Consider the following 119,703-nt stretch of genomic DNA (forward strand, 5'->3'; position numbering starts at 1 on the left):
CCCCTTGGAGATCCTGTCTTGCTGCAACTGTCACCATGGCTAGAAAAGATTCTTTGAGTTTTCCTGCTTCTTACAGATCCCTCTTCAAAGTCCCTGGAGGGTGCATCTGACTATCAAAGTGTAGACCATGGCCATTGTCTTAACCACAAAGGATTTTGGGAAAGCAAACCACTGGCATTTCCAGATTCTGTTGCTGATGGTCAATTCTACCTCCCACCAGTTACTCATAATGTAAGGAATTCTCCAACTATATAAAAGAGTTTCAGAAGCTAGAGGGGGAAGTTGAGGGAAAAAACTCTTATTACCTCTTCCTTGCAACAAAGAGTTTATCACTAATTTGATGTGCTCTGCTGAGGAAGAAGTTTGTAGAACTCTTTTGCATGTTTCAATTAAAGCTTAAAAAAAAATAAAAAAACAAACCTTTTGCTATAACAATGTCCAGGTCTTTCTGGGAGAATTATCAATGTGGATGCTAGTAAAATAGTCTGAGTACATCCAACATTCCTGATACCTAATGGTTTTCAAACACATTTTTAATGATCTGTGCAGAATGATGTCAGGAAATGGAACTAAATAGCAAAATAACTGGAGAGTAATACAGAAGTGACATTAAGAGATAGTTGTCTTTTGTATCCTATGAACTGTAGCCTGCCAGGCTCCCCTGTCCATGGGATTGCCTAGGCAAGAATACCGGAGTGGGTTGTCATTTCCTTCTCTAGGGTATCTTTCCCACCCAGGAATCAAAACTGCATCCCCTGCATTGGTAGGCATATTCTTTACCACTGAGCCACTAAGGAAGCCCTTCTAGTAGAGAATATGGTCCTCAAAGCACATAATTAATTATGATGAAACTAAAGTTACAAACTTTGTCCAGTATAACTGAATATGACATAAAAGAGAAGTCCATCAAAGACTAAATATTTTGAAATTCTGAGTCTTTTTTGTTTGTTTGTTTGACTATATCACAGAACTTTTCAGTACTTTACTCCAACATAAGGAACTAGAAAACTAATTTATAAAATTGTTTCTATAGTAACAATGAAAATTCGGTGATTATAAAGATTTTAGCAAATACATAATCTGACGTCTGAACTCTGAATATTAGGGACATAAATATGTCAGAAGAAAGACTTGATGTACAATGAATTTTTGTATTTGAAAACACAAAACCTGCTATTCTTACTAGTTTTTTATTTTCTCTGAACTTAACCAAGAATTATTTTCTCTTATCTCAGCTTCTTGGATTAGCCTCTTCAAAGAAAACGCAATGCTTGTGACCTGTAGAGATTTAGAAAAGGTATCCCCGACTAAAACGAGTGCCTCAATAAAAGGAAAAATTCTGTACAGATCTCTTCCATTTGACGCTGCTAAACTTAAGTACAATAATGTCACATGTACTTATACAGTAATTGTGGGCACGCCTAAGTCCCTCCCTCTTTCCTAAACCAAATTCCCCAGATCCTAGAAATCCAGCCCTTCTGCCCTCCGGAGGCGCCTTTCTCAACGTAAAGTACAATTTAAAATTTAAACTCCTGACTAAATAATGATTCCGTAGTCAACTGCTCGGGGATCTGGGCACCCCAGTGCCTCTGGAGCGTGCAGCGGGGTGTAGGGAAGGGCAGGGGGAGTGGGCGAAGCTGCTGGTTGGTGCCTGAAATCTGTGCGTTGCCCCTTTAATTGTGTCCCCAGCCCTCGGGCGTTTCTGTCCAACGCCCACGTCAGCAAATACCTTTTGTTTCTCTCACGTTGGGGCTACTTGTTTTAGGGCGCAAAGGAACGGCTTCAAAAGGGGGAATTTCCCCCGCCGAGAACCGGGAATCTTCCCCCAGCCCGCGCGCGCGACCCGCCGTTGCGCCGCGGCCCGCGGTAAGTGGCTGCGCGCCGCGCGGGCGGAGGGCGGGCGGGGCGTCGGGGCAGCCTCGCACGGGCCCGCAAGCCTCGCTGCGGGCGGAGGCGCCGCGGGCTTTGCCCCCCGGGCGGCGGCGGCGGCGGGATATGGCCCGGGCGCTGCGCCCCCAGACGTCCCCGGGCTGGGAGAGCAGCGGGAGGCGCAGAGGCAAGCGGGCGCCATTTGCAGCCCCGGGCACAGCGGCGGTGGCGCGCCGGCTCTGAGGGGCTGGAGACGGTCACAAAGGAGGCGCGGCCGGGCGGCCGGCGCCGAGGACCTGGCCTCGCGGCGATGGCCGGCGAGGAGAGGCGGGCGGCGGCGGCGGCGGCCGGGCGCACCGGTTCCCGGACTGCGCGGCCGCCGCGCCCGCCCTGCCGCCCGGCCCTGTCCGCCTGCGCGCCCGGGAGGGGCTGCGGGACAATGGCCGCGCCGTCGCCGCCCGCGCCCACGCCCGCCCGACCGCCCCCGCCGCGCGCCTCGCCCGCCTGGCCGCCCGGCCCGGCCCGGCCGTGGCGCGGGGAAAGGCGGGAAGGCGCGCGGAGCCTCCTGGCTGCGGTGGCGGGAAGGCGGCGCGGGGCCGGTGCCGGGCGTGTCTGGAGCCGTCGGGCGCCGCGGACTCCCGGAGGGTCGGCGGCCGGCGGGGCTCGGGCTGCGCGGCCAGTGATGGGTGGCCCGCCGGATGGGGCGGCCGAGGTCTGGGGCTTGTCACTTGCGGCCAGGAGTCCGAGTTTCTCCGTACATCTTCCATCCTTTGGTTTTATATCGTGACGCGACAGATCCGGGCTTAGAACCCAAGCAGACTTACTATACCTAACTAATATCATGCTGTAATTACTGTTTTATGACGGACTCACACGTACGCACCTTCTGCCTATGTAGACGGCATCTTTTGTAAGTTAATAGCGGTTTGGCACCTTCGCCTTCAAATGCGCTTATTTATTATTGATTGTGCCAGTGGCCAGATTCTGTATCTTTCAAAGGCGGTCCCCCCCCCCCCGCTTTCGTTTTTCTTTTTAAATTGAAATATAGTAGACATATAACCTTACGTTGGCTTAGTACAAAACGCGTTTGCAAGCGGTACAGTCTCACCTATTGGGCTTTTAAACGACACACATCAGTATTACTTCTGTTCTTACTGAACATTTATATTTGCAGAACTTTAGTAAATGGAGTGCTTTCGCCTATATGAATTATTTCAGTTATTTTCACATAAAACAACCATCCAGTCAGGCCGGTGGTTTTTCCACTTTCTAGGTGAGGAAACGCATTAAGCATTTAAACGTTAAGCCAAGAGGTGAACAGTGGCAGGCTTCTAGCGCCCTTGCCTCCTGTTTTTGCTCTTCATTTCCTCCTAAAGTCACCTCCAGAGTCTTTAAGTAAGCGAGTCATATCGTTCCCATGCTCTGAAAACCTTAACCGATCTTATCAGAAACAAGTCCTAAAATCCTCAGCAGAATAAACCTCAGGCTCAAAACTCTCTAATCTTCCCTGAGCCTCAGATAAGGTTGAGTTTGTGGGACCCCTGGAGCAAGAGCCCTTCCCTGAAGGGCTGTCAGACAGACTATAACCAGGAATCAGATACCTTTATTCCCGGGAGTATCCCTTGCCACACAAATGGTAAATGGGAAGTGAGAATCTAACCTGCCACCCTCGGCCAAATGGGCATGTTTGGGTTAGGCTGTGAAATATTAGACCGAGGTATCGTGAGTACCTTGACTTCTTTCCAGTCGTAAATTTCTGACCCCGTGAAAGAGAGCACTCTGCCAGAACTTATTTTGTAGCCTTGAAATCACCAGCTCTGCTGTTGATAATGATTTGAGCCCCCAAACTTTGTAGGATAGGGTAATACTTGATTCATCCTGTATCATTTAAATCTTATTTTCTAGATAAAATGGAGTTTATGTCTAAAAGGCTCAACCTTTTCAGTGACCTAACTATCTGTTTATAATAATTAAAGGATTTGGTGCTAGTTTTTTTGATCCCCTTGAGGAAAGTTCTTGTCACTTTTTTGCTTGGAATTGGTCAGTGGCTCCTCATCTTCAGTGGCTCCCCGTCTTACTCAGACCAAAAGCCCAAGCTTTTGGTAAACTAAAGAGTCTACCAAGTCCTACAGGAACTGTCCCATGATGTCCTGTGAAAGTTGCTCAGTCATGTCCAACTCGTTGCGACCCCGTGGACTCTACTGTCCTTGGAATTTTCCAGGCCAGCATACTGGAGTGGGTAGCCTTTCCCTTCTCCAGGGGATCTTCCCAACCCAGGGACTGAACCCAGGTCTCCCGCACTGCAGGCAGATTCTTTACCCGCTGAGCCACAAGGGGAGCCCCATGATGTCCTACTGCCCCACAATCTGTTGTTCCTCTCTGACTCCATCTTTCATTACTCTCCCCAGCCCTCCATTTTCTAAATTTCTTTTAGTTCCCCGACTCGGGATCCAACCCATGCCCCCTACATTGGGAGCACTGAGGCTTAACCACAGGACTGCCAGGGAAGTCCTCCCCAGCTCTTGATGTTTCTCCAGCTTCCCTGCCTGCTTCTCTCAGAGCCTTTGCATTTGCTGTTCCATCTGCCTGGTACACCCTTCCTCCAGATACCTGAATAACTCTCTCACCATCTTTGGACTTTGCTTTAAATGCCATCTTCTCATTGAGACTTTCCTCAAATATGATTTTTATTTTCATAACATTTTTATATTTAATTCTGACTCCAATTTCTTAATTCTAATTTACAGGGTTAAAAGATATGTATCCATACAATTACCACGCCAGTTTGCTGAAGTTTCTCATGGCCCAGGGATTTATCTCAAGGAGATTGAACTTTGTGTTTGTGACCTTTGTATTGGTGATACATTAAATTCTTAATAGCTACGTACCTTTAAAAGGGGGCTTCCCTGGTGTTTCAGTAGTAAAGAACACACTTGCCAATGCCCGGGACACAGGAGATGCAGGTTCGATCCCTGGAGGAGGAAATGGCATCTCACTCCAGTATTCTTACCAATGTTCCATGAACAGAGGAGCCTGGCAGCCATAGTCCGTGGGGTCACAAAGAGTCAGACATGACTGAGCACACATGCACCTTTAAAAAGGTGCCCACAACCCAGGTCTAGCCCACAACCGTAATAAGAGTTATATTTGTTACCTAAATCTTTCCTTTACTTGTGGAAATGCTATGTCTTTTCCTTCTATTCCAAAGACTTTTTAACTTAATGATTCCTAAAATATGTATATTGTCTTTTTCATCCACCTTTAAAGATCTTGAACTTGGTGGGAATCATTAATTCTTTAATATTCTTAGGACTATTATAGATTAAACTCTTACAGATATTTAAAATGTTTCAAATTTAACTTTTATGTATTTATTTTTGGCTGTGCTGGGTCTTTGTTGCTGTGTGCGAGTTTTCTGTAATTGTGGCAAGTGAGGGCTACTCTCTAGTTGTATGGGAAATCTCTCTGGGCCAGAGACTGAACCCATGTCCCCTGCGTTGGCAGGCAGATTCCCAACCACTGGACCACCATGGAAGTCCTCAATTGAATTTTGACTGTCTGCATGAACTAGTATAACTAGCTGTTTCAACTTATAAGGTCAATCTACTGAAAAGAAAATTTGAAACATATTACCCATTTCCATGACTTAATCACATACTTTGAGAATAGCCTAAACCTTTCCTGATGACTCAAGAATACAATTATGGCTCTTTCCCTCCGAGAAGGCGTCAGAGGCAGACTATGCCATGGCCAAGATAAAGGCTCAAGACCTTCATGGCAAGAAGAATGAGGAGCTGCTGAAAAAGTTGGAAGACCTGAAGGTGGAGCTATCCCAGCTGCGGGTGGCTAAAGTGACAGGCGGTGAGGCTTCCAAACTCTCCAAGATTCTCGTTTGCAAATCCATCGCCAGTGTACTCACCGTCATTAACCAGACTCAGAAAGAGAACCTCAGGAAATCTGTAAGGGCAAGAAGCCTCTGATGTGCGACCCGAGAAAACACGAGCCATGCACCAAGCTTGAACAGAACCTGAAGACCAAGAAGCAGCTATGGAAAGAGTGGCTGTTCCCACTCCGGGAACATGTGGTCAAGGCCTGAGCATCCAGGCATCAATAAAACAAGCAAACTGGCAAAAAAAAAGAAAAAGTGCAATTACGAGTGCAAGTTACGTTAATGCTTTGTAGGTGTAAATATTAGTATATCGAGTTGTAACTACCCCAATTTATAGGACAGTTCCTATTTTCTTGGAAAAATTCCTGATATCACTTCTGTTTTTCGGTCTGTATGCCTTAATTTAGTTCCTCACCATTTCTTACTTTGACAACTGCATTAAGCCTTTAAATTAATCTCCCTGGCCCTGCCTCTCCCACTATTTCTCCATGCTGTTTTGGGTTTTTTTTCAGAGTATACAAACTGGCTCATCATAACAATAATACCTAATAATTATTGAGCCCTAACTGCATGCTGAGCCACTAGGATATTAAAAAGCAAAGATATCACTTTGCTGACAAAGGTCTGTCTAGTCAAAGCTATGGTTCTTCCAGTAGTCATGTATGGATGTGAGAGCTGGACTGTAAAGAAGACAGAGCGCCAAAGAATTGATGCTTTCGAACTGTCATGCTGAGGAAGACTCTTGAGAGTCCCCTGGACAGCAAGGAGAATAAACTAGTCAATCTTAAAGGAAATCAACCCTGAATATAATATACATTTTAAGGACTGATGCTGAAGCTGAAGTTCCAATACTTTGACCACCTGATGTGAAAAGCCGACTCATTGGAAAAGACCTTGATGCTGGGAAAGGTTGAAGGCAGAGGGAGAAGAGGGTGACAGAGGATGGGATGGTTGGATGGCATCATTGATTCAATTGTCATGAACTTGGGCAAACTCCGGGAGGTGGCGAGGGACAGGGAAGCCTGTCGCCCTGCAGTCCATGGGGTCACGAAGAGTCAGACACGACTTGGCGACTGAACAACAAATGGCATGCTAGGCTTCCCAGGTGGCGCTAATGGTAACGAAATAATGCCTCTCTTGCCGGTTCAGGAGAGGCAAGAGACACTGGTTCCATCCCTGGGTTGGAAAGATCACCTGGAGAAGGAAATAGCAACCCACTCCAGTATTCTTGCCTGGGAAATCCCATGGACAGAGTAACTTAATCCATGGCATTTCAAAGAGTTGGACATAAATGAGCACACACATGCCCACCTGCTTGCTAGGCATTTTGCATACATTATGGTCAGAAAAAAAGTGCAGGACTTAAAAGAGTGCTGGTTTGGGGTCAGTCAGCCTGAATTCCAATCTCTGTTCACTTGCTTCATGTGCAGTCTTGGAGATTTTCATTTTATTCCTCTGTGCCTCTGTTTCTTGATCTATATCATGTGAAACACAGTAGCACTTATTTCATGAAGCTGTTGTGAGGACTGAAATAAGATAATGGGGGTAAAATGGTTACTACTGTGCTTAGTAAACCTTCAAATATTAGCTCTTTACTTTTATGAAGATATAACTCAGATACCATAAAATTCACCTTTTAAAGTGTACAATTCAGTGTTTTTTAGTGTATTCACAGTTATGCAGCCATCACTACCCTCTAATTATAGAACACTTTTACTACTACATAAAGAAACCCCACATCCATTAATAGCCCCTGACAACACTAACCTACTCTCTCTCACCTGCCCATGCTGGATATTTCATATAAATGAAATCATAAAATATATGGTGTCCTGTGACTGGCTTCTTTCACTTAGCTTGAGGTTTTTAAGTTTCATCCATGTGGTAGCAAATGGGAAATCAGTTTTTCATTCCTTTTTAATGGCTGAATAACTTTCCATTGTATGGATCTACCACATTTTGTTTGTCCATTTTCCCAAATGTTGATGGACATTTCACTGTTACAAATAATGCTGCTATAAACATTTGTATACGAATTTCTATGGGCATATATAGTTTCATTTCTCTTAAACATAAACCTAGGAGTGGAATTGCAGAGTCTTGTGGTAACTCTATGTTTAATCATTTAGGAACTACCAGCCTGTTTTCCAAAATGGGAGTACCATTTTACATTCCAACCAGCGATACGTGAAGGTTCTGATTTCTACGCATCCTGGCCAACACTTTTTATTTTCGTGTGTGTGTGTGTGTGTGTGTGTGTGTGTGTGTGTTTGTAGTAGTCAGCCTAATGGATGTGAAGTCATATCTCACTATGACTTTTACTTGCATTTCCTTAATGACTCCTGATGCTAAACATATCTTCGTGCTCATTGTTGTTTGACTTTATTTCTTATTGCTGTTAATCTTATTTATCTTAGGTATTATCTTACTTAATCCTCTCAGCAGACTTCCTTAGAGCCTCTTTAACAGTCAATATCTCCATTTTACAAAAAGGAAACTGGTGCTTAGGGTTAAGTAACTTGACTAAGTCACATAGCTAGTCATTGGTAGACCTATAACCATGTCAGTCTTCTTAAAATCCTTCAAAAGTGTCCAGACCTACAGCAGTGGAGGGGTTTCAGGGTCTGGCACCTACACACTGTTCTCTGTTCATCTTCCACTGTCCCTTCACGGACTCTGAGTCTGTAGCCATAGCCAACTTTTTCGAAGAGGTCATGCTTTTTAATACTTGCCTTTGCCCTTGGGGATTCTGTCTAGAATGCCCTTTGTCCTCTTCTCCATTATGAACTTTTATTCATCCTTCAAGACTCGACTGTTACTACCTTTTGGAAGCTTTTATGGACTTGCTTCTCAGGTGGCACTAGTGATAAAGAACCCTCCTGCCAATGTAGGAGACTTAAGAGACATGGGTTCAATCCCTGGGTCAGGAAGATCTTCTGGAGAAGGGCATCACAACCCACTCCAGTATTCTTGCCTGGAGAATCCCGTGGATAGAGGAGCCTGACAGGCTACAGTCCATACGATTGCAAAGAGTTGGACATGACTGAGGTGGCTTGGCACGCATGCATGTGGATACTGCCAAGCTAAGTCATTTGCTTCCTTGGTTTTATAGTTTCCTTCTCCTAGGAGTACTTTCTTTCTCTTTCTTCCTCTCGCTCTCTGCTGATAGACATTGAGGTGTTCTAGAGCACTGATCTTTGATATGGCAGCAGGTTTTGTATTCCCAGGGCCAGGGCTCGCCTGGCATTGAGCAGGTGCTCAATAAATAGATAGTGAATGAATACGTTTTACATTTCAGAATATCTGTTCTCATGAAAATAAAATAAAAGATTTTTTTCTTTTAAAAAAGGGAAAGAGAGACTTGCCTGGTGGTCCAGTGGCTAAGACTCCACACACTCAATGCAGGGGACCCAAGTTCCATCCCTGCCCAGGGCACTAGATCCCACATGCCACAGCTAAGAGTTTTCATGCCAAAACTAAAGATCCCAAGTGTTGCAGCTAAGACCTGACACAGCCAAAAAAATAAAAATAGTTTTTTTAAAAAAAGAACAAAATATATATGACAGTGAAAGTCGCTCAGTCATGTCCAACTCTTTGCGGGCCCCATGGACTATACAGTCCATGGAATTCTCCAGAATACTGGAGTGGGTAGCCGTTTCCTTCTCCAGGGGATCTTCCCAACCCAAGGATCAAACTGGGGTCTCCTGCATTGCAGGTGGGTTCTTTACCAACCAAACTATCAGGGAAGCCCGAAAATATATATAGCTGTATGATTTTCAGAACAGCGTGTAAAAGTAGCTATTGAATCAAAGCATGAAGTTTCTTTCTTTCCATAGTTTTTCTAACCCTTCAGTAAATCTCCATTGCTCTGAGTCCTGGACTTTCTGCAGCATCTGAACTGTCGAGGGTACAGCAAACACCTTTGTATTGGCTTCAGAGCCCTCTGTCTCACTGGTGTTGTTGGATAAGGTGAAACACAAGGTTCTTATAATTTCAGCATATTGTGGGGGGAGCTTTATTCCAAAATCTGCAATGTATTTTTTTTATCATCAGAATACACTTTTTTTTTTTACACAGAATACACTTTTGCACACCAAACCAGGGCATAATTTTATCTAAGACCTTCTTAATAAGTACATTAGAATAGCATTCTAAGCCTAAACATTAAAAATTTAAACTTCCAATTTGCAAATCTTACAGAGTGCTAATCTCATTCTCATGAAGTCTCTCTGATAATATTTTAAAAACAATCTAAGTTTAAATAAGTGTGTTAAGTGTCTGTTAGTGGACGACTGGATAAATAAAATGTGGTTTATATATAATGGGATAATATTCAGTCATGACAAAAAAGAAATCCTGTCATGTGTGACAACATGGATGGACCTAAAAGATAATATGCTAAGTGAATTAAGTCTGGTGGAGAAAGACAAATGCTGCCTGTTATCACTCATATGTGAAATCTGAAAAAAAAAAAAAAAAAAAAGTCCAACTCATAGAAATTGAGTAGAAAAGTAGTCATGGACTGGAGGATGGGGAAAATAGGGTGAGGTTGCTAAAAAGGCACAAAATTTTCAGCTGTAAGGTGAATAAATTCTGAAGATCTAATGTGTAACATAGAGACTATAGTTGATAACACTGTATTGTATAATTGAAATTTGCTAAGGGAGCAAAACTTAAATGTTCTCACCAAAAGAAAAAAAAGGTAAAGATGGCACAGTGGTCAAGAATCTGCCTGTCAGTGCAGGAGATGCAAGACCTACAGGTTCTATCCCTGGGTCGGGAAGATCCCCTGAAGGAGAAAATGGGAATCCACTCCAATATTCTTGCCTGGAAAATCCCATGAACAGAGGAGCCAGGTGGGCTGCAGTTCATGGGATCACAAAGAGTCAGACACAACTCAGCAAATCAGCACGTATTAACTAACTAGATAGGAGGAATCCTTTCACAATGTATATGTATGTCAGATACCATAATGTACACTTTAATATCTTATAGTTTTATTTGTCAGTTCTATCTTAATGAAGCTGAAAAAAAATCTGAATAACACACACCCTGGTTTATCAGTTCAGTTCAGTAGCTCAGTTGTGTCTGACTCTTTGTGACCCCATGGACCGCAGCACGCCAGGCTTCCCTGTCCATCACCAACTCCTAGAGCTTACCCAAACTCATGTCCATTGAGTCGGTGATGCCATCCAACCATCTCATGCTCTGTCGTCCCCTTCTCTTCCCTCCTTCAATCTTTCCCAGCATCAGGGTCTTTTCAAATGAGTCATCTCTTCGCATCAGGTGGTCAAAGTATTGGAGTTTCAGCTTCAACATCAGTCCTCCCAATGAACACTCAGGACTGATCTCCTAATTTAGGATGGACTGGTTGGATCTCCTTGAAGTCCAAGGGACTCTCAAGAGTCTTCTCCAGCACCACAGTTCAAAAGCATCAATTCTTTGGCTTTCTTTATAGTCCAGCTCTCACATCCATACATGACTACTATAAAAACCACAGCTTTGACTAAATGGACCTTTGTTGGCAAAATATCTGCTTTTTAATATGCTGTCTAGGTTGGTCATAACTTTCCTTCCAAGGAGTAAGCGTCTTAATTTCATTGCTGCAGTCACCATCTGCAGTGATTTTGGAGCCCCCCCAAAAAAAGTCAGAGCATAATTAATGAGGTAGTATTTGTAATGGGAAAATGGCAAAAATTGTTTCTAGAAAATAACTCTTCCTTAGGGTGAGACCCACAATAACTAGTTAGAGTAACTAATTAGTTGGCTAGTTTGCTATCCTCAGGTACACTGTGGTTCTGAAATGGTCACTCTCTCTGGGTATACATATATGATGAAACCAGTCAAATTTTTTTGTGACCATTTGTATGTAACTTAAAATTCTTGGTCACAATAAAATGTGTGGTAATAAAATTCTAAAATGTTTACATTTTCTACTCAATTAAAGCAGTGTTTTAAAGTGGTCTGCATAACTAGTAATATTATTACTGTGGTAATATCTAACATCTCTCAGGGGCTTTTTCTAAGACAGTCACTGTTATAAGCACTTTCAGTTCAGTTCAGTTGCTCAGTCGTGTCCGACTCTTTGCGACCCCATGAACTGCAGCATGCCAGGCTTCCCTGTCCTCACCAACTCCCAGAGCTTACTCAAACTCATGTCCATAGAGTTGGCAATGCCATCCAACCATCTCATCCTCTGTCGTCCCCTTCTCCTGCCTTCAGTCTTTCCCAGCATTAGGGTCTTTTCCAGTGAGTCAGTTCTTTGCATCAGATGGTCAAAGTATTGGAGTTTCAGCTTCAGCATCAGTCCTTCCAGTGAATATTCAGGACTGATTTCCTTTAGGCTTGACTGTTTTGATCTCCTTGCAGTCCATGGGACTCTTCAAAAGCATCAATTTTTGGCACTCAGCTTTATAGTCCAACTCTCACATCCATCCATGACTACTGGAAAAACCAGTACTTTACTTGGATTACCTTTTCTTTTACTATGTCCCATAACTCTGGAAGATATTATTGCTAGTCCCATTTTACAGATGAAGAAACTGGGACGTTAACGTCCCAGGAAGGTTAACGTATGGCAGAGCCAGAATTTGCACCGAGGCAGTCTGATTCCAGAGCATGTGTCGTCAAGCACACTGCTCGATACTGCAGCTCACAGACAGACCAGTCACCCTTCTGCTTATATATTGAGGCAGCTGATGTGCTAATATGTCACCTGGGCCCAGTTGCAGGAAAGAGAAACCACTCTAGCATTTTAGTCTGTTTGCAGAGTCAGTGGAAGGGCTGGGAGGCGTGGGCCTTCAGAAATTATCCCCAGCCCCAGACTACCTATCAGGCCCTTCAGGGAAGGGCCACCACAGCCACATCTGAGTTCCAGATGACATTTCTCGCTGCAGTTCAAGGGTCAGGAAATTGCTATTCTGAAACTGCCCCTCAACACGCACCAAACTTGTCTCTTGACAGCTGTGAGGTTTGGGACGCTGAAACACTGCAGAAAAACCCAATGTTTCCATAAATGTGCTTGCCAGCATTAACAGCCAGAAGAGCAGAAAGACGGCTCCCGCCCCATTTCTGCCTTCCAAATCTCACGAAACAGCTGATGGATAGACCCCATTTCATGTGGGGAAACATAACTGTAGAGGAGTCTGGGAAATGGACATTTTAATTTTCCACAAGGAAGTTAGAAAGGATGCTGGGGGGTAATATGCAAATTTACTCAGGTAATTTTCTGCTAGGGTAGAATTTGGTGGTTATCACTAAAGATGACGTTTCATCAGTATATATAAACTTTCTGGTACAGACTATGTTCAAAAATCAGTTCTCTTTTTAAAAAGCCCCAGAATTAACTTTACTTGCCTCTGTACAGACCCAGTATAGTGGACAGTGCTAGTTAGTTTTCTTAAATAACATTGTTTAAATAGCTAAAGCTAAATAGTTATAGCTATCAAAGTGAATACCCTTTACTGAGTGCTCTTCTCACTCACTGGGGCTAGGAGTGGATGAGCTTTAAGGGTTGGGAGGAGTTGTCTTCAAAAGTTATTGGGCTTCCCTGGTGGCTCAGTGGTAAAGAATCCTCCTGCCAATGCAGGAAGCAGAGGTTCGATCCCTGGTCCAGGAAGATCCAACGTGCCACGAAGCAAGTAAGCCTATGCACCACAGCTGTTGAGCCTGTGCTCTAGAACCTGGGAGCCACAACTGCTGAAGCCTGCAGCCTGGAGAGTTCATTCTCCACAGGAGAAGCCACTGCAAGGAGAGTAGCCTCCGCTTGTTGCAACTAGAAGAAAGCCCATGCAGCAACAAGTACTCAGCACAGTCCCCCCAAAATTAAAAAGGTTATTTATTTTGTTCCCCCAACTACAGAGTCCTAGTTTACCTCTAAATTAGACCCTGCTGTTTTAATGATGGGTATTTCTTAAAATCCTTTTCACAGCCAATTCTATTCTTTGCTGTTCTTCAAATGTAAACACATAAAAGGTGTTGATAACCCATCTCCACAGTTTTGCTGCTTCCTGGCTCCCTCACCTTTTGCTCTCAGTTTGTTTTTTGTCCCTTTATGTAAAAAATGTTTTAAAAAGTCTCCCATTCTTCCCAGCTGTAGAGACTGTGGGAATTTTTTTTTTTTTTTTTAATAAACTTTGCCAATCATAAGAGGAAATCACATTGAACTTTATGGAATACTCAGGTCATCTTGGCTCTTTTCTCTTTTGGTTGCTGCTCAAAATTTTTTTGTTGTTGTTAACTTCCAGGTCAGTGTTTTGAACAGCAGTGTTTTTTTTTTTTTTTTTGAACAGCAGTGTTTTGAATGCTTTAATTTGCCAGAATTCAGACCTCCTCATGAGTGGGTAACCGACGTGTTTATTAACTAAAGTATATTTTGAGCAGTTATCTTTTGTCTGGTGGTGTTTTCAGGATGCTTATTTAAAAGTTATTTCATCTCAAAAAAAAAAAAGTTATTTCGTTTCATTTTCTTCTTTATAATTGCTTATATTTTAAAATTTTTTCTAAAAGTATATAATGCTTTTATTTTCTTTTTAAATTTAATTTATTTATTTTTGACTGTGCTGGGTCTTCATTGCTGTGCGGGGGCTAGTCTCATTGCAGTGGCTTCTCTTGTTGAGGAGCACAGGTTCTAGGGAGCGTGGGCTTCAGTAGTTGCAGCACTCAGGCTCCGTAGTGGTGGCATACGGACTTAGTTGCTTTGTGGCACGTGGGATCTTCCTGGATCAGGGATTAAACGTGTGTCCCCTGCATTGACAGATGGATTCTTTACCACTGAGCCACCAAGGAAGCCCTATAATACCTTTTTAAAATCAGAAATAACCTGTATTATTTTAAAAATGATTTCGTTAATTTAGTCAAAATTATTTTGATGGGAATTCTTAGCTTAATTGATTGATTTAAAAAGCATCTAATTCATTTTTCCACTGCCTGTGAACATAAAGCCTTAATAGTCTCCTCATTAACAAAACTTCATCAATGAGCAAAATAGTTGAACGGATTTTTTTTTTTTTGGTAATGACAAAGGTTTGGGTTAGAGTAGAAATGCACGGGCTCAGTTATTTTATGGCATGTAGAGTCTTCCCGTACCAGGGATTGAACAGGTGTCCCATGCGTTGCAAGGTGGACTCTTCACCAGTGGACCATCAGGGAAGCCCAAAACTGAAACATTTTTAATACAAGAATTCTTACAGCTGCTCCTGCAAATTGAGATACACTGGTTCAATCTGGCAAACAAATGAAAGATCTGGGTGACTGTAATGGGACTTTGTGAACATATGTAGTAGAACTTTTTCCTCCACTCTCCTCTTAACCACAGAGTTTTAAAGAAATGTTTAACTTTGTAAGTTGAATCTTTATTCTGTTTGGTTTTCTTGCAAATCATATTGATGTCATTTGTAGGAAAAGGGTAATAGAACATATGTTGGCCTGCCTTTGAACAGCTGTTGTCTTAAAAAGTTTATTTTATTCTTAAAGTTGAAAAGTATGTTTGCTTTCAGTCTGCCATAATATTTTTTAATTTTGGAAATCTTTATTACAGACTTTAATATTAAGAGGTTCAGGATTCCCATTAACTAATATTCTGTGCTAGATGATCTGTTTTTACAGTCTAAAGAAATGATTCTTGATAAATGCTCCTATATAATTTATTTCCATAAATATTTATGTACCTTAGCAGTCGTTTCTGTCTCTTATTACAAATGTTTATTATAAAAGCTCTTTTCTCTCTCTACAGGACAATCCTTCATATACAGACTGCGTCACTTGGACTGTTCCATTTTTATTCTATTCAACCAGCTTAGCAGGGTTTCAAGAACAGTATTTATAAATTTCCAGGTATGAAAAATTTTAATTGTTGATATTATACCTAACTGAAATATATAGATAAAAAGAGTTTTTCAATTATAGATTTTATATATCAGAGTATGGGTTTATTGCTTGAAAATTCACTATGTAAAACATTCAGCATTCTGATCTTGGCCAGGTCTCCCTGCTCACTTATGGCTAAATTTTCAATTCATTGCCCATCTTATGTGTATATATCTCTACCATGCTGCCTTTTTTTAAAAAATTATTTATTTATTTGTCTGTGTTGAGTCTCTAGTTGTGGCCCATGCACTCCAGAGTTCATGGGCTCAGTAGTTGCAGTTCATGTGGGATCTTAGTTCCCCAATCAGGGATCAAATCCAAGTCCCCTGCATTGTAAGGTGGATTCTCAACCGCTGGACTGCCAGGGAAGTTCCTCTTCCACTCGGCTTTAATCAAAGACTCATTACCTAAGAGCTAGAGATTATCTAGACCAATCCCCTCAATTTTCAGAGAAGGAAATGAAACCTAGAAAGGTGAAGTTGCTTGTCCCTGCACATATAGCTAATTTAGTGGCAGAACTCTGATCTCCCAGCTCTCCCAAGACCACCATGAAGGACTATAGCTTACCAGTTACATCTTGCAGCTTTGAAGTCACTTTCTGAATTAATATCGCCCCCACTTTTTTTTTCTCTAGGCTTCACTGCAGCTTATGGGATTTTAGTTCCCTGACCAGGGATTGAACCCCCAGCCCTCAGCAGTGAAAGCTTAGAGTTCTTAACCACTGGACCACCAGGGAATTCCCTGGGTTAATATTCTTTTCTGTAAAATGGAGCTAACAATACTATCTACCTTCAGGTTGTTGTGTGTCAGGATTCATTGCTATTATTATTGCCGTGGCCCTTTCATTTCTCAATGTGTAGACCCCTTCACTGCTTCCTAAAGCTCCTCACCCTCGGTGTACGTGTCACATGCTCTCCTGATTCTTCTTGTATTTCTCTGTCTGTATCTCTGCCTTCTCTTCCCCATTCTGCTCCACAGTCAGGGCGGTCCTCCAGCTTCTCCCCTCTGCCCGAATTTCCTCTGAGCCTCTTCTTCTCTATTTGCAGATCTCTCCCACATCACCACCTTCAAGTCTGATGTCCCCTCTGAACTTCAAACTAGGATTTCCAGTAGCCCTCTGGCCATGGCGACCTGATTTCCCACTCGTATCAGACACCATGTACTTAAAACCTAATTCATTGCTTTTTCCCTAACTTGGCTTTTTTCCTTCTGGCTTTCTAATTTCTGTTAGTGATACTGCTAAGCACAAAATCACTGGGTTCTCTTTCTTTCTTTCTAGACTTCCACAGCCAATTACAAATCATGGTACACTTTGGTACAATTAGGCAAGTCGAATAAGAGTTAGAAGAGCTCTGGAGACTGCAGTGGGGCTCTCTGAACATACACAGTAGAATTTTTCAATCAGCCATCAAGACCCATGGATTTATTTCCCACTGAGGTCATTTGTATCTTTTCCTTCCTTCCCATTCCTGCCATCATCACTGTGTTCAGACCAGTGAGCAGATTGACAGTTGCAATAGTATAGCTGTTTGTTCACCTGACACTCGCTTGGTTTGTTCTCTTTCTCCCAAGAAATATAACCTCTTGACGTTTCATAATGGAATGTGATCTTGTCACTTGTTCACGTGGCACATGAATCTTGACATAGGTAGACACAAAATATCATTACTCTGTGAGCTCCCAAGATATCTTAATCATGAATTACAACCTAGATCTGGACAAATGTGAGACTGATAGTTAATATTTCACCCACTTGCTTGACACACTTAAAAAATTTTTTTAATATATATTCATATGATTGAAAACTCAGAATGTTAAAAAAGTATACCATATAACGTCTCCTCTCCATCTTTGCCTCTGTCTCCCAGATCCCACCTTGCCTCCAGTTAGCAACCTCCGTCCTGGTTTTCCAGAGTTTCCACTTTTTTTCCTTATAATTTGTGTGTGTGTTCCTTGCTTTTTAAAAAGACTTAACTATGTGTATCATGTGTCATGTTTGTATCTTAGCCATCTTCCCATATGACTTTCCTCCCCTACTGATGGACGTTTTTCTGGTCTTTTGCTATTCTAGACGGTGCTGCGGTGAATAACTATGCACACGTGTCACTTTGATCATGTACCAGTATGCTAGAGCTAGTGCTTCGTTGCTGAGTCGTGTCTGACTCTTTGCGACCCCATGGACTATAGCCCGCCAGGCTCCTCTGTCAATGGAATTTCCCAAGCAAGAATACTGGCCTGAGTTGCCATTTTTTCCTCCAGTGAATCTTCCTGACCCAGGGATTAAACCCATATCTCTTGCGTCTCCTGCATTGGCAGGCGAATTCTTTACTACTTTGCCACCTGGGAAGCCCCATGTACTAGTATGCCTGTAGGATAAATTCCCAGGAGTGAAGTTGCTTGGTCAGAGAATATATGCATTCATAATTTTGAAAACTGTTGCCAAATTGCCCTCCATGGAGTGACACCAATTTGTATTCCTCCCAGTCAAGATTGAAAGTGCTTACTTTCCCACAGTCTTATCAATATTATCAAATGTTTGGATTTTGTTGCTCATTTGAGGGAGGAAAAATGAAACATCAATATAGTTTTGATTTGCATTTATATTTTTATGACTGAGGTTGAACATCCCTTCATCTGATATTTGTATTTCTTTTTCTGTGAACTGTCCTTTGTCTTATTTTTTCTTAGGTTATCATTCTTTTCTAGCCAATTTCTTAGAAGCTTAGTGTATATTATGGAGATTGCCATTTCTCTAATAGATGTTTTTGCCATGTTGTCATTTGTCTTTCGCCTTTTTGTAGTATATTTTGTCATACAGAATTTTGTTTTATCTTTATGTCGTCACACGTATCAGTCATTTATGACTTTTGTATTTTGAGTCATGGTTATAAAGGCCTTTCCCAATTTGAGTTTATAAACCTTATATTTTCTTAGCACTTTTATGGACTTATTTTCACATCTAAGTCTTTGATCCATATGGCATTCATCCTGGTGTGAGATGGAGGTGTAAATCCAGCTTATTTTTTTTTCCAGAAGGCTAAAAATTGTCCCAATGTCACTTAGTAAATTGCTCATCTTTTTACCACAGGTTCATCATATATTAAATTCCCACATATATTGGGGTACTTTTCTGGATTTCCTAGTATACTCCACTGGTCTGTCTTTGTCTTTATCATCAGCATCACAGTTTTAATTACTGATGAAGTATATAATATAACTGAATGTTTGTTGGTACTAATTCTCTCTCTTCATTCTTTTTCAAAATTTAACTGGCTGTTGTATATTTATTTTTCCATAAAACTTTAGCATTAACTTGTATTGATCTTAGAATGACCTACTGGTATTTTTATTATGATCATGTTATATTATAAAATGACTTAGGAAGAATCGGCATCGTAATATGTTGAATGTTCCTATTCAAAGAGTTTGATTTTCTGTAGTCTTCTCTTATGTCCTTAGGTTTTTTCATGAGTCTTATGCATTTCTTGTTAAATTTATTCCTCCATATTTTGTATTTTTAATGTTGTTGAAAACCGGAGTCCTTTATTTCATTATATTTCTTACCTGGTATGGTTTTTTTTGCACATATATACATATATATATATAAGTTAATGATAATGATTTCTATTATGAATTTCATAATCTCCTACTCCCTGTTAATACTCTTTTTGTTTGTGGTAATTTTACAGTTGATTCTCTATCATTTTCCAGGTATATAAGCATATCCACAAAGTGATAATTTCACCTCATACTTTCTAGTTCTCCTTTCTCTAGTTTCTTTCTCAAGTCTTATTGCATTGGCTAATGTCTCCAGAATGATGTTAAATAATATGTAGTGGGAATAAATGGCATCCTTGTTCTGTTGCTGACTTTACTGGGTAACTTCTATTAAATGCTAGGTTTGGGGCTATAATAGATATATTTTTATCAGGAACAAACTTTTAATAGATTATAGACCAGACTCTGTGCCATAAAATAGAGATTAAAAAAATAAAATGAATATGACTATCCCTGCCTTCAAAGAGTTTATAGGAAAAGATAGGTACAAAAATTAGTGTGAAAGGTGTCACCTTAAAGTTATGTGTGGTTCACAATGGGGACACACAAAAAAGGTGATAACTAATCAGCTTGAACCCCATGTCAAGAGAAAATTCTAAAGAACAGCGTACTCTTAAAACATATTGGCTTAGTTTGCCTTTGAAATGCTTTCATTGAATTAATTATAGAATGTCCTTGACTTTAAAGTCAGGATATAGGGAAAGTCATGTAAATAACCTTTGTTATTCCTGCCCTGCAAGTAGGTTCATTATTATCATTTTTCTAGATTTATATATATGCATTAATATACAATATTTGTTTTTTTTTACTTCACTCAGTATAACAGGCTCTAGGTTCATCCACCTCACTAGAACTGGCTCAAATTTGTTCCTTTTTATGGCTGAGTAATATTCCATTGTATGTGTGCAGGGCAGTAATAGAGACGTATAGATATGGTAGGGGATGGAAAGGGTGGGACAAATTGAGAGAGTAACATTGAAACATATACATTACCATATGTAAAATAGCAGGAAGTTGCTATATAACACAGGGAGCTCATGACAACCTAGAAGGGTGGAATGAGATGCGGGGTGGAAGGGAGGTTTGAGAGGGAGGGGATATATGTCTACTTACGGCTGATTCACATAGTTGTTACAGCAGAAACCAGCTCAACGTTGTAAAGCAGTTATCTTCCAATTAAAAGCAAATTTAAAAAAAAGAACCTTGTTAGTTCAGTAAGGACATTAGTGAAGATATTTATTGAATGTCTCAAACATTAAATCAAGGCTGGGCTTCCCTGGTGGCTCAGTTGGTAAAGAATCCATCTGCAATGCAGGAGACCCAGGTTCAGTCCTTGGGTGGGGAAGATCCTCTGGAGAAGGAAATGGCTACCCACTCCAGTATTCTTGCCTGGAAAATCCCATGGACAGAGGAGCCTGGCTGGCTACAGTCCATGGGTCGCAAAGAGTCGGACACAACTGAGCAACTAAATCACCACCACCATACACAGAGACATGGTCTCTCCTCATATGATTATTACAGTGTAGAAAGGAAACACATATCCAAGCAGGCAAATAAAATGCATTCCAGCAATTGCCATGGTGTACATGTATACAGTGCAATGGGTCCTGGAAGAAATAGCAATAGCATGAACCCAGGAAAGTCAAGGAAAGCTTCCCAAGCGATGCTGTGTTTGAGCTGACGCTGAAGGAAGAGGAAGAGCTTCTCAGACTGAGAAGGGTGGTTTTATGTGTAGCATAGGAACAATATATAAAAAGCTTGGCAGCGTGAAGGGTATAATGTACCTGGGAATGGCATAGATCTTAAGAGTGGGAGGTAGGTAGCTGGAAGGAGATGAGCATACAGAGACTGGCAGAAGTTGGGTCCCAAGGGGTATTAAATCCATCCGTAGAAATATGGACTCTATCAAGGAGGCAGGAAGGAGCACTAAAGAATTTTAAACAGGAGAATCTGGAAAGATCACATACTTCAGGATGGATTGAAGGGTAAAAGATAAAAGGCAAGGAGACCAGTTAGGAAGTTTATTGTATTGGTCCACATATTCTCTATAATGACATTTAATGCCCTCAGAAGAATTCACATACAGATTCCTCCTAGGAGTTAGCGCCAGGAAAATGCTCATTTCATAGTGGGCAAATGTCGCAAGTATTATATAAATTGTTTGTACTTTTCTGTTTTGTTTTGTTTTTTGCCTTGGATTACAATACAAATGGTGTTCAGTGTAAACCTACAGAAACCATCCCATCTCCATTTTAAATTTCTATTGTAAAGTATGTTTCATATATATGTATTTAAAACTACTTTTAAAAGGATGTATGATGATTTTGGAAAATGTACACAAATGTAATGAAAAAATATAAATTCCTAACATCCTCTAGTGCCACCGCTCCCCAAGTGTTTCCATCCTAAATCAATGACATTCTACCTCCATCTCAACTGCAAATAGAACTCGTTACTTTGCAAGGGGGCAAATTCTGTGTTGAGCAGCTTAACCTGGTATTACTCAAAACAGTTTTCTTTTTTTTTTTCAAAAATAGTAAGAAATACTACATTTTACATCTTGACCACGACTTACCTGGTAACTCAGCTGGTAAAGAATCTGCCTACAATGCAGGAGACCCTGGTTCAATTCTTGTGCCAGGAAGATCCCCTGGAGAAGGGATAGGCTACACACTCCAGTATTCTTGGGCTTCCCTGGTGGCTCAGATGGTAAAGAATTGGCCTGGACACACCTGGGTTTGATCCCTGGGTTGGGAAGACCCCCTGGAGGAGGGCATGACAACTCACTCCAGTGTTTTTGCCTGGAGAATTCCCGTGGACTGAGGAGACCGGCAGGCTACAGTCCATGGGATCCCAAAGAGCTGGACACGACTGAGCGACTAAACACAGCACATCTTGACCTAATACACACCTGGGATTCTGTATATTAATCTATCTCTACCTGAAACAGAAAATTCATGTAAGAATTCTTACTACTTGCAATAAGCTCTAATATTTTAAATTCTATTTTGTGTTCTTTAAAATCCTACTTGTACACAGTAAATTGATTTCACAGCCCACTAGTGGACTGAGATAAGCAGTAAAATAACCACCGACTTAAAACTTTCCAAACCTTAGTTTCAGTTCAGTTCAGTTGCTTAGTCATGTCCAACTCTTTGCAACCCCATGGACTGCAGCGTGCCAGGCCTCCCTGTCCATCACCAACTCCTGGAGTCCACCCAAACCCATGTCCATTGAGTTGGTGGTGCTATCCGACCATCTCATCCTCTGTCGTCCCCTTCTCCTCCTGCCCTTAATCTTTCCCAGCATCAGGGTCTTTTCCAATGAGTCAGCTCTTCGCATCAGGTGGCCAAAGTATTGGAGTTTCAGCTTCAAAATCAGTCCTGCCAATGAACACCCAGGACTGATCTCCTTTAGGATGGACTGGATGGATCTCCTTGCAGTCCAAGGGACTCACAAGAGTCTTCTCCAACACCACAGTTCAAAAGCATCAGTTCTTCAGTGCTCAGCTTTCTTTATGGTCCAACTCTCACATCCATACATCACCACTGGAAAAACCATAGCCTTGACTAGACGGACCTTTGTTGACAAAGTAATGTCTCTGCTTTTTATTATGCTGTGTAGGTTGGTCATAACTTTCCTTCCAAGGAGTCAGCATCTTTTAATTTCATGGCTGCAATCACCATCTGCAGTGATTTTGGAGCCCAGAAAAATAAAGTCAGCCACTGTTTCCACTGTTTCCCCATCTATTTGCCATGAAGTGATGGGACCAGTTGCCATGATCTTAGTTTTCTGAATGTTGAGCTTTAAGCCAACTTTTTCACTCTCCTCTTTCACTTTCATCAAGAGGCTCTTTAGTTCTTCTTCACTTTCTGCCATAAGGGTAGTGTCATCTGCATATCTGAGGTTATTGATATTTCTCCCAGCAATCTTGATTCTAGCTTGTGCTTCCTCCAGCCCAGCGTTTCTCATGATGTACTCTGCATATAAGTTAAATAAGCAGGGTGACAATATACAGCCTTGACGTACTCCTTTTCCTATTTGGAAACAGTCTGTTGTTCCATGTCCAGTTCTAACTGTTGCTTCCTGACCTGCATACAGGTTTCTCAGGAGGCAGGTCAAGTGGTCTGGTATTCCCATCTCCTTCAGAATTTTCCACAGTTTATTGTGATCCACACAGTCAAAGGCTTTGGGATAGTCAATAAAGCGGAAATAGATGGTTTTCTGGAACTCTTTTGTTTGCTTGCGTATAAACATGAAGGCACTAGATCAAGACACCTGAGTTCAAAAAATCCCATCAAGTTCTCATTTTTAAGAAACAGTTCTTCATATTGAGTTAATATCTGCCTCCTTTTAGTCCTATCCATTGGTCCATTTTGCTTTTCAGAACCACATTAAAACATTTATTCAACAAATATGACTGAGCACCAGTGTGCCAGACATGCTCTGTGCTAAGGATGCCAAACAGTCAGGCCTTGTGGAACTTAACGTTCTAGTGATCAGGCCAGAGGACTCACCTACCGGAGCTTCTAGAAGAATAATTCCTCTTCTAGAGGAAGAGCTTCCTCTTCCACGTAGTTCTTCTTCAATATTAGAAGACAACTATCATTTTTCACTTTTGTCTTTTCTCCTGGTTTCTAATGTATGACATAGTTTCTATGACAACAGCTGTTGAGTCATAGTGATCAACTGAAACTTCCCATACTAAAGATGGACTTGCCAAGGTAACCTCTAATAGTGATATTGAAGCAAAGATTTGTTTAAAGTTGGGGAACAAGTTATGTGAAGATCTGGGTGAGGAAGGTTCCTGACACAAGGACTATCAGGAGTGCATTGGCACATTGGGAAACATCAAAACCATTGAGGCTAGAGCTAGGGGCAGGTAGGGGATGGGAGGAAAGATCTTGCAGTCCTTTTAGATGAGGGTCATGATTTTGGAATTCTTTCTGAAAAGAAAACTTCTGGAAGTGTTGAGAAGAGGAATGATACAACATGACTTATATTTTAGCAGATCCCTCTGGTAAAAGCAGAGCCAGAAAGTTAAGGCGTTAGTCTGTTTATTCAAGTGTTCTTTTATGACCCTCCTTATAGAGTTTTATCATATGCTTCTTAAACTTCCTGCATATTTCTTAAGATATTTAATTTAAACAATTTTGCAAGAACCTTCCATTGCATTGGATAGCTAGCTACTCATTTTTGTGTGTTCACTTTGTGTGTTTTATACTGGATATCTTCACATATTCTCTTGTTTCTAGGAGTTGTTTTTTTTTTTTTTACTTTATTAAGGTAAAATTTACATACAGTAAGAGGTACTGTGTTTTGATATGTATTCATGTCACCATTCAGTCACCATAAAGTCTATCACCCAGAACTTCCCTCTTATCTTCCCTGCCCCCCCCCACCCCCACCCAATGCCTTTTATCAGTCTCCTTTCTGTCACTCTACATTAGTCTTGCCTGTTTCTAGAATTTCATATGACTGGAATCACACACTATTGACTCTTTTGTATCTAGCTTTTTTTGTTGAGCTTTTTTGCTTTTGAGATTCATTCATGTAATTTTGTATATCTGAGGTTTATTCTTTTCTGTTGCTCACTGCTGTTCTTTGGTATGGATGTACCACAGTTTATCTATTCACCAGTTGATGGACATTTCTTTCTAGATGAGGATGAATGTGAGTGAAGCTGCTCTAAATTCTTGTACAAACCTCTTTGTGGACATATGTTTTCATTTCTCTAGGACAAATACTTAGGAATGAAATTCTTGGGTCCTGGAGTAGGTTTAACTTTACTGGAACTGCTAAACAGTTTTTCAAAGTAATTGTACCATTTTATATTCCCACCAGCAGTGTATGCGATCCAGTTTCTCCACATCCTTGTCAACACTTGGTACTGTCGGTCTTTTTAGTTTTAGCCATTACAGTGGGTGTGTAATGACATTTCATTGTTCATTGTGTATTTCCCTAATGGTTAATGATATTGAACATTTTTTCATATGCTAATTTGTGTATCTTTTAGTGAAATATCAGTTCAAATCATTTGCCAATGAGTTGTTTGTCCTATGATTGAGTTTTTTGAAGTCTTTATATATTCTAGATACAAGTCTTTAAAAAAAATATATTTATTTATGGCTGTGTTGGGTCTTCGTTTCTGTGTGAGGACTTTAGTTGTGGAGAGTAGGGGCTACTCTCTAGTTGCCGTGCATGAGCTTCTCATTCTGGTGGTTTCTCCTGTAGTGGAGCATGAGCTTTAGGGTGCATGGGCTTCAGTAGCTGCTGCATGTGAGCTCAGTAGTTGCGGCTCGCAGGCTCCAGAGCACAGGCTGATTAGTTGTGGCTCATGGGCTTAGTTGCCCTGAGGCATCTGGGATCTTTCTGGGCCAGAGATCAAACCCACATCTCATGCATTGACAGGCAGATTCTTAACCACTGGACCACCAGGGAAGTCCTGTCTTTCACTTTAGATTGGACTGATCCCAACATGTCCCAGATTATTTGACCTCTGAAAATGTCGATGAGGAGGCAAAACTCTCAGTCTTCATGGTGTTTGTCTCCTACCTTCTAGCACACATTTTTCTTACTAAGGTATCTAAGATACTTGCTACTTTCTTCTCATTATGTCCAATCAGCATTATAATATCGATGTAGTGAACTGTTGTCCCTGACAGGTGAAAACAAACTGCTACTTGTGTTTCTTGCTGATCCATATAGAGACAAAACTCTCTCAAGTCAATGATTATATTCCAAGGGCCTGGTACCATGTTGATTTGCTTCAATAGAAAGATCACATCTGGAACAACAGCTACAATCAGAATTACCCAGTAACTAAGCATACTCATGGAGAAGGAAATGGCAACCCACTCTAGTATTCTTGCCTGGAAAATTCCATGGACAGAGGAGCCTGGTGGGCTACAGTTCATGGAGTCACAAAAAGCTGGACACGACTGAATGATGAACAAGCATACTAAAATCTACAGTCAGTGCCCAAGACCTGTCCACCTTCTGCAGAGGCCAGAGAGGCAGATTAAATGCCGAAGTGATAGGAATCACTACCCTAATATCTTTGAAACCTTTGATGGTGGCACTGATCTCTGTATGTTTCCAACGGATTTAGTGTTGGTTTTGGTTTATGCTGGTAGGAAAGGAAAGTTAAGAATTTCTATTTGTTCCAAAGTCTCTGAGTCGTGTCCCACTCTTTGCAACCCCAGGAACTGTAGCTCCCCAGGCTTCTCTGTCCATGGAATTCTCCAGGCAAAAATACTGGAGTGGGTAGCCATTCCCTTCTCCAGGGGATCTTCCCAACCCTAGGATTGAACCCTGGTCTCCCACATTGCAAGCAGGTTCTTTACCATCTGAGCCACCAGGGAAGCCCAAGAGTACTGGAATGGGTAGGCTATCCCTTCTCCAGTGGATCTTCCCAACCCAGGAGTCAAACTGGGATCTCCTGCATTGCAGGTGGATTCTTTACCAGCTGAGTTACCAGGGAAGCCCCTTATCATAATAGCCCCCATACCATGATCAGGGAGCTACAGTGGGGCTTTTGCCAGTTGCTAAGTAGGGCTTTTGGAAATGTACTTCAGAAATAGGAAAAATGACCATAGGGTGAGATAGACACAGGCCAGAACTCCATTAACACTGCCTCAATAAATGCCTACTTTGATTGGTGGATCACGATGGCATTTTGGATACCCGGGGATTAATGCCCATTCAGAACCAGTATCTCGCAGTCCCTGAAAGATCTAGATAGTTCCTTTCTCCTAGTGTTCAGTCATCCTCGTAAATGGCTTCACTTACATTCATTTAGTAATGCCCTACTAGGACATTATTTCAGGTCCCTTGAGGAAGACTTGGAGGAGATTTTTAATATGTACTTGTGGGAATGTAGTGTCCTTCTTCAATCAAATGTTCTATAAATCCAGTTCTCTAAAGCAGCTTAGGTCTGAGGTATGGATGGCAGGCTATCATACTCCAATATGGCAAACCAAGTCTACTCCTGCTTAGTAGACCTAGAATTTCTGTTTGGTGGTTGGTTGGTTTTTTGTTATATAGACCAAGTTAATACTTTAGTAAGCTGTTTGTTTAGACAGTTCCCAGAGACGACAAGATCAGTTAGCCATCACCAAAGATCCATCCCTGCTGTTGTTGTTTAGTCACTAAGTCATGTCCGACTCTTTGTGACCCCATGGACTGCAGCATGCGAGGCTTCTCTGTCCTCCACTATCTCTCAGAATTTGCTCAGATTTATATCCATTGAGTCAGTGATACTATCTAACCATCTCGTCCTCTGCCAGTCCCTTCTTTTTTTGCCTTCATTCTTTCCCAGCATGAAGGTCTCTTCCAATGAGTCGGCTCTTTGCTTCAGGTGGCCAGGTACTGGAGCTTCAGCTTCAGCATCAGTCCTTCCAGTGAATATTCAGAGTTGATTTTCTTTAGGATTGACTGGTTTGATCTCCTTGCTGTCCAAGGAACTCTCAAGAGTCTTCTCCAGCACCACAGTTGGAAAGCATCATTTCTTCAGTGCTCAGCTTTCTTTATGGTCCAACTCTCACATCCATATATGACCACTGGAAATAGCATGGCTTTGCTTATATGGATCTTTATCAGCAAAGTGATGTCTCTGCTTTTCAATACGCTGTTCTAACTTTTCTTGTCACAGCTTTCCTTCCAAGGAGCAAGCATCTTTTAATTTCATGGCTGCAGTCACCATCCACAGTGGTTTTGGAGCCCAAGAAAATAAAATCTGCTACTATTTCCACTCTTTCCCTTTCTATTTGCCATGAAGTGATGGGACTGGATGCCATGAAGTGATGGGACTGGTTGCCATGATCTTAGTTTTTTTAATCTTGAGTTTCAAGCCACATTTTTTACTGTCGTCTTTCACCCCCATCAAGAGTCTCTTTAGTTTCTCCTCACTTTCTGCCTGGTATTCTTGCCAGGAGAATTCCTTGGACAGAGGAGGCTGGTGGGCCACAGTCCATGGGGTTGCAAAGAGTTGGACATGACCGAGCGACTACACTTTCACTTTTTCACTTTCTGCCATTAGAGTGATATCATCTGCATATCTGAGGTTGTTGATATTTCTCCTGGTGATCTTGACTCCAGCTTGTGATTCATCCAGCCTGGCATTTCACATGATGTACTCTGTATATAAGTTAAATAAGCCAGGTGACAGTATATAGCCTTATGTACTCTTTTCACACACAAAGGCTTTAGTGTAGTAGTGAAGCAAAAGTAGGTGTTTTTCTGGAACTCTTTTGCTTTCTCCATGATTCAATGAATGTTGGCAATTTGATCCCTGCTGTATATTATGGTAATCATATGTACGTCGTTGGCAGCATTTAACCACTGTCACTTGGCCTTTACCACTCTGGGATCTTTTATCATCCCATTTTAGTGAGGACTTTTTCTCCTGTCATCCCCATCCTACAGATGATAACCTCCATATCTAAGTGAAGGAAGTGTCCTCTGGACATTTGGGTTTCTTCCTCTACATTCCAGAATTTTTGGCATCTCAACTTCATTGAATATAGTTCACTCTTGAGTTCAAGTTGTGGTCAGCCAGTGAAACATTTTCAGAGACATTCCTAAGTGCTTTAACTCACTAACAACTCTTCCTGCATGATAATTTTACATTATCCTCCCTGGGAAATACTGGGATCTGACTCTGGCCGTGGTCTGGTGGTAGTGAGAAGTGGGGAGGTGTGTCTGGAGGAAAATTGGTATCTCCTTGCAAGGTAGTTGTCTCAGGTGAGTTTCTACTGTCTTCAAGAAAAGGAAGGCTGGTCTCCTCAGACTAGGAAGGACAGGCAGCTTCCTTGGTGAGGGAGGCTCTTGGGAATTTAAAGGTTCAAGGTTCTCAGATTGCCTGAATCTATTCAGATGTTCCCATTCCAAGCCTTAGGGTCTCTCTCACCATCAGTGCCTGTCGCATCAGAGACTTAGTCAGGATGTTAAAACAACCTGTGTTGTTATTTTGCAGCCCACACATTTGGGGTCTAATATTTAGCTATATGCACCATGTGACTTCACAGAGAGCTTCGTTTAGGGTCATTGTCAAAGTTCTTTGATTCTCTGATGGTGACTTGAGTTTAAAGACTGGAACTTATCGTTTCCTCTCTGTGAGTGCTTCAATACAGTCAGAGCAGATGGCCTCCCAAGTCCTTGTGGTCATCATTACTATCATGATGGTCAAATGCAGCAGCCACTTGGTCTCCCAAAGCATTGCCTTTGATAGGACTTCGTCCTAAGCAAACATGAGTGATGAGGTAGGTAATCATAATGCCACTACATTTCCATTTTCCATCAACAGTAAGCCCATCACTCTGTTCAAGCTCAAATAGTCAGCAAACCAATCCTCAAATCCTATTTCGGAGGGCCTATTTCCTGGGACCTTTTCTGTTGTTAAGATTGTATAGTAAGAGTCCTATCCAGAAAACAGAAGTCATTCCAGATATTCCAAACGGAGATAATATGCTACAGGAAATTGCAAGGGTGTGGGAAGGCCTGGAAGAGCATAAATGAGGATGGAGGCTGGAGGAACAAAAAAGAAGAAGGAAATGATACTCAGAGACCACAAGGGCTTAAGAGTTCACAAGCCCTTAAAGCTGAACCCACAAGCGTGTGCTGCCCTTCTGAAGACACAGTCAGTCTTGGATCTGCTGAAGAATTGCCACCTCAATCAGAACTTGAATCACCAAAAAGATTCTGTATCTGCCTCAGCTGCTGTCCAGAATCATCCCATCCTGCTACTATTATAGCAACTGTGAGAGCTAGAAGCTGGAAATTTCTCTCTTCCTCTGGTCTTCTGTTTCCATCATGACCCATTTAGCATATCTTACAGGAAATTAGCTGATGAAAGATCCTGGGTCATGAGATTTCAGACTCTCAGCCCCAGACTCTACTTATCAGAACATAACGGAATACAAAAGGGCAGTTGTTTGGCTTAAATAGCTATGCAATAGGTAAAAATGGTCAGTACAGAAACCAAAATCTGTTGCCTTAGTTACGAAAACCTGGCAAGAGCAAAGAACAAACTTACTCAACCCTAGATGGGTAGGTTAAGGAAAAACAGCAGTTTCTCCTGCCTGTCAGTTGCTATAGTCTAGCAATGCAACAGTTTCACCAATACAAATCCACTGAATATTTATTATCTACTATGGGTTAAGCTCAGGTTATGTTGTGATACTTTAATCTTATGATTTGAGTGAAAAAGTATAAATCAGAGTAGATTAAAAATCAGATAAACATTTTTATATTTAATGACTGTAATGCTACTGTATTACCCCATCCTCATCATTTTCACAAATAGTGATATTTACTTAGAGACCAAAGGCATCGGTAATGAGCTCCCATACTACTCCCTTCTCAGGTATCTGTACACTTTGTCACTTTCTCTTCCTATTGCAAAGAGGGCATCTACTCCCATCCCTCATTGATCCTTTCTTTTCTTTTGTGTTTTTGTGATCCTTTCTAATAGTAACCATTTTAATGTGTTCTCAATCTCTTTCTGCTTCATCTGGAAGTTTATTTCTTCAGTTATCTTTTTTTTTTTCTTTCCAAAATATTCAAATTCTTCTTCAGCCTTGACCCCACTTTCCCTTACTATCACTTCCTCCCTGATTCTCTTTCCCTTTACAGCAAAACTCTTTGAAAAGAGTTGTGTGTGCTGGTTTCTCTTGTCCCATTCTCCCTTAAACCCACCCTAACACACACATATACACACACTCTCCACTGATAAATCCAGTGGTCAACCCTTAGTCCTCATCTTAACAAAACTAACACAGTTGATCTAGCTTTTCTTCCTTGAAACACTTTCTTCCCCTCCAGGGTATTTCTATCTTTCTGGCTTTCCTCTCAGGTATCTTTGCTTGGTCCTCTTCATCTCTGTATTCTCTAAATGTTAAGAGTGCCAAGGACTTGTATCTGTTCTATGTAGTCTCCTCCTTTGTAATCACATTTAATCTCATGACTAAATGATTGAGTAAATACCATCTATATGCTGATGGTTCCCAATCTTATATCCCCAGCCTGGACCTAAATTCTTAACTCTATTTATGTGCACAGCTGCCCACTCTTCATCTCTTATTAGATGAATAACGGGACACGTTAAACTTAACATGTCCAAAATTGAGCTCCAGGTGCCAGCCCCTACCACCTGTTTCTCACCTTGTCTTTCCCATTTCAACAAATGGCAAGTGCCTTTTGCCAGTACTCAGGCCATAAAACTTGGACTCATCCATGATCGTTCTCTTTCTCTTCCCTGCGGTATGTTTGTTACCTAGTTGTGTGTGTGTGAATTACCTCCTTCCTTTTATCTATTGGATTGTTTTCATTAAGCCCCTGGAACTCAGTCTCCATCCTGTCTTGAAAGTATACTTTTCTTTTCAGGACTGGAGTACATAGCTCTAGGAATTCGTCTGCCAACTTGAGGTGTTTCACTTTAGGGAAGAGTCACGTGACTGCCCTTTGACACAGTCTGTTGCTAAAATCATTCCCGCAGCTCTCAGCCTTTTCAGAGGTCCTCTGTTCTTTCTTCTGCTTTTCAAAACAGTGTTCAAGTCTCTGCAGTCAGGAGAAGATAATTTTCCACTTTACTTTCACTGTTAACATCCTCCCACTCCCCATCAACTCTCAGTGAGGAGCCTGTTTAAATTTGTACACAGTGACTACTGTTTGCAGCTCTTAACAATACTGATGCTCACTTTGAATGTCTACAAATTGCCTGCATAGCAAATTCTTGTTGAAACTTAGACTGAAAAAGAAAATCTGTTTCTCCCCCAAGGAATTAACTTTTATTAAATCTTTTAAGAATAGAATTAGTGTTTATATAAGACATGTCTGAAAAAGAACTGGCAATGACTTGGTCATCAATTTATCTTTCCTCTGTGAAACCAACTTTGATTCCTTTCAGGGTTAAGAATGGATTTTAAAGAATAGTTACACTAATAGTTAGATGAAAGTTAACGAAGAATTCAGAATCTTCAGATATAACATAAGTTGAGATTATTTGGTTACAAGTTAAAAGGAAAACCACCTCTAATTAACTTAAGGAAAAGGACATTTATTGGCTCAAGTAACTTAAAAGTTCAAGGATCCATATAGCTTAAGGTATGACTGAGCCTAGTGCTGGGGTCAACGAAAGGAGCCTGTGTCTGGTTTTGTTTGTTTGATTTTTGGCCACATTGCACAGCATGTTGGATCTTAGTTCCGGACCAGAGGTTGAACCCGAGCCCCCTGTGTTGTAAGTGTGGAGTCTTAAGCACTGGACTGCAAAGGAAGTCCCCTGTCTGTTTCTGTTTTTGTAAATAAAGCTTTATTGGAACACAAACATGCCCATTCCTTCTCATATTGTCTAGATGTTTTTATGCTCTGAATTGAACAACATAGTGGTGAAGCTGAATAGTTGTAAAAGAGGTCTATGACCCACTATGATTTGTGGGGTTTTCCCCCAAACCAAGCAATTTTCCCAACACTAACTCAACTCAATTCTGGCACTATCTACCTGTGGATAGCATCAAATTCCACAGGTTAAGAGCTCAGTCCCACAAGAATGCCCCTATTTCAGATGCTAAGCACAAATCAGATTGTTCGCTATGCTTCTGACCAACTGGCTATAAATCAGAGGTTCCCAGGACCCCCACCTTGATTAACCTGCAAGAGTGGATCACAGAATTCAGAAAACTAGTTAACTTACTGGTTCATTACAAAGGGTATTAAGCGGTCATTAATCAACAACTGGGTGAAGAGAGACATAGGACAAGATGTTGAAACCAGGAACTTCTGTCCTATGGAGTTTGGAACTGGCAAATGGGTGAGTTCTGGCTCACCAGCCTGCAAGTTCAGAACCCTCTCCTTGGTTTTTATGGAGGCTTCATCACCTAGGCGTGATTGATTAAATCATTGGCCGTTGGTGATTGATTCAACCTCCAGTCCCTCTCTCCTCTTCAGAGGTCATGAGGTGGGACTGTTAATCCACTAATTGTTCTCCCTGGCAATCCCCCATTCTTTAGGGGACTTCCAAAATTCACCTTATTGGGACTTCCCTGGTGGTCTGGTGGTTAAGACCCAGCACTCCCAATGCAGGGGGCCTAAGTTCGATCTCTGGTCAGTAAACTTGATCCCGAATGCTACAACTAAGGTTCAGTGCAGCCAAATAAATAGTCAAAAAAATGTCACCTTATTAACATAAACTCAGTTATGGTTGAAAGGGACTTGTTATAAGTAACAAGATGCCCATTTCACCTTCATGGCTCTGATATAATTTTAAATATTATAACACAAGATGTTCCCATTGCTCTCACTGCCTAGAAGATTCCAGGGGTTTGGAGAACTGTGAGCCAGGAACCATGGACAAAGTCCAAAATACATATTTTTTTTTCCAAAATACATATTTATTATAAGTCACATTTTCACACCCACAAACCCTGAAATATTTCCCACCTGGCCCTTCACAGACATGAATGACCAGCCTCTGGTCTAGAGAAAAATGATGTCGATTGGATCTGGTCTTTCTATTTCTCTGCTCTGCTTTCCCCAGTGTTGATCCCTTCTCATGTAGGTTCTCTTATGGTGGCAGAAAATCTGCATAGCTCCAGGCTCACATCCTTATAAGATTGGTCTTCTTTCCTAGTTGCTCCAAGAAAAAATGCTAAGACTTGCTTTGATTGAACCTCCTTTTGTGGCCTTGTTTGCTATGTCCATCCCCAAACCAATAACTGGCCATGGGAATGCAGTACTCTGATTTGCCAGGTCAAGGTCACAAGTTGCCCTCTAGAGTGATGAGTCGAGTGAGTATCTTCCAGACCCATAAGAAATGAAGAAGTGAAAGGTTGATCCTCTGAAGAAAAGTTGAGGAGCTGTTTCCACAAAAAGGTATTGAATGAGTAGGTGGAGTAGTAGGAATAGAATAATGAGTAAACAGAAGGGAAATGATATAACAGGCCGGTAACCAAAAGTGCCCTTTGAAACAGAATAGCAACTTTTAAATAGCTACGGCTTCTTCTGTTAATACGGAAACAAATACTTTCCCTTTTCACCAATTCATTTATTTTTTTAAAAAATATTTATTTATTTATTTATTTATTTATTTGGCTGTGCCGGGTCTTAGCTGTGGCACATGAGATCTTCAATCTCAGTTGCCACATGCAGGATCTTTAGTTGCAGCATGCAAACTCTTAATTGCAACATGTGAGATCTAGTTCCCTGACCAAGGATCGAACTTGGGACCCCTGCACTGGGAGCATAGAGTCAACCACTGGACCACTAGGGAAGTCCCTCACCAATTCATTTTAAATCAAGATTTAGGTCAACTAAGTGAAATTACTGTTTTTATTTATTACAGTTTGATGTTGGCAATTTCGTGCAGTTTATATTAGCTTCCTAGGGTAGGCTACAACAAAGCACCACAAAGTGGGTGGCTTAAAACAACTGAAATTTATTCTCTCAGTCTGGAGATTGGAAGTCAGAAACCAAAGTGTCAGCAGGGCCACACTCCCTCCGAAGGCTCCAGGGAAAATCCTTCCAGCTTCTGGTGGTTGCAGGTATTCCTTGACTTGTAGTTGTGTAACTCCAATCTCTACCTCTTCATGTGGCTTTCTTTCTTGTGTGTATTTATGCATCCTCTCTTCTTGGTGTAAGGACACCAGTCATTGAACTTAGGGCCCACCCTAATCCTGTATGGGCTTCCCAGGTGGTACTAGTGGTAAAGAACCCGCCTGCCAATGCAGGAGACATAAAAGATATGGGTTTGATCCCTGGGTCAGGAAGATCCTCTGGAGGAGGGCATGGCAACCCACTCCGTTATTCTTGCCTGGAGAATCCTGTGGACAGAGGAGCCTGGAGAGCTACAGTCCATGGGGTCACAAAGAGTCGGACATGACTGAAGTGACTTAGAACACACACTCTAATCCAGTATGAGTTCATCCTAATTATATCTGCAGAGACATTCTTTCCAATAAGGTTACATTCTGAGGTTCCAGGTAGACATGAATTTTGAGGGACAGTATTCAACCCACTACTCAGTTTAGCCATATACTATTGGAGAATTGAAAAAGCAGAAGATTTATCTTTTCAGCTTCTAAATAAGTATAAAAATAAAGACTGGGTTAGTGTGTATTCCGGGAATGCAAAGATGATTCAATATCCAAAAAATCCATTAGTGTAATATATCATTTTAATAGATTGTTATGGGTTGAATTGTGTTCCCCCTAAAAAGATATATTGAAGTCCAAACCTACAGTACCTTATTTGAAAACAGGGTTGTTACAGGTGTAATTAATTAAGATGAGGTCACACTGGAGTATGGCACTTTCATTCAAAATGACTAGGGTCCCTATAAGAAGACATTGTGACGATACAGGAGAGATCTTCCTGCGGAGACACAGAGACACACAGGGAGAAGAAAGCCCTGTGAGGATGGAGCAAAGATTGAGGTTCTGCAGCCACAACCTGAGGAACACTTGGGGCCACCAGAAGACAGGGAAAAGCAAAGGATTCCTCTCTTAAAGGTTTCAGAGGGAGCCTGGCCCTGCCGGCTTTGATTTCAGATCTCTAGACTCCAGACAGTGAGACAGTATGTTTCTGTGTTTTAAGTCACCCAGTTGATGGTATTTTGTTGCAGCAGCCCTAGGAATGGCCATGCCCTCCTCCATTGGACTTCCCTGGCGGCTCAAATGGTAAAGCGTCTGCCTATAGTGCGGGAGACCTGAGTTCAATCCCTGGGTTGGGAGGATCTTCTGGAGAAGGAAATGGCAACCCACTCCACTACTCTTGCCTGGAAAACCCCATGGACGGAGGAGCCTGGTAGGCTACAGTCCTTGGGGTCGCAAAGAGTCGGACACGACTGAACAACTTCACACTCAGCCCTGGGAAACCAATAGCCAGATTAAGTGGAAAAAAGCGTATAAATACAGAATAAGCATTTAATACAATTTAGCACTCATTTATGACCCCAATTTTTAATTAATTCATTTGTTTCTTTATTTTTGGCTGTGCTGGGTCTTTGTTGCTGCTCGGGCTTTTCTCTAGTTGTGATGAGCAGGGGCTTCTCTCTACTTGCGGTGCACGGGCTTCTCACTGTGGTGGCTTCCCTTGTTGTGGAACACGGGCTCTAGGACTGATGGGCTTCAGTAGTTGCTGCCCGTGGGCTCAGTAGTTGCAATTCCTTGGCTCCCAAACACAGGCTTAATAGTTGTGCACAGGCTTAGCTGCTCTATGGCACGTGGGATCCTCCTGGACCAAGGATCAAACCCGTCTCCTATATTGGCAGGTGGATTTTTTTTACCACTGAACCACCAGAGAAGCCCCTAAACATCATTCTTAATGGCAAGATTTTAGCAACATTTCCACTCAGCCCATGAAGCCTACTAGCCCATTCACTATAGCAAGAAAACCTATAAGCAACAGAAATAAATCTAACAAAAAACATTCAAGGTCATAAAGAAAATAAGGAAACATTACTGAAGAATGTGAAAGAAGACCTAAATGAATGGTGAATTATACCATATTCATGGATAATAAAACAATATTAGAGGTATTTCCCTGGTGGTCCAGTGATTGACTCCATGCTTCCACTTCAGGGGGCACAGGTTCAATCTCTAGTTGGGGAAGTTCCACATGCTATGAAGTGTGGCCAAGAAAAAAAAAGAAAGAATATTTTTTTAAGAAAAAGACTCAGTATTATAAAGATGTATGGTCTCACATAAATTAATCTCTAAATTCAATTCCAGAAATAATCCCTGTAGGATATTTTAAAAGTGAAATATGATACGCTTATCATAATTTTTATATAGAAGAACAAGAGACAATCATATTTTTTAATGTTATTTGAAGGAGCCTTATGAGGGAGAGTTTTAGTTTTCTAAATTTAGTTTAAATTTAGAGTTTAAATTTAAACTCAATTTAGGGTTTTAGTAATTAAAGCTGTGCAGTATTGGGGGAGAGAAATAGATGAATTGAACCAAAAAGGGAGCTTAGAAATAGACCCATGAATTTATGGAAACTAGATGTATAACAGAAGTAGCATTACAAATTAGCAGGGAAAGGATTTTCTGTTCAATAAATAGTGCCAGAAAGATTGGTATCTTTATGAAAAATATTAGAATACCATATGCAAAATCAACAGTAGGCTAAAACCCTAAAAGTGAGAAACAGAACTTTATTAATAAAAAAAACTCAATGTCCTTGAGATAGGGATTTCCTAAACAAGATAGAGAAAACACATTAACAGACTGATACATTTGACCATATTGACACTAAAAGCTGCTGTTTAATAAAAACTCTACCTTTAAGGAAGTTAAAAAGACAGACCACAGATGGGAGAAGATATCTGCAAGACTTATAACTGATAAAGGATTAGTTTGTTGGATATATAAAGGATACCTATAAATCAATAAGAAAAAGATAACCCAGTTTAAAATATAAGAAAGGATATTGTGTAGACCCCTACCAACATTCATACCCTTTGCTGTATGACTTTGCAGTTCTTCCCACTAACAGACCAGAAGATATTTCTTCTCCTCTGTACTTTTGATTTGGCCATGTGATTTGCTTTAGTCTGTTAGGACGTGGTACATATGATACTGTGGCAGCTAACAGGCCTTAGTCTTAAGAGACCTCATGTAGTTCCACTTGGGTTTATGTCCTTTAGCCATTGTCGTGAGAAGAAATTGTCCAGGCTGGCCTACTAGTCCCAGGAGGAAGATGTAAGACCATGTAGTAACACAGCCACTTCAGACAAGCTGCCCCATCTAACCCACAAGCACTTGAGCTATATAAATACTTAATTATTGTATAACATTGTTTTGGTGGTTAGTTGTTATGCAGAGGTACTTAGCAAATTGTAATGAGCAAGGAAATTCAGTTAATCATGGTCAACAGACATTAAAAGTTGTTCAGTCCATTCAAATAAAAGCAATAGCATACCATTGTATGCTCATAAGATTGGCAGAATTTTAAAAGTCTGATGACATTAAGTGTTGGCAAAAATTGAGAAGTAGAAATTGATATATACTATTAGTGAAAGTGCACACCTAAAGACTAGGTGACGTGATTCAAGCCATTGAGTTGCAAGTTCCCTGAATGTGGCATCTGGAAAAACCTTTTTTTTCCCCCAATAAAAAAAAAGATAAAAATTGCCTGGTAATCGCCTTTTGTCTTTTCATCTTCTTCCTGCCAGGAATATGGATGTGAAGTTGCAAATGGGGCACTCATCTTGCAGCATGAGGTGTTTTAATTTCATTACTTATATTTTTCATATGTTGATTTGATTCCTCTTCAAACCTACCTCTTCTTTTTCTCCCCATTCTTGTGGATAATAATGATAAAGTAAAAGGAGAATAGCTAAAGTAGTACTTCACAAATAACTGCATTTGTGAAGTACTTACTACATACCAAACACTGTTTCAAGTGCTGTAGATATTGGGTTGGCCAAAAAGTTCGTTTGGATTTTTCCAGCCGATGTTACGGAAAAACCTGAAAGAATTTTTGGCCAACCCAGTCCATCAACTCATTCAATCCTCACAGTAATCCTATGAAATAAATGCTATTTCTGCTTCTGTTTTACAGATAAGGAAACAGCGTTACAAAGGTTAAATATTAATACATTGCCCAGGTTCACATAGCTAGAACATAGCTAGAATGAAAGAGCTAGAATTTCAGTCAAGCTACCTGGTTCTAGAGTCTGTGCTCATAACTATATGCTAGTGTACATCACCTTTTATCTTAGATCATTTTAAACACACTTATTTAATAGCCTATTAGATTTTTATTCTGTTTTACTCAATACTTTAAGCAGGGGGTTCTAATTCCCTGCTTGTCATGCCTGCTGGTTCTTCTTTATAACGAACAATTTCCTTATATCTTTTAATATTTTTGACTCTTTCATTCAACAGCATTGATTAAGCATCTGTTGTGTGCTCAAGTGCTGTTCAGGGACCTGGGGATATAAGTAAACAAAACAGGTAAACTCTCTGCTCTTGAGGACCTTAAGTTCTAGAAGGAGGAAACAGAGAGTAATCAAATAATAAGAGGATAAAGAGTAGGGGGAGGTGCATAGAATGATAAAGGAAAGCCTCTCTGATAAGGTGACATTTGAGCAGAGATCAGAAAATGTGAGAATGGGAGCTATGTGTATATCTGGGGGAAGAATTTCCAAGCAGAGCGAATAGTACCACAAGGCTTCGTGGCAGGAACTTGCCTTAAATGTTTGGGAATGAGCTTTGGAGCTGGAATGCTGTGTGTGAGGACTAGAGCAGAGGAGATGCGGGCAGAGGGGTACTCCGAGGGACAGGACGCAGATGGTGTAGGGCCTTGCAGGTCAGGAGAGGCACTTGGGATTGGATGGGGAACTTTGGAGGATTTCGTGCAGAGGAGTGACTTGATTTCACTTACGTTGTGGAAAGGTCGCTCTGACTGCTGTACTCAGATTAGACACTCCACACGTTCATTCCGGGAGAGAAAAGTGTTGTATAAGACATGAAGTGCTATTTAAAAAATTGCATCTTAAATGTAATGGTTATTTTGGTTGGTTTGTTTGTTTGTTTTGAACTTTCTCTTTTCTATCGGGGTATAGTGGATTTACAATGTTGTGATCGTTTTAGGTGAACAGTGAAGGGACTCAGCCATACCTGTATCTGCTCGTGTGCAGACTCAGTCACTCAGCCGTGTCCAGCTCTTTTTGACCTGATGGACTGTAGCTCTCCAGGCTCCATAGAATTTTCCAGGCAAGAATACTGGAGTGGGTTGCCATTTCCTACTCCAGGGGATCTTCCCAACCCAGGGATCGAACCTGCGTCTCTTGTGTCTCCTGCATCGGCAGGCAGATTCTTTGCCTCGTCACAACCTGGGAACCCTCCATGCTATGCCATGCTAAGTAGCTTCAGACTCTGTGTGACCCTATGGACTGTAGCCTGCCAGGCTCCTCTGTCCATGGGATTTGGGATTCTCCAGGCAAGAATACTAGAGTGGTTTTCATGTCCTCCTCCATGGGATCTTCCCAGCCCAGGGATTGAACCTGCATCTCCTAAGTCTCCTGCATTGGCAGGCGGGTTCTTTACCTCCATACGTGTATCCATTCTTCCCAAAATCCCCTCCCATCCAGGATGTCACGTAACATTGAGTAGAGTTCCATGGGCTATACATTATTAGATCCTGTTGGTTATCCATTTTAAATATAGCAGTGTGTACATGTCCTTTCCAAACTCCCTAACTATCCCTCCCCCCCTGCTACTGCTAAGTCACTTCAGTTGTGTCCGACTCTATGCGATCCCATAGATGGCAGCCCACCAGACTCCCCAGTCCCTGGGATTCTCCAGGCAAGAACACTGGAGTGGGTTGCCATTTCCTTCTCCAATGCATGAAAGTGAAAAGTGAAAGTGAAGTTGCTCAGTCATGTTCGACTCTTAGCGACCCCATGGACTGCAGCCCACCAGGCTCCTCCATCCATGAGATTTTCCAGGCAAGAGTACTGGAGTGGGGTCCCATTGCCTTCTCCAAATAGCCCGGTTACTATCATTTAAAGCTTATGAAGGTTGTCAAGGCTTAGATACGGTCAATTACATCCTCCAACCCCATTGAAGGCACACACACACAAGCTGCTAAATGGTCATACCAGTAGAATACAGATCTTTGACCCACTGGGATCATACCAATGGTAGATTGGTTGGGGTTACCTGTAATTTGTTAACATGTATGACCTGAAATTCATGGGAATCCCAGACTGCACCTTCGTATCATTCCTGTAGATGTCAAGGTCATAAATTAGTGCCACAAATCCACTGAGTCCCATACCAATCACTCTCTCTAAGGGTAATAAGAGGCATAGTTTGTAAAGCACCCAGCCTTGTCTCATAATTACCAGGTTGATAATTTTTAGTATGATTTAACCATTCCCAACATAGAGGAGCCTTTAAACTTAAATGACCATAGCCTGGTGTTAACCATGTAGATCTTCCCCATAATTGTAGGAGTTTTCCTTTTAATAGATGAGAAGTTAATTTTTTATTGAGACTTAGCTCATCACTCCGATTGAGTTTAAATGACCCTAAGAGAAAACTTAAATCTATGGCCAGTCTCAGAGCAGATATTTTTAATTGGCCAGGTGAGAGGATCCCATCTAGAATTATTATGAATAGATAGAACATGATAGAACACTCATCTAAAACAAATTTCCTAGGGGGTATCCAATCAGAGCCCTAAAGAACAGAAATCCACCAAGGTAACCCAGAAGTAATAGGCACAGGTAATTGGCCACAACCCAACAATTGGATTGAGTTTTAAACTAGCATAGAATCATGTCCATGATAGAAAACATGTGATTGATAGGCATAGGTCCAAGGAATCAAGAAAACATAAATGATCATAAAAGTCAGATTAGCATCTTGGGCAAACTGTCTACTTATGATGTCATCTTCTTCTCATCCTAGTGTAGTGTAGTTTCCCCTGTTTGAGCATTGTTTTAAGGTGAGTTTGAGGTCAGCAGGCCTCTCTTATGGACCAGTCCAGCTTAGGGGCCTTTGGAAGTGGGATTTAACTGAAGAGTCAATTTCCCTTCAGTTTCACTGGGCATGAGCTAGTTCAGAGTACCTGATAGAAAGGTCCTTCCATCCAGGTTGGAGACAGTTCCTTAAATTATGTCTTCTTCCAGTCTTGATTGAAGGTCATGTGTAAGGCATGTGATCTTCATCCAAAGAAAGATTACTGCAATAAGCTTCAGAAACAACCCTAGAGTGTCCCAAATTTGTCTGTACCCCTCAAGGAGGCGGATGGGTGCACGGGGCCGCTGCTGGTACCAAAGCTCTGGTTCCTCGTGCAGTCCAGTTGAAGGAAGGAAGTCCACTCTGGGTCCCTTCGTGGTCGCCATAAGTGTCAACTAAAAAAAGATGTACAACTTGAGAGTTGTAAGTTAAGTTTTATTTGGGGCAAAATGAGGACTGCAGCCCAGGAGGCAGTATCTCAGATGGCTCTAGCAACCATAAATTCATTCTATAAGTCTGTGCGTCTCTTTCTGTTTTGTAATTAAGTTCATTTGTATCATTTCTTTCTAGATTCCACATATAAGGGATAGCATATGATATTTCTCTTTGTCTGACTGACTTCACTCAGTATGACACTCACTAGGTCCATCTGTGTCGCTGCAAATGGCATTATTTCTTTGTGTTTAATGAAAAGAAGGCTGAGTAATACTCCATTGTATATTTGTACCATATCTTCTTTATCCATTCCTCTGTCCATGGACATTTAATTTGCTTCTATGTCTTGGCTATTATAAACAGTGCTGCAATGAACATAGATGTGTGTGTATCTTTTGGATCATGTTTGTCTGCAGATACATGCCCAGGAGCTGGATTGCAGGGTCATTTGGTAGCTCTACTTTTAGTGTTTTTAGGAAACTTCATGCTGTTCTCCATAGTGGCTGTACCAATTTACATTCCCACCAACAGTGTAGGAGGGTTCCCTTCTCTTCACAACCTCTCCAGCACTTAATATTTGTGAATTTTTTGATGATAGCCATTCTGAGTGGCTTAAAGAGATGTCTTGTAGTTTTGATTTCTATTTCTTTAGTAATTAGTGATGCTGAACATCTTTTCATGTGCCTATTGGCCATCTGTCTGTCTTCTTTAGCTCAGCTAGTAAAGAATTTGCCTTCAATGCAGAAGTCCAGTTCAATTCCTGGGTTGGGAAGATCTGCTGGAGAAGGGATAGGCTACCCACTCCAGTATTCTTGGGCTTTCCTTGTGCTCAGCTGATAAAGAATCCTCCTGCAATGTGGGAGACCTGGGTTCAATCCCTGGGTTGGGAAGATTCCCTGGAGAAGGGAACAGCTACCCATTCCATTATTCTGGCCTGGAGAATTCCATGGACTGGATGTATAGTCCATAGCATCACAAAGAGTTGGACACGACTGAGTGACTTTCACTTTCATGTCTTCTTTGGAGAAGAGATTATACAGGTCTTTTACCCATTTTTTAAGTGGGCTGTTTGTTTTGATGCTGTTAAGTGTCATAAACTGTATGTAAATTTTGGAGACTAATCCTGTATCAGTCACATCATTTGCAAATATTAATATTTTCTCCAAATTTGTATGTTGTCTTTTCATTTTGTTCATTGTTTCCTTTGCTGTGCAAAAGGTTTTGAGTTTAAGTGGGTCCCACTTGTTTATTTTTGTTTTTATTTCCATTATTCTGGAAGATAGATCAAAAAAGATATTCCTGTGATTTATGTCAGAGAGTGTTCTGCCTATGTTTTCCTCTAGAAGTTTTATATTAAAAGTGTCCAGTCTCACATTTAGGTCTTTAATCCATGGTTATTTTTTTAACATGATAACTATGGCATAAGCATAATTTGAGTATTATGCAGCCTGTAGAAAATCTGCACTTTATAAAGGATGATTCCGTGACATCAAGGTTAACTATAAGGAGGACAAGAAGAAAGCAACTTCTTGAAGACAACACTCAACAAGAAAACCTTGAAGAGGCTGGTACCCCAGGTCTTTATAGTGTCCAAATGAAGCTGCGTGGTCAACAAATGCCTAAATTGGTATTTATGGCACCAGAGTTTATCAAGTTTTCCTTACCTAGCTTAGGAAAACTTGTGCAAAGATGTCCCATGGTTTTTTAAGGATATCCTCATTTTTAAGATTTGGGGATTCTTCAAGTCGTTCCTATTACTAACAAATGACCAATATTTGTTAAATGTTTCTTTGTATATACCAAAAAGCATTTAAAATTCTGCCAATTTCACTTCATATCAGTTACTTCTACCTATTACTCAGTCCTAACTTGACTACTTATTTATTCATTATTTCAACCAACACATCTTGACCACCTACCATATGCAGTTTGGAGGCTGTTGATTGTAGGTGACAGACTAAAGCGGTATCTGCAGTAGTGGACAGAAGTGGTAGGATTTTGGATTTATTTTGAAGGTAAAGCTGACAACACAGAATCAAAGATGACTCTTAATGCTTTGGGTCTAAATAAGTGGGATGAAGTTACCGTTTCCTGGGATGGATAAGACTGTAGAAAAGGCAGGTTTAAGATGAGGATGAATGAAGAGTATGGTTTTGGATATGTTGAGCTCAGGATGCCTATTAAATATCTAAGTGGTGACGCACATAAATATATAAGTCTGGGGCTCAGGGAAGAGGTTGGGGCTAGATGTATAAATTTGTGAGTTGTAAGCTCAAAGATGGTATTTAAAACTATGAGCCTGGATGAGATCACGTAGGGAATGATATAAGTAGAGGAAAGGTCTGAGCCTGAGGCCAAGGACATCCCAGCTATAGAGGAGAAAAAATTTTCCTTGACCTTCCTCGCCTGTATCTGAAAATTAAAGTGACAGATTAGCAGGAGAAATGTATACGAATTTACTCAAAGTAAGTTTTACATGACACAGTAGGCTTCATAAGGAAATGAAGACGCAAAGAGACAGATCTGTGTGTTTTTTGCTAGGCTTGATGAAGCGTGGACAGTCATGGGAAAGAATGTGGTAGATAAGGAGTAAGAGGTAAACTCAGTGAACTGGGACACTCAGTATAGCCTGTTTGTTCAGATTCTTCTCAGCATCCCTTCATTTCCTGAGATAAGGAGGCTCCTTTCCTCTGTGTCTAGGGAGGACACCTCTCACCTGGGATTTGTGATCTGATGCAGCAGAGAAGGGAGGGGTGTCAGAGTGACCTTCCGGCTTCTGCCTATTTACTCAGACTCCTTCAGTTCATAACATTCACTGCCAAGGTGCCATATTTGGGGGTAGCATGTCCTGAATCCCATAGCACTTAGAGATTAGACAAGGAAGAACCAGGAGAGAAGACTGAGAAGTGAGCAATAGGAGAAGAACCATGAAGGAGTGGTATCCTGGCAGCCAAGTAAGTGAAACAAGGGTTTCAGGTTGAAAAGAATGATCCACTGTTGTCAGTGAAACAAGGACAAAGAAGTGACCGTTGGATTTGACAACATGCAAGTTACTAATAATGATCTTTCCAAAAAATGGGTTTTGATGGATGGGCATGAAAACCTGATGAGAATAAAAGTGAAGCTAGCAAATGAAAAAAAACCAAGACAAAAACTCTTTCTATGCATTTTGTGTAAGGCAAGCAGAGAAATGGAGTAGCAACCAGAAATAGATGTGAAGTCAGTGAGAGTTTTATTATGTTTTTGTAGTTTTTTATTTGGCTGTACTGGGTCTTCACGGCTTTATGTGAACTTTCTGTAGCAGCGACTAGTGGAGTCTACTTTTGGCCGCTCACGGCTTCTCGATGTGGCGGCTTCTCTTGTTGCGGAGCCCTAGAGCGCAGTGGCTCAGTAGTGATGCACGGGCTCAGTTGCTCCGAGGCATGTGGAATCTTCCTGGACCTGGGATCAAACCTGCATTGGCAGGCGGATTCTTAACCACTGGACCATCAAGGAAGTCCCATCAAGGGGAGTTTTTATGGTAGGAGATATTAGACATCATGGTGGTACAACATTGGAAATGAGCCAACCACTCTGTATAGCGAAGAGAATGGCTTTGAGTTCAGTTTAAGCAGAGCTTATTGTCCACCTGGTTCAGTATCCTTGCCTGGAGAATTCCGTGGACAGAGGAACCTGGCGGGCTACAGTCCATGGGGTCCCAAAGAGTCAGACATGACTGAGTGACTAACACTTTCACTTTTTTCTGGTTCTGAGAGCTTCCCTCCTAAGTAGTTTGGCATTTGCTTCTGCAAGGTGTCCCCACTGACACCACCAGCCCAAGACTCATTCTCATGTTAATTTTTCAGCTTGAGGTTTTCCACACCAAGCAAGCAAAATAAATTTGGACTCCAGAACTTCACAAAGCACAACCTTGGGTTTGATATCTCACCTAGGGACTTTTTTCCCCTCAACCAAGGCCCTACAAAGACAAACTTTCTTTGCCTTTTCTCTGGACTTAGGGGCAAAGTTTACTATTCCATTTTCAATAACCCTTAGAGGGTTCCAATTTCTGTTACTGATAAAAACCAGAGCCCATGTTGCTGCCCCAGCAACTCAGCCATACCTTTAAAGTTTTGACTGAATTTTAGCCAGCATCTCTAGAGATGTGTGACCAGAAGTTTCAGTACTTTCTAGACCACTATTTTGCTATAATCAGAAATCATCTCCCTTCATTCTTCACCTGGCTAATTCCTAATTGCCTTTGAGGTCTCAACTTAAATGTGACTTCTCAGAGAGGTATTCCCTAACACACTCCATCCCAACCTAAACTAGTTTATACTTTTATACCAAGAGCACCCTCCTTCTGTCTTAGCACTTGTCATTTATAACTCCACATGAATATTTGTTTAATGCTGATACTCCCTTTAGGTTAAAAGCTACATAGAGGCAAGAAAGAAGCCTATTTAGTTTACCATATAGCAGAAGGTCTAATTTATAGAAGATGCTCTATCCAGGTTCTGTGACTGAACAAATGATTGTCTAAAAATCAAACAACTAAGAGTAGAATTAACTACCCTTCCCTGGTGGCTCAGCTAGTAAAGAATCTGCCTGCAATGAGGGAGACCTGGGTTCAATCCCTGGATTAGGAACATTCCCCTGGAGAAGAGAACGGCTATCCACTCCAGTATTCTGGCCTGAAGAATTCCATGGACTGTATAGTCAATGGGATCGCAAAGAGTCAAGAGGACTTCCCAGGTGGCTCAGTGGTAAAGAATCTGCCTGCTAATGCAAGAGATGCAGGAGATGCCAGTTCCATCCCTGGGTCAGGAAGATGCCCTGGAGAAGGAAATGGCAACCCACTCCAGTGTTCTTGCCTGGAAAATCCCATGGACACAGGAACCTGGCGGGCTTCAGTCCATGGAGTCTCAAAGAGTCAGACACAATTGAGCACTTACGCACAAGAGTAGAGTAGGGACTTCACTGCCTGTCCAGTGGTTAAGACTCTACATTTCTACTGCCAGGGGCACGGGTTCGATCCCTGGTCAGGGAACTAAGTTTCCACATAAAAAGAGTATTACATGGTATCCTGAAACCTATTATCTTCTGTGTCTTAGAGATGATATTCTCTAAGGAGAAAGTATTTTTAGTGGAAAAAGGACAGCCGTTTCTGTCATTTCACTTGGCTCGTCTTAGAGAAGCCGTGTTACTCCAGTGTTGGTAACCACTGTGTCTTTTCCTCTCTAGAATGGAGATCTCCTCTCATCAGTCTCACCTCCTGCAACAACTGAATGAGCAGCGCAGGCAGGATGTATTTTGTGACTGCAGTATTCTGGTTGAAGGGAAGGTCTTCAAAGCCCATCGAAATGTCTTATTTGCTAGTAGCGGCTACTTTAAAATGCTTCTTTCTCAGAACTCCAAGGAGACAAGTCAGCCAACCACAGCGACATTTCAGGCCTTCTCCCCTGACACTTTTACAGTTATCCTGGACTTTGTCTATTCCGGCAAGCTCTCTCTCACGGGTCAGAATGTCATAGAAGTGATGTCAGCTGCTAGCTTCCTTCAGATGACTGATGTCATCAGTGTATGTAAGACCTTCATTAAATCTTCGTTAGACATTAGTGAGAAAGAAAAGGATCGCTATTTCAGCCTCTCTGATAAAGATGCCAATTCTAATGGTATAGAACGCTCCTCTTTTTATAGCAGTGGATGGCAAGATGAAAGCAGTTCTCCTCGTTCTCACCTAAACCCAGATCAAGGAACAGGTATAATAAGCGGGAAATCTTGGAGTAAGTATAATTACCATCCAGCCTCCCAAAGGAATACTCAACAGCCTCTGGCCAAGCATGAACAAAGGAAAGATTCCATTAAAAAGTCCAAACATTTGAGGTTGTCACAGCCTTCTGAAATGGCTCATTATAAGTCAAGCAAACGAGAAGCACGGACATCTGATTCTTCCAGCCACGTTTCCCAGTCTGAAGAACAGGCACAGATGAATGTGGAAATGGACTCTACTCCTGTTAGCTATCAGTATGGTCAAGGATCTGATGTCACGTCAAGAAGTTTTCCAGGTACCCAAATAGAGAATTAGTCCTCTCAATCAGGTTCCAAGACTCCAGTGTAAATCAATCCTATCTCAACATGCCCTTGCTTTTAAGGCAGTTGAACCAAGTGTGTTTTTTTCCCCCTTTTTAAAAGGTCATACTTCTCTAATGAAATCTATACGTAAAAGGTAAATTTTTAAAATTAAAATATTGGATAAATTTAGTAAGTCAAAACAATAGAGTTCTGAGGGTCAGAAACCCATGATTTTCCAGACCTGCTTTTCTGTAGATGATTAGATTACTGTTAGATGTTTAAAGCTCTTTTGTAAATGGCTCAGTCCTAACATATATTCGGTTTCTTTTTAAAAGTTTTATATTGTAGTACAGCTGATTAACAATATTGTGTTAGTCTCAGATGTACAGCAAAGTGATTCAGTTATACACCACACTTTCACTTTAAATAGTTTATTTTTTTTTCTGAATATTCACTCAGGAGGAGTATTTTTACATAGAAAAATTAAATAGAGCAATCATGCGTATTGGCAAAGGTTCACAGCCCTAATACCTAAAATGAATTAAATCTGATCTTATTAAGATATAAATGCATAATTTTTAAAAACATAACATTGATACTGTAACTCTGTGTGAAACACCATGAGATATCTCATTTCTATGATAGTAAAATGCAGAGAAATTATGTAGGCTGATAGTTTCAAAGTCGAGAACAAGGATTAGAAATGCATATCATCTAATCCTCCCAATTAATCAGTTAGCAGATTTGCTTAGTAGTTTGAAAAGTGAAAGTGAAAGTTGCTCAGTTGTGTCCAAGTCTTTGCGATCCCATAGACTATACAGTCCATGGAATTCTCCAGGCCAGAATATTGGAGTGAGTAGCCTTTCCCTTCTCCAGGGGATCTTCCCAACCCAGGGATCAAACCCAGGTCTCCCGCATTGCAGGCAGATTCTTTACCAGCTGAGCTGTAAGGAAAGCCCAAGCATACTGGAGTGGGTAGCCTACCCCTTCTCCAGCCGATCATCCCAACCTTGGAATTGAACCGGGGTCTCCTGCGTTGCAGGCGGATTCTTTACTAATTGAGCTATCAGGGAAGCCACACTTAATAGTTTACATGTGAATTTAAAGGAAAATTGTGATAAAATTAAACTGCAGAGCATAATATTTAGAAAAAATTCCAAATATATATATATAAGTACAGAGAATAGTATAATTAACCCCATGCACCTATTATTACCCAGTCCCACTCATGACCAGTCTTGTACCTCTGCCCTTGACTCTTCCCCCTTGTTAATAATTTTTATTGTACATAGGATATTCAGATACAAACAATTTTTATGTACATTATTTGAAAACAGCATCCACTGTATCTCTGCTCTGCTCTGTTCAGTCATGTCCAACTCTTTGTGACCCTTTGGTTCCACCAGGCTCCTCTGTCCATGGGATTTTTCAGGTAAGAATACTGGAGTGGCTTACCATTTCCTCCTCCAAATCTTCCCCTAAATCTCAGACATCATATGCCTTCATCTGTAAATATTTCAGAATGTGTCCCTAAAATATAAATTTAAAAAAACTATAATACCATTATTATCATATGTAAATAAAATTAACAAGTCCTTAATATCACTAAAAGCCAGTCAATATTCACATTTCCCTGGTTGTGCTATAAATTTTAGAAAATAATCTTGTTGCAGATAACATATTTAAAAACAATAGCCACCCCAACTGACTTTTACTAATCACATTTTCCTGTAGGATACTCACATGAAAATACTTAAGATTGTATCATATTGCAAAGCTTATTGAAAATCCGGAGGAGCTCTACCACTGACCAAGGCAAACAGAAATAACAGAGTAAATATGGGAAATCTTTGTCTCATTTTATTTTATTTTATTTTATTTATAATTTTATTTATTTATGATTTGGCTGCACTGGGTCTTAGTTGTGGCACATGGGATCTAGTTCCCTGACCAGGGACTGAACCCTGGCCCCCTTCATTGCGAGCTTTGAGTCTTAGCCACTGGACCACCAGGGAAGTCCCCTTTGTCGAATTTTAAAACAGCAAAAAAGTTAGCCTTTCTTGGGCTTTGCACTTTTATAATTCTAAGTTATTTAAATCTAACTTCAATAATGAACAGGTGAGGGACTCCCTTGGTGGTTCAGTTGCTCAGACTCTGCACTTCCAGTGCAAGGAGCATGAGTTCAATCCCTGGTGGTGGAACTAAGATCCCACATGTCATACGGCACAGCCAAAAAATAAAAACAAATAAAATAACAGTAAGAATAATAAAATAATTTAAAAAAAAATAAATGACAGCTGAATTTAACTGTTAAATTGATGATGTTTGCCTCCAACTATAAGTGACATTTTGAATCCATATGAGTTTTAAAACTAAAGGTTAAAATATCCTTGAAACTTTTTCACCTTTGAAAGAAAAGCAGTACAACTGTATGACAAGTAAGAGCAGGGGGGATAAATATGTGTAAATAAAATAAGTTACTTAAAAACATAAACAGTGAACACTTTAACTTTTGGAGTGTGTCTACAGTTTTAAAATTGTAAAGAATCCACCTGCTAATGCAGGAGACACAGGTTCGACTGCTGGGGAGGGAAAAATTCCCTGGAGAAGGAAATGGCAACCCCAAATCCAGTATTCTTGCCTGGAAAATCTTATGAACAGAGAAGCCTGGTGGGCTACAGTCCATGGGGTCGTAAAGAGTCACAATTGAACAATTAAACACGCAGCTACCACTTTACTTTTCAAATCTAGTGACTTAAGACATTAAATAAAAAGATAAGTGGGACAGTGTAAATTACCCAGACTTTGTAAATAAATCAGATCCTGAAGTTATAGTTCTGTACTTAGGATAACATCAACAATCTAGTCTTTGTAAAATGTCTTCCTTCTCCTTTTTGCCTACCCTTGTGAGACTGGACTCGCCAGCCCGTTTTGGATTCTTGACGTTATTAGAATTGTGGTGACGGACTTTCCGGTAATTTGATCAAACTGTCTCTGACAGATGACCTGCCCAGGATGAGGTTCAAGTGTCCATACTGCACACACGTGGTGAAGCGGAAGGCAGACCTCAAGCGCCATCTTCGTTGTCACACTGGAGAAAGACCCTACCCCTGTCAAGCTTGTGGGAAAAGATTTAGCCGGCTCGACCATCTAAGCAGCCATTTTCGAACAGTATGTATATGGTTTTTCATTGTTTCACTTTTAGCAAATAGATGCATTTATCTGCCTTAGGATAATTGAGTTTGCTAGGAAAATCTTTTCATATAACTCTACAATATTTTTTTAAATTTCCAATTTAATGTTTTTACTTTGCACGTAATGCATTATCTTATTTGTTGATTTTATTTCTTGGCTGCTCAGGATCTTTGTTGCTGCGTGAAGGCTTTCGCTAGTTGGGGCAATCAGGGGCTACTCTCTAGTTGTGGCATGCTGGCTTCTCATTGTGGTCACTTCTCTTGTGGAACACGGGCTCTAGAGGACAGGCTTCAGTAGTTGTGGCACACAGGCTTAGTTGCCCCCCAACATGTGGGATCTTCTTGGACCAGGGATTGAACCCCTGTCCCCTTCATTGGCAGGGGTATCCTTAACCACTGGACCACCAGGGAAGTCCCTATATATTTTTAAAAGCAGATTTTTTTTAGTCTCCTTTGAAACCTTGAAGTAAGGGATGTTCTTTTTTTTTAAAGCTCTTATTTATTTTTGGCTGTGCTGAATCTTCGTTGCTGCGAGCAGACTTTGTCTAGTTGTGAGAGGGGGCTACGTTTGTTAGGGTGTGTGGGGCTTTCCTTGCGGTGGCTTCTCTTGTTGTGGAGCAGGGGCTCTAGAGCACAGATTCAGTAGTTGTGCACAGGCCTAGTCACCCCGTGGCATGTGGAATCTTCCTGGACTAGGAACTGAACCTGTGTCCCCTGCATTGGTAGGCAGACTCTGGACATTGGACCACCAGGAAAGTCCAGGCGACATTCTTTTGAATATCCATCTCAATTCACCTAAAATCTAACGTGTTTTTATATGCCAGTCATTTCAGTGCTGAAGATAATGTAAATTATAAAAATGTGTAGGTCAGAATCACTGCTGCAGATACTCAGTGTCCACTAGTGATTCATGAATCCTTGTCTGGTAGGCTGTCAGTCTGGTTTATGCTGTCTGACGTCCACACTACACCCTCTTCGTCACGCCTCTCCAGTTTCTCTGTCTCCTCAAGGAAGGGAATAAGAAGGATTAGAGAGCGACTCTCAATCAGGGAGTGGGCTGTCAACAGTCAGAAAGGTCTCAGGGAATTTTCTGTTCAATGCTCTGGTGGTTTAATAAGGTAGTGACATAGGATTTATTCCGCTGTTCATCTTGCAGCAAGAATTTTTTTCAAAATCTGTGAAGTATTACTCATACTTTTATTCCACTTATACAAACTCCTTTTAATTTTGAAGGGCATTGGGTCAGTTGGTGCATTACTTTATAGTTATTTATTCAACAAATATATACTGAGCATACTGTGGGCCAGACCCTTTTCTACATGCTAGGTATATGGCAGTGAGCAAAACAAACACTGCCTTCCTTAATTTCAGAAGCTAAATTTTTTTAAATTAAAATAACCTTTTATTATTCCAAAAGCAATAAATATGCATTATAAAAAGCAAGAAAATAAATAGAAGTAAGAATAAGAAAATAAAAATATCATATTTACCACCTAGATAGTACCATTCTTAACACTTTATCATGAGGCTTCCCTGGTGGTTCAGTGGTAAAGAATGTGCCTGAGACACGGGTTTGATCCCTGGTCTGGGAATATACTGAGCCAGTTGTTTTACAAAACATCCTACATCTGGGTTTCTCTGCTTGCTTCTACATGGTGTCATTTAGCTTGTCCTTCTATCCCCCCCTGCATTTTCCAAAAACTAGACGTTTAGTCTAAAGGCTTAATGAATTCAAGTTAAATACTTTCATCAAGGAAGAAATTGTGTATTTCTTGTTGTATCACCTTAGGAGGGCTTCCCTAGTAGCTAAGCTGGTAAAGAACCCTCCTGCAATGCAGGAGACTCTGTTTTTGGTCCCTGGGTCGGGAAGATCCCCTGGAGGAAGGCATTGCAACCCACTCCAGTATTCTTGCCTGGAGAAGCCCCATGGACAAGAGAAGCCTGGTGGGCTCCAGTCCGTGGGGTCGCTATGAGTCAGAAATGACTGAGCAGCTAAGCACAGCACAGCACATCAGGAGACACAGAATATCTGGTGGGCCCATCATTCATGTTACAATTGATCTCTGGATTAGGGTGATGATACCATTGCATTATAATTAGAAAAAGAATCTCTGTGGAACTATTTTGGTATTATATGACTATTTCCCCATCAATATTAATTTAATAATATTAATACCAATTGGTAATCTCTGTCCAAATTATTAATTTTACTTGGAGTTGTGAAATGATTTACTGATTTTATCCTTCCTTCTGTTTTACTAGCTGGAATTCTATAAAATAAAGCTTTCCTTCAACACCTGGGGCTATTTGGTTACTTTGAAATAGGGTTCCTACAGGAAAAGCAATATAAATGTTTATTTCCCTTTAATTAGCAATTTTCAGAGTAAGGAGTTGATTTAATAGTAGGCTCAAATGATATATGAGTTTCTTCTGGCTTTATTTTTTTTTAACATACAGTCTCAAGAATTTTCATTGATTTATTGTGTTTGGATCCATAACAGTTATTCTTTTTGATACTCAGATTTTCAAATTTGTGCAGTGGGGACCCTTGAAGCTGGCTTACAACCCATTAAATTTTCAAAGTGTCTTAGTTTTCTGGCTTTAAAAGAGCCCCTAGGCCTGTCTTGTACTTCCCCAGACACAAAACTGGAATCAGCCTTTTCTCAAAGGAGCTATGGTACATTTCAGTGGGGGATGAAATTAGAAACCAACATTTGAACACCCAGGGCACTCACTGTTATTAAGGCATTCTTTTTATATTCTTTCTGAGCTGATGGTGGTTTAGTCGCTAAGTCATGTCCGACTCTTACAACTCCATGAACTGTAGCCCACCAGGCTCCTCTGTCCGTGGGATTCTCTAGGCGAGAATACTAGAGTGGATTGCCATTTCCTTCTCCAGGGGATCTTCCAGACCCAGGAATCGAACCCGGGTCTTCTGCATGGCAGGCAGATTCTATACCGACTGAGCTATGAGTGAAGCCCCTTTCTGAGCTAGAAGATGCATATTTTTAAAGTAATGGGTTCATGATAATATTTTCAATTTTAACATTCCAGTGTTTCACTTAATTTCTTTGTCTTCTTAATTGTGTTGGATTTGAAGGGGGATGAACATGAATCTGTGTCAGAACTTTGTAACAAGAACAATGCCTCATATGATAACCATAATACTGCTACTGTCTCAGGAGAAATAAAGATACACTTAAAATTACGTACTTTCATGGGGAGGGAGGTGGGAGGGGGGTTCAGGATGGGGAACACATGTAAATCCATGGCTGATTGATGTCTATGTATGGCAAAAACCACTATAATATTGTAAAGTAATTAGCCTCCAACTAATAAAACTAATTGGGGAAAAAAAAATTATGTACTTTCAGCATTTACTGAGTAATATGTCAATGGTTAAGCAGAAGATAATAAGTGTATTGAGGGTTAGTCCCATACATATTCTTAGCTATGTTACCAGACTGCATTAGTTTTCTTGGGTTTTTTGATTACTTTGTATTTGGTGGCCTACTTCATAGCATTCCAACTTTATCTGAATGAAGATGCCATAAACATTAATTTAGCTTTATATAGTTAATATTATGTAATAATTTTTAGGTTAGAATCTATAATCTACTGCTCAAAGTTTGCTATCAAACTTGCTAGCAAACAAAGTTATTTATTACTAACTATAATACATAATTATTCATCAATTATAACCTCTTCCCAGAGCATTTCACACATATTAACTCATTTGGTCCACACAACCTGAAGTGCATCCCTGTTGGTAATAAGGGAGCAATTAGGAATGATAATAGACCAATATGTAGCAGAACCACCATCTTGGTTGTTTGTAACTAGTATCCATTCTGGTCATCAGGCTTCTATTCTGTTTGTGTGGTACCCATATCTTACCGGAGAAGGCAATGGCACCCCACTCCAGGACTCTTGCCTGGAAAATCCCATGGACAGAGGAGCCTGGTAGGCTGCAGTCCATGGGGTTACTAAGAGTCAGACACCACTGAGCGACTTCACTTTCACTTTTCACTTTCACACATTGGAGAAGGAAATGGCAGCCCACTCCAGTGTTCTTGCCTTGAGAATCCCAGGGATGGGGGAGCCTGGTGGGTGGCCATCTATGGGGTCGCACAGAGTCGGACACGACTGAAGCAACTTAGCAGCAGCAGCAGCTTACCTTACCAGTTGTTAAATACTTTGACAGTCACCCTGGAGGCAGGTTTCTGTTTTAAATGACTTGCTTCACTATACATGGTTAGTAAATGACAAGATTAGAAAATGACAGAAGCAGAACTAGTACCTAAGCCTTCCAATTCCTTGACTAGTCTTCTTTCTACTACCTCTTTCATTAATAAAAGTGGCAATAATCCTTACATCAAAAAATATTCTTTTATACATTTACATTTGGGTCATTATTTTTTCTTCCTCAAGCAAAATAACAAAATAGTTTTTTCTCCTGAATTAAGATATGTAAAGTCCTTAGAATAGTATATGGCAGATATTAAGTGTTTGCAATTATTATTATTCTAGGAATATGTCCCATGTTACCTCAGATATAAAAATACTATTGGATTAAGGGATATGTGAAATTATTAAGTATGTAATATTAACCATAAAAACATAATAGACATTATTTAGAGAAAGCTAGTGTTTGATATTTCTGTGACATTACTTTATTACCAAAACCTGTGACCTTTTTCTAATAAACTAGATGTTAATTTAATATCATTGCTTGGCTTTGACATGTTTAATTTATGAACTGGTACTTAGAATATCAAACTATTCTGCTTTTGAAAAATCTTTTTTTTTAATCGCTATTTAATTCTCTACACAGATTCACCAGGCATGCAAACTTATCTGCAGAAAATGCAAGCGCCATGTGACTGATCTAACAGGTCAAGTGGTACAGGAAGGAACCAGGCGCTATAGACTCTGCAATGAGTGCCTTGCTGAAGTTGGCATAGACAGCCTCCCCATTGATCTGGAAGCTGAACAGCACCTTATATCCCCATCAGATGGAGATAAGGATTCCAGATGGCACATGGGTGAAGATGAGAACAGATCCTACGTGGAGATAGTCGAGGATGGGTCTGCCGATCTGGTCATACAACAGGTGGATGATAGTGAAGAAGAAGAAGAAAAGGAAATAAAGCCCAACATCAGGTAGCTGGAATGTGAACCAACAGAGCCTACAGCTTACACTGACGTTCTTGTGTCACTCTTTCCACAGTCAGAGTCTAATCAACAAATTATCAGATCAACTTAAAAGTAATGACCCGACACCACTTGCATGCTTTCTGAACAGGCCATTGTATCCATTCTGAACTTTACCGCCCTAAAATCTGTTGCTGCACTAGAAAGAAAGACCTAGCTTGAGTTGACTCGCTGGATGAACAATTAATCCTCTTACTTTTATTGTGTTACAGAAATACCTTTTTTAAAAAAATATTGAAAAATCTACTTAGGGAACTTTTTTCAAAGAAAATATTTTCAATAAATTCACCACAACCAAACTTTATATAAAATAATTTCAAAGTGTTTCAAAAATATGTGAACTACCACTATTGAATTTTCACAGGGAACTAGGTCAGAGCACATTTAAGGGTCTGGAAACCTACCTGACTTAACTAATTAGACTTTCTGTTAACTTCGGATCTAAAACGACCTATCATTATTCCATTATCCTAAGTGTTTTAGGATTATGGCAGAAGGCAAGTCTAAAATGTTTGAAGTCGTTTATATTTGAAATTTTTGTCATTAAATTAGAAGTTACTCTTATGTAGTCAGTATTTTAAAAAAAAAACATGGAAGCTGACCAGAGCTTATATATAGACATCATTTTCTTAAAGCAGGAACCTAATATTGTCAACATAGTTTTTGAAGACTGGTCAATATAGCTATCTTCCTCTCTAAAGAAAAAAAGGAAAATGAAAACTGGAGGTTCTTACCAGTTCTTAAGAGTAATTTCCTACATTTATATACTGCTCTATTATTTATAAAGTGCTCTTTCTTGCATTTCCCCACCTAATCAGCAAGGTAGATAGCACTGTCTCTGATGTACAAATAAGGAAATTAAGGTCAGAAAGTGTAAGTGGTGGGACCAGAGATTGGACAGGTTTTGATTTTAAATAGTCCTCTTTCAACTGTCTCTCCTTGAATCTTCAAACCTCACCAATCTGCAATAATTATAAAAGAAGCCTATGAGAATGAGAACGTATGAAAGAAGAGGAATTTAATCATCTTCGACAACATATAATACCTTGCACTAGAGCTATTCAAGAAGTGTCGAGCAATGTCCCTACAGTCTCTATTGACATGTTTTTATGTTATTTATATGTAAAATTTATATATAAAACTATTTGAACAAGTTATTCTCCTAAGTTCTTTAAGATCTTTGCTTGTTTATGTAATTTTTCAAAACAAACTTTCTGCTAGGATACAAAATGAAGTTTTAACTCCTCCCCTATATGAATTATAAAACATTCCAAAATTACAGTCAAAGTGAAGAAGCATTATTTTAGTTGTAAAGATTAAATACTAGAAGTAAAGAACTCTCCTTCATAAAAGTCTTGGCAAGTTATCCCAATTAAGCTTGTTTTAATTTAATTTTGATAGAGGCTCCATGTATTACTCTGTATTTTTAACTGCCATGACATACCTCAAGATAGTTTTTATGTTATTCTTTTCTCTTATTCTTTAATTAACAATTGTCCTTAATACCAATTTGCGGGCTAAAGTGGTTAATTTCTTTCATTTTTTTTATTAATAGGTGATAACCACTTTGTTTTATGGTACTTAATTCTGATTTTTTTCAAGATTCTCCTGATGGTAAATTTCCAGTTGCTTCAAGACTGGATAGTGTGCATTGCATTTTTTATCTCCCAACATGACCATTCCTGAATCAGGAGTCTTAACAATCAAACTGTTATAAATGAGAGAGGGAACATAAGTATAATACGATTCTGAACCACTGGAGCCAATAAGAAAAAATGACAGATTTGAGCTTTATTTATAGAAATGAAGTCATGCTTGCATGTGTATACTTTAACGCACTTTAGTCTATGACCTAAATGTTCTTTAATGCTACTATCTTCTGCATGCAAACATCAGCATGAATGTCAGCAAGGTCCACTGAACACAGTGCCACCAGCACTTGTAGAGCCTTCTCAGAGATATGCTTTCTCATAATTGTTTATAACAAGCATCGAGCAATCCCCTCAAAACAGCTATCAGATTCACCAGACTAGCACATCTGTTCTGTTATTTTAGGATATAAAAGAACATTTGCGACATGTTTGTAAGTTGTAAATAATAGCTACAGTATCATATCATATTTATCTAAGACTTTAGAGACCAATTCTTTTCTAGAGTGAAACTGTCGATTAATGGTTTCTAAGAAAACTGAATTCTTTGGCTCTTAAATGTGGGAAAATGTTACATAGGGGTATAATCTGTTAATATAAACTTTATTTATGCCAAGATTTTTTTTAACATTAGGAAAATAATGGAAGTTGGTTAGACCAAAGTTTGCTCTTATAAGAATGCTGTTTGTCAGCTTCTGAATACCCTTGTAAGTCTATCTGTGGTCCTCAAGAGTATCTGGTTGATGGAATGAAGTTTTGCAAAAATAAAGCACCACTGCAGTCATGCCTAGTGTCTGGATGAAGCAAAATAGACTAGGTCGGTGGTTTAAAAGGGTTTTTTTTAACTCAAGAAACCCTTTTTTCAAATAAATTTTTTCATAGAGAAGTTCAGCATTTAAAGGAAACTAATAACAGAGCTGCTCTGGTTAAAGCTCCTTGCAAGCCTTTCCCCACACACTTGTGCAGAGCTCAGGAGTCCAACACTGAAAACCTTGGACTGGATCACCTTTTAAATTCCCTTTGAGCATTACAGTCTCACTTTATTACTCCTGCTACTCCTGGCACTTGTAAGCTGGTAACCATAGAATCTCTTAGAGCAGCAAATCACATCTTTACAAGGTTTCTTCTATAGTTATCACATCTTAAGACTTTTCAGAACAAATTTTTCAATATTGTATGTTTGAGTGATGAAATCAAACATGGTTACTGCTTTTATGTGGCCAAGTTACCACTGAATGGATAAAAAGTTTAGTGTTTCAGTTACTTATGAGCTCAGAACTCAATTCATTAAAGTTATTTTGCCAAGTCTTGCTAAGATGTATTGAAATTTCCATGCGTACTAGTTATATGTATTTGGAGTCCTAAACTTGATACTATGGAAAAAAATCACTAAAAACAAATATAGCATAAGATGTGTTTAACTGGGAAGCTTGATATTAGTAGGTACTGGAGGACCAAACTTTATAAATGGAAAGTTGTATGTTATTTTATATTAGAGTGGATCAGTATTACTATTTATCATTTATATAGCATTTTATATTTGCAAAGTATTTAATAATTTTTATGTTATTCTTTAAGTATCTATGAAATAGGATGTTTATCACATGAAAGGTAAAGAAATTAAGGCACAGAACAATAAAGCAACCTACCTAAGACAACCCAGTGAAACAATGCAGAAATTGGAATTAGAATGATCAGATTTTCTGAATCCTAGATTATCAACTTACATCACTGAGGTATGTTGTGTATTACTCTATTTTATAAGATGAGTTTATACAAATAACAATTGTTTTAAAGCTGACGTCATTGTATGTGGATAATAAATCCTATACAGAATAAATATTATGTAAAGGATGTGATTTTGGTTACAAGAGTTTCAATGATAAAGATTCAGATTGTCACACCAGTGGCATTATTTAGCCAGCTGCTTTATATATTGTAAAGTATAATTAATATTTTATTTTGATACAGGAGTTTCTTAACTATTGACGCTAATTGTGCCATGAAGAGACCAGAAAAATGAAATCCTTAGAGAATCTCAAAACTTCATTTTCTAACTTGTCAGCCTTCTACATAAAAAAACAAAAAAATAAAAAAAACATAAAAAACATAAAAAAAACATTAAAAAAAAAGTGAAATATATTAATAAGACAGACAGGAGAAGCCAAAGGACTAACTTTTAAAGGCAAATTTTTAAATTTCTTTTCTTTTTTTTTGCAATGGAAAGTTTATTTTACTATATTTTACTTTATTTTGGCCATACTGACCAGCATGCAGAATCTAAACTCCCCAACCAGGGAATGAACCCGTGCCCCCTGCAGTGGAAGCACTGAGTCCTAACCACTGGACTGCCAAAGTGAAAGGTGAAAGTCGTTCAGTTGTGTCCAACTCTTTGGGACCGCATGGGTACAGTCTATAGAATTCTCCAGGCCAGAATACTAGAGTGGGTAGCCTTTCCCTTCTCCAAGGAATCTTCCCAACCCAGGGATTGAACCCAGGTCTCCTGCATTATGGGCAGATTCTTTACCAGCTGAGCCACAAGGGAAGCCCAAGAAAACTGGAGTGGGTAGCCTATCTCTTCTCCAGTGGATCTTCCTGACCCAGGAATCGAACTGAGGTCTCCTGCATTGCAGGCGGATTCTTTACCAACTGAGCTATCAGGGAAGCCCTGGACTGTCAAGGAATTCCCCAAAGGCAAAACATTTTGAAATGTACTCACTTAAAAGCATGATAAACACTTTTCCTCATCTCTTTTTGTTTTCTTCACACCAGCAAAAACCATTGCATATTTCATCACTTTTAGATAGGAAGCCAGTAACCAGGGTAATGCCAGTCATGTCTTTACCTTTGAGCTTGATTTGATTATTTGCAAACATTACATTAAAGACAGCTTGTCAAGTATGTCTAAGAACTGATTATACTTTACTTCACTCTTTCAGATTTCTAAATTCACAGATCCATTATACAGTTTCTTGATTTGCTCATTGGGAAAATCTTTTTAATTCCTTATTGATATTATTTATAACTGCTTAATTCTTTTATTAACTTATTCAGCCCATAAGGGAAAAAATGGAACATTTTTACCTAGATCAGTAGTTCTCAATCTTGACTGCACTTTAGAATCACTTGTGGAGCTTTTAAAAACACAGATGCCTAATTAAAGCAGAATCTCTGGCAGATGGGGCCTGCGTATAAATTTTTTTTTTAATATTCCTAGTGGTTCTTTTATGTGCAAAATAGGTCCCCTAGTCAAAGTTTCCCTTTGCCCCCCCCCCCAATAGATGCTAATGATGGGCAGTAGAACCATTTCACCTTCCAGTCCACTGGTTTTCAACCCTATAATTAACGGGGGAGAATTTAAATATGGATGCTGAGTTCAAGAAAACATTTTTTGTGAAGTTTCAAGATACTGTGCATGTTCCCTCATCTAAAGTTTTTATTAGGATCAAATAAAATGCACACTAAATTAGTGGGTAATCTTAAAATAACCCATTTTTACTTTGGGATGTATTTGCATTCTTATTTTATTTTCAGTACCTATTGCAGCCTGAGAATTCACACAGTACTTCAGAGTAATAAAAGAACTATATTAGGATTATGTGACTGAAATACTATGTCCTGGAATTTTGCAAGCTTTAATGTTTCTTCACTTTTTATAAAGAAACCAGAATAATCTCCAAGCACTGTGAAACTTAATTGTTACACATTAATATTCCATCAATGAACTGAATTAATCCATTTTTATTCAAGTTAAATGTCATACCAGAGAAATAGATTTGAAAGCAAGATGTCTTATTTTAAAGAAGGCTTCAGATTAATTTGGAAACAAAAATAAATGTCTTTGCTTTATTTACTTCAAGTATTGCCATTAAACTTTTTTTTTTAAATAACTTGAAATGATTTTTACTTGGAGCATCATCCTCATTCTCACAGTTGAGGTTATGTTTGCAATTCAAACATGACGAGTGTATCTGTTCAGTAGTAGTGTGTATTGCAGACGCCACTGCTTAATCCCTTACCAAAAGAAAAAATTAATCCAATAATGAAGTGGCACTTCCTTGCAGAATTCAAAAAGGTTATATGCTGAAATAAAAGAGATAGTGTGCCTTTTTTTGCATATTTGAGTTGATTTAAAACTTTTTTTCCCCTGGGGAAAAATTCGCAAGGAATACAGCATTGGAAAACGGAGCCTATAAGCATTGGTAACAGATACTCCAGTATTTGGGGGCCGTGTTAAAAAAAATGAAAGCCCCATGTTTCTCCCTGACCACCAGCAATACTTCTTCGCGCTCATACGGATGGCCAGGTGGCTTCATACTCTTATTTTCGGGGAAGACTACACCAGTGAGGGATTGAAGAGTAAGAACCTTTCTTTTCCTTTTCAATCCTATTTCCCCTACTGGAAAGCTATCAGAGGGTCTGACAGTGAGACTCCCAAAGAGGGCCCCAACCTACTAGACACACCTAGAGCTAGATTCTGGGGAGCACAATAGTGAATAGAAAATGCTGTGTTGTGCGTAGTGGGCACCTAATAAAGAGTCTCAGTTAGCCGGGCCTTTACTAGATCTAATGCCACTGAGCTAGGCACTTACTGCTCCCAATTTAAAACAGGAGTAAACTGAAGCTTAAGAACTGACCGCAAAGTCGTCACAAGTCTAGCCCGCACAGTGGGTTGCCTCAGTTAAGATCAGTTCAGTCGTTCAGTCGTGTCCGACTCTTTGCGACCCCATGGGCTGCAGCACGCCAGGCCTCCCTGTCCATCACCAGCTCCCGGAGTTTACTCGAACTCATGTCCATAAAGTCAGTGATGCCATCCAACCATCTCATCCTCTGTTGTCCCCTTCTCCTGCCTTCAATCTTTCCCAGCATCAGAATCTCTTCTAGTGAGTCAGTTCTTTGCATCAGGTGACCAAAGTATTGGAGTTTCAGCTTCAGCATCAGCCCTTCCAATGAATATTTAGGACTGATTTCATTTAGGATAGACTGCTTGGGTCTCCTTACAGTCCAAGGGACTCAAGAGTCTTCTCCAGCACCACAGTTCAAAAGCATCAATTCTTTGGCGCTCAGCTTTCTTTATAGTCCAACTCTCACATCCATACATGACTACTGGAAAAACCATAGCTTTGACAAGACAGACCTTTGTTGGCAAAGTAATGTCTCTGCTTTTTAGTTGTGTCTGACTCTTTGAGACCCCATGGACTGTAGCCTACCAGGCTCTTCAGTCCATGGAATTTTTCAGGCAAGAGCACTGGAGTGGATTGCCATTCCCTTCTCCAATGTCTCTGCTTTTTAATATGCTGTCTAGGTTGATCATAGCTTTTCTTCCAAGGAGCAAGTGTCTTTAAATTTCATGGCTGCAGTCATCACATGCAGTGATATTGGAGCCCCAAAAATAAAATCTGTCACTGTTTCCATTGTTTCCCCGTCTATTTGCCACTAAGTGATGGGACCCGATGTCATGATCTTAGTTTTCTGAATGTTGAGTTTTAAGCCAACTTTTTCACTCTCCTGTTTCACTTTCACCAAGAGGCTCTTTAGCTCTTCTTCGCTTTCTGCCATAAGGATGGTGTCATCTGCATATCTGAGGTTATCGATATTTCTCCCGGCAATCTTGATTCCAGCTTATGCTTCATCCAGTCCAGCATTTCTCATGATGTACTCTGCATATAAGTTAAATAAGCAGGGTAACAACATGCAGCCTTGACGTACTGCTTTCCTGATTTGGAACCAGTCTGTTGTTCCACGTCCAGTTCTAATTGTTGCTTCTTGACCTGCATAAAGATCTCTCAGGAGGCAGGTCAGGTGGTCTGGTATCCCCATCTCTTGAAGAATTTTCCACAGTTTGTTGTGACCCACACAGTCAAAGGCTTTGGTGTAGTCAATGAAGCACAAGTAGATGTTTTTCTGGAATATTTTTGCTTTTTCAATAATCCAATGGATGTTGGCAATTTGATCTCTGGTTCCTCTGCCTTTTCTAAATCCAGCTTGAACATCTGGAAGTTCATGGTTCGCATACTGTTGAAGCCTGGCTTGGAGAATTTTGAGCATTACTTTGCTAGCATGTGAGATGAGTGCAGTTGTGCAGTAGTTTGAACATTCTTTGGCATTGCCTTTCTTTGGGATAGGAATGAAAACTGACCTTTTCCACTCCTGTGGCCACTGCTGAGTTTTCCAAACTTGCTGACATACTGAGTGCAGCACTTTCACAGCATCATCTTTTAGGATTTGAAATAGCTCAACTGGAATTCCATCACCTCCACTAGCTTTGCTTGTAGTGATGCTTCTTATGGCCCATTTGACTTCGCATTCCAGGATGTCTGGCTCTCAGTGAGTGATCACACCATCATGGTTATCTGGGTCATGAAGATCTTTTTTGTACAGTTCTATTTATTCTTGCCACCTGTTAATATGTTCTGCTTCTGTTATATCTGTACCATTTTTTTTCCTTTATTGTGCCCGTCTTTGCACAGGCTTCAACATCTACTTGTGCTCATTGACTACACCAAAGCCTTTGACTGGGTGGGTCACAACAAACTGTGGAAAATTCTTCAAGAGATTCCAAATCGGGAAAGCAGTACGTCAAGGCTGCATGTTGTCACCCTGTTTACTTAACTTATATGCAGAGTACATCATGAGAAATGCTGGACTGGATGAAGCACAAGCTGGAATCAAGATTGCCAGGAGAAATATCGATAACCTCAGATATGCAGATGACACCATCCTTATGGCAGAAAGCGAAGAAGAGCTAAAGAGCCTCTTGGTGAAAGTGAAACAGGAGAGTGAAAAAGTTGGCTTAAAACTCAACATTCAGAAAACTAAGATCATGGCATCGGGTCCCATCACTTAGTGGCAAATAGACGGGGAAACAATGGAAACAGTGACAGATTTTATTTTTGGGGCTCCAATATCACTGCATATGATGACTGCAGCCATGAAATTTAAAGACACTTGCTCCTTGGAAGAAAAGCTATGATCAACCTAGACAGCATATTAAAAAGCAGAGACATTGGAGAAGGGAATGGCAATCCACTCCAGTGCTCTTGCCTGAAAAATTCCATGGACTGAAGAGCCTGGTAGGCTACAGTCCATGGGGTCTCAAAGAGTCAGACACAACTAAAAAGCAGAGACATTACTTTGCCAACAAAGGTCTGTCTTGTCAAAGCTATGGTTTTTCCAGTAGTCATGTATGGATGTGAGAGTTGGACTATAAAGAAAGCTGAGCGCCAAAGAATTGATGCTTTTGAACTGTGGTGCTGGAGAAGACTCTTGAGTCCCTTGGACTGTAAGGAGACCCAAGCAGTCTATCCTAAATGAAATCAGTCCTAAATATTCATTGGAAGGGCTGATGCTGAAGCTGAAACTCCAATACTTTGGTCACCTGATGCAAAGAACTGACTCACTAGAAGAGTCTCTGATGCTGGGAAAGATTGAAGGCAGGAGGAGAAGAGGACGACAGAGAATGAGATGTTGGATGGCATCACTGACTTTATGGACATGAGTTCGAGTAAACTCCAGGAGTTGGTGATGGACAGGGAAGCCTGGCGTGCTGCAGCCCATGGGGTCCCAAAGAATCGGACACTACTGAGCAACCGAACTGAACTGAACTTACATGAAATGTTTTCTTGGTATCTCTTATTTTCTGGAAGAGATCTCTAGTCTTTCCCATTCTGTTGTTTTCCTCTATTTCTTTGCACTGATCACTGAGGAAGGCTTTCTTATCTCTCCTTGCTGTTCTTTGGAACTCTGCAGTCAAATGGGTATATCTTTCCTTTTCTCCTTTGCCTTTTGCACTCTTTTCTCAGCTATTTGTAAGGCCTCTTCAGACAACCATTTTGCCTTGTTGTATTTCTTTTTCTTGGGGATGGTCTTGATCACCGCCTCCTGTACAATGTCATGAACGTCTGCCCATAGTTCTTCAGGCACTCTGTCTATCAGATCTAATCCCTTGAATCTATTTGTCATTTCTACTGTATAATCATAATTGATTTGATTTAGTATTTGATTTAGGTCATACCTGAATGGTCTGGTGGTTTTCCCTACTTTCTTCAATTTTAGCCTGAATTTGGCAATAAGGAGTTCATGATCTGAGCCACATTCAGCTCCCAGTCTTGTTTTTGCTGATTGTATAGAGCCTCTCCATCTTTGGCTGCAAAGAATATAATCAATCTGATTTTGATATTGACCATCTGGGGATGTCCATGTGTCGAGTGGTCTCTTGTTGTTGAGTGTTGTTGAAAGAGGGTGTTTGCTATGACCAGTGCATTCTCTTGGCAAAACTCTGTTAGTCTTTGCCCTGCTTCATTTTGTATTCCAAGGCCAAATTTGCCTGTTGAACGTTCTGTTCAAATCTTGACTTTCTACTTTTACATTCCAGTCCCCTATAATGAAAACGACATCTTTTTTGGGTGTTAGTTCTAGAAGGTCTTGTAGGCCTTTCTAGAACCGTTCAACTTCAGTTTCTTCAGCATTTCTGACTGGAGCATAGACTTGGATTACTGTGATATTGAATGGTTTGCCTTGGAAACCAAAAGAGATCATTCCGTCGTGTTTGAGATTAACAAAACGTCGTTTCTGCCGTTTTGGCCCAATACCGCCAGGGGGAGCTGGTGTGCTTTACCCCGACTTTCGTTCCCTTATTGCGGTCTGTGGATCACAGCGCATCAGTGCCTTGGGCGCCCCTGCCCCTTGCGCGCCCGACCCCGCGCCGGTAGGGGACTGCGCGCTTGGCCTCGTCGCTGGGAGAGGTGGAGTCATAATTCTTTAAGAGAAACTTTGAAATGTTTTAGCCTGACGGCCAGGTGAGGTAGGTTAATATGGCAGATGAAGAAACTGAGGCCTAGAGTGCTGAAAAGTCTCGGCCAACTTTAAAAAGTTAGGATGTTTCAAGAAGGAAACCGGAAGCAGAGGCCTTGAGTCCTACCTTTAGGTAACTGTATGTGTGCATTCGGTCACTCAGTTGTGTCGACCCTTTGCCACCCCATGGACTTAGCCCACCAGGCTCCTCCGTCCATGGAATTTTCCAGGCAAGAATACTGGAGTGTGTTGCCATTTCTTTCTCCAGGAGATCTTCCTGACCCAGGGAACAAACCCGCTTCTCCTGCATTGGCAGGTGGATTCTTTACCACTGAGCTACCTGGGAAGCCATAGATATAAATATCCACATATTGAAAGATGAGGCAATCACCAGGTAATCTACTTTCTGTTCTGCAAATCACATGCAAGGGCATGTCCTGGAGGAACTTAACATTCCAGAGAGACATATATATATGGTCAATGATGGTGTGTGGTAGACAGTACCAAGTGCCTGAGGTACATCCATTTATTCAACCACTGTCTCAGTATCTACCATCTGCTGTTTCTTCCAAGCTCTCAGATTCCTAGGTGGAATTCAGACAAAGAATTTAGATGGGGAGAGTATCACATTTATTAATTTTGTTTTTACTCAAAAACAAACATAGAGAACAAAAATGGTCTTTAACGCCAATATGCAAAATAACACTGCTATATTTGAAAGAAAAAAAAAAAGATGACTTTGAAACTACACTTTAAATAATGGAAAGAACATCCAATTAGGAAATACAAGGGAAGGACAAGAGAAATGACCTATAACTAAGGAAAACTAGCAAATAGTTGAGCACAGGAGATGGAAATGTAAGAGGAGTTCAAGAAAATGCCAATGTGAGCTGTGGGGGGATAAGGGCACTGCTGATAAAAGAAGAACTTGGAATTTGGGTATGAAAACACACTAAAGATCTCTCCCTAAGAAGCATATCACCAACGGCTTTGGAATCAGGAAGAACTAGAAGCATCACTGAAACAGACCATTAAAAGACAGAAGGTACAAAAAACAATCAGAAGCCAGTTCTCTTGCTCCTTAAGGTGCTTGCAACATAGAAAGGGAGTTGACTACTACATATATTAACTGACTTAGGGAACTTTATGAAGTTTGTATTCATAGTTTAAAATGTCTGAGGATTCCACTGGGCTTCCCTGATAGCTCAGTTGGAGAAGAATCCACCTGCAATGCAGGAGACCCCGGTTCGATTCCTGGCTTGGGAAGATCTATTGGAGAAGGGATAGACAACCCGCTCCAGTATTCCTGGACTTCCCTTGTGGATCAGTTTGTAAAGAATCTCCCACCAGTGTGGGAAACCTGGGTTGGGAAGATCTCCTGGAGAAGAGAAAGGCTGCCCACTCCAGGATTCTGGCCTGGAAAATTCCATGGACTGATAGTCCATGGGGTCGCAAAGAGTCGGACACGACTGAGCCACTTTCACTTTCAAGTATTTCACTGGAAAGAAGAGGACTCAGAGAGTGGTGATCAAACAGGTGGGATGAGTCCAAATAGCTTCTAAGAGGTGAATTTCCAGTTATATATATATATATTTTTAATTTATTTTATTTTATTTTTTTATTAGTTGGAGGCTAATTACTTCACATCCAGTTATATTTAAAAAAAAAAAATGACAAGATTGGCAGGTAAGAATCTGGGCAATAGGTTAGACAGATTTGCAGAACAGAAAGTAGATTACTTGGTGATTGCCTAGGACTGGGAGGGCTGATCTGGGGGGTTACTGCTTAAAAGGTAGCAACTTTCTTTTTAGGGGGAAAATGTGCTAAAGTTGATCATGGTGATGGCTGCACAACTGTGACTATACTAAAAGCCACTGAATTGGGTTTAATGGATGAATTGTATGGTATGTGAATATCTTAAAAGTGTTATAAAAACAAAAAGAATCTGGACAAGAATGCAAAGGTAGGAACTGATGAGTTGTGTGGTATGAACTTTGGTTGGATGGGCTGCACTGGTACTGAGAGAAGGCTGAGCGAGCCCTTGGGAACATCCATAAAAAAGAAAAGATACCCTGTAATCCATTCATCTTTCTTCTCATTGTGACACAGCCCTTGAATGGTTAATACTGCAAACTGCAAGGAAATCAGGAAGGGACAATCAATGGAAGGGAGTCCTGTAGGAGGCACCTAGCTTGGCTTAAAGGGACAGGCACAGCTTTTGAAAACAGCTCAACTCAGATATGGAAGAAAGAAAACTAAAAAAGCGGAAGAGAGAAGGCAGGAGGAAAGACAGAAGGGAATTGGTTTTGTTTTCCCTTCTTAATTAACAGACTCTGGAATGGCACTGGCTGCCAGAGTTGTCCTTAGCCTGGTCACACCCCCTAACCAAGCACTGTTGTTTGTTCTTTTTTTTTCAGTTCTGGACTTCCAAAACAATTAAGGTGAAAAAGTAAGGGGGCTGTTAGCATTTAAGCTTGTCCCAGTAATAGTACTAGCCCTCACTTAGCGTTACTATGTGTCAGGCACTGTCTTGAGCTTTATGTGTATCAGTTTAGCTCAGTTCAGTCACTCAGTCGTGTCCGACTCTTTGTGACCCCATGGACTGCAGCACGCCAGGCCTCCCTGTCCATCACCAACTCCTGGAGTTTACTCAAACTCATGTCCATTGAGTTGGTGATGCCATCCAGCCATCTCATCCTCTGTCGTCCCCTTCTCCTCCTGCCCTAAACCTTTCTCAGCATCAGGGTCTTTTCAAAAGAGTCCGTTCTTCTTTATGTGTGTACATTTATTTAACTGTCTCAACAACCCTTCACCAGTTACAGTTTGGAAAGTAAAGCAGACAGAGGTTCACCAACATGCGCCAAGTCAGACAGTGAGTGGAGGAACCAGCACTTCCACCCCTGTGACTTGGCTCGGTTGTGCTGTTAACCACTGCACTCCCAAAATCCTCAAAATAAAAATGTTAGCACAACAGTGTTTAAATTCCAGAGCTCCAAGTATAACTCCAAAATGACTCCCCTTCTCTTCCTTTACAAAATAAGATTCTTTTTAAAAAATATTTATTTTTGGCCGTGCTGGGTCTTCCCTGCTGAGCAGAATTTTCTCTAGTGGTGAGGGGGGCTACTCTCTAGCTGCAGTTCGTGGGCTTCTCGTTGCGGCGGCTTCTCCTGTCGTGCCAGGAGAAGCCTGTGTGTTGTGCTCAGGCTCTAGAGCGCTCAGGCTTCAGTAGTTGTGGCTCGTGGGCGTAGTTGGCCCACAGCATGTGAAATCTTCCCAGACCAGAGATTGAACCTCTGTCCCCTTCACTGGTAAGTGGATTAACCACTGGACTACCAGGGAAGTCCACAAAATAGGATTCTTCACTATGGTAGCAAAGCTGGGGGTACCTGATCCATGAGTGGTCACTATCTCCATTTCAGAGTTAAACTGAGCCTTGGAGAGGTTCAAGAAATTTCCCAAAGTCATACATCTAGCAAGTGACAGGGTTAGGATGTGAATTCATGACTCTAATGTTCAAGCTTATATTTGGAGGTAGTTTAAAAAACATACATGTGTGCTAAGTCACTTCAGTTGTGTCCAACTCTGCAACCCCGCGGACTGTAACCCCACCAGGCTCATCTGTCCATGGGATTCTCCAGGCAAGGATACTGGAGTGGGTTGCCATGCCCTTCTCCAGGGGATCTTCCGGAGCCAGAGATAGAACACACAGTGGTGTATTTATTTGGCGGTGGGAAAAAAAAAATAATATAAATCCACTATTTTCTACTGTCTTGTTCTGATATTAGATTTCTGTCAAAATATTATTAAGTAACATTTAGTTTTGGAACTTTTAGAGTACGTGTCAAAGAAAATGAGACAGCCGTTGTCTATCATGTATTTTTGAGTTCCTCCTTACAAACACTGCCCAAGTGTGAAGTGGTTCCTTATATGTAAAAAGTGAGAAATAAAGTTATTGTACTAACCTCACAGGGCTACCACCTGGATCACAAGCATAGAACATATGATCTGTTATATATTAAAGGTTATTGTATAATGACAATGAATAGTTTCTGAAGACCCCAGTCTGCCTCTACTAGCCAGGGGGTTTTAGGTGTCATTAATCTCTTTATTTGTAAAGTGCAGGGCAATTGTACTACACATAGAATTGTTGAACGGACAAATGGTAACATACTAAAAGCATGTGGAAAAATGTTTTGTACAGAGAAGACCTAAATATGTGTTTATGACAAAATAAATATGTTGGCCCTAAGAGGACTTTCTTGCATGTCCAGAATTCAACATTAAGTACTTGTTCATTTCACAGGTAACAAAACAAAATACAGAGGGTGTTATATGGGAAATATTAATAACTGATCAATTACTACAGTCACTAAATTCTGAATGTTTATTCTGTAAGCTTTCAGAGAGTATCTTTTCCAATTTCCTGTTTTTTTAGATGAAGAAACTCAATTCTCAGTCTTAGTCTGGAATTTCCCAAACCTTTTTAAGCTCAGACTTCAGAAATGGGCAGAATTCTAGTCTACATGGGGCACTTCCCCAACTTCCAGGAGGGTATAAACTATTTTCCCACCCTTTCTTGAACACTCTTTGCCAGAGCCCACGTGGTAATAGCAAGGTGGGAAGAGAGCTGACAAGAGTGGCTGTAGGGACATGTAACCACTTAGCCAAAGCATCAGTGAGAAAAAGTCATCACATCACTAATGTCGCTTTCCTGAAGTCGCTGCCGTCATGTTACACACCACTGTGCCCATGACAGTGGCTGTCTGACTAGTAGCAGACCCAGATGGTGTGATTTGGACCTTTTAGGCTAAACGACTCTTCCAAAAACAGGTATCTTCTCTTCCTCAGCTCAGTTGTTTAAAATATATTACTAGATCACAGACATTTAAAATTGGAAAGAAACTGAGGAATCACTAAAGCACACCTTTCATACATAGATGAGGAAATAGGCTCACGGTCAAGCAGAACAAAGGCTAGGAATCGAAGCTTGTGACCGGCAGTTCCAGCGTTCTTATAGATGTGCTCAAGCAGCTGATGTGCAGTCTCTGCTCAAGTGATAGCGCTCTAAGAGACTTAGTCCACTGACCACTGAATAGTAACGTGTATTACATGTCATCTAGACTAGTGAACATTAAACAAGTAAAACTGAATAAGCCTGCAAATCTTTGTTGCTGTTGTTTAGTCACTAAGCCGTGTCTGACTCTTTTGTGACCTCATGGACTATAGCTTGTCAGACTCCTCTGGGATTTCCCAGGCAAGAATATTGGAGTGGGTTGCCATTTCCTTCTCCAGGGGATCTTCCCGACTCAGGGATCAAATCCAAATTTCCTGCTTCACCTGCACTGGCAGGCGACTTTTTTTTTAACCACTGAGCCAACTGGGAAGCCCAAATCTTTAAAGCTAAGTAGAGAAGCATAAGTTCAGAGACCCCTGAACCCTGAGTAGTTAGGGAGGCAGCGTGGAAAAGTGACTTGAGCTAGAATGAACTAAGATCCCGAAAGCTGCTTGGGGAGGTCAATCAATCAATAAACATACAAAATGTGCCTGAGACTAAGAAAGATGAAGGAGTGCTACCTCGGCGATCCTTGAAGAGCTAACTATCCAAACCATAGGCTCTTGCCCTTGTCTTTGTGCTAAATCCCTGGGGAAAAATAAGGTGGTGCTCAGACAGAACACTTAGAAAGCTCACACACAAGCTTCTTTTAGATCAAGTTCAGCACATTGTAATATTTGACACCACCCAGTGGTAATCTTTTCTCACTAACATGTGAATAAATAGCAACTTTGCAAGGAAGAATACCTCAATCCATGAACAGAGAATGGAATAATGTTGCAAATCAAATGAAAGCAGTTTGATTTTTTTCAAAGTTATCTACTTGGAAAAGTTCAGATCATTTTAAAGTTGTTTTCCTGGCCTCTTGCAGTCTTAGAAATGAAGAGCTTAGGTAATTTTTAAAAACCAAAGAAACTTTAAAAAATTCTCCTTTTCTCTAATGGTATAAATATATTGGCTTTAATATAAAATTGTATGTTAGAAAGAAGGGCCCATTTGTATATGCATCAGGTTTTATCTTATGGGGAAAAGTGTCAATATATCAGTGCTAAAAAAAAAGTGAAAGTAAATGAGGACTGTTTCTAGAAAAGCCTTCCAATTGTTCAAATATAATTATTTCATCTAAGAAAACCAACTAGAGTACAGGATTGGGCTCTGTCCCACAGCAATCCAAAACACAACCTCTTTTAATGTACATATAGAAAATATATGTGTTAACCACATTGGAAGAAAAGCAAAATACTGGCTGTAGGATTTCTCAAATTACATTTTTTACAAGGTGCATTAAGTAAGAGTACAGGGGCTTCAGTGTCTCTCGGGCTGCTTTCACATCAGTGATTGTTCTTGGGACCAGGCGGGAGGACTTGCATTCTGCTGGAAAGGCGTAAGGCACCTGCTGCTACAAAGGGGAATTAACAGAGGAGGAGCCATACTTGCCACTTAAAGAATTATTTAAAGTTTGATTATTTGGGTAACAAAGACCAAGGCTGTACCTTGATTTTTCATTTCTGAAAGTCACACTTTAAGTCAAAAAATTTCTGTTCTGCAAAACTCCATATGTAAATTCTCCATGCAGAGTTTATATCATGGTATCTTGTCAAAAGGAAGAGAAAAAAACAGTTCTTCATAGGAATCTCTCTCTCTCTTTTTTTTTTTTTGGTATCTTAAATGTCAATGATCACAAAAACTTCTGGCTTCTCTTCATTATAGACCTGCATTGCTGAGTACGTTATTGCTTTGACTTCAGTTCCCTAAAGTTGGGGTTAAAGAAAAAAAAAAACATTGAAATCAGAACCATTAACTCTAGTAACAATTGGCAGAAAGGCAAACTTTTAATGTTATTCTGAAAAACTCATGAAACAATCAGTTATCAAATGAGTATAGTATTATCCACTGAACCAGTAAAAATGAGAGACAAATGTGCACAGAAGAAAAGTACTTACCCAGACTTAGGAGATGGAGCATACGATAGTCCTGGCTTGTTTGCACCTGGACCAGAAGCTGTCTGACCCCTGGGCATCAGCCTTTACATTTACCAAACGGGCTGAATCCAAGAACACAAAGCTTTTCTATTGTTTGGGTCAGGGCTCCTTCTTAAGGCTTCCTCTTCTGTACTGTCTAGCCTGGGCCCTGGGAACTCAGCCTATTCCCTTCTCTGAATGGCAGCCATCCTACAGACAAATGCCTACTGTTATCCAGTATCTCCATGTAGATATCTAACAGGCATCTCAAACATAATATATTCAAAAGAAAATGCTGCTGTAATTTATATTATAAAAATAACTTGTTTTCAATCTACATGCTCCACCTCTACTGGTGTCTATTCTTCTTAAGCTTCTCTGCCCCAAGGCTCCTTCACAAAGCTTCATTACTACAGCTACTGGAAGCTACGACATGATTTCTCAGTCAACTCCAATGAATTTAAGTCTCCTTGACCTAAACACAGGGGTTAGCAAACTGCAAATTAAAGGTCAAATTGGCCTACTGCCTATTTTTGTACAGCCCCACAAACTAAGAATGACTTTTACATTTCTAAATAGTAGTTGAGAAAAAAATAAATAAATAGTAGTCGGGGGAGGGGAATGAAAAAAAACACTTTACTAGAACACATTCACATTCATTCATTTAGATGTTGTCATGGCTGTTTCGCACTATAAATGAGTAGAATAGTTGCTCTTTTCTCATTATCAGTCCACAAAGCACAAAACATTAGGAAAAATACTGCCTACCCATGTTCAAACAGATTGGACTAGTACACAGTGAAGCCAGATACATTGGCAAATACTGAATCTGGAGAAGCACAAAAGAGAACACCTTTTTCTTAGGCTTTCTAGTATCCAAAACATTGGATGTTTAGAGAACATCCAATCCAACACCTTCATTACTGGGAAAGATATGAAAGCTTGAAAAGGGAAAGGGACTCTTCGGCCCCAAAATACTCTGTAATAAACCTGATCCTATAGCCCAAGGCAGACTCCTAATCTTCCAAATCAGAAATTGCAGGGTTTTAACATAACATGTCCAGACAAGTCATATTAGTCTGGGAAAAATTTAGGAGTTTATACCAACTTATGAGAACTAGTAAGTTAACTGTAACGTATACTGACTTTTTTATGGTAAGGTCAAATAAAATATTCTTAATGGCTGGATTTTAAAACATACCTGAGGGTGCTTGGACAATGAGAATTCTTCTCCCCACCTTAAGAAAAAGTAAAGCATGATTAAGATTTCCAGGATGTAACATTTATTCTCTCTTTCTACATTTTAAGATAAGACTTATAAATGTGGTTAAGATATGGGCTTCCCAGGTGGCTCAGTGTTAAAGAAACCACCTGCCAATGCAGGTGATGCAGGAGATGTGGGTTCGATCCCTGGGTCAGGAAGATCCCCGGAGGACAAAATGGCAACCCATCCCAGTAATTTTACATGGAAAATTCCATGGACAAAGGAGCCTGGCAGGCTTCAAACCATGGGATCACAAAGAATTGGACACAACTGAGCACGCACACATAAGATACTAGAAAGCCTAAAGGAATGAAGGGAGAAAGGAACTATAAATTTCAGTTTGATGGTCAGCAGATATAGCTACTGAACTTGTACAATATCCTTTTCAACAAGGTTGATAATGTCATAGTACAGTATACACAGGTAGATTCTCAATAACATTGTTTAATGAATACTGGCTTATAATATAGGAGCAAGTTCAAAATTTTCACTGTACTCAGGGCTATAGAACTAAAAATAATATCTTCATTGGAGAAAGCAGGTCTGAGCACCATAAAGGCAAAGTACAAGACTCCGTAATATGATCTGAACTTAAGTTTGTATTTTATGACTTTTCAAAAAATGGCCATGGTGTGTACCTGGAAGGCCCTAGAAGGGTACTCTCCTAGAATTTGAGATGAGTATCCTCTCTCCCTTCAACACTAAAGTGGCTGAAGATCACAGTAGTAAAAGCAGTAGCAGTACCAGAAAGAGCAAAGTTTTAAAACTCTGTTCAACTATTTATTAGCTAATTACCCTTGGACAAATCTGTTTTCTTATTCATTAAAAAAAAAGGGAGGTAGAGATAATAAAAGATTTCACTTTACAAAAGAAATGTAAAAAATTGAACATAAAATGGAAAAGATAAGTTTTATGTAAAAGTAACCTAAAAGATATCATTAGATGACTGAAGAAACTTGGAAACACCAAATCCAATCAAAGTGCCCTAATCAAGTGTTTGCAAATTCGGGAAGGAAAAGTGTAACTTGTTAATAGAAGGAAATGGTTTGAATGGAGTCTAGGTGTGAGGATCTATAACAAAGGCTACATCAGCATTTCTCATCACCAAGCTAGGTTGTACACAAATATCTGCGTCATCCATCAATTATATATTTTTTTGTGTTAAAAATCAACAAATTGGGAATTCTGTTTACCAATCCAAATCACCTGTGTTCTGACAAGTTTCTGGTCCTCCAAAGCTGAGGTGAACCCTTGCTCCTAGGTGGTTCACCAAGCTTAACCTGCAAAGCCCTACTGGGATGCATCTGGTCTCCTGATTTAATGTTTCTATTTGTCTTCCTGCTCGCTGAGTACACTGAAGACTGCAACTTAACATTTTACCTGACCTGTAACTTAAAAAGTTTTCAAAACTTACCCAATTGACCGTATTTTGAAATTTCTTTGGTCAATATTAAGTACTTTGACTTCCTAAAGAAGAAAAAAGTTTTCTTTTAATTTTAATAGAAGTTCATAACAGACCATCTACTAAAACATGTCAAGGTTATCACTTTTCCAAGATAATAGCATACAACTTCTCTGAAGCAAAGAAAATTAAAATGTTAACAACAAACTATGTATTTCAAGAAAATATGGCTTTTTCTTACCTATTCAAGGGAGGTATTCTTGAAAATGTACAATTTAAAGTATAAGTCACAAGAATTTTTCTGTAAGATACATAGTGGAGGATGACCTAGGATTTCAATCACTCTGGGGTTTTTTCAGCTTTATGTATTTAGAGGTGATAAAACTGTTAGCCTATTTTTATATGATATTATAGGCTCTTGAACTCTGTAGGACAAATGACCCAGTTAGAAGAATATATGTAGTGGAGCTGGTAAGGGAGTGAATGGAGGAATTATGGAACAAGGAAGGCCAGGTGTGTTAGAAACAATGAGGTTGGAGAGGTGTTCCCTTCTGGAGGTTGATGGCAAAAAGTAACCTCCATTTAGCTTTTCCTTTTTCACATTAAGGAAACCAAAAGCACCATTTTATTTTTTTTCTGGCTGTACTGCACAGCTTGCAGAATCTCAGTTCCCCAGCTAGGGGGCCATCAGCAGTAAAGTACAGACTCCTAACCAGTGGACCGCCAGGGAATTCCCTAAAAGTGCCAATGGCTCAGGGGTAAAGAATAGCCTGCAATGCAAGAGACACAGGTTTGATCCCTGGGTCAGGAAGATCCCCTGGAAAAGGAAATGGCAACCCACTCCAGTATTCTTGCCTGGGAAATCCCACGGACAGAAGAGCATGGTGGGTTACTTTTTTGAGAGAAAAGTCAGACACCACTGAACGACTAAACAATAACAACATAGTAGACCTGCTAAATATCAAATGGGACAAAAGGAACTTATGGACGAACATTTAAAAAGTTCAAACTTGTGCTCGCTTCGGCAGCACATATACTAAAAATTGGAACGATACAGAGAAGATTAGCATGGCCCCTGCGCAAGGATGACACGCAAATTCGTGAAGCGTTCCATATTTTTTTAAAAAACTGGAAATAGAACTGCCATATGACCCAGCAATCCCACTTTTGGGCATACACACTGAGGAAACCAGATCTGAAAGAGACACGTGCACCCCAATGTTCATTGCAGCACTGTTTATAATAGCCAGGACATGGAAGCAACCTAGATGCCCATCAGCAGATGAATGGATAAGGAAGCTGTGGTACATATACACCATGGAATATTACTCAGCTGTCAAAAAGAATTCATTTGAATCAGTCCTAATGAGATGGATGAAACTGGAGCCCATTATACAGAGTGAAGTAAGCCAGAAAGATAAAGAACATTACAGCATACTAACACATATATATGGAATTTAGAAAGATGGTAATGATAACCCTATATGCAAAACAGAAAAAGAGACACAGAAATACAGAACAGACTTTTGAACTCTGTGGGAGAATGTGAGGGTGGGATGTTTCAAAAGAACAGCATGTATACTATCTATGGTGAAACAGATCACCAGCCCAGGTGGGATGCATGAGACAAGTCCTCGGGCCTGGTGCACTGGGAAGACCCAGAGGAGTCGGGTGAAGAGGGAGGTGGGAGGGGGGATCGGGATGGGGAATAAGTGTAAATCTATGGCTGATTCATATCAATGTATGACAAAACCCACTGAAATGTTGTGAAGTAATTAGCCTCCAACTAATAAAAAAATTAAAAAAAAAAAAAAAAAAAAAAAAAAAGTTCAAACTTGAGCGACATAAAACATGCTGACAGAGAAGAGAGTATGTGCATTCTTCTGGCTCAAGATACAGTGAGTGACAAGTGTATGAGATCTAAATACAAGACGCACATACATAGGCAAACTCAGGTTAACCAAGAAGAGCCTATGGTCACCATAATTTCTGCACGTCATCATCTTACATATCTAAATGGTTTCATTTTCCATCATGTATTCTATTTTAAATAGAATGTTCTGTTTTAAATCACCAGTTCTATTCTAAAATATAAACTAAAATGCATTTGCTCAGTAAAAAAGAAAAACGTGCTTACCCGGGGTATGAAGAATTCATCAGCACTGAATTTATAAAGCCACTCATCCAAAAAGTGAAACAGAAGAGACTGTAAGTCATCGCCTACACAGGATCAGAAAGAAGCATAAAGAACGGTGTTTAATAATTCTCATCTCTGAAAACTTGTTTGAATTTTACAGTGCAATAAATTTCTTAGGCTCGTTGAAAGAACAAGCTCATAATCAACTTTGTTGTACCTCCTGTAAGTGTATATTGAAATTATATAGCATCTGAATACCTATATAACAATTTTTTCCTTGTGAACAAATTGATTACCTTGGGTTTCTACTTCTATTGTTTGCAGGGGCTCCACAGTCCCAGTATCTGTCATGTAACCAAACATGGCCATTGCACATTGTTCAAAAGCTTCCTCCAGAGTGTCTCCCCAAGCATGTAACCTAAAGAAATGCATTCGTGCCTTGTGTAATATGATTCACTGCAAGACAGAAAACTTGACAGCAAAGTCAAAGTAAAATCAACACTGTAAATGCAAAAGCAAAGGTCTCAATCAGTTTAATGACACTGAAACCAGGTGCTTTTGAACCATCACTTTCATGTTCTAAAGAAACCAAAACAGAGGGGAAAAATTAAAACTAGGGACTGCAAGATTAAAAGATCAGTCTTCCTGTGTTAAGCACATGATTTCAAAGGCATAAACTCCAGCTCTACTCACTGGACATCGGCTGTATGATCCAAATCTGAGGGAGAGAGGAAAAAACACTAATAAGTAACTAGACTTGACTTGCAAATCACAAGAAAAGAACTCTAGATTATTATTAAGAACATCATTCTTGAAGAACAAGAAAATGTGGGTTGACCATCCACCTTTTACTAACCATTTACACAAAAGTTGTCATTGTTACGGGTTATTTTTTAAAATTTCTAAGCATTTACAGTTATATTCTATTAATATTAAATAAACGAACTAATATTAAGTAACAGAATAGTTATATAACATTAGCATATTTATGATAAAGGGTTATTTCTTTTAAAATCAAGATTTATATTTGAATGATGAGAATTCCCTGGCAGTCCAGTAGTTATTAGGCCTCCACACATAGGTTCAATCTCTGGTTGAGGAACTAAGATCCCACATGACCTGCAGCAAGGCCAAAAAAACTAAAAAATAAATAAAGGAATGATAGTTTCTGGAAGGCAGCAAGGCCATGGTCTTCGAGGTGATCTAAAAAGTGTCTACTACAGCATGTGTATATGCTTGTGGGTGTGTGCCCAGTCATGTTCGATTCTTTGCAATCCCAGGGACTGTAGCCCACCAGGCTCCTCTGTCCATGGAATTTTCCAGGCAAGAATACTAGAGTGGGTTGCCATTTCCTACTCCACTAATACATCATAGGTTTTCAATAAACAAATGCCATTTCCTGCTGTTAGTTACATTCCCCAACAAAACAAATCAATATCTTTCCTAATATCTACTTGTGTGTGTCAGTGCTCAGTCATGTCTGACTCTTTGCAACCCCATAAACTGTAGCCTGCCAGGCTCCTCTGTTCATGAATGACCAAAATTCTAGAAACTAAGTCATTAAAGATATAAAATTCCAGATTTCCCAGTCTCACCTTTTCGTGAACAGCTAGCCAAATCCCAGATAAAAAAAACTCTTGTTATTTTTAACAAGAGTCAAGTTTTATATTTGTTAATTTCTTGCATTTGAAGGAATCCTCATGATAGCCTTGGTCTAAATAGTTTTGAAAAGTAAACTCCACAATATGTATTACAAGCTTTTTCCTGATAGTCCCACAGCAACACCAGGAAGTAACAACTGTGACTGTAGTAAGTTACCATTGGATCTGTTATTTTAATATTTCAGAGTCTATTCTTCACTCTTAACCCTGACTTCCATCAATTCTTCCTACTTAGGATCACAGAATATTCAAGCTAGAATGAGAGATCATGTAACAGAAATCCCTCAATTACAAGAAGAAACTTAAAATCCTGAGAGATTGTATAACTTGTTTAGGACCACACTGCTGATTAGAGTTGGGACTAGAACTGAGATTTTTCTGACTCCCAGTTTAGTGCCCTTTACATCATAACACATCTTCTTCTGGTGACACTCAGGGTTTAAGCTCACCTCTGATTTACTCAAAATATTACTGAGGCCTCAGTACATTTTAGACACTAATAGGCTCAATGACCAGCAGAGATGACAGACAAATTAAAGGAAAGCATGTGGCCACAAAAGGCCATAGCAGAATGTTCACAGCAATTTTACTCCCCCAAATTAAAAACCCAATGTTTGTGAAGAGAATGTGTTGTGAGGAATACTATGCCACACTGCTCAGCAATAAAGAAGCATGAACTAGTGATATGTGCACTAACAATAGTCTCAAAAACATCAAGTGAAAACTGCAGAACTCTCACACACATATCTCCATCCAAACCCCCTGCACTGAGAGACCTGACCAACTTTAGCGTGGCTTCTAGCAGCTTAAGCCTGTGTACCTAGGATCATCATGGCCCCACTGTTAGAATGCCTGCCTGAGAAAGCTCTACACTGTAGGAGAATTTATTGTTTGTTCCGAGACAACCCCTGACAATAGGTCCTTGACCTCCCTTTCTCAGAGCATTCACTAAAAAGGGCTTACGACTGTGAATATTTATCTCTTACAACTCAGAAGTATCTTTCCCATTCCTCTGAAATGTAATCATCAGGAAGAACTCCCAGGCTCCGTGGGAGAGAATTCTAACTTGATAACTGCCAGCTAGCAAACACTGCTGCTCCAACGACATTTACACTGACCAAGCTTTTGTAATTTTTCATTTCTAGTCTCTACTGAACCCCTGTCCTCCCCCATCTCTCATTCTTCTTTTAAAAAGTCCAATCTCCTCTGCACAAATCCAAAGGGATCTCAGTTCTTTCCCCTGCTGTCCATAATTACTGAATAAAGTCCACTCACCACTTTAATGTCTAACATTTATCAGTGATACTCAGTGAAGACGCCATCGATATAAAAGAATGTGTACTATGTGATTCCACTTATACAAAACTCTAAAACAAACAAAAGTAAACTATGGTGAATGAAATCACAGGGTGTGAGGAAAGAGGCACACATACAATGCTAGTGAGTATAAATTGGGGAAACTTCAACGACAGAGAGTTCGCAATAATTATTGAAGTTTAAAATGCAGCTATCAAAAAGAATGTATATATATGTACAACCGAATCACTTGACTGTACAGCAGAAATGAACCAACCTGTAAATACCTAGGAGCTTTTCACATGGAACACTGGTAAAGAATCCATCTGCCAGTGCAGGAGACCCAAGAGATGTGGGTTTGATCCCTGGGTCAGGAAGGTCCCCTGGAGGAGGAAATGGTAATCCACTCCAGGATTCTTGCCTGGAGAATCCCATGGACAGAGGAGCCTAGTGGGCTACATTCCATGGTGTTGCAGAGGTGGACATGATTCAAGACAACTGAGCAAAGCACACACAGTACATCAACTATACTCCAATTTTTTAAAATACTGAAAAAATGCAGATATCCTTTACCAAAGTAATGTAACTTCTGGAAATTTATTCTACAGATACACTTGCACATGTGCCAAACAATGGATGTACGGGGATATTCACTGCTGCATTATTTCTAATAGCAAACAAGTACAAATATAAATGTCCACCAACTAGAAATTGAGTAAATTAAAGTACATCTTTGCATGTACACATATGAAAATGTTACGACTGGCTGATCTAGAAAGCAAGACTAAGGGGTCTGGGATCAGAGCTGACTTTTCACTGCATACCTGTCATACTTTTTGAATTTTGAATCATAGGTAATTTTTAAAAAACTAAGAGAAAAATGATGGGAATACCAGACCACCTTACCTGCCTCCTGAGAAATCTGTATGCAGGTCAAGAAGCAATGGTTAGAACTGGACATGGAACAATGGACTGGTTCAAAACTGGGAGAGGAGTACTTCAAGGCTATATACTGTCACCCTGCTTATTTAACTTATATGCAGAGTACATCATGTGAAATGCCTGGATGAAGCACAAGCTGGACTCAAGATTGCCAGGAGAAATATCAATAACCTCAGACACCACTCTTATGGCAGAAAGAGAAGAGGAACTAAAGAGCCTCTTGATGAAAGTGAAAGAGAAGAGTGAAAAAGTTGGCTTAAAACTCAACATTCAAAAAACAAAGATCACAGCATCCTATCCATCTCTTCATGGCAACTAGATGGGGAAACAATGACAGACTTTATTTTCTTGGGCTCCAAAATTACTGCAGGTGGTTACTGCAGCCATGAAATTAAAAGACGCTTGCTCCTTGGAAGAAAAGTTATGACAAACCTGGACAGCATATTAAAAAGCAGAGACATTACTTTGCCAACAAAGCTCCGTCTAGTCAAGGCTATGGTTTTTCCAGTAGTCATGTATGGATGTGAGACTTGAACTATAAAGAAAGCTAAGCACCGAAGAATTTATGCTTTTGAACTGTGGTGCTGGAGAAGACTCGAGAGTCCCTTAGACTGCAAGGAGATCCAACCAGTCAATCCTAAAGGAAATCAGTCCTGGGTGTTCATTGGAAGGGCTGATGCTGAGGCTGAAACTCCAATACTTTGGCTACCTGATGTGAAGAACTGACTCATTTGAAAAGACCCTGATGCTAGGAAAGATTGAAGGCAGGAGGAGAAGGGGACAACAGAGGATGAGATGGTTGGATGGCATAACCAACTCGATGGACATGAGTCTGAGCAAGTTCCAGGAATTAGTGACGGAGAGGGAAGCCTGGTGTGCTGCAGTCCATGAAGTCGCAAAGGGATGGAACTGACTGAGTGATTGAATCGATTGAAGAGAAAAATGAGCTAGGGAGACCCGCAGGGTCTAGAAAGTACAGAGCCTAGTATGCTATGATAAATAGTTGTACTCTATACAGAGGACCTTCCCAGGTGGCTCAGTGATAAGACAATCTGCCTGCCAAGCAGGAGACATGGTTTTGATACCCAGGCTGGGAAGATCCCCCGGAGAAGGAAATGTCAACCCACTCCAGTATTTTCCCTTGGGAAACCCATGGACAGAGGAGCCTGGTGGGCTGTAGTCCATGGGGTCACAAAGAGTTGGACACGACTTAGCAACTAAACAGCAGCATACAGAGAACAATGTGAAATTAATGAAAGAACATTAGGGGGGAAATAAGAGCCAGATTTGTGCTCCCCAAACCACAACCACCTTTAGGGCTAACAATTTAACATTTATATAGACTAACTTTAGAGTCTGCACTATATTTTCACATTTATTATTATCTCATTTAGCCCTCACAGGAAGGAACAGAATGCAAAAAGAGGTTATGTGATTTGCCTAAAGTCACTAAGCTACAAATGACAAAACCAGGCCCTTTTACTAACACACGATAAAGAAAGACACCAAGTTAGTAGTCCTCTACTTATAACTTTCTGAGTTCTCCACCCTAGCCACATTCTAACTACAGGACTGTTGGAGATAGGTGGGGATGGGGGTGGTTACATGAAACACTTGAAAATACGGCTATCTTCACAATGAATACACCAGTAAAACTCCCTCAAAGGTCTGTGTAGACAAAGCTATAGTTTTTCCAGCAGTCTTGTACGGATGTGGGGCTTTCCTGGTGGCTCAGATAATAAACAACCCGCCTGCAATGTGGGAGACCTGGGTTCAATCTGGATTGGGAAGATCCCCTGGAGGAGGGCATGGCAACCCACTCCAGAATTCTTGCCTGGAGAATCCCCATGGATAGAGGAGCGTGGTGGGCTACAGTCCATGGGGTTGCAAAGAGTCGACACGACTGAGCGACTATGCACACACACGGACGGATGTGAGCGCTGGACCATAAAGGCTGAGCGCGGGTGAATTGATGCTTTTGAATTGTGGTGCCGGAGAAGGTCTTGGGAGTCCCTTGGCCTGCGAGGAGATCAAACCAGTCAATTCTAAACAACATTAACCCTGAATATTCATTGGAAGGACTATAGTTGAAGCTGAAGCTCCAATACTTTGGCTACTTGATGCAAACAGCCAACTCACTGGAAAAAACCCCGATGTTTCCTGCTGGCTCAGCTGGTAAAGAATCCGCCTGCATTGAGGGAGACCTGGGGTCCATCCCTGGGTTCGGAAGATTTCCTGGAGAAGTGAAAGGCTACCCACTCCAGTATTCTGTCCAGGAGAACTTCATGGACTGTATAATCCATGGGGTCACAAACAGTCCGACACGACTGAGCGACTTTCACTGATGATGGGAAAATTGAAGGCAAAAGGAAATCGGGGGCGGCAAAGGATAAGATTGTTCCATAGCATCGCCGACTGAATGGACATAAATTTGAACAAATTCCAGGAGACGGGGGGAAAGGGGGCTGGCGAGCAGCAGTCCCTGAGGTAGCAGAATTTGACAGGACTTAGCGACTAAACAACAAAAATTTCCATAAGATAAATGTGATTAGGCATATACAAGAAGAGTTCAAGATACTGTATATATGGGAGCCCAGGTTTCCTGATTCTCAGACCAGGTGTCTTTATTCTTCAGCATTTCAGCTTTCCCGGGATTAGTTCAGAGGAGCATTCACACAGGGCGAAATGGGAATGCCTGAACCACCCTATGAAGCAAAGTGGAAGAGGAAGCCAGAGCCCTCCCGCAAGGAGAGAAGTGAGCCACCTACTCACACTCGTACTTCCGACTGACTGGAGGATACTTGGCCTTGATCGCCTTCTGCTCCTCAGTCAAATTGTAATCTCTTACATCTTCCCCTTCCTGCGCCATGATTGCGGGTTTGGACCCAAACTCAACTTCCGCCCTTCATCAGCCGGACTTCAGCCCGGACTTCCAACATCCGCCCAAGACTCCGCCCCTAGACAGACACCCTTAAAGGGCTAGGACGCCATCCTCGAGGACTTAATCCCCTAAACCTTAATCCCTAGAGACTTCCGTTCTAGGTCTCACCGCTTGGAGTTCTTTAAAAGTCCAAGGACCCATTTTCTGGACGTGCTTCATCAATAGTCCTAAGAAGTAAGGGAACAAATATATTGGAGCACCTAGGAATAGGACAACACTTGAATTAGATATCTCGAGGTGTAGTAAAGGCCTTTCTTTCCAGTTTATCCCTAGAGTGGACAACTAGACCTGAAAACATCCTAGATTTCTCATTCAAAGCCCTACTTTGAAGGGCTAGCTGAACACCCTTCAAGAAAATGGCTGCCCCCCAGGAGCGTGCGGCCTAAACCTCTCACGTGACCTCGGGCGGCTCACTCTCACTAACCCGCGCGCGCGCAAGCGAAGGAAGTCGGCTCGGGGCCGTGTGGGGGCAGGGGCGGAGCGCGCGCCTCGGCCCCGCGGCTAGAGACTCTACGCGTCTGGATAGGTTGCGAACGCGACTTCCCCGCCCACCTCGCCGCTCGGCGCACTCCGATTGGCCGGTGTTGGCGCGAAGGTGCGCGAGTCATCCCTCACGCAGGGGCAGCAGGAAACAATAGAGGCCGCGCGCGCAGAGCGAGAGCCCGCAGGCTCCCCGCCCCTCCCGCAACGCTCAACCCCGGGATCCCCGCCGGCTTGCCTACCCGCCATGGCCGACAAGGAAGGTGAGGGTTCCGGGGCGGCCCCAGGAGAGTGGGGGGTGCCGGGTTGCGTAGCGGCCTCGAAACGGCCTAACAGTGAGGGCAGGCCAGACTCAGCTGAGTGCCGTCCCCGCCATCGCAGGCGTGAGGAGAATCGCCCCGCGGGGCGGGTTAACGGCGCACCAGCTCCTCCGGAGCAGAGGCCCGGCTCAGCGGCTTGAAGCAGGCATTTGGGTCCCCGGTTGGTGTTTGGTCCTTCTCCGCACGCCCTGTCGGTCTGCTCGCCTCTCTCCGGGTCCTCCTTTCAGTGCTTGCTATCCGCAGGGGCTGGTGCTCCGGCCTCCCCGCCGGTTCTGTGCTCCTCCCGACGCCGTCGCCCGAGCGGCTAACGGCATTTGGCCGCGATGAGCCCAGCAGTTAAAGCCCCGTCAGGCTGGAGAGCGGCGTTGGTGCCTGTGCCTCGGGGAGATTTAGACAGATCTCCATTTCAGAATCGGGATTTAAAAGTGCCGGTGGCTTTGGAAGTGTTTACTCGGTTTCCATTTGTGGTCACTAACTTAATTTGTTTTTTATTTTTTAGCAGCCTTTGATGACGCAGTAGAAGAACGTGTGATCAACGAAGAATACAAAATATGGAAAAAGAACACCCCTTTTCTTTACGATTTGGTGATGACCCATGCTCTGGAGTGGCCTAGCCTAACTGCACAGTGGCTTCCAGATGTAACCAGGTGATAAGAATCGTTGAATGTTATTTTGTTGTGTTCTCAGTGTAGATTTCTCACATTGATTATCCCTGTTTTCCTTTCTCCAGTCACCCGGAGCGGACACGTGATCAGAATCTATTGGGGACATTTTTTTTTCTAGGCCAAAAAAGACAAAATGTGGAAACTACTTTGCAATTTACCTGATAAGGGAAAACATGTTGATGTCTTCTTTTTCTGATAACTGAATTGAATAGGCGTATTATAACTGTAGTTGATCAAACAGTAATGTAAAATTTGTCAGCTTTCAAAAAGTGATTATGATGAATGCAGTTCTTTCAACAAAAAAATTTTGAATCTCACAGTCATTTGTACTATCTGGTTAATGCAAAGAGGAATGTGACATGATAACCTGCCACTCAGAACAACCTTTAAAAATTACATGTGTACTGAGTAAGTACATTTCTTCAAAATTCAGGACTTTAGAAGTCAGGATATTTGTGAATTGTGGTTATTTGACTATGTTTCTGCTCAAAAAATAATTGACAATTTATGCAAATATTGTTAATAGCAATATGAGCCTGCTAATCTCCCATTGGCATTTAAAAAGGGGGGGAAATCTGTCCTAAGTATTTTTTTTAATTAATTTCTTTTTAGTTGGATAATAATTGCTTCACAGTATTATATTAGTCTCCACCGTACATCAGATGAAGTAGCAATAAGTATACTTATGTCCCCTCCCTTTTGAACCTCCCTCCTTGTCCTAAGTATGTGAATTAGGAGTTCCCACATTCAGTTGATTATCAGAATTACTTGAGTTCAGGGTAAGAGGAGTGGTTTGTGTTTAGGAGTTGTAGTAGTTCAGACCACTTAGGAACTTGTGGCAAGATACTTAAAAATAGTTTAAGTAGTAATTCTAGATTTACTATAGTCAGGTGCTAAATTACATTGGACCAAAGGATCCCAAATATTGGCCACCCCGTCCTTACTAAATCATTCTGCAAAAGCTTTCCATGTAGTGTGATTAGCTAGGTTTGGAAAACAGTAAGACTGAATAACCCAAGGCTGAAATCTGTGCTTTCCTTTTAGTAGCTTTTGCTTCACAGATGTAGATGTGTGTAGATGTAGATCCTGCCTTTCTGCAGGAGTAGAAGTTGGTCCAAATACCCTTCCTTTATTTTGGTATTGTACTTGTATAACAGTGTTATTTTCTTAGGATGGGATTACTTATAACAACTCTCCCTAATGTCTGTTTAATGTGTTTGTGTGTTTATTTATATTCTGTTTCTTAGAAAGAAAGAATGATATGGTTGTAGTTTTGTAATATTCTTCTTCACTCCCGCACTTCCTTTAGTAGTTTAACTTTGTAAATACAAGTATCCCCAGCTTTATGTTGGCAGCCGTCTTATATTTCCTTCTCTTTTTCCACATAGGGTATCTGAAACTGCAGAGGAATTTCTGTTGGTTATCTCTAAACCCAGCTTCTGAGCTCTACCTGAATTTCCAACTGCCTATTATTGTTGGTGTCTTTTCTGGAGTATCTTATTAGCTTCCCCAACATGATGTATTCCAAACTAAGTGTATTTTTTCTATGGAGATATCAACCTGGCTTTCTTCTGTTGTTCCTATTTCTCCTTATCACAGTTGACTTTGGTTTGACATTTCTTAGGTCTCTCCCCTCCCCCTAGCCCTTTCTTGACTTGACAGTCTGTTTATAAGCCCTGATGAATTCTTGTGTAGCATCTTTCCCATCTAGACTGGGGTTCTCAAACTTTTAACAGGCATCATAATCAGCTGAAGGAATCAGAAAACTTTTTTTTTTTACACTGGCCATGCCAAGAAGCTTGCAGAATCTTAGTTTACCAACCAGGAATTGAGGAAGCATTGAGTCCTAACCACTGGACTGCCAGGAAATTACCTGTAGAACAGATTGTTAAGCACCACAAATCATCCCCCCTGAATTTCTCATTGAATATGTCTATAATGGATTTGAGAATTTGCATGTGGGAGTTCCCAGATAATGTTGATGCTTTTGTTCCCCATACCACACTTGAAGAACCTCTGCTTTATGCTTTACATTGAATTAATCCTTCTGACAGAACTCAAATTATGGTACATCCCTTATAAATTTTCCATGGTTCTTTGTTCCTTTCAGTAGAGAGTTCAGAATACCTTAAGCAAACATTCAGTACCCTAGAGTCTGATTTCAATCTGCTTTTTGACCTTCTCTCCCACTGTTTTCCCACATTCAAAGTCAGATTTAGACTTCAGTCCTAGTTCTGTTACATAGTTGGTTAATCTTAGGCCACCCCATGGGCTATGGCCTGCCAGACTCCTCTGTCCATGGAATTCTCCAGGCAAGAATACTGGACTGGGTAGCCGTTGCCTTCTCCAGTTGATCTTCCTGATTCAGTGATTGAACCCAGGTCTCCTGCATTGCAAGCAGATTCTTAACTGTCTGAGCCACCAAGGAAGTCAATTTTCCAAAACCATCTTTAAATTAGAATATTACTTCATAGTGTTGTAACCTGCATCTTTGCTTACCTCCCTTGGAATACTGTCTTTCAAAGCTCTTGTCCCCCTCTTCTGGGTTTTATCTCATTTTGAGACATTAGCTTACTTGATGTCAGTTCCTTTCCATTTTAATGAAGTTAACCTAATGAAGTAATCAGAAGTGTTCATATACCCAACAATTGGTTTTTTTCTCTCCATCTCCTTGTAAAGGATGAATAATTAATTTTTATTTTATTCCGTCAGACTCTTTCCTCAAAGGTAATTGTAAATATTTGGCCAAGTTAAGAAATAATTACGAAATTAAGTGGTATGTGGTACCTGCCCTCAGCTCTATGGAAGATATGTTAAAAGTAAGGAAATACGGCTCTTAATGACTTCTTTCTCTCAAATCCTGTTTGTAATAGTGCCTTGTGTATACGTGTATGTCACTGACTTTGTGGTCTCTCTTAGTTTACTAAATTGAATATTGACCATATGTCACTATTACAGACCAGAAGGGAAAGATTTCAGTATTCATCGACTTGTCCTGGGAACACACACGTCAGATGAACAAAACCATCTTGTGATAGCCAGCGTGCAGCTCCCTAACGATGATGCTCAGTTTGATGCCTCACACTACGACAGTGAAAAAGGAGGTAGGAGTCTCAATTAAAGGTGAAGGAAGGAATGATATTTATTTTGGTTGTATTTTCGTATCTCTGAATTATAAAAAAGTGTGTACAGTTTGATAACGTAGCCTCTCAAGTTAGGAACAAGATATTAAGCTTTGGAAAGCCTGATTTTTGGTGTAGATATTAGATGTCAGAAGACATGTAACATGTACTTGGTTCTGTACTTTTTCTATAAACTTTCTTCAACTAAATTTGGTGGTAGGGGAATTTCAAGAAGCTAAAATCCACCATATATTATTGCCGTGCGTGCTTGCATTCTCAACATAGAAGATACTGCCCGTGGGGAACTGAAAATTGATTCTCAGAGCGGGGTAAGTGTGAAAACAGTCTTATTCTTTGAACTGTTTCAAGCACAGATATACATAGCATGCATAAACAAACACACAGGTTATCTGTGGTGGTAGAATTTCATCAAGGTGTCAAAATATCTTACAGGGCAGTAATTGGGGGGGGGGGGATGATTGAAAAGCACTGGCTTAAATTACCCTTTCCAGGTTTAACTGGTAGAAAAGACTTAACTATGGCATTTGCTGTATAGTATATAAAAATTAAATAAGTGTTTAATTATATCCTATTTTTAGGTGATAACCTTAGGGCTTAACTATTCATGAATTATTTTTTTCCCTTTCAGAAGAGATAGAAATGAGTGGGTTTCCTTTATTGTTGTCCTTGAACTCAAAATTATTACCAAAGGTAGAAGATAGACTTTCAGTATTGAGATTTGTGGCCCCCCAAAATGAATGTGTAATGTTTTCTTATTTTAGATTTCTCCTGATTGATTAAATCCATTCCTTTATCTAAGTTTTTTTGAGTTCCAGTTATTTGCCAAGATTGTAATGTGTAGTTATTCTTTTGATCATTCCATATTTAGCTTAGCAGAATGCAAAATAAGTTCTTAGGATAAGGGCCAGCAAACATGATTTTGCATCATTGACCTCTGTGTGTGAACTATAGGATATGGTAACTGCAGAGATAGTCTCTGGGTAGGCATTAGTAGTGATGGAGGGGTCTACGCTTAAACTGCAAGGGGCATAGGTTCAATCCCTGATTGGGGAACTAAGATCTCACATGCTGCACAGCCAAAAATAGCGATTATTTGTTGTTGGAAAGAAAAGAATCAGAAGACTAGGGCCTGGGACCCTGTTGTGCTGCTCACTAGCTGTGTAGTTTAAGGATAAATCATTTAGCCTCCCTGAGCTTTTTTTTTTTTTATTAAGCCAAACTATCTTTAGGATTTTTAGTTACTTAGACATAAAGCAAATATTCTGATTGGTAATGCAATAAATCATCTTTAAAAATTGAAGCAGGGCTTTCCCTAGTGGTCCAGTGGTTGGGACTCCATACTTTCACTGTGGAGTGGGGGAGGGGGCTTGTTCCATTCCAGGTCTGGGAGATAAGATCTCACAAGCCCACGTAGTGCAGACCCAAAAAAAAAAAGCAACTATAATGTGAACCTCTCACCACATAAATCTGTCCTTTATGGATCACTGTTAAATTGTTAGTTTTCTGAATGATTTATCCCAATTGGAACACTCACTCAACAAATACGTTAAGTACTTCGGCTAGGCAGTTTTTCTTTGTACTGGGAATATAGCATAAAATATACTTCCTGGCCTCATGTATCCCAGCCATCTTTTCTGTTAGCATATGGGAATGTACCTCCTTTTGATGGCTGTATACTATGCTGTAGTTAACCATCCCTCAATTAACATTTAAGTGGTTTCCAATCCTTTGGCTTCAAAAATAGTTCTTGTGCAGATATCTTGCACAGTTTTGCTGTAGAACAGTTATCTAAATGGAGTGTTGATCAGTTGGCAAGAACATTTTCAAGTATGTTGTTATTGCTAAGTTGCCCTCCAAAAAAGACTCAATTTCACCAGTAGCAAATGTATTGATGTCTGTTTCTGCATGCCTTTACCAACATTGAATGCTATGCTCTCGTTTTATTTTGTTGTTGGAGGGGTGTTGTTTTTTCTTTCTTGGTTTTGGTTTTTATTGTGATTTGGTTTTTTAATGGCTGCTCCACAGGGCTTTCAGAATCTTAGTTCCCCCACCAGGAATCACACCAGCACCCTTGACAGTGGAAGTACAGAGTCCTTACCACCAGATACCCAGGAATTTCCTACCTTGCTTTTTAAGTTATTTGTGATGTTGGACTTATTTTAAAATATTTATCTTTTGTCTGTCTCTTAAGCTGCCTATTTATGTATTTTCCTTATTTTTTTCTTTTGAGTTAACTATATATGTAATGTTAGTTATCACTAACTAACAGGTTATAGAAATTTTTTTCCCTCTTTATTTTATAATCTTGAATCCTATTTATTTAAATTTATTTATGACTGTGCTGGATCCTTGCTGCTGGGTGGGTTTTTCTCTAGTTATGGCAAGGAAGGCTTCCTTGCGGTACACTGGCTTCTCTAATCGCAGTGGGTTCTCTTGTTGTGGAGCACAGGCTCTGGGGTGTATGGGCTTCGGTGGCTGTGGCTCCTGGGCTGTAGAGCACAGGCTCAATAGTTCTGGCACATGGGCCTAGTTGCTTTGCAGCATGTGGGATCTTCTCAGATCAAGGCTGGAACCCATGTCTCCTGCATTGGCAGGCGGATTCTTGACCACTGAACCACAGCTATTTAGTTGTGTTCTTTACCACTGAGTCTCCTGTTTACTTTAGAAGCTGTGAATTTTTAATTATCCACCTTTCCTCTGGGGTCCTTCAGATTTTGTCATTATTTGAAAGGCCTTTATCACTCCAAAGTTTTAAACTAGTTATCTGTTTTCTGGTACTTCTCTGTTTTGACCATTAAAATTAAAAATAGTTGATTTACAATGTTATTTCAGATGTTCAACATAATGATTCATTGGGTGTTTTGTTTTTACCCATATTTCATTAAGGCTACCACAACATTGGGTATAATTCCTTATGTTGTTGTTTAATCGATAAGTCTGTCCTATTTGCATGCCCATGGACTGCAGCACACCAGGCTTCCCTGTCCTTCACTATCTCCCGGAGTTTGCTCAAACTCATGTCCATTGAGTCAGTGATGCTCTCTAACCATCTCATCCTTTGCAGCCCCCTTCTCCATTTGCCTTCAGTCCTTCCCAGCATCTTCATATCTGAAGTTGTTGATATTTCTCCCTCAATCTTGATTCCAGCTTGTGATTCATCTAGCCAGGCATTTCACATGATGAACTCTGCATATAAGTTAAATAAGAAGGGTGACCATATACAGCCTTGACGTACGTACTTCTTCCCCAATTTGGAATCAGTCCGTTGTTCCATGTCTGGTTCTAACTGTTGGCTTCTTGACCTGCATACAGGTTTCTCAGACAGGGCAGGTGGTCTGGTATTCCCATCTCTTTAAGAATTTTCCACAGTTTGTTGTGCCACACAGTCAGAGGCTTCAGTGTAGTCAGTGAAGCAGAGAATTAGATGTTTTTCTGAAATTCTCTTGCTTTATCTCTGGTTCCTCTGCCTTTTCTAAACCTAGCTTGTACATCTGGAAGTTGTAAATTTTTGTAGATTGTCTATTTTGTTTTTTTGAGTGGCATCAAACCAATTTGCTTTTCTGATGATACCTTTATCCCCCAAATACTTAACTCTAGAGAAACTATAAAATAAAAGAATATACATGATATATTTGTATGACTGCATAGATCCCCCTATTTAATCCTCACAAGAAAACCAGGTAACTTCCCCTAAGGTTACATAGCATATCAGCTCCCATTCCTTCCTTTTCTCTTCCTTTTCCCTCTCCTTCCTTCAAATCACTCAGATGGCTGAACAGGCTTGGTGCTTAAAGGGGAGCAGGTGCTCTCTCCATATGGTCTCAACAATGGTGGAAGTAGATACATACTAATGTCTCTTAAAGCTTAAGTGGTTGTTACGTAGATCAATTCCTAGTCCCTCCTTGCTCTCAGATGAAGTGTCCTGGACTCTGAGATCGAACTATTAAAATTGATTACCATCTGCTTAACCCCATTTGATTTGAGGTAGTTGGTGACAGATAGCTTCAAAAGATGATTGAACTTTCAACATGAAAGAAAATAAAATTGGCTTAGGCTTGTTTTGACTTAAAAAAGAATTTGTGTATTTGTATTACATTCAGCCCAGCTATGGTCACATTTGAAGCCCTGGAAATAGATTAGGTTGGAAATTTTACTTCAGACTGTGTTACCAAGATCTTTAAATATCAACGAGTTTATTTTTAGCAACTTACTGGGGAATTGGTTTTGGGGGGGTGTTTGTTTTTAAATTATCTTTAGTCTTCTACTTCAGTTATATGTAATAAACTAGTATTAAGTCATGATGAAATAATTGGAATATTTGACTCAAGATGTTGCAACTTATTCTTAGTTTCAATATGTTTATGGACTACAAAAAATGGCGAAGTGGTAGAAATTAGAATGCTGGTTATCTAGTTTGTCCAGCAGTATTAGTTGGGAGGGATACAGAAGTGCCTTGTGGGAGGATGAGAGGGCTAGAGATGTCCCATGTTTTTATCTGGGTGGTAACTCCCCTGGTGTATGCATATGTAAAAATTCATCAGGCTACACAGTTGAAGCACATTGTTATATCTCAGTCTTTTTAAATAGTATTTTCCAAACAAAATAGGAATGTAATTAGACCTTGGTAATCATTCAGTTTATTGTACATTGATACCTCAGTCTTTCTTCCCTACATCAGATTTGGTGTTTTTGCTCTCACCTTGAATTTGGGCAGTCCCTGATTATCTGTTAAATAGATGAATCCTCATCTTCATAAATCTCAGTTGTGAATCCTCTAAGCTGATTTTTTTTTTAAACATGTACACACTGATATAGTTACTCATTTATTTATTTATTTTTGACTGCGCTGGTTCTTTATTGCTGCGTGTGGGCTTTGTCACTTGGAGAGAGCGGAGGCTGCTTTCTCGTTTCAGAGCACAGGCCCTAGGCGCATGGGCTTCAGTAGTTGCGCCACAGGGGCTCATTAGTTATAGCTTGCAGGCCCTAGAGCATGCAGACTTCAGTAGTTGTGGCATACAGGCTTAGTTGCTCTGTGGCGTGTGGAATCTTCCTGGACCAGGGACTGAATCCAACTTCCCTGCATTGGCAAGCGGATTCTTATCCACTGTGCCACCAAGAAAGGTCCTAAGCTGAGTTCTTACTATTGTACTTCAACTGCAGGTAGCAGGGGAGAGGGTGCCTCTGATTAGTAGTATGTTGTTGTTGTTTAGTTGTTAAGTCTTACCTTGACTCTTTTGCAAGCCCATGGACTGTAGCCCACCAGTATCCTCCATGTATGGGATTTCCCTGGCAAGAAATACTGGAGTGGGTTGCCATTTTCTTCTTTGGGGGATCTTCCCTACCCAGGGATCAAACCTATGTCTCCTGCACTGGCAGGCAGATTCTTTACCACTGAGGCACCAGGAAAGCCCTAGTAGTATGTAGCTGATAAACTGTGTGCTTATCTCCTTGTCTTTGGACTGAAAGTTCTTTGAGATCACATATCCTAATCATGCCTTCTTTTTGCAATGTGGGTATTTGTGGTCTAGAATTCCAGAGGGATTTTTATTTAATGTTTTTCTTTCCCCCCTCTTTAAGAATCTGTTTTGAACTGTTTTTAGGCTTTTAGCTTGTTTGAACCACTGCTTTTCAATGTATAAAGTTATTTTGAGGTTGAATGTTATCTGCTAATCATATTACCCAACTTACCAAACCTGTGTCTCCTGCATTGGCAGGTGGATTCTTTATACCATTGAGCCACCAGGGAAACCCTTGCCAAGGTTTATATAATGACAAATTATATTCTTAAACATTTTATAATGGTACTTGGGAGAATTCTGTAAGTGCATACAGTAGTCAAATGTGAATAAAATATGTTTTTGTCTAGTCCTTGCCTACCTGGTTTATTTCAGCCAAGGACTCTGGTTGGCAAGTGTGAGTGGGGGGTCAGGAAAATTGAACCAGCAGTTGTGGCTCTGTTTTTCCTCACTGATAAGAGGAAAGATGTCAGTATTTCAAAAAGGTTACCCCAAACTGGAGATTCAAATAGTCAAGAGGAGGGACTCTTTAGTACCTAGCACACTGTGTATGTACTTGATATTCATTAAAATAGTAACTTAAGATTTTATTTATTAAAAAAAAAAAAGAAAAAAAGACTTTATTTATTGAGCATAGTTTGTTTTTTTCTTTTTGATTAAGTGAGGCTTAAAAGCCACTTAGTGAGAGTCTTTCAAGTGGAGTCAATAGTGTTTCTTACTTTTAGATAGCGATACAATACTTATTAGGTATATAATTACCAAAATCATTTTAGGCATAGCTGAAAGAGTATCATAGCCGAAAGGGATCAGAAAAATGGGGATTCGTTTTAGGTTCTGCTGTGGTCATGTCACCGTGAGCAAATTAACGTAGGTCCTCTTTTTCCCATGTGAAATATTTGGAGATAATTCTTCCCTACTCTGTAGAGTTATGGTAAGGAATCAATGAAATAAGGAGTGTGCTCTATATATTGCTAATAAATATTGATACTGCTTCTAGTATTATACCAGTTCATTTATTAAAAGCCTTGCCTCTGTGAAACTTTGAGTGACATAGAGTACTTCTTGCTTTGTCCTCATTTGCAATTAACATCTTATTTACAGAATTTGGAGGTTTTGGCTCGGTTAGTGGAAAAATTGAAATAGAAATCAAGATCAACCATGAAGGAGAGGTAAACAGGGCACGCTATATGCCCCAGAATCCTTGCATCATTGCAACAAAGACTCCATCCAGTGATGTTCTTGTTTTTGACTATACAAAACATCCTTCTAAACCAGGTATCTTCTCTCTCCTATTCAAATACAAATGATATATCACTACAGGAATACATTGCTTCTCTTAGTTTTAATTGCTAACTTATTCTTTGTGTATCTTAACATCCTGTGAATTATGTTGATGTGTGGGTACTACCTCTTCATCCTTCTTCCCTACATCTGGAAAAAGAAATTGTTTTTTTATATAGAACAGAATGTGCCGCTTTTAAATATTATCTGTTTGGTCATAGTCTGTATTTCTCATAAAAAATAAGAGCTTTAGACCTCTTGATAAAAAATTTCATTATGCTAAGTAGGTCCAGTGAGGCAGTGGACTGGATAGTCTTGATGTGTCTGTTACTTTGTAGACCCTTCTGGAGAGTGCAACCCAGACTTGCGTCTCCGTGGACATCAGAAGGAAGGCTACGGGCTTTCTTGGAACCCAAATCTCAGTGGGCACTTACTGAGTGCTTCAGATGACCACGTGCGTATCCTTCCCAGTGTGAAGCACATCTGGGCTAGTTGTATCAGTGTTTTTCCTCTGGGGTATATGAGGAAGTGAGACTCTTTCTTTTATATAATAGTTCATTTTTCTCATTTAAGACCATCTGCCTGTGGGACATAAGTGCTGTTCCAAAGGAAGGGAAAGTTGTGGATGCGAAGACCATCTTCACAGGGCACACGGCAGTAGTAGAGGATGTCTCCTGGCATCTGCTCCATGAGTCCCTCTTTGGGTCGGTTGCTGATGATCAGAAACTCATGATGTGAGTTGAATCCATCTTTTTCTCAATATATTATCTAAGTTGTATAATATTTGACTATCCATTTCAAGCTTTTTTTTCCCCCTGTTTTTTTTTTCTTTCACTGAAGCTGGGATACTCGTTCAAACAATACTTCCAAACCAAGCCACTCAGTTGATGCTCACACTGCTGAAGTGAACTGCCTTTCTTTCAATCCTTATAGTGAGTTCATTCTTGCCACAGGATCAGCTGACAAGGTTAGTGTGATTTACTTTTACAAAAAGACTTAGGGTGGATTTCTCTGGCTTCTTTTGAATGCACGGAGATCTTTTAGTTGTGGATTTTCTTTTTCTCATTAAAAAAAATTTTTATTGATTACTCTTGCTTTCCTTTTTTGTACATAAGACTGTTGCTCTGTGGGATCTGAGAAATCTGAAACTTAAGTTGCATTCCTTTGAATCACATAAGGATGAAATATTCCAGGTAAGAGAAACTAATGCTCCTAGTGTTTTTAATCAACCTTATGCCTGACGTGTGTCTCTTCCCTTATTTCCATTCCTTTGTAACTTGCCGTATCTATTATAATTTCACAGTTCAGTCCTAAAGTACTGACTCCCAAGTTTTCTGCCTAATCAGTTTAATTAAGCTCCTTTCTTAATATGCAGAACCCTCTGACTCAGTTCAAGAAATATTTGTTACATTATGTTCAAAACTGAATGCACAGGCACTGTGTGTAATATTGAAAGTACTTGGGTAAATTGTGTGGGTGAGCTGTACTTTAGTTCTTAGGTCAGTGTTGGATAACGTTTGGCATTTATTTGTTTGTTTTGGCTGCGTCAGCTCGCCATTGCAGGCATCTTCTGTTGCATTGCACAGGCTTCTCTAGTTGTGGCTTGTGGGTTTTTGTTGCCCTGCGGTATGTGGGATCTTAGTTCTTGATCAGGGATCAAACATTTGTCCCCTACATTGTAGGGTGGATTTTTAACCAATGGACCACCAGGGAACTCCCCTCTCCTTAGTTTTCTAATTGATAGATTTTTTTCTTAACGTATAGGTTCAGTGGTCACCTCACAATGAGACTATTTTGGCTTCCAGTGGTACTGATCGTAGACTGAATGTCTGGGATTTAAGGTATGTCTTGTTAAATTACTCTTTGTGAAGTTCTTTTTTTATACTTTCCAGAATTACTCAAGGTATATTTAACTTAAAAAAAAACTTTTTTGTGCTAGTAAAATTGGAGAGGAACAATCCCCAGAAGATGCAGAAGATGGGCCACCAGAGTTGTTGGTATGTTACAGATATTGAGCACAACTGAAATAGTTCATGATTTATTGTCCTCTTATCTGCTTTTCATCTCTGTTTTCCTCCCTCTTTAAGTTTATTCATGGTGGTCACACTGCCAAGATATCTGATTTCTCCTGGAATCCCAATGAACCTTGGGTGATTTGTTCTGTATCAGAAGACAATATCATGCAAGTGTGGCAAATGGTAAGTGTTTCGATAGATGAAACCTAGTATTACTGTGTTTATATATACGTCAGTGCAGCTGGCAGCTCTGTTCCGTTTACTCCCACCATGTGACTTCACCTGTACATTATTAAGTGGCTGCTCTTATCTGGTTGTCCCAGTGTCAACATCAAAGAGAACCATTTCTCCATGAAACTTGCCTAGATTTCAAAAACATTCCCTGCCTTTTTATGCCTCAGTTGAAGGTGATCACCCTGCTTTGAATTTTCAGAGCACTTGGGATTTAATAAAAATAATTGTAATGTCTGATAATGTTGCAATCCAAGAAATGATTGCCTTCTGGGCATGGATGGTGGCGATATTTGCACACACAATGTGAATGGACTTAATGCCACTGAACTGTGCAGTTAAAAAATGGTTACGATGATAGACTGTGTTGTGTGTCTTTTACTACAGTTTAAAAAACAATAGCATGACTTTTAAATGACAGTGGCTGAATAAATGAAAATTATTCTAAAGAAATATTTAAATTGTCTCAGAGTAGATCTAGAACCAGGAAGAAGCAAATGCCAGAGGTGAGATTTTGGTTCAGCATGAGGAAAAACATTTTGATATTCAGAGCTTTCCTATTAATGCTGTTAATCAAAAAAAAGTAAGATGGGAATATTTGTGTCCTATGAGATTAATACATGTTCTGCATCCATACTTTGGAATATTTATGTATCAAAAAGAAGTATACTAGTTTTGTAAGCTATTCATGATACACTGATAAGCTGGAAAAAAGCAGATTGTAGAACAGCATGATAGAATTTCCTCGTATTAAAATTTGGGTTTCTAGTCTTATGTTTAATTGTATGTAACTATTTGATAGTAGGCTATTTACCAAAATGTGGTTGGTATGTTTAGGGAATGCTTGTACTCTTGAGATTTCCTGCGTAGCAGGAGTTTCTATTGCTATTTATAAGTAGCCCCTTGTGCCCAAACTGGGGCAGAGCGGGGCAGCAAGGTTGTGAGAAAATTTACAGCCAAGTGGGACAAAGTGCTTGGGTAGCCTGAGCTATCAGAGCTTGACACTGGCCTCTGAAGTCTTGTGGGCGTGAGCCCTTGGTCACAGATCTGCCTTCAGGTGGTCAGCATCAGGATTGAACTGTTAGACACCCCATTGGTGTCAGGGGAAAAGATACCACACAACTGTTGTCAGACTGCTCACACAATTGTATACATTCTTTGTCCCTGTAGTCAAGTTATAAGCTACGACTATCCCATCCTCTGCAGCATCTGTCCTAGTGGTTCGTGCATAGTAGATACTAAGAAAAGCCATGTAGTACATGTAGAGTTAACTTTATGCAAGAACAGTTTCTCTTTTAAAAATATTTATAAATTGAGATTTGATTTTGAAACATGGTTTTTTTGCGGCCTGGGGATTCTTTTCTTCCTCCATGTACAATTCAGCGAATTTTAGTGTAGTCACAGAATTGTGCAACCATCACTACAGTTAGTTACCCCAGAAACCACCCCCATACCCAGTAGTCATCCCTCCTGTTTGCCTCTAGTCCACCCAGTACTAGGCAGCCATCACCCTACTTTTATTTATCCATTCATCAGTTGATGGACATTTATGTTGTTTTTACTTATTATTATGATTAATGTCTGATTAAAAGATTCAAGGTTAAAGATTCAAGGTTGATTATCAAGACAAACAGTAACCATACTTCAGTTTTTGGGGAATATCTTAATGGGGAAGTGGTTGGCGTATGGCCAACTGCCTGTTTTTATTAGCCCACAACTATACTCATCCATTTGCAGGTGTCTGTCTGCTTTTAGCAAACCACGGCAGAGTTGAATAGTTAAAACAGACTATATACCCCACAGACTGTCTTCCTGGCCTCATCTATTTTCAGCCTTAACTTCAAGAAGTAACCTTCATGTTTACTCAGTGTTTACTTTTCTCTTTGTTTTTGGCAGGCAGAGAACATTTATAATGATGAAGACCCTGAAGGAAGTGTGGATCCAGAAGGACAAGGATCTTAGATCATGTCTGCACTTGTGATTTTTAGACTCCCCTTTTCTTCCTCTCAACTCTGAGATTGATTTAACACTGGTTTTGAGACACAGACTTTGTTTGGTTATCCCTCTATAATAAGTTCTATCAACAATGTTATTAGTCCAAACAGAAGGTGTTTTCTAAATATTAACTCGGGGCTTCTTGATTCAGCAAAGCCACAGACTTATATTTAAATTTTCTTTAGAAATTTTCTAGTAACAGAGGTCTAAAAGTAGCCACAAAAGGGGGAATATTGTGTGTGGTTATTTTTCTTCTTATGCTATATCCCCAAGTTTTTCAGACTCATTTAAGTAAAGGCTAGAGTGAGTAAGAAATAGAGCCAAGTGAGGTAGGTGTCTGAGCCATGAAGTATAAATACTACAAGATGTTGTTTTTATTCAGGAAATAGGGGAGATTCAAGTCATACAAATTCCTACACGCCAAACTTTCCAGGATACACATTTCCTTACATAGACCAGTCTCCTCTCAGTTTATTCAGTTAAGTCAAAACAATGTGTTCCTTCTTCCCCATATATTTTTGCTTGTTAGTGTATTTCTTGAGCTGTTTTCATATTATTTCTTTCCTTTCTGTGAAATGGTTTTTAAAAAACACTTGGGACCACCAAGTTGTAAAGATGTATGTTTTACCTGACAGTTACACCAGGTAGACTGTCAGTTAAGTTGAGAAGAGTGAATCAATAGCTTGTATTTGTTTTTAAAATTAAATTAATCCTGGATAAGAGTTGCTTTTTTTTTTTTTTAAGGAGTTAGTCCTTGACCACTAGTTTGATACCATCTCTATTTTGGGTGACCTGTTTCACCAGCAGGCCTGTTACTCTCCTTGACTAACTGTGTAAGTGCTTATAATGGAATAAATTGCTTTTCTACATAACCCCAAGCTGATGGGTTTTATTTAGTGTACAACATTCGTCAAACACCAGTCTCTGGCTTTGAGAAGAGTTGTTCAGATGACAGTTATTTTCTGTGGTCTTTGACTACCAAGAGCAGAATTAAATATAGTAGACCCAGAGGTATAGAAAAGAGCTTTACCCCTTCCCCAGGGAAGCAAAAGACTAAAACCCTGCATCAGGTGTACAGATGAGGCTTTGGTAAAAATAACATCCTTTGAAATCTTATCTCTAGAGAACCACATGAACTTTCAAGAATGTTAGAGGCAGTGTGGCAGAGAGAATTTAAGGCAGAATTTAAATTTTGAAAAGGTGTTTGACCTTTTCTCATAGAGGTTGAATCTCCTCAGTGTATTTCACTGGGGCCTGTACTTAAAGATTAAAAAAGTAGGCTCTTGAAAGCCAAGTACCGTAACCAGATAAAATGCTTGGTTCTTTGCCAAACACCCAGTCTAACTGAATAGATCACTCTCACCCAAAATCATTTTCATAAGGTAAGATATTTTGGGAAAGCTGGATTGGTTTTTTTTTGTTTGTTTTTAAGTGAGTAGTTCTTCTAGAGTATAGTGAAAATACCTTGACACAAGAGTAAACCTACATGAATCAGCATAGATTTAAAAACTTTGTAAAGGAATTCAGTTAAAGTATAACACAGCACAAAAGGATCCAGATTGTAAACCATATACGGTTTACCCTTGAACAACATGGGTTTGAAGTGCACAGGTCCACTTAACACAGATATTCTTCAATAGTAAATAACAGAATCCATAGAGGTGAAGGAATCTTTGATACAGAGGGCCAACTAAGTTATGTGCAGATTAAGCCCCACATTGTTCAAGAGTCAACTGTAATGAAAATAGGGTGCCTTTTTTACTTCACCTGTGTTCCCGAAAAACTTTCTGGTTTGGGTCAACACAAGGCAAGCTACGTTTTTCACAATACTAGAGTGTGTCCACACATTCATCCTTTACTCCGTGTGCCTGTGGAAGGTTGCTGATGGCTGACAGGAGACTCATTTTTCTGTTCCTCAGTGCACTGAGATCAGTACCAATAACGTATGAAATAGAATACAGCTAAGAGTGGACTGACAGTATTCTGCCTCCAGCCAGCCCTAGAATCTTTTTAAACAGGTCAGCCAGTATTTGTAACTTTCCCAGAGAGAACTGCTTGCCAAATCCATGACACACCCTTCTCTGTTTAGAAAAAAGTATGTCCAGAGGGTACTTAGTGATCCTTTGCTAAGAAGTTTTTTTTGTTTCTTGGTTACAGATTCGGCAGTATGTTTCTAAACAGCCCCTGTAAAGTTGAGAGAAAAAAAGGATAAGTTTAAACTTTACAACTTAAAATAATACAGTATATAATAAAGTTTTTGTGGATTTTTTTTTTGGCTGCGCTGTGTGGCTTGCAGGATCTCAGTTCCCTGACCAAGGATTGACTAGGCCCTGGAGCATTGAGTCCTAACCACTGGACCACCATGGGAATTCCCAGTATAAAGTTTTTAACAATGAATTTCTGAAGCTTAGTGCAGATATGTTAGAGCTTACTAGAGTGATTTCCATCTAATCAGGGATGACTTTGGTAGGGGCTCACTAAAAATTTCATCTGCCCACATTAACTTTACACAGGTATTACAAGATCCGAAATTCTGTAGTTTTGATTCTTTGGATTAATCATTGCCTTCTCCCAGTTGTACTTTTCATCTGATCCACACAAAGGTGTTTAGCAGCTCGTTTTCTTCACTTACAGGGTTCTAGTAATCTCAAACAATAAGCATGGTCTGTTAGCCTGGATAAAACACGGTAGAAGAAAATTCTAGTATGGGAGTTCCCTGGTGGTCTAGTTGTTAAGATTCGGTGCTTTTGCTGCCGTGGCTGGGATTCAATCCTTAGTCGGGAACTCTTGGAAACTGCAGAGGAGCAAAAAAAAAAAACAGTAATTTAGGAAAAAGCATCAGTTACAATAGTTAAGAATTTGTATCCAAGATGTAGGATTAACTAGGAAATTAGTAAAAACTTATGGACTTAATCTAGTACCCAATTTCATCTTTTTTAATCTTTAGTGTCTTTATCCAAGAGAATCTAGGACTTTATAAAGAATATGAGGACATATTGGAATGTAAAGAATCACTGGATAGGTATGTTGCTTGTTTCACAAACTAAGCAATAATCATGTCCTTTGGTCTATAAACAACACCCTCTTCAGCTTTTTAAATGACTTGTTAACAGGTTACTTTAGCCTTCTTGGCCTTCTTAGTCATAGTCTGAATTAGATGTCCTAACTGCCCTCTCTGCTATTCTAAGGAAACTGTTTATGAATAGCAGATGGGGTCAGGTAGGGTGAGGAAAGTAAGAATGCATAGAGCCTAGATGTTTTATCCGGTTCCGGATTTCCTGGTGACAATCAGCGTGTTTTAAGTCCTACTAGAAACTGAAACATTGCAAAGGAAGCCTGAATACTTGAACCAGGCAACTTGGAGGTATGTGTCCTCCTGTTAGTCCTAAATGATGTAATTTGTTAATAGACACAATTTTTTTTTTTTAAGCATTAGTCTTGTTAGGAAAGCGACAACAAGGCAGACACCAGTCTTGTAACCACAAGTATCACCTTGAGACTGTGTCTCGATTCCACCTGCCTCAGAAGTGGGAGCATTAGCCTGTTCTAGGCTCTTAGGTAGCATAGCCCTTCAAAAAAAAAAAAAAAAAAAACCATTTTCCTTCTGTTCATGGATGAGCACAATTTGACAGTTTCCCCCAATTTTTTTTTTTCCTGCTTTTCACTGTCAAGAGAAATTTCTCATGAGCAGCATCTGCCCTCCCCACCATCCCCTCAGCCAGTGTTGGTTGAGATTTGGGGAGCAGCAAAAACTGACTTGTAAGTTGCGAGCTCTTCAGCAAGGCTGACTCTTAGCTGCTCCATCTCTTTGTTCTTCTGTTGCTGGAGTTGCACCCCGCTTCTTAGCTGCCTCTGTCGTTCTTCCATTTCTTCCAGCTGTTCCTGCATGAGGGCCAAGCACATCTCTAATGAGCCAAACAATAAAAACCTGACGTCCATTATTATAAAGCATTTCTTTACACACTAATTTCCATAGCAGTGTTGAGATTGAGAAAATGAGATTCAGAGAACGTGTTTTGATGTTTTTGAAAATGGTGACCCAAAAGCAGTCTTGCCTGAAGTACTGGGGAGGATTTTGACCACCTAATTGGTGAACTAAGAATTTTTATAGACCTTTAATGTGAAGTTTGTTTTCATTAAGATAATCAGTTTTTATAGTACCCTACAACTGTAAGCAGGTATCTTTGAATAACTGTATTTGAAGCCCCTTGAAGTCAGACATAGCTTTACTTAGTACTTACCACAACATGACATGCAGGTAGATGCTATATTAACGAGGGTATCATAGTTGTTAATTTCCTGTATCCTTTGCTTATTATATCAGGGCAATTTGTTCTGAAGTGCTAATTTGGAAAATGAAGGTGCTATACCCTGGAGGACCTTGGGTCTCAGATAACTTTCCCATTATGCCAAAACCAGGCGGGATCATTCTACAAATTTTCTCTGCAGATTAATGTCTGCGGAATGACGTCAAGGAAGATGTCAGCAAGTCAGTCTGTGGCTTGGCTGCTAGCTGGCGTGGATCCTCAGAAAGCATGGGGGAGTTGGGAAGGAAAGGGAGTGCTGAAATTGGAAGGCGTATTTTTAAGGGGCAGTGACTTCATTTCAGATTTTGAAGAATAGTAAACTTGGAATCCAGTTCGGGCACATACTCTTGATGGTGGTCGCTCAGTTGTGTCCAACTGTTTGCAACCCCATGGGCTCTGTAGCGCACCAGGCTGCTCTGTCCATGAGACTTGCCGGGCAAGAATACTGGAGTGGGTTGCCACTTCCTTCTCCAAGGGATCTTCCCCACCCAGGGATTGAACCTGCGTCTCCTGCATTGCAGGGGGTTTCTTTACCAACTGAGCCAACAGGGAAGCATGTTCTAAATAGAATGATCTAAATAATTTGTTCTCTGAGTCATCCTTGGTATACCCGAGGCATGTCAGTCTGCAGTGTTTGATACTGTTAGCTGAATCTCCGCTTTCATCATACATTGTTCAAAGGTCTTTTTTTTAGTGCCTAGTCAGGTGGCACAGTAGTAAAGAATCCACCTGCCTATGCAGAAGACTCAGAAACTCGGGTTTGATCCCTGGGTTGGGAAGATCTGGAGTAGGAAATAGCAACTCACTCCAGTATTCTTGCTTGGGAAATCCCATGGACAGAGGAGCTTGGCTATAGTCCATGGGGTCACTAAGAGTCAAACATGACAGCTCCATCCAACACAACCATACTTTGGCACCATGCAGAGATGGGGCCTTACCATCTAAGCATGTTATCTAAAAGTATTTGCATACCTCTGTGCCCCGGTTTCCCAAGCCTTGCTATCTAGTAAACCTGTCATTTACTGGATATACAAAAGAACATGCTTGTAAAGACAATCTGTACTGTCACTGATAAGCTCTTGACAGGGAGACGCTGTCACAGAATGAAGCATTACTACAGTGACAGAAATGAAGGACAATCTCCATTCTTAATTCTATGTAGCATCATTGGGTTAATTTTAAAAACTGCTCTATCAGGACTTCCCTGGTGGTCTAGTGGTTAAGACTATGCTTCTACTGCAGAGGGGCACGAGTTTAATCCCTGGTCAGGAAACTAAGGTCCCACATGGCCAAAAAAAAAAACCCCACATTTTATCATTCAGTCTTTCATAGGCTTTCTTTAGTCTGGCATTCAGACTCCTGCTATTTTGACCCTCACTTCTAACTAGGACCTCCATTACTCCTCTAGTCTAGACTGTCCAGTATGGAAGTCACTAGCTACACGTGGCTTTTGTTTTGTTTTGTTCTTATGGCCATGCTGCCTGGCATGTGGATCTTTAACTCCCAATCAGACTGTAGGTGCTTAGATCTTAGTATGTCTGGCACCCTCCATATAATGCTTATTGGTGTGAAGCATGCAGATAGTAAGCATATTCCATCTTTTGGCACTGGAAGTCTTCCAACTTCAAGGTAAAAACTTGATCATTCTCAGCAAACTCACCCCACCCCCTGCAACCAGTCACCAAATTCTGCCCATTTTACCTCACATCTCTCTCCTCTCCCACTAAGTGGTCTTTCCAGGCTCTTTCAATTTGCCCTCCACACTGCCACTTAGAGTGCACCATTAGAAGTGCTTTACAGATACTATTAACAAGCTCATTCCTTGCAGCAGACCCATTAATCCCATTTCACATGTGAAGGAGCCGAACCACAGGCTAGTAATTTGTCCAAGGTTTCCCAGTTAGTGGTAGAGCCAGGATTTGCCATTAACTTAGAGCTTATACTCTAACAGTTGCTTTATTGCCTTTTTTTTTTTTAATTTTTTTAAATTTTTTTTAAATTTTTTATTAGTTGGAGGGCTTTATTGCCTTCACATAAATAGATATAAAAGTAGAGATAGATAATATAGATGCATGGGTGCTAAGTTGCTTCAGTAGCGTGCGACCCTGTGGATTGTAGCCTGCCAGGTTCCTCTGTCCATGGGATTCTCCAGGCAAGAATACTGGAGTGGGTTGCCACGCCCTCCTCCAGGGGATTTTCCTGACCCAGGGATTGAATCCACGTCTTTTAACATCTACATTGCTAGGCAAATTCTTTACCACTAGCTCCACCTGGGAAGTCCAGATACACAGATAGGCGGACTCTTAAATGGTCTTCAAACTTTTCCATGAAACCCCAGGAGGAGGCTGGAGTGTACATGTCACTTTAGTTAGTAGCTCTACTTTTACCTGGTTTTTTTTTTTTTTATGTTTACATGTTGCCATTCCATATAACATTGTTTTGGGGAAAGAGTCTGTGGCTTTGAAGAAAACCTTTTTAGGAAAACCACTGACCTAAAGAATACATAAAGCCCTTTACAATCTGGTCCCATGCTACTTCTCCAGCCTCATCCACTCCTCAGATTTGTTATGGTCCAGCCACACTTCCCATAACATGTCTGTGTTTTCATGCTTTATGAGCTGTTCCCTTGGCCTAGAATGGTCTTTGTCCCTTGTCGACACAATGAATTCATTCTTTAAGACTCAGCTCAAACACCTTGTAGTGTGAACTTGAACTAGATTTCCCAGGGTTACATCCCACCTCCATCCCTTCCTAGCTGTGTAACCCTGGACAAATGACTTCTCTGACTCACCTGTTTACTTGTTTCTCAAATGGTGACCAATAGTTATACCTATCTCAGAGGTAAGAATTAAATGAATTATTACATGTAAAGAACTTCGATTATACACTAGCTATTTTTAATCCTCGTAGGAAATTTCCCCCTTATTTCCCCAAGGGTAATTATACCTGCTTCATCAGTACAATGCTTTATTCCTACAACTATTACATTGTCTATGACATTGAAGCATGTTAATTATTTCATTGATTTTAAAACTCACACTTTACATACTTAGATCAGGAGGTCTTAGATTTTAGGAAGTTTTATCTCATATCCTTCCTGTACTATAAACTTTTTTATCAATTTTTTCTTTTTGGTTCTTTTTCTGTTTTTTTTTTTTTAATTTCTTTTTGTTTATTTATTATTATTTTTTAATTGAACTATAAACTTTTTGAGGACCGTGACTGCCACCCCTACCCTTTACCACGAGTTTGCATCTCTTGCCAGCACATAGCTCATTGCCTGGCACAAAAAAAAAAAATTGGCTAAATATTTGTTGAATGAATGGGTGATAGTGATGAAAGCAAATTTAAAGTCACCAGTGTGAGGTGTACCCTTGAAAAGTAATCAGATGCCATACATGGCCTTTGGCAAACAGCTTAGGAAGAAATCATTTCAGAAAGAAGAATTATCTCTTTCAGACCTTTTTTCCTACTTTAATTGTGGTATAGAAATAGACTTTCATCAGGGTTGTTTCTCATAGAGTGATCTTTGGAAAGCTGCACAGATAATCAAATCTGAAACAAATCCAGTATAGTGATGCAAATCACTGGGGAAACAGTTCTAGAATTCTAACACTATATAAGGAAATTCCAATCCCAAGGATTCTCTACTTAGTGCATCACCATGTGAGTTAGCCTTGTCTGAAATCTAAGCATCCTCTGACTTCTCACCTCTCTGCCCCGCTCATTCTGTAGTCAAAATTATTCTATGTTCATTCTTGCTTCCCTTCCTTTTATTTTGCTACCATTGTTTCCTCTTACCTGTAGTAGTTCCTAATCAGTCTCCCTTGCCTCTCATCTCTAGCCCATTTTACACACTGCCACCAATAATGTTTCTTAAAGGAGAGTGAGGGGGACTTCCTGGTGGTCAAGTAGTTAAGAATCTGCCTGCCCTGGTCCAGGAAGATTCCACATGCTCAGAGCAACTGTCCCCATGGCCACAACTCCTGACCCCTGCTCCAGAGCCCAAGAGCCGTAACTACTGAAGCCCTTGGGCCTAGAGCCTGCGCTCCCAAATGAGAAGCCACCACAAGGATCTCGTGCACCGCAATTTAGAGTCGCCCCTGCTCACTACAACTAGAGAAAGCCTACATGCAGCACCGAAGACCCAGTGTAGCCAAAAATAAATACATTTTTTAACTAAAAAAATAAAAGAGCGAGGATCATGTTAATTCCTCGATTAAACATCTTTAAGGGGCCAGCTGACCACTGAATAAAGTCCAAACTCCCTAGGCTGGATTTTAAAGTCTAATAGGATCTGCCCTGACCTACCTTCACAGTTCAACTCACCTCTCAGTTTTTCACTTTTTGCCTGCAGCCAAGTTACTAATTATATTTTTTATATCTATTGGATTAAATAATATGTTAAAATTACCTTCACCTATTTCTCTTTTATGTGGCTATTAGAAAATTTAAAATGATATTTGAGGCTTGCTTTATATTTATGTTGGACAGCACTGGTCTAGATCTTGCCTATACTTCAGTACTTAAATAACACTGTCTTCTGTTACAGGTTCTCTGATTTAATCCATGGCTAAAAATAATCTCATTATCCCATAGCACTCTTATCTGTACCTCTCTTAAATCACATGTTACTTTCTACCCTGGGTTACAGTTATTAAAGTAACATCTGATTGAGTATCAGCTGTTAAGAATAGTATTTGTTTATGCAAAAATAATTAGCACCCTTTCACTAGATTATGACCCAGTAAAAAAAACAGTGCAGTGGAGGTGGGGGTCATTGTTGGGTGAGTAAATACGTATAGTTTGAAGGCATTCAATACTATGACCCCCAAACCCTATTGTTTTAATAATAAAAGCTATAGAAAGCTTGACAAAATCTTCAGTGAAGTGAATGCAGCCATTTTCAACAGAGGACATCTTCCTTATGGATAAGTCGAAATCTCTGGGATTTTTAAGTTCATCCAAAAAAATGTGTGTGTCAAAAGACAAAAATACTGCTGTGAAAAGCACCACAGTGTGGTCTTATGGCGCCCAGCAGCAAGGAAGTCAGACTTAACTGACGCATACTCTGAGCCTGGTGGCAGAGATAAGTAAAACATACTCCCTACCTTCTGAAAGCTCGGTCTGTGGGGGAGAGAGAACTGTTTATGCACGTAGTGTTTAGATCCCATTTTGTTCTAAAAGGGATTAGGACTGGCTCACAATCAGAAATAGCTTGAATACGATTGAAATGGTGACAAATGCACAAAAAAGGAAAAGGAGGGATAGAGGTTTATAGATTTCATCCCAGCTTTTTAAGACTGGAAAACTTCAAAACAGAGATCAGATAGGTGGGACTTGAGAGTGAATACCGGGGAGGGGAAAGAATGAATTCTATCTGGCCTCATTCCCTTCTGCTCTATCTAAACCCAAGGGCGATTCACTCAGAATCGGAAAATGGTGCTGTGGAAAGAGCACTTAAATATTTGGGGTTGGTCAGACTAGAGCTCAAATTACTCCGACTCACTGAGCCTCAGTTTCCTCATCTAGGAAAAATGATAATAGTTGACTTGGAGGATTAAAGAAGATCATAGGTGTAAAAGTGTCATGGAAACTAAGAGTGCAGGTAACTGTCAGCCCTAGCAGGCCTGAATGAATGAAATGGAAAATGGCTTAAAGAAGCAAGTGACTGGCCCATGGGACAAATTGCTCTTCCCACATATGCTAGCCTGGTGGCTCAGACGGTAAAGCGTCTGCCTGCAATGCGGGAGACCGGGTTCTGTCCCTGGGTCGGGAACATCTGGAGAAGGAAATGGCAACCCACTCCAGTACTCTTGCCTGGAAAATTCCATGGACAGAGGAATCTTGTAGGCTACAGTCCATGGGAGTCCCAAAGAGTTGGACACGACTAAGCGACTTCACTTCACAAAAGCTAGCATCCTTCAGCCCACAGACATTTGGCCCAGTCCCCTTTTCCTCCCTAAACTAAAAGACTGGCCTTCCTCCCATGCCCAGTGGGCCTACCCGGTACTGCTGCACCTCCTCGTCCCGTTTTTGCCTCACAAGGGTGATCTGGTCCTCCAGGTTCCTGTTTTGCAGGTGGAGCTGCTGGGCTTGTGTCTGCAGTGGTCTCAGGGCCTCCTTCATCTCCTGGATCTCGGCCTGGGTTTTCTGCAGAGCTTTGGCCGCAGCTTCTTTCCTCTCTAGGAGCCGCAGCAGCTGAGGCTCGTACTCCTCTTCCAGGCCCTGGCGGCTCTCTGCCATGAGGCTCTCGAACCGGGCAGAGAGCCGCCGGCTCTCCTGGAGAAAATGCCCATCCCTCTGACTGGGAGGTGCTTCGAGCTGTTGCCGTAACTGCTCCTCCTGCTTCTGATAGGCCTCCCGGAGCTGGATTAGCTCCTCTGAGAGCTGGGCCGCCCGGGTGGTCAGCGCTTCCCGGAAATCGGCAAACTGGGCCACGTCCTGCCGGCGGCACTCCAGCTGGTACTGGTAGGCCACGCACTCCTTGGTCACCTTGAACAACTTCTGCTTGACCAGTCGGATCTCCTCCCTCAGCCCATCCCTCTCGAGCTCTGCCTGGGCATGCAGTTTGTAGGCGGCCAGGATATCCCGGTGGACCTGCTGCACCTCCTGCAGGGCGGGCTCCCGGAGCAACACAAGCTCATGGATGAGTTGATCCCTTTCCTCTTCCAGCTGGGCCACGGCTTCAATGCACTGCTGGAAACGCCCCTCCAGCAATTCCAGGTCCTCTATGCTCAGGCTCCCCTCTGTGCTGGGACTCGGCCCGGCTCGGAGGCTCTCCTTGGGGTTAGACTTCTCCTCGCTCAGGACCGTGTCTCCCCCGTAAACGATCTGCTCTGGGCTTGCCGTCTTCACGGGCTCTTCCACATTTAACACCCCCTCCGGCTTCACCGGCTCTTCCACATATAAAGCCTCCTCCAGCCTCACTGGCTCCTCCAGGTACAGGGCCTCATCCGGCGTCCTGGTTTCCTCAATGTGCAGCGTCTCCTCCTGCGGTTCAGTTTCTTCCACGTACAGAGCCTCATCAAGGTCACCTGTGTCCCCCAGGTAGAGAATGTCCTCTAAGTTCAAGGTCCCCTCCAAAGACAGAGTAACTTCTGGGTTCCAGGTCCCCAGCTCATACAGGGATGCAGAATTCTCCTCTTGAAGAGGAGACATGACCTCTGGTCTTGTTTCCCTGCAAGAGAAACGACAAGGTGAGAGGGCAGTCACAGTCCTGGGAGGGTTTGTGACCAGCCACCAGGACACACAAGCCTAGCTTGTAGCAAATTCTCACATCTCGGAGGGCAGCTGTCTGCCCCCTCCCTCCATCAGTCCACCACAACACAGCCCATTGCTCAGATCTGACACCATCTCCACAAGGTAAGTGTGGAGTCTCTGCTTACAAATCATCAAAGGACAGGAAACCACACCTGAGCCACTCTGTGTTGCATTACCAGAAGAAAATTCTAGTGTTGAGGTAAAATCTTCCCCACAATTTTCACCTGGACTTGATTCTTCTTTCTAGAATCAGACACTAATTTCTTTCCCATGTCAGTTCTTTGAACACTTAAAGAGAGCTGATTTAGTCCTACTGTATAGCATAAGGAATTATATTCAATATCTTGTGATAAACTATAATGGAAAAGAATATGAAAAAGTATATATATATAAGTATATATATATAACTGAATCACTTGGCTGTGCAGTAGAAATTAACACAACAATGCAAATCAACTACTCTTCAATAAAATAAATATTTAAAAAATAAAGAGGGACTACAACCACTGGTGGTCCAGTGGTTAAGAATCCATCTGCCAATGCAGGGGATGCGGGTTCAATCCCTGGTCCGAGAAGATTCCACATGCCACGCCACAACTACTGAAACCTGCTGCAATGAGAAACCCACACACCTCAACTAGAGAGTAGCCCCCGCTTGCCACAACTAGAGAAAGTCTACACACAGCGACAAACACCCAGCACAGCCACAAATGAATAAAATAAAGAGAACTGATTTATCCTTAAGTATTCCATGCATGCCAAGGTTTCCAGTACCCTCCTCATTTGGGTTACTTCTTACAGGTTCCAAGTTGACAGATTTATTATCCCTTGGGGATGGGTATAGGAAGCAGAGTCCAGGTGTACTCTGAGCAGTGATTCTCTGGACCCTATACTCCTACTGACGTAGTCAAGATGCCCTTAACATATAGGGCAGCTCTATCATATTCTTGTTTTGACCACACCATGCAGCATGTGGCATCTTAGTTCCCTGACCAGGGATCAAACCTGTGCCTCCTGCATTGGAAGTGTGGAATCTTAACCAATGGTCACCAGGAAAGTCCCTCATATTCCTCATAAATGCTGAGTTTGAGTAAAATCCTTAAGAGTTTTTCACAGCAAGTGCTTTAAAACCATATCTCTGTTCCTATAAAACCTCATCTTAGAACTGGCCCAACCTTCCAGCCTGTCAGATGCTTTTGAATTCAGACTCTGTGCTTCTAACACATGAGCCCCTTAACCCAGCTCCAGCTGCCTGCTAGCTTTCTCAGTTCCTGTTGAGGAATGCTCTCCTGCTGCTTTGGCCCTCAAGTGGCTTTAGTCTTTTCTGTTTCAAATGCATCTTACTTACCTTGGATCCCTGAGCAATTCTTTGAAAATATAAAATACTCTGGAAATAATAATAATAAATTACACTTTTAAAGGTCCTGTTATATGGGCCAGGCCCTGTTCTAAATGCTTTACATATATCGATTCATTTAATCCTCATAACAATTCTATGAGGTGGTTACATTTATTATTCACATTTTACAGATCAGGAAATGGAGGTTAAAGAGATTAAGTAATTTGTTCAAGGAAACTCAGATACTCAGAGAGTGCCAGTTATAAAACAGACTAAATTTGAATAAAAAATTTTTTTGGATAGAAAGTATAAATGAAAAGCCTCACATATCAAACAAAGAATTTGATTTGTATTGGAAAGGTTTACTTGTGTCCAGGTTTTAAGCTCTATTTCTTAGCTTCAGGTTCCCAATAAAGACTATTTTTATTCTAAATCATTGTGTTCCCAGTCCTCCTCTCTACACCCCAGGAATCCCTGGCTTCCCTTCTGTAACCCCCTGATGGCGCTCGGGAAACCACAAAAGTGTGGCTTCACCAGGCCCCAGACATTACTGGCCTCATTCAATCTCAGCACCTCCAGCAAAACCTAAAGCTTGAAGACAACTCAACGATCACCTAGTTCATTCACTTCCCATTACCAGACATGGAGTGTTGTGTTTTTTTTTCAGGTATCTTCACCTAACGTGCCAAGCATCAGGTGCCAAGTAACACCTGAAGTTACTTGGCACCTCAGACTCAACTGCCAACAAATTATCCTTCTCTCTGAGCTTGTTACACCTGTATTCTCCAGCTCAGAGAAATATATCACTGTATATCAGGCTGTATATCAGTGTTGTATTTTTTTTATTTTTTTATTGGATATAGTCGATTTACAATGTTGTGTTACTTTCTGCTGTACTGCACAATGAATCAGTTACACATCTATTTACATACATACATACATATATATATATAGACCCATATATATATAGATACATATATATATATTAAAGAATCTTTAAATATAAGATTCTTTTCTCATATAGGCCATTACAGAGTATTGAGTAGAGTTCCCTGTGCTATACAGTAGGTCCTTCTTAGTTATCTATTTTATATATAGTAGTATGTATTCATCCATCTCAATCTTTAATTTATCCCTTCTCCTGCTTCCCCCTCCTGGTGACCATATGTTCGTTTCTTACATCTGTGATTCTATTTCTATTCTGTAAATAAGTTAATTTGTACCATTCTTTTAAGATCCATGTGTGAGAGATATCATATGATATTTGTCTTTCTCCGACTTATTTCACTCAGTATGACAGCCTCCAGGTCCATCCATGTTGCTGCAAATGGCATTGTTTCATTCTTTTTTTAAGGCTGAGTAATATTCCATTGTATATATGTACCACATCTTCTTTATCCATACTTCTGTTGATAGACAAGTGGTCTTTTTTTTTTTTTTTTTTTTTTTTTAGACAAGTGGTCTTTTAACAGCCTACTCACTAAAAACTGATATTTCTATCTCAGAAAGTCTCCAGTCTCCATCCTCCTCTTCAGCCCACTGCCAGGACCCTCATCCAAGTCATCATCCCTCACCTGCACTCTGTACCAGCCTTCCCATAAGCCTTCTTTCCTATCCCAGTCTAGTTTTGACAAAGCTGCAACTTGCTCTAATATAAAGCAAACCATCTCGATCCACTTCACCCATAGAGAGTGAACTGCTTCGCACAGATTCCAGGCCCTTCAAGATGTGGCCCCGATATAACTTTTCAGCCTCATCTTGAATTACTCCCCACAGCCCACCCAAGGCTTGACTTTCTGGAACATGCATTAACTTATTTATATTTATTTTTATTTATTTGACTATGCTGGGTCTTAGTTGTGTACACAGGACCTTTCAGTTGTGGCATGTGAACTCTTAGTTGCTGCATGTGGGATTTAGTTTCCGACCAGGGATTGAACCCCGGGCCCCCTGCCTTGAGAGTCTTAGCCACTGAACCACCAGGGAAGTCCCTCAGAACATGTGTTAACTTTTATACCTCCCACTCCTACCCCACAGTGTCTAAAGGGTCCAGCTAGGAGCATATAGTTCATTGTATACTGCCTGTCTAGAGATGAGTCCTACACTGCCTGGAAAAGTGGAGCTCCTCACACCAAGAAGGATGCACCTGCTCAGCCAGCCAGACCTACCCAGATCCTCAACAGAGTCCCTGCTTTGCCAGCAGACTGCCCTCACATCATGTTCCAGCTGAGTCCTCCACCCTGGAATGACGTAACTGCATTCAAGGCAGTATTCTAAGCATTCTCCATAAATACTCATTTATACAACACTCACTTGTGTGTGTTAGTCACTTAGTCATGTCCGACTCTTTGTGACCCCATGGACTGTAGCCCGCCAGGCTCCTCTATCCTTGGAATTCACCAGGCAAGAATACTGGAGTGGATTCCCATTTCCTTCTCCAGGGGATCTTCCTGACCCAGGGATCGAACCCCTGGTCTCCTGCATAGCAGGTAGATTCTTTACCATCTGACCTATAGGGTTTATCCCAATTTATAGATAAGGAAACCAAAAAGCACCAAATAAAGAACTCACTCAGAGTTCTACAACTTATACGTGGTAGAGCCTGTTGAAGCCCGGCAGTCTGGCTCTAGAGCCAGGGCTCCTTTTTACCACTCTCGTCTTAGATAGAATAGGCGTTAGGTCTAACAGATACAGCAGGTATAACAGAGCTCGGCCCTAGCATTCAAAATATATTTATATCTATTTACTTAATAAATTTCTACTCATCTTTCAAATCCTGCTGGAACCCCACCTCCTCTGTGAAGCCTTTCCCAGCTGACTCCCATTCTTGTGTTCTCAAGGCACTTTATATGCAGCTCCTCTTTGCACTAAGTGCTTTGCGTTCCAGAAGTGCATCTGTCGGTCTCCCCTGATAGTCCGTTTCCTAACGACAAGCACAGTTATTCTCTGTATCCCAGGGCGGGGCTCTGTGGATGTAGGCAGCGGCAACTGACTGAGCTCCAAGGAGGAAACTTGCCCAAGGTCAAGTGGCAGGACTGGATGTAGAGTCCAGGTCTCCTGACTTGCAGGCAATGCTGTTCCCACACACCGTGTTGCCTCAGTCGCCTCCCCCGAAGTGCTAGGCCTCTGCTAGGTGCTGCCTTCACTCAGCTGCCTCTCTCTAAAGAGCCAGGAAAAAGTAGGTTATGGGGGGACCTGCCTGGTGGTCCGGTGGTTAAGAATCTGCCTTGCAATGCAGGGGACGAGGGTTCTTGTTGTTGTTTAGTCGCTAAGTTGTGTCCAACCCTTTTGAGATCCCATTGACTGTAGCCCACCCAGCTCTCCGGCCCTTGGGATTTCCCAGGCAAGAATACTGAAGTGGATTGCCATTTCCTTCTCCAGGGGATCTTCCTGACCCATGGATTGAGCCCATATCTCCTACTTTGTCACCACTGAGCCACCAGGAAGCCCTGGCTGGGAACTACAGTTCCCCTAATGAAACATGCCATAGAGCACGAAGCCTGCATGCCACAACTAGAGAGCTCCATAACTACTGAGCCCACACGACACAATGAAGATCCCACATGCTGCAACTAAGACCCAAGGCAGCCCAATATATAAATGTTTTGTTAAAGCAAACTACAGGAGGTCTAGGGGCAAGGCAGCCAGCTCGGCTGGGGCCTCTGACCTCCGGCCTCCTTGGGCTCCAAGCATCCTGCCTCTGCCACTCTGTCCGTGCCCCTGTAGGATCCCAGCAGCTCCCAACCCCGGCCATCAGGGCTGCACTTGGGCGTGTTTGTGACACCACGCAGGCCTGGCTTGGTGTGTGGCTGGCTGTGTGTGTACAACACTACAGGTGAGTGCATGTGTGAAACTCGGCTCAGCTTCGTGCGGTGGTGACAGGGAAAGGGTGACAGGTGTGTGTGACTGCACTTACACCTCTTGGTACAAGAGGAAGTCCAGGGCTACAGGCTGACCTGGGGCAGAAACGCTCCCTACTCGCCCCAAATCCTTCAGCCACAGGTCCCTTCCCCCTCACCAGGGGCAAGCTGATAGTGCGGATGATGGAGGGGGCTTCCCCTCCTGGGCCCCTGGCCAGCCAAGGCCCTCCTGCTGGTCTGGGATTGGGGACCCTCCCCCGACGCCCTCCCAGGCCCCAGACCAGAGAGAATGAGCTGCCTGAACAGACTCTCAACTCCAACCTGGCAGCCGCCCAACCTTGCACCAAGTCTCTTCCACACGGCCAATTCAGCGACTTGGAGGGCTCCATGTCCAGCTGCATTTGGGGTGAGGAAGGAAAGTAAAGGGGGAGGGTCTTTGGCCACTATGGGCCATCCGGCATCTGATGGTTGATGCCGGCTAGTGTGAAGGGGTTAATCCTCACATCGCCCGTGGGAGGGGGAAGGGGAGTTATGAAAAGCCCCCAGACCAGCGGAGGTGTCGGAACCCCCGGCCCCCGCCTCGCCCCGGGCCAGACTCCCCTATCACCCTTGGCGGGTGGCTCCGCCCTGTGCCCCACCCCCGCCTGGACCACCGCCCCAGTCTGCCGAAAGGCGCTCTTGGGGAGAAGGGATCCGCCCAGCACCCCCTCCCCAGGAGGGGGTGGTGACCCGGGCCTGAGAAGGTCCTTTCCTACCTCGCGGCCTGGGCGGAGCCGTCCCCGCCGCGCCGGGGCTCCGGGCTGGCCATGGCTGCGCTACCCGGCCTGGGCGGCCGCGGTATTAATAGTCGGCCCCACGGGCCGCCCGCGCCCGCCAGCCGCACTGCCAGCTGCAGCCGACACCGGATCCGCCGGCCCAGGGCCGGGCGCGCCCACTTGGCCCGGGCTCCGGCCGCGGGAGGAGGGAGCGGGACTCGCGGCCCGGGGGCGGGGAGAGGCCGCCCCTCCCTGGACCAGCGCGGGGTGGGGGGGAAGGTGTGGGAGGGGAGGTCGGCGTCTCTAAAACGCCACCTCGGGGTCTTCCCGAGTCTTCTTTCTCCCCATCTTTCCCGTCCGAGTGTCCCCAGTTGCAGGGGCCCGGGGAGGAAGGTGGCTCTGCAGCCTTAGGAGGGCGCTCTTCCTGCCGGGCCGGCCCGGGAGGGGGACAGGGTGTGGGGTTGAGGACCTCGGGGGAGCCGGCACCCTGAGCTCCGCCCGCAAGGACGTCGGGGGTGTCCGCCGCCGCCTGGCGCCCTGCGGTACCCCTCGCCTGAGCGCTGTGCCCCCGCAGCTGTCGCCCAGGGCTGGAGGGAGGAGGGGGGGACAACACCACACCCCCTGCGTTTGGGGACAGTCGGGAGCCTGGGGCAGGGCGGTGGGAGGACCACGTGGGAAGGTTGAGTCCATATGTAACCCCGCTTTCTGTTCCCCCCGCTCACGCCGCGAGGGTTAGGGGATCTCTCCGCTCGTTCCACCTGTCATCACCCCCCCTGCACCCCGCTTCTGTCCACTCCTAGGCGTGACCCCTCCCCCAGGCCCTTAGCCCCCCAAAGGTCAGGATCAAGCTCCACACTGAAGGCTGTCTGGGTCCCTGAGCCGGAA

At 41.1% G+C, this 119,703-nt stretch overlaps 4 protein-coding genes, 1 non-coding gene and 1 pseudogene across 11 annotated transcripts; 4 read left to right on the forward strand and 2 right to left on the reverse strand.

Annotated features, from left to right (window-relative positions):
- Window positions 1-1,458: 1,458 nt before the first annotated feature.
- ZBTB8A (zinc finger and BTB domain containing 8A) lies at window positions 1,459-56,849 on the forward strand. 2 transcript variants are annotated; one of them, XM_043445498.1, is made up of 6 exons: window positions 1,459-1,505; window positions 1,766-1,866; window positions 15,492-15,592; window positions 47,311-48,134; window positions 51,143-51,312; window positions 56,170-56,849. In XM_043445498.1, the coding sequence occupies exons 4-6, from the start codon at window positions 47,312-47,314 to the stop codon at window positions 56,500-56,502; spliced, it is 1,326 nt and encodes a 441-aa protein (XP_043301433.1). In that variant the 5' UTR covers window positions 1,459-1,505; window positions 1,766-1,866; window positions 15,492-15,592; window position 47,311; the 3' UTR covers window positions 56,503-56,849. The 2 variants fall into 2 exon arrangements, with proteins under 2 accessions (XP_043301433.1, XP_043301434.1); XM_043445499.1 differs by lacking the exon at window positions 1,766-1,866 and having other exon boundaries at window positions 1,463-1,505.
- On the forward strand, window positions 5,293-6,377 carry LOC122426506 (annotated as a pseudogene).
- A 16,126-nt stretch (window positions 56,850-72,975) lies between the features above and the next one.
- Window positions 72,976-86,023, reverse strand: ZBTB8OS (zinc finger and BTB domain containing 8 opposite strand). Of its 4 annotated transcripts, none has more exons than XM_043444756.1 (7): window positions 85,480-86,023; window positions 79,502-79,526; window positions 79,105-79,226; window positions 78,809-78,891; window positions 76,684-76,736; window positions 75,207-75,243; window positions 72,976-73,795 (listed from the first exon to the last, which is right to left on the reverse strand). In XM_043444756.1, exons 1-7 carry the CDS (start codon window positions 85,574-85,576, stop codon window positions 73,709-73,711), a joined length of 504 nt encoding a protein of 167 aa, XP_043300691.1. In that variant the 5' UTR covers window positions 85,577-86,023; the 3' UTR covers window positions 72,976-73,708. The 4 variants fall into 4 exon arrangements, with proteins under 4 accessions (XP_043300691.1, XP_043300693.1, XP_043300692.1 ...); XM_043444758.1 differs by having other exon boundaries at window positions 85,476-85,602; XM_043444757.1 differs by lacking the exon at window positions 79,502-79,526 and having other exon boundaries at window positions 85,476-85,987.
- On the forward strand, window positions 77,684-77,791 carry LOC122426971. Its single transcript, XR_006265316.1, has one exon. It is a non-coding gene; the product is annotated as a U6 spliceosomal RNA (small nuclear RNA).
- A 210-nt stretch (window positions 86,024-86,233) lies between the features above and the next one.
- On the forward strand, window positions 86,234-102,166 carry RBBP4 (RB binding protein 4, chromatin remodeling factor). Of its 2 annotated transcripts, none has more exons than XM_043444754.1 (12): window positions 86,234-86,391; window positions 86,948-87,095; window positions 90,072-90,217; window positions 96,874-97,047; window positions 97,392-97,507; window positions 97,627-97,787; window positions 97,894-98,020; window positions 98,169-98,246; window positions 98,818-98,894; window positions 98,993-99,050; window positions 99,141-99,251; window positions 101,196-102,166. In XM_043444754.1, the coding sequence occupies exons 1-12, from the start codon at window positions 86,376-86,378 to the stop codon at window positions 101,259-101,261; spliced, it is 1,278 nt and encodes a 425-aa protein (XP_043300689.1). In that variant the 5' UTR covers window positions 86,234-86,375; the 3' UTR covers window positions 101,262-102,166. The 2 variants fall into 2 exon arrangements, with proteins under 2 accessions (XP_043300689.1, XP_043300690.1); XM_043444755.1 differs by having other exon boundaries at window positions 86,255-86,391; window positions 86,951-87,095.
- Window positions 101,961-118,998, reverse strand: SYNC (syncoilin, intermediate filament protein). 2 transcript variants are annotated; one of them, XM_043444752.1, is made up of 5 exons: window positions 118,819-118,996; window positions 111,608-112,781; window positions 105,052-105,176; window positions 104,787-104,863; window positions 101,961-103,478 (listed from the first exon to the last, which is right to left on the reverse strand). In XM_043444752.1, the coding sequence occupies exons 1-5, from the start codon at window positions 118,869-118,871 to the stop codon at window positions 103,468-103,470; spliced, it is 1,440 nt and encodes a 479-aa protein (XP_043300687.1). In that variant the 5' UTR covers window positions 118,872-118,996; the 3' UTR covers window positions 101,961-103,467. The 2 variants fall into 2 exon arrangements, with proteins under 2 accessions (XP_043300687.1, XP_043300688.1); XM_043444753.1 differs by lacking the exon at window positions 104,787-104,863 and having other exon boundaries at window positions 118,819-118,998.
- Window positions 118,999-119,703: the final 705 nt, after the last annotated feature.

This window comes from Cervus canadensis, chromosome 24 (assembly GCF_019320065.1).
Source record: "Cervus canadensis isolate Bull #8, Minnesota chromosome 24, ASM1932006v1, whole genome shotgun sequence".
Taxonomy (NCBI): Eukaryota; Metazoa; Chordata; class Mammalia; order Artiodactyla; family Cervidae; genus Cervus; species Cervus canadensis.

Bases quoted from the DNA above. Each gene is read 5' to 3' on its own strand.
- ZBTB8A (XM_043445498.1), top strand. From the start codon at position 47,312: ATGGAGATCTCCTCTCATCAGTCTCACCTCCTGCAACAACTGAATGAG. The intron at 48,135-51,142 runs GTACCCAAATAG...TGTCTCTGACAG, and splicing joins CACGTCAAGAAGTTTTCCAG to ATGACCTGCCCAGGATGAGG. The intron at 51,313-56,169 runs GTATGTATATGG...TTCTCTACACAG, and splicing joins TAAGCAGCCATTTTCGAACA to ATTCACCAGGCATGCAAACT.
- ZBTB8OS (XM_043444756.1), bottom strand. From the start codon at position 85,576: ATGGCGCAGGAAGGGGAAGATGTAAGAGATTACAATTTGACTGAGGAG. The intron at 78,892-79,104 runs GTAATCAATTTG...GATCCTGTGTAG, and splicing joins AATAGAAGTAGAAACCCAAG to GCGATGACTTACAGTCTCTT. The intron at 73,796-75,206 runs GTATGTTTTAAA...CCCCAACTTTAG, and splicing joins CATTGTCCAAGCACCCTCAG to GGAACTGAAGTCAAAGCAAT.
- RBBP4 (XM_043444754.1), top strand. The intron at 98,021-98,168 runs GTTAGTGTGATT...TTTGTACATAAG, and splicing joins CCACAGGATCAGCTGACAAG to ACTGTTGCTCTGTGGGATCT. The intron at 99,252-101,195 runs GTAAGTGTTTCG...TGTTTTTGGCAG, and splicing joins TCATGCAAGTGTGGCAAATG to GCAGAGAACATTTATAATGA.
- SYNC (XM_043444752.1), bottom strand. From the start codon at position 118,871: ATGGCCAGCCCGGAGCCCCGGCGCGGCGGGGACGGCTCCGCCCAGGCC. The intron at 112,782-118,818 runs GTAGGAAAGGAC...TTTCTCTTGCAG, and splicing joins GGCTCCGCCCAGGCCGCGAG to GGAAACAAGACCAGAGGTCA. The intron at 104,864-105,051 runs GTCAGTTTTTGC...TTTTTTTTGAAG, and splicing joins GAAGAGCTCGCAACTTACAA to GGCTATGCTACCTAAGAGCC.